Source organism: Poeciliopsis prolifica, unplaced genomic scaffold, assembly GCF_027474105.1.
Source record: "Poeciliopsis prolifica strain line A6 unplaced genomic scaffold, Auburn_PproV2 SCAFFOLD005, whole genome shotgun sequence".
NCBI lineage: Eukaryota > Metazoa > Chordata > Actinopteri > Cyprinodontiformes > Poeciliidae > Poeciliopsis > Poeciliopsis prolifica.
In genome coordinates this window covers 5,745,782-5,880,780 of record NW_026562380.1, presented here as the reverse complement: position 1 = coordinate 5,880,780, position 134,999 = coordinate 5,745,782, and the positions used below count along the sequence as shown (strand labels likewise).

At 37.1% G+C, this 134,999-nt stretch overlaps 5 protein-coding genes and 1 long non-coding RNA gene across 11 annotated transcripts; 5 read left to right on the top strand and 1 right to left on the bottom strand.

The window, feature by feature from the left end:
• Window positions 1–747: 747 nt before the first annotated feature.
• On the bottom strand, window positions 748–9,717 carry lhcgr (luteinizing hormone/choriogonadotropin receptor). Of its 2 annotated transcripts, XM_055029588.1 has the most exons (11): window positions 8,972–9,717; window positions 7,199–7,270; window positions 6,867–6,941; window positions 6,699–6,773; window positions 5,975–6,049; window positions 5,768–5,845; window positions 5,627–5,695; window positions 5,457–5,531; window positions 4,400–4,585; window positions 3,728–3,796; window positions 748–2,639 (listed from the first exon to the last, which is right to left on the bottom strand). In XM_055029588.1, the coding sequence occupies exons 1-11, from the start codon at window positions 9,118–9,120 to the stop codon at window positions 1,430–1,432; spliced, it is 2,133 nt and encodes a 710-aa protein (XP_054885563.1). In that variant the 5' UTR covers window positions 9,121–9,717; the 3' UTR covers window positions 748–1,429. The 2 variants fall into 2 exon arrangements, with proteins under 2 accessions (XP_054885563.1, XP_054885565.1); XM_055029590.1 differs by lacking the exon at window positions 7,199–7,270.
• A 4,133-nt stretch (window positions 9,718–13,850) lies between these two features.
• On the top strand, window positions 13,851–25,444 carry sft2d1 (SFT2 domain containing 1). Its single transcript, XM_055029606.1, has 8 exons — window positions 13,851–14,066; window positions 14,559–14,645; window positions 16,091–16,176; window positions 17,902–17,983; window positions 18,267–18,302; window positions 18,392–18,450; window positions 20,595–20,624; window positions 23,710–25,444. Exons 1-8 carry the CDS (start codon window positions 14,001–14,003, stop codon window positions 23,747–23,749), a joined length of 486 nt encoding a protein of 161 aa, XP_054885581.1. The 5' UTR covers window positions 13,851–14,000; the 3' UTR covers window positions 23,750–25,444.
• A 1,293-nt stretch (window positions 25,445–26,737) lies between these two features.
• Window positions 26,738–29,635, top strand: prr18 (proline rich 18). The gene has a single exon (XM_055029605.1). It carries the CDS (start codon window positions 26,993–26,995, stop codon window positions 27,746–27,748), a length of 756 nt encoding a protein of 251 aa, XP_054885580.1. The 5' UTR covers window positions 26,738–26,992; the 3' UTR covers window positions 27,749–29,635.
• Window positions 29,636–42,047: 12,412 nt separating this feature from the next.
• On the top strand, window positions 42,048–48,138 carry tbxtb (T-box transcription factor Tb). Its single transcript, XM_055029600.1, has 8 exons — window positions 42,048–42,274; window positions 42,356–42,620; window positions 44,505–44,639; window positions 44,878–44,939; window positions 45,022–45,083; window positions 45,182–45,358; window positions 45,567–45,699; window positions 47,228–48,138. Exons 1-8 carry the CDS (start codon window positions 42,069–42,071, stop codon window positions 47,496–47,498), a joined length of 1,311 nt encoding a protein of 436 aa, XP_054885575.1. The 5' UTR covers window positions 42,048–42,068; the 3' UTR covers window positions 47,499–48,138.
• Window positions 48,139–48,396: 258 nt separating this feature from the next.
• LOC129359752 (uncharacterized) lies at window positions 48,397–51,485 on the top strand. Of its 2 annotated transcripts, none has more exons than XR_008605938.1 (5): window positions 48,397–48,482; window positions 49,473–49,564; window positions 50,228–50,262; window positions 50,411–50,568; window positions 51,227–51,485. It is a non-coding gene; the product is annotated as an uncharacterized LOC129359752 (long non-coding RNA). The 2 variants fall into 2 exon arrangements; XR_008605937.1 differs by having other exon boundaries at window positions 50,204–50,262.
• A 1,280-nt stretch (window positions 51,486–52,765) lies between these two features.
• Window positions 52,766–133,267, top strand: pde10a (phosphodiesterase 10A). Of its 4 annotated transcripts, none has more exons than XM_055029585.1 (22): window positions 52,766–53,518; window positions 103,131–103,262; window positions 113,198–113,226; window positions 114,656–114,776; window positions 116,137–116,186; window positions 116,278–116,418; window positions 117,647–117,802; window positions 118,801–118,851; window positions 119,348–119,406; window positions 119,978–120,029; window positions 120,341–120,483; window positions 121,268–121,360; window positions 121,537–121,723; window positions 122,924–123,066; window positions 124,372–124,455; window positions 124,537–124,687; window positions 124,792–124,947; window positions 126,053–126,225; window positions 126,314–126,425; window positions 126,639–126,719; window positions 128,364–128,452; window positions 129,937–133,267. In XM_055029585.1, the coding sequence occupies exons 1-22, from the start codon at window positions 53,443–53,445 to the stop codon at window positions 130,034–130,036; spliced, it is 2,379 nt and encodes a 792-aa protein (XP_054885560.1). In that variant the 5' UTR covers window positions 52,766–53,442; the 3' UTR covers window positions 130,037–133,267. The 4 variants fall into 4 exon arrangements, with proteins under 4 accessions (XP_054885560.1, XP_054885559.1, XP_054885561.1 ...); XM_055029584.1 differs by having other exon boundaries at window positions 114,653–114,776; XM_055029586.1 differs by lacking the exon at window positions 52,766–53,518 and adding an exon at window positions 81,484–82,118 and having other exon boundaries at window positions 114,653–114,776.
• The last annotated feature ends 1,732 nt before the right edge of the window (window positions 133,268–134,999 follow it).

Genomic DNA, 134,999 nt, shown 5'->3' with positions numbered 1-134,999 from the left:
AAAACACACCACATTTTACAAATAAATGTCATTTTAAGTTTTGAATATGTAATAATCCATCGTTAGCTTTATTTTTTAGAAGAAAACAATGTCATTGTTTCCCCTAAAAGTTATTATTTGCGTCTAAAACTAATTTTGGAAAGAAGAGGTGGTGATTTCCCTCCATAAATCAATTTTTATTTTCGTAATTATTGTCACATTAAAACCTTAATATGAGCGGGGCACATTTGCATTTAGCTCCCCTGAGTCAGTAATTTAGAGAATCACATTTTGTTCAAGAAACTTTCCAAATGGCTTCAGCAGAGTCAAACCACATAAGGAATGCCTGAAGACGTTTCTTTTTAGAGCTTGCCACTTGCTCTCAATGGCATGTAGGTCTGGACTTTAACTAGGACTTTATCACATGAATACTTTGATTTAAATTGTATCATTGTATCTCCAGCTGGATGTTTATAGTTGTTTTTTTTTCTGCTGGAAGGTTTTTGTCCAGGATGGTTCTGTATTTAGCTTCATCCATCTTCCCATCATCTCTGACCAACTTTCTGTCAAAGAAAACCAAGTTTTACCTATTACCTGTAATTGGTAAAACAAACAAACAAACAAAAAACAGGCTACTCAAGTACGGAGTAATCAAAACATCAATCTTTTAATATTGAAAAATTATATCACCAAAATACAAAGTCATGTGGAAATTTTGCTATTTCAAAGATCAGAATGAAAATAATCCATATAAATAACATGCAAAATAACAAAAATCAGGGAAAATAAACATTTTTCCAAATCAGTTTCTTTCTATATAAAACTTATAGAACTTTAACAAACACTGCAGATGTGTGCCAGTGTCTGGTGATTTTTTGATTTAAACAAAAAGTGAGATTTCTGCTATACAGTATCCAGAAATTGTACTCAGGTAAGAGTAGCAATACTTCATAATAAAACTCAAGTAAAAGTACCATCGTAGTACTTGGAAAAGTTTTTTTTTTTCAAAAGGGCCACCACGTTGTTTCACAGTAAGATCAGTTTTGGTCTCATATCATCAGAGCATCTTCTTCCTCATGTGAATCCCCCACTTTCTGTGGAAAGCTTTTACTGTGGATTTCTGCAGCTCATCCAGTCAATGCATTTGAGTTCTAAGTCTAACCATGACAAAATTAGCAAATCTCCTTTGCAAGGCATTGTAGATCTGATAAACAAGAAGGTTCATGAATAATGAACTTCTAGTATTTCATTGTAAACTTGCATGGTATTTGATCTGACAGAGAAGAAATCCATCATGTATCAGAGGATTACATTCATGTTTTAAATAGTAACCTATAAAAATAGTAAGTCTTTAACAGTGGAGTATCAAATAAGGAATCCCTTTAAAAACAAAACATTTCCCAACCCCCAGTGGTCATTCATGTCCCGATATTCTTGTCCCTTTCTGTCTTCAGGTTATCTCCTGCTCATCCTTAGGTTGCAGATCCTGATGTGATATGGGAGCCATGTTCATTCCAGTCTGCGCTTCTTTATTATTGGATCTCAATTTGCTATTTATTGCATTTTCAGAGCAGCAGGCCTTCCATTGACAAATGTTGGCATTGCTTTTACGGCATCCCATTGCGTTCATGAGCTGATAGGCGTCGCTTCTGAAGGCCTTGGTGAAAATAGCATACAGGAAGGGGTTGGCGCACGAGTTGATGGGGAAGAAGAGAACCAACAGAATCTTGGAATTGGTGACGGTAATGAGAGGTAACTTAAAGGCAGCAGAAATAGCAAAGAAGGAGATGGGTGCCATGCAGAGGAAGTCGGTGAAGATGAGTACTGCCATTCGTTTTGCTATCCTGGTGTCCGCGCTTCTTTCAGGGACCTCTGGGTTCTTCACAGCCAAGTAAATAAGCACATAGCAAACACACACGATGATGAAGGCCCCCACATTGAGGAGCAGGATGATGATGATGAAAATCTGCGCTAGAGGGGTTTCTATGTCCATGGGTAAGCACATGCTGACTTTGGTGTAGCTGCTGACGCCAACCAGGGGCAGCATCCCCATCCCCAAACACAGAAACCAACCCACTGCCATTATACCTGCAGCCTTTGTCAGGACCAGATGGCGCTTTACATGCAGAGCGTTGGTGATGGTGTGCCAGCGCTCCAAGGTGATGGTGGACAGCGTGTAGACTGACAGCTCACCGCCAAACACAGACAGGAAGCCTGCAGCTTTACAGCCAGGCCCGGTTTGCCACTCGATGGCGTGTTGACTGTAATGACCACGAGTCCTCAGGTCTACCGTAGCAATCACCAGAAGATAGACACCGATGCAGAGGTCAGCAAAGGCCAGGTGGCACATGAGGAAGCGAGGCACAGTTAGCTTATTTCGGCAGGTAAAGAAAACCAGCAGCACCATCAGGTTGCCTGTGATAGCGAGTATGTTGATGAACCAAATAGCAACTCTGAGAAAACTGAACCCGGCAAGGTCCTCGCAGGGATTGAAGGCATCCTCTTCAGGCGTGCAGATGATTGAGCGGCAGAAGTCCAAACGCTGAGAATAGAGGTCATCCACATCTTGGAAGGCGGTGTCTTGTAGGTCAGATTCAGAATAAAACGCCCAGCCCCCAAGCGGAGGTGTGTCGCCTGTGTCTCCGATAACCCTCTGAAATCTGTAAGAGGCTCAAGAAGACAAGACAAAATAATAAAGACTCTAGACTCTGTTTTTCTCTGTATTATTCATGGAAAATTTGCCTGTTCACAGTTTTTTTCATATACCATAGTGCCTAAAAATATTCCCCCAAAAAATGCAGCTTGGAAAGCTGAAATACCGATCTGCAATGCTGCTTGTTTTCAAAGCAGCCAAATCTTCCATAGAAGCACCATTCAATTTCCTTTTTGCTGACTGATTGTACTCCACAGAGTGGAAATAAGAAGGACTGTAAATATTAGCTGTATGCCTTAATACACACTTTTCACTGTGAGTATTAATGCGTTTTAAGGTTAAAATATGTAACAGTAATTGTTTTTAGAGGGGGTCTCAGTTATTCACGTATTTCAACACTTTACATCTGTCTGTAAATCTCAGCAAAGACCAAGGGTCCACTGTAGTTTCTCTGCCCACAGCAAACATCTTACAGCACTATGTTTAACCCTGGTTTAATGAAATATATGCGATGCAAAATAACTATTAAATAATAAACCTCGTTGTCAGGCTCTCTCCACCAAAGCAGGTTCCTAACAAAAGCTCAGGCAATGTCACCTGAATCTAACCTTTTCTCAGTTAAAAGGATAAAACTTGTATCCTTTTAACATCAGGATACAGGTTTGCTTTAAAAAGCTGCAGAGCCAACAGATTTAATCCATTTTTACCTGCTATTATTGTCCATTTAAAAGTATCTGTTTGCCAGTAGTTATATTTTTATATCTATATTGTGATGGTTTATATATTGTTTTGCGAGGTTAAGTGTAGAAGTTTAATGCCCACTGACACACATAGATCTGAACATTGGCCGTGTGAGTGGCTGAATTTGCTAACATGAGCAAAAAGCAGCGCTTCTTAAAAGCTTGCGGCAATATGAGCTTCTGTTACAGATAAAGAAATTATTACTGATTTAAGTTTCACAGAACATCACTTGAAAGAATCCAAACCATTCCTTTAAACTGAATTTTCAGAAAGGTGATGACTTTCAGAACTAATACATAGAAACTATGAGTTAAAAAATGCTATGAGTTCAGAATGAGCAGAAAAATATCTCACCTTGTTGATGGATTCCCTTCTTTACAAGATGTAGAAAAATTATCCCATGGAGCTGTAGCTGAGAAGTCTCTAGAAAAACAAAAGAAATCTATAATCTCATTTTACATACTTCTTGTTCTGAACTGAATAGCTAAGAGTGTAAAAAACTCCACCAAATTTCAAAATGTGCAAAGCAGAAAAGATTATTTGAGATATATTTTTTTTCTATTTTGCAATAGTTGTTCATATGTCTAAACATTCATACTGTAATTAGGCCTTTTATAAGTATGATCATAGAGTTCATAACTGTGGGAAAGAAGATGAGAATCAAAAGCTGCTCTGTTGTTTTAATTTGCTTTTACCATACTGAGGATTCTAACTTTAATAAATCGATTTTTATGATTAGGGACAAAAGAAAGAAAACATTTATTTCTTGCAAAAGTATTCCAACTCAGTGAAGTGTTCCACTCTTTATGTTAAAGCCAAAAGAGAAATATCAACAAATGTTAGTGAGATTTTATGTGAGAGACTTTAACAAGTTAGCACACTATCTGAAAAGTGTGGCCTGGATTTCTATTCAGCCCAATTTACAGAAAGTCCTTTTTTGGGCAACAGCTCTGTACATAAAGATATGACAGGTATGGATACATTTGCAGGGCACTTTATCCTTTCACAATTCACAGAGTAGGTCACCTGTGAGGGCTCCAGCTCAGAAGGGCACAACAGTGGCTATTGTAGGTGAGATGGGCCTCTCGGAGGCTGCCTATTCCCTTCAGGGGAGGCAACCTTTTCAAATCGTACGCTGACTGAGCGAACAGCACCAGAACCGACTCCAGTCCGTGAGCAGGTAACCTTGTGAGAGCTGTTGCAGAAACATCCCTGTGAGAACAGTGTCACATGAGCAACGTTTTATTTTGGACCTTTGCACGAGAAAACTGGCTTGTAAAAGTTCACAGCAGCAGTCAGCAAGCTCCTGCTACCAGCACTTGATAAGTGGGTCATGACTCATAAAACAGCCTAGTGATAAACCTAGTGGTTAATGGTTTGTTATGTGAAGAGTGAGTGTGAGTAATGTTTCTCTTCTTACGTCACCTGAGTTACAGGGGACCTGTTATCTAAAATGTACATTTTGCACATTTTTGTACTTCTATTGCTTCGAAAAACATCCCAAGTGTTTTTTGTTTTTCTTTTAAAAAACAAACAAACAAACAAACAAACAAACAAAAAAACACTCAGTTGTATGTTAAGTTTTTTGAAAACCTCCAGAATGTAGCTTCATAAATCAGCAGTCACTGCCTGGACCTAGCAACCCAAATGGAGCTGCAGCACGTTTGGTCAGCGCTTTTATTGCTGCACGGCTGCTGAAAAAAAACAAGCGTTTTGTTGTTGACTTTCCATCCAGAAACTACTTGCTGCATTCTTCTTGGTTGTGCAGGAGGATCAACTTATGCTTTTCAAAGATATGTTGTTCTATAATTGACCATTTTAAAATTTATGATCGTAAACATTGAGTTAGGAGGCGTGGCCAACAGCAGCTTGTTTAGATTTAAAGTGACAAGACACCCTAAAACAGCTGATTGTGAAGGAATTGCACAATGGTGAAACTGATCAAAATAAAATCTCATTATCTAAGAAGGATTTTGTGCAAAAAAAATGTAGTGAACATGCTTTGTATAGCCCATAGACCTATCCTAACTTCTTCAAAGAAGCATAATAGGTCACCTTTAAAAAAATGCTAAGTATAACTTACAAGACCTCCGGACCAGTGGCTCCTTGGAAAGCATCTCTGTGGATCATTTCAAGGTTTCGATTATTCTTCAGCACCCTAGACAAGACATGGAAAAGGGCCAATGAGCACATTTCTCACATCCTGAGCAGAAATTCCTTAAAAAGATGATAAAGTAGGAGTTTATCGAATACAGCTTGTCTATCTTTGTCCCATTGAAGGCATGGTTGTGTATTCCTCTGATACCGTTGTTATAGAGATTCCTGTAATAAACAGCGTATGTTAGAAAAAAAAAGATTTTCTTTAAGCGATCATGAATGGAGAGGCACACTTACAATGTAGCATAACCCTCAGTCATTCCAGTGAAAGCGTTTGGAGGCACTTCAAGCAGATGAATGTTGTCGCATATTTCCCTGCAACAGAACCAAAGTTCAGACTGGAACATTCTGTATCATTACAGGCACTACCAGAACGTAGCTCTGTATTTCGCACGAGGTTAACAAATCATTGTTATGCTTGATTTTCTTGTTACTCTGACTTACAGAATAAAGTCTGCTTTGAAAGAAGTGATTGATGTAACATCAGGGAAGAGGGTTATTCCAGTGTTCAAGATGCTCCTACAGTGATAAAGAAGACATAATGTTTCTGTAATGATTTTAGACTTTTTTGTGAAGCCAAACACCTAAAAATGTCTTGTAATGCCATCTTTTTCATAGCATGTGTAGTACATTTTGCAAAACTATTTATACTGAAGGAAACTCAAAGTGGGTTTTGTTTGAGATACCTATATTGTTATTGAGTTTAAGGAAAGGGATGCATAGATTTCAAAATGTTCTACAAAGGAAAATGTGAGGAGTGTGGCATTGTTTCCAGCCCAACTGAGACTGAATCTGGGTCCAATGGAAGTCATGTTTGTAAATCTCTTCCCCACATTTTCTTCCACAATTGAAATGTTTATAACTCCAACATCTTCTCAAATTTTCCTGAAGAAATGCATCCCTACATCATGATTCTGCCACCACTGTGGTTTTGGTTTTAAAGGACTGAAGCACCCTTTTCAATCTATACCTCAAAGATGCTTAAACTTATCCACCAATTTGTGTTAATTAAATTGCTAATAAAACGTACTGAAGTTTGTGATTGCAATGTGACACGTTAAAGTCAAATGGATGAGTGTGTTCACAATGTACAAGTAAATGAAATGATACTTATTTAGGTTTAATTTTAAACCTGAACAGTGGTGCATTTAAGTTCAAGTTGTCTTACAAGAGGCGAAGATTTGGTAGGTTGTTGAAGGCTCTTCTGTCAATGTGCTTCAGACTCCTTGCATTTTGAATTGAACTGTTTGGTCATGAGGAAAAAGACGAGCAACTGAGATGCACTGCAGTGATCAGGACAGAAATTCATTCACAGCATCACAAAGACAAGACTTACATCTCAGAAAGGTTGAGAAGATTGTTAAATGCTAACGCTTCAATGGTTTCCAGGGTCACACTTTGAGCAATCGCACTGCAAATAACACAAACACAGCAAGATTAAGATATTAGTTTAAATCAGTATGCCCATAGTTGTTCAGTGCAAACTAAACATGATCTCTAAAACTGGAGGACAACTTATTCTAAAACAAAAACAGCAGAAATGTAAAACTAAAAACATAATGCATAATTATCAATGCAGCACTTTCCCACCAAATTTTTAAAAATATACAGTTCGCATTTGAAATTTGTCTGATTATTGTTGGTGCACAAAAAAAGACAGATACATACATCCTCTGAACTTCTCTCAAATCCTCAAAAGAATGGCTTGATATAGTTTTAAAAGAAAGATGATAAAGAAACCTACAAGAGATGGAAGATGGCCATTAGCTTATGATACAGTGACCATTAAACCGACAAATCACCTTGATTAAATGTCAATAAAATTTCAGTAAATAAAAGCATACAATCCTTTTATTTAGAAAATAACAGAATTTTATTTTGTAAATAAAATGATCAGTTTTGACTCTGTGTAATAGGTATGTAGAGAATCATAAAGGATGTGAACCTTTTTTTAATTTTGGCCGTTTAAATAATTTACAGTACTGTAAAAATTTTGTTTTTCCAGGAAAAAATTATCATGATCTTAAGCTCTTAAACTGTGCGATCTTAAACTCTAAACACCGCCCAGTTTTCTAACCTTATGACCCGGATAGGATTTAAAAGGGAGCAGCAAAAGCAAATGAGGTGGATTAGCAGTGCTTGCCAACAACTGATGATGTTATCCAGGACATATTACTGTGGAATATCTTCTCTGCTGCCCCGATATCGAACTGTTAGCATGTCATGATAGTCATGAGATGTTACTGTATGATAATACAGTAACAGTCTTCAGTCAGAGGCGTCTACAGGTTTGTTGTAAGACTGACTGCTCCCACAGAGCCTCTATGCCCACAGTATCTCCATCCACAAAGGCGCTTTGTGGATATGAGTTACAAAATTTTATTTCCAGTTGATATAAATAAAACAGTTTTGATTTGAATAAGCTATTTTAAATCTGACAGTGTGGACTTAGAAAATCCAATGTTGTGAATCCCATTGCTGCTTTCATCATTCTACAAATTTGTTTCTTGTCTCATCATTTCCTTCTGGCAACAACTAATTAGCCAAGAATAAAAGTTTCTGTATGTGTGTATGTGTGTGTGCTTTAGGAGTGTTTTTGGCATCTGATCCAATTATGAAACTGACAGCCTTGGTGTGCAGGCACTTATCAGCTCAGATTCAAGGTCCTATGATTTATAAAAGCAGGGGTCAAGACTCCCCACCTTCAAGGTTCGTCACAGTCTGGTATGCTTGTCGGGTGAGCTCAGACAGAGGAGGAGAGGATGCTGTATGCATATGACATTGTAAGGCCAACTTGTTCAGAAGTAATTAAGTTCAAAGCACATTGAGGCTCTTCTTGTTGACTGAAGCGGTCATCAAGGTCTGTGCATATGTTTTTATTCAGCTGTTATTTAAATCCAAATTGTTCTTATTATGAACATAAACAATGTGTGGGAGGCAGCTGCACAGTTGCTATAAAGTCTTCTAGAACAAAGTTAAGACTATTGTTTACACAGTAAGATATCATCTGTGTGCTCATTATGTTGGCCAATGGCAGTATATGTAATGTATAAATGTAAGACAAAAACATATTTTTATAAATAATAAAGAATATATATGTATACATTTTTTTTTTCCAAACTGGGAACAGCTTTGTATTTAATTCGAAGGATTCTACAAGAATACGTTGCTAAACATGGCAATATTCACACATTATTCTGGCAGTTTTGTACAAAGAAAAAAAAATTTATCAAGTAAAATTATTTATTTGAAAACTGATCAAACTGATAACAAATCACGTAAATGATGTTTGGTTCAAAATTAAACATTTTGTGCGTAATTACGCGCAGACTGATCTGGAAAGTAGTTTTATATGATCATATGCGCCTTAACATATGATTGTATTATATGCGGACACATGCACGTGTTTATATTTGACTCCATAAGACAGTCTGTACTTACAGTCTTTTGTTCCGCTGGTCCTTTCCCGCGTCTGCTGTGAGCTTGCATCTTATCGTCTCGGAGGAACATCGGCAGATCCTCGGGCAACTGAAACTTGTGCATTCATAAAAGAACGAGGCGAGCAAGAGTACTAGGAGAGGCGTCCGCATCTCTGTGGCGTCTGTGAAACGTCCGAACACCCAGAAGGCGGGATGTCCACTCACCGCTCAGCGCGCATGGAGATAATTGCGCTTGCTGCTGTTGAAGCGCATCATCGTGACAGCGCAAAGGGGGTTCAGAGCCACCTGAACTAACCAGGAGTCATCAAAACTGTATAGCTGTTACTGTTTTTACAGTAATGCACGGCATTATAAGATTACGCGTGGCTCTTTGATGCATCGACCTGTCATTTTTGCACAAATGAAATCCTTTGAATGAGTTAGATTGATTGAGATTCAGAAAAGTTTGCACTTCATTGAAAATCTGGGGCAGCTTGTGTCTGAAGAAATATGCAGCATTTTGGAGAATTTTTAGAGCCACAGAAAAATTATTCTTCTTGTTTTGAAATGCAGGCATATTCACAAACAAACAACCAGCCTAATCTAGTTACTAAGAAGGACAGCGTGACCTCAAAATCCTTTGTTATTCACTTTATTCAACTTTGACGCAAAAGATGTTTTGACAAATATTACATTTGAAGAAAAGATTCCATTCTTTCTGAAAAGATAGAATATTTAAATGAAAATAGTGTGGTCTGAGCAACAGATACAAAAAGGTTTCCCAATGTAGTAAAACCTCATTTAATCAAATTTAATCATTGAATCAATATTCAGTGCATTTATGCTCAATATAATAGCATCTCATTATAATAGATAATGAGATAATGGTAGCTCATTACATCATCTCATTATAGAAGAACGCTGTCTTATATAAATCCTGATATGATTAACGCACTATAATGAACTAGATTCTCATTTTAATGAACTAGAATCTCATTATAATGATAAAATCTCATTATAATGATCTAGAATCTCATTATAATGAACTAGAATCTCATTATAATGAACTAGAATCTCATTATAATGATCTAGAAAATCATTGTAATGAACTAGAATCTCATTTTAATGAACTAGAATCTCATTATAATGATAAAATCTCATTATAATGATCTAGAATCTCATAATAATGGTCTAGAATCTCATTATAATGAACTAGAATCTCATTATAATGATCTAGAAAATCATTATAATGAACTAGAATCTCATTATAATGATAGAATCTCATTATAATGAACTAGAATCTCATTATAATGATCTAGAATCTCATTATAATGAACTAGAATCTCATTATAATGAACTATAATCTCATTATAATGATCTAGAATGTCATTATAATAATCTAGAAAATCATTATAATGAACTAGAATCTCATTATAATGATAGAATCTCATTATAATGATCTAGAATCTCATTATAATGATCTAGAATCTCATTATAATGATCTAGAATCTCATTATAATGAACTAGAATCTCATTATAATGAACTAGAATCTTATTATAATGAACTAGAATCTCATTATAATGATCTAGAAAATCATTATAATGAACTAGAATCTCATTATAATAATCTATAATCTAGAAATTTAAAATAACCAATTAAATGTTGTTCTTTTGGACTGTGAGAGGAAGCCGGAGCACCCGGAGAGAATCTTCATGTCAGTGGAGATCAGACTCCACGCAGAAAGACTCTGGATTTAAACCCAAGAAATTCCTGTGAGTTTCTGAGTGTGTTGTATTGTGGCTTTTTAAAAGAATCAAGTGTGTTTTAAATGGAGCAGTCAGAATGAGATGTATTGGGAAAATGGTCTCTTTTTTTTCTCTTTTGCACTTTTTTTTTTAATTTGTTTTGTTTTTTAGATTTTTTTTGTGTACTCTAATATTTTGTTGCTAAATTTACTGTAGTGTCTTTGTGTGATGACCATATGGCAAGTCCACATCTAAGCTTCAGATTTTTGCTTCAATTTAAGTTGCTCAATTGGTGGAACTTTGAGAGGCTTTTGTAAATCGAGGGGAGACGGTTTCTCCACTTTTGGAGGAGAAGATAAAGGTGGCAGGAAATGAGGTTTATTTTTAGGCACCTCTGCCCGTGACAATTTTATATATGTCACATCTGAACAATGATCGAAAACCTTGGAATGTGTTTTGACACTCCCCGAGCAAGCTGGCTTTTCCTTTGATATTTTCTTTTTTATGAATGGCATATCCAGCCCCTCCTCTTCAGCCTTCTGCATTTCAGACCTTATGTACTGCTTAACTGGGTCTGGTGTAGTGTCCAGAAGCATCCTTCGCAGTTCTTCAGTCTCTATTTTTCTCTTCTCCATCTGGGAGGCACGCTTATTTGCCGCCGTTTCGGAGTTGAAATTGGAATATTCAAGAATATCTTGTCGTCTTTGTTGATTCTTTTGTTCCATTTCAGTTGCATACAACCTGTCTGCCTCCATCAAATTTTCCAACATCTTCTTGTTCTTCTCATTCTCTATCCGCTTTGCCTCCAATTTCTCTCTTACTCTCTCATTATTTGCTTCCAGAATTGATTTTTCCATTGCAGCCCGTTTCTCATTTTCTTTGTCTGCTTTCTCTTTTTCTTTGATCCTCCGTAGTCCAATGACTTTGGTCATTTCTTTCTCTGTTGAAGCTAATTTGGAGGCTTCCTCATTTCCTACTTTCGCCAGAAGGTCATACGCAATTTGTATCTTCATCTGATACTTCTTTAATTTCTCAGCCTTTCCTTGTTTTGTTTTGCTGAGAAAACTTTCCTCATCTTTGAAATGCTGTTCCTTCCTGGCTTGAGCCACCTGCTCTGTTTTAGAGAGTTTGGGCTTTATAGTATTTTCATTGATTAATTTAATTACCTCTTCCTTCCGTTTCTCTGCTTCCTCCTTTTCCTTTTGGTTTGCATTTGCATCTTGGAGCATAACTCTCCTTTTATCCTCTTTTTCAAGTTCCAGTCGCTCTGCCTTAAGTTGTTTCTTTTTGCGTACCATCTCATTGAAAACTTCGGCATCAGCGTGTAGGTTCTTCTTCCGAAGCTCTTCTTCATTCACAATGCGTTCGTCAGCTTTGAAGTACCAAGGATTCATGTCCCCAATGTCTTTTGCAAGTTTTCGTGCAGCTATGTACTTCTCTCTCTGATTTGCAGCCGACAACTGGTTTGCTTTGGTTATCCTTTGATCAGTGAGTATTCTGTTTAAATTCTCCACGCTTTTGTCTCGTAGCAGAATCGTGTATCTGCTCTGTTCGAGAAAGGCGTTTCTTTCCTGTTCTTTTAACTGCCTTTCTTCCGCAGCAATCTGCTCCAATTGCTGCTCCTTTTCTTGTCTCAGTGCTTCACTCTTTTCTTTTTGTGCAGCACGTGTTTCCTGTAAAGTTTTAATATTTGGTCGCAGACGAGTTAAACCTTTTCTGGTATTTTCTGCTACCTTGTTATGTGCTCGGGAGATTCTCTGGACTGTGTCCCAACAAAATGATGGGAGGATTCCAATAGCTCTTTCCATTTTCTTTCTCAGTAAGGGTGAAGCTATTTCACAGTGATCTAAATCTCAAGGTTTTTGACACAAAAAGCAGGTCTAAGTGAAATCCAAAAATGTCTAATATAATCAATCCAAGAAATTCAACTCACAGACCGGTCCCAGTTCAGGGTGTACAGGTCACCAGATCCAAAGTAGAATGAAGTAAAGTGAAATTCTGTTTATTCAAGTGGCTCAGAACTGAAGAAAACTCTGTGACATCACTATGACATATGACATCATTGGAGTATCATCTCTTCAGTGACATCATTGTTACAAACTTCCATTCTGCAGGAACAATTTTCAAAATTTAAAATTTAACAAAATTACTTAAATACCTGAAATTTTAGAAGCACTAGACTGATAAAGCAATGTGCACTATAAGAAGTTATGCTGACAAAAAATATGTTCAGAAAAAACTAAAATAAAAGCAAAAATCTCTGAATGTATTAGAGAAAGAAAGAGAGAGAGAGAAAAGCAATGAGAAAGACAGGCAAAGGAGGGAGAGAGAGAAAATGTGAACAAAAATTCTAGGTTTGTTTTCACTGTGTAACTTAACATTTTACTCAGTTTGACTGCTTGGACATTTGACTCATTTGTCTTTTGAATGACAGTTTCTATATTAAATTTGCATTCCATTAAAGCTCCTCTACATTCCATTTTGCTCCCCAAGCAAGAATTGTTCATTTTTGTTTTCACTTTATTAACTCAGTGGGCTTACAAGAAAACAGGGTCGGGGTTATATGATTTCCCATGTGCCCCTGAATGAACCACGAGTGTGCATGTTGGAGGCCTTGTCCGAGAGTGCACGTGCCAAACTGCCAGTTGATGGCGGTAATACACTAAATCTGTAAACTGTCAGTAAACACCATAGAAGAAGAATCTTATCCGTCGTTGGTGCTGTATTTCCGTAATATCCCCAGTAGATGGCGACAATGGAAAAGGAGAACACAGTTTTGTCAACTAGCATATATTTTAGTGAAAAGTTAAACTTTTACATGTTAAATACTTTTAACATGTAAATGTGACTTTTCCTTGCATTCTTTGTAGTATGTGACAATGGGAGTTTTTTTTAACAGCAGGTTCAACAAAATGTCACTACATTAGCTAAACAGTTTTCGACAAAACGCAAAAAAAAAAAAAAAAAACTCTCGCTAATTCATCTTCAGAAAGTTTCTCAACACCGTTATTCTTCCCACCACAATAAAAAAGAAGCAGCAACAGCTCTGAGGAAGTGTAGAGTTGCTGTAAACATCTGGTCCGGGGTCTGTTAGCAAAACACCTCTTAGAGGAAATGGGTCTCATAATGACTGTCTTTAAACTGATCCCCGGTCAGCTAGTTGAGGAGACGTTCAGGAAGCCAGGAAGTGTGTAATGCTACTGATGTCAGCGATAGTAGTCATTACCTACCGACGGACAGTGTTTAGTTTGGACATAAGGACGTGAATATTTCTCCTAAAAGGTTTACATATTTGAGTTTTAGCGATGGATAAGCTTCGACGTGTGTTGAGCGGCCGGGAGGATAACGAAGAACTCGGGCTAACTGCACAGGTCAGCTGCTAATGCTAACTCCGTTCAGACAGCACATTTAAATTTGCGTTATCAACACTGCATTCCTTATATTTTAGTTTTCTTATTGTTTGAGGTTTATGAATTTAACAGCTAATGATCTCTTTTTAGTCGTTAGTTATACGTATGTCCCACATTATTTTTAAGTCATGTTGCTTTCAAATTAGCTTCCATGTTCTTGTTAGCTCTAAATGCTAATTGTTTTGTTTACACTTTTGCATGCTTTCACATTTAAGAGGATACAAGGTAAGTTGCTGCTTAGTTTCTCTTTGATCCAGCTAAAGTTTTACTTTACAACCTGGTACTTTCGCTCATGAATTTTTGCTCTGACTTTTATTGAAAAACAGCGCCGCTGTGTGCTATGTAGCTGTAAAAATGCTTGGCTCCAGCCAACATGACTCAATATTCGTGCAAAGCCTGCGGGTCTCACTGTAGGTCATTACTCTTGTGACATCCTCCCATTGTTCTCACCAGGTTCTTGATGCCAGCTCTCTCAGCTTCAGCACCAGAGTGAAATGGTTTGTCATATGCTTTGCTGGAGGCATCCTGTGCTCCATACTCGTGAGTGTCTCTGCAGCTCTGAGAGGAAACACAGAATGCACACAATCTTCAAGTTCCTGTTCTTTTTTTTTCACTGTTCTTTTTTTTTCACTTCAAACTGAAATCAGATAAAATGGCAATTGTTTACTAATCATTGTATTGGAGCTTGTCACACCATAAACTAATACTTAAGATACCTTGACATAATAATTTGGTGCATATGTTTCAAAGTAGAGGAAGTCTGGTATCACACACTGAATAGTGATAATTCACACGCTGTTTTGTTGAAACTGCAAGCTTCCATGGTTTTTATGACAGACGAATACAAGTTAGTACATAGTTTTTCTCATACTTTAACACTTTGTTTTATGTTCAATCCTCTTTACTCTGATACCACTAAATAAAATATAAATTAACAGATACCTTAGTGATATAGTTAATAAATAGAGCTAACCCAAACCATGTTTGCAGTTTTCCACAAGCTATGTCTATCGCAAATTCAAAGGTGCTTTGGTTAGATAGACCAACTTTTTACTGTTTGACCTACATGCTGTATGTGACAGAAAACTAATGTTAGTTTTCACTTCACCCTGACTGCTAGAATTGTTTCTCTGTTTTTTCTTCAGCAGAGAAACAAGGCTAGTCATAGCTGATGGAAGCATGGATGCTGCTAAATAGTGGGCACTGCTCATCTTTCAGCCTGAAACCTACAGCCAGAGTTATGTTAAAATGGCCCAATCAAAGCCCAAAACCAAATTTCGTTGGCATTTTGACTTGAAACTTTATATTCATGTGGGTTGTCTATCCGGTCTGACTTGGCTAATGATTATGCTGAGAAGATCAGGCCAAAATTTCTCTCTACATGCTCAATGCAAAAGACATCCCAAAACTTTTGCAGCTGTCATTGCAATAAAATGTGGCTCTATAAAATATAAATTTATAAGAACTGACAAATGTTTGTCACACACTAAAGAAAAATGTGAAAATTTTAGTAAAATCCATGAGATGGTGACTGTAAGGTAAAATTCAAGATGCATGAATGCTTTTGATAAACGCTATAATAGCTTAACATATTTTTAATTTATAAAAATCTGAACTTACTGCACAAACCTTGAAGGAAATTGAACATTAAGTTTGTGTGTAGTTGCTCTGTTTTCCTAGTCTTCATTATGCATAATTGTCCATTAGATGTAGATATGTACATAACAAATATAAACACATTCAAACCTATTTTTTTTTCTGTCACTAGAGGGAGCCAGCCATGCTGCTATAAATTACTAAAATGCACAAAACATTTTTTAGCTTGATTACATTCTTACAAAGTTGACAAAAAGTTATAATCTGATAATTAATTGTTGATTCAGCAGTATGGCTGTGTTCTTTTGTCTTTGACCTCTAATGAATGTGTGAGGATGTTATTCTCTGCAGCTCACAGATATTTTTCTAATGTTTTTTTTTTTTCCTAGGGCTCAGCACTGCTCTTCCTTCCTGGTGCCGGCGTCAAGCTTTTTGCTGTCTTCTACACACTTGGAAATATTGCAGCTTTGTCCAGGTAAGGCACTGTAGGTAATGGAGCATATCAGTTTTAAAGTATGACTTGTTTCACTTGATGACAAGTTAAGCCATTTTATTTGCTCAGATTTGATTTATGGTTGGGATGAAAAAAAAAAAAAAACTTTGCGCAGGTGTGGTGAGATCTACTACTTTAAATTTTTTCTTTTTTAATAAAATATCTTTATAAAAGTCCTCTTTTGTGTCCAGAAAAACAGATCAATAAAAACATTTCCTCTCATCTGAGCAAACCCCATTTATGGGTGAATGTCCGAGTCCTTTTTACAACCAGCTGTAGATTTCGGAGACAACAAATTTCCTTTCTGTCAGTAAGCAGGAGCAGCATGTGCATGGACATTGTGTCTCTGTCACACGGAACAGTTGGAGTAACCAGGAAAAGACGGCAGCAGACCCTCTCTTCTGATCAGTCTACACAATCTACGTCAGCATGCTCTTAATGTCTCATCTAACAAATGTGACACCCAAGAGATTCCTGCTACCCACTCAGCTGTGCCTCACCAGTTGGGAAAGCCTTCGTCTCTTTAACTACACTGACGTAAAACATCCATCATGTGCAAAGCGGCTGTAACTGCGTCACCCATGGACAGGAAGCGCAGAACCCATAATTACTGCATCACGTTGAGTTAAATTGAACCCTTTGGACAAACCATTTAATGTTAGTCATACTGTTAGTGTGTGCGAGTTTATTTTAGAGTAGTTCTCGTGTTGTGGAGAATGATAATTTCTTAGCTCTTGGAAAGAGAAATTTGAGTTATCGCTGTGCTTAATTAGTACGAGACATTTTAACATGTGAACCACTTTTATACTCTTTCAGTGAAGAATTGAGTCCAATTGAGAAAATGTTTTTTTTCCAGCAACAAGCTCCTGCAGGCATGGACTTAAATTTAATCATTCTTTTGGATATCACCAAAAAAACAAAACAAAAAAAACTTTTCCAACCAATTAAAGGATTTTGTAACCCTGTTAATTTTCCAAAAACTTGACTTAAGAGCTACACTAAACAATAAGAGTGTTCTGGATAATGCTGATTGATGCTGAACTAGAAAAATAGGCGGTTTTTACTGTTTTGTTTTTAATATATAATTATGGGTCCTTTTTTAAAATACAAAATAAAAACTTCAGATATAAATTTAAAATTAAGTAATGTTTAGACAGAAATTCCCCTTAAGCTGCAAATATTAATATGTTTATAAAAGCCTCCATAAAAGATTATATGGTTTATAAAGTCTTGGCTTGCTTTCTCTGTTTTGCTATGTCTTATTGATCATTCCATGATAACTTGTTTGCATGAGGCTCCAGTAAACCTTGCGTGGACTAATAATTAAGACAAACTTAGGGGCAGCCATTTTTAGTATAATTTAGTATCAACTTCCCATAAATCACAATGCCTCGCTTAGAGATCCAACAATCTGTCACTTTTGGCAGATTGTTAACATTTTCTAATCCATCATAATGTAATATGATTATATTACCAGTGCTTGTGATTGCAGTCATATAGAGGGCAACATTTTGCTCACAGTTTAGTGTGGATGTTTTATTTTTTGGATATGAAAGTTGCCATATGTAAACAACACATGGTAACTGTTGGGCTGGAGGGACAAAATGTGTGCTGCCTTATTTTGGCAAATGAAAAAGTAAACTATACACAATGTGTATTATTGTGCTTCCTATTAACAACAGACATGTCTTTTTATTATTTTTAAAGCACTTGTTTCTTGATGGGACCATTAAAACAACTGAAGAGGATGTTTGAACCAACAAGAATCATAGCAACTATTGTGATGCTGGTAAATATCCACTTTTGCTCCTCGGTTTATTAATAAAATCACATAAAATGAATGTGTTTCAGTATTTAGAGACTGTCTTACAATAATATCCATTTTGTGTTTAGTATGTCAAAGTTTATTAATGGTTTTATGGTTATTATCTTGTGGTGTTTTTGAAATAGATAAAAATTTGCTGTAGCAAATAACATCTAATTTACTACTTAGTAGATTTTGTGTGTTGAAGTTTACTTTTCCTGTAAATATGACAACAAAGTGATGATATTTTGTATTCTCCTCCCACCAGCTCTGCCTTGTCTTAACACTTTGTGCCGCGTTTTGGGTGAGAGTTTAGCAGATTCAGAGCCAAAGAAAACGCACAATTTCTTTATTTCTTACACTAAAACTTGTTTTTATACATTTGTTTTACAGTGGCATAAAAATGTACTGGCAATCATCTTCTGTATTCTGCAGTTTTTGGCAATGACCTGGTAAGACTGACCTTCATTTTGGTCTCAGCTGTTTCTTATCAGAACAAACTTTGCTCTGTCTGAATTTACTTGAACTAAATGTCCAAAACTTTAGTTTAAGCCATGCAATTTTCCATCGGTCCATCCATATAGTTTATCATTTCTGGCACTTCTGTCTCTAAAGACAGTATAGACATTAATTTGTGAGCTTTAGGGTCAGTATTAATCAGTTTATCTTAAAATAAAAAAAAAAAAACATATGTCCTAGAAACTTGATTCTGCGAGTGTATGGATGCTTTCAAACATGTAAGATCTTTGCCATAAGGACAAAGAAAGTGATTTCCTTGTACATATTTTTTTATTTTTGACAAACTGAAGTTTTAATTTTAGAGAAATACATCTAGAATGAGTACAAAATGTAACTTTGCAGAGTTATTTTAATTTAGCCACATTGGAGGACAATTAGGATTGTCATTCTAATTAATAAAAGTTCATTAGAGTCTTTAAAACTATTTATTAATTTCTTTTGAAGCATTCATATGTAAGCTGTAACATTGAGACATGATTTTTTTACTGTTATTATGATATTGGAGCCAACTTTATGTTGTCAAATTGGTTCTAAACAAGTAATCTGATTATGTTTTTACATAAATCCTGGCTGGTTTGGACAGTGTGATGTGACAGAAGTTGATCAGAAATGATGAAAAGACCCAAAAGCAGAAGCAGCACCTTCTGACAACAATGCAGATTTATATTTACTGCAATGTCTGATTTAGGAACATTAAGCATGTGACATGTTGGAATTAAGAAGATTTTCCACCAATAGTTTAACAATCAGTGTGACTCCAGTAGATCGCAGCTGAAAATGCTTCACCTGCGTCTCCTACCTTCATCTCCTGTCAACCTATGTCCTCAGATTCTTTGCCATGGCACCCATAAGTCACACATCTCATGCTTGGTGCACTCCCACACAGACACTCAAACATTTGTGTGAGGGTTGTTTTGTAAGAAGTCACCACTGACCCTCAGAAAAGTGGGTAAAGTCCATTTGTCAGGCTGGAAACTGAACTTGATTCATGATTGAGTCAGAAGCTTGACAGCAATTCAGCAAAAGGAGCTGCTAAAGAAAATTTCTTGCTTTGTTTTTCTTTTGTGACGGGTTAAATATTTGCTTAACAAGACGGGTTAAGAAGTTGTCCAGTCTTTGGTTGATTATTTTATCATTTGCTCACATATTTAGAGGTTTAATAAAAAAAAGCTTAAGATTAAAATAAGAGCTCAAATGATATTTGCAACGGAAGTCTGTTAAACACTTAATGCAGTGTTTGCAGTAAATCATATGACAACACATTTTATTGATCATTGTTCACTGAATAAAAAGTTAACTAACTGCTAAATCTAATTTTTTTTTACATTTGGGTATTTAACTCACCACATTTTAAACCCTTAAGTTTTTCATGATTTCTTTGATTGACCTGCAGGTACATTTATTTCATTGGAGTTTTTTGTGCTGTAAAATGGGGAATAATTTTGAAGTTATTGAGCATTCTTATCATCTGGCCAGTTTTCTGCTTGTCCTATATGGTTTTTAATGAACTTCACAGCATTTAAGTAAATTCTGTCTTCTTGCCATTCTTCTATTTAAGGCCAGGTTTGTGAATTACATGACCAGCAAAGTGGTCATTGTTCTCTTGTCTACCTTTTTTTATAGACTTTGAAGAAAAGTAGAAATTTCCCTCCCATTTACAATCTTTCTTTACTGTGTATTGGTGTTACTTAAAATCCAAACCAGTTGCATTGAAGTTTATGGCTGTAAAGTGTCACAACGTGACAAAATTAACAGAGTCTGAATACTTTTGCCATGCTTTATGATTTAATAAACATTTCTTCTATTAATAGTTTCTACAAACTACATTTCAAGGACACACCTTTTTTATTCAGACTAAACAACTTGTAAAAGTTACATTTTAGATTTAAATCCTTGTTTTAAAATCCCAAGCCGACTCCAGAGTGTCAGGAAAATAAAACTAATACTAGTTTAGTAGATACATTCTTTAAAAATGGATTTGCTACTTGATATAATCAAAATAAATTTTCAGTGTAAAGTCGTATAAAGTGCTTCAATAGCCATAATTGGTAATTATGTCCCATTTTTGTGTTTTCAGGTATAGCATCTCTTACATTCCTTTCGCCAGGTAAGACCAGTGCTACGTCTGCATGTGACCTTTCATAATGTCCTTATTAATGTTTTCCTCCCTGAACGCTGTTCAAATGTAAAAATTAAGCCTCCCACTCGCGTCATTTGATTGAAATCTTTACAGAAACATCATGGATATTCTTTGTGCACACAACAAACAGGAGGAATTTGCTTAGTCGTCTTTGAAAACATGTTTTTATTTACCACTGTTTGCTTCCACCATATGGCTCTAATCCAACCCACTATAACCAGTGTGACCAGTCTGTGTCAAACAAATGGCAGCTGTTTGTTTCTTTGTCTTTCTAGGCATTAGCCCTGCAATGTTAATATGTTCCTAATATCAAAATAAATAGATTTTTAGTGGCATAAAGCTCTTTCAGACAGATTTGACAAATATTTTTCTTCAGTTCAGCTTTTGTGCCTGTAATGAGCTTATGGTAAGCTCTCGAGGGTTAACGCTCGATGCAAATTTTTGATTAGACGTGGCCTGGATTTAAGTGCTTGTTTTTGTTTTTCTTTTGGAAAACTTAAATGATTCACAGTGTAAAGATGTGTTTTATTCTTCCTGTTTAAAACTGATGATATGTTGTTCCCTCTGAGTGCGCTGGTTGAGCCGAGCAGAAGGTGTGATGTCGTTTTGTCAGTCCAGCTGTAAGTGGGGTTACGTCTCATTTGGTGAGCAGTCTGGATCCCCCATCCCCATTAGGTGCCTTGTGTGTTTGGGTGACCCCTATAATCTCTCCTGACAGCTGAGAGACATCATGTAACCACCCAGAAGTCCCCCTCCCCCAACACAAATGCAACAAAACAAAACCAAGACAAAGGAGCCGTAGCAGCCTCCTGAAAAGCAGATTCATTTGAAGAAATACACATCTGTCAATTATTTAAATCTTCGTGATCAGTTTTTGCTATATGTCAACCCTTTTTTCCCCTCCCTAAGCCGCTTACGGTAATCCATTTTTCATTTAATTTTGATTTGATCACTTGGCTTTCTGTCATCCTCGCTGTTGTTGGATGACAGCGTTAGATCAGCAGAGTGCACTGATCTCCTTTGAGTGCCTATTAGAGCTTTACATCTTCGTCTCTGGTCCCGCTAACCCATACCTGTCGAGACGCGGCACCACATGGCCAATAGGCTTGATCCCTTAATGTGTTTTACCTTGTTACCTTGAATAACCTCTAAGGTTTATAGATGGAGGCACTAAAACCTGCTGCATGTGCACTTCCTATAGTCCTGTCAGGCTGCTGTTGCTCATACGCAACTTGTACAGGACGGAATTAAATGTAATTATTTTTCAAGAGTGGAAAGCAAAAAACTGAGCAAATTGAAATTAATTTTCAGATTTTACGTATTATTCTAGTGTGTGGAAAAACAGAAAATATGAATTTCTGAGGGTCATGAAAGCAGGAGTCCTCAACTTCAGTCCTCCTCTGACCCGACAAAGAGGAGGACTGAATTACCTCCTTGACATGTAAGGAAGTTTTCCAGAGGCCTGGTCATTAACCGTTCATTTGATTAAGGTGTGTCAGAGCAGAGAAGCATCTAAATGTTTCAGGACAGTGGCATTCAAAAACTGGAGTTGCAAAATCCTCCAAAACAATCAAATTAAATAGCAAACATAATGGAAAAATAGTTTTATAATGTAAGTGTTGGACTCATAGACTCTGTTTGATTAGGTATAGTTTAGATAACAAACTCTAAAACCAAACCTTGGAATTAAAACCTGTTTTATGTGGGATATTTAGTTATTTTAGTTTCATCAGGGTTTATAATCTGTTCAATGGACATACCTGATTCACCCAGGGAGCAGAATCTAAATGAAAAGCTGTATAATGTAATGATTTAAGTAATTTTATCCCCACAACTTATGAAAATGCTTGATCTCAATGAAAAGTAGATAAGTAAATTTTTAAGTTCACACAGTAAACATGTCAAAAAACACAAACAGAGGTTTAAATCATCTAAATCAAAGCAAAACTCAAGTCGCAAAAAATATTATTTTAAATATATTCTACATGAAGTGTTAAATTATGAAAGTCAACAAAAGTAAACTAAAACTTATTTATATTTTCAGTATAAAATAATCCCTCACAAACAAAAAACCATGTAGGATGAGGCGAGGGTTTTCTATATATGTGGAAAATAAAGATAGGTTGCATAGTTTGAAGCTAGTTGCTTCTAAAAGCTTGTTTTAGATATTTAATGTGGATTTTCATAAATGTTTAAAATTTCCAGTTGAAAGGGCTTTTTTTTTTTACAAAATTAGAGTTCACCAATCTTTGGATTATAAATAAATACTTATAAATACATTATTTGAAAATGGTCTCAAACCAGCAATATTATCGTTGATAGCAGTTATTCCTGGGACCAATTTATCGTCCAGCAAAATTTGATATAGTAACAGACCTATGTTGAGTAAATGTGTCTTTTTAAATGGAGCTAAATTAAATGCACATCAGACTCATTTTACTGTGATTTGTATCTTCAAACGTGATTTCAAATACATCTCAACATTTACGTCGTTGAAATTGACAATCTGTTAAGCTGAGAAGTGTCTATTTATAGAGATCTAAAATTAGCTTCAGTTGCTTAAAAATAGTGAAACCATGATGGCTGAGCGTTGCTGTCAGGAGCCGTGGGTGAAGAACGGCTCCGTGTTGAAACTGGTTTCCTGTCGGCCCCTGAACCCTCCAGGCGGCGCCTCCTTTTCACCTTGACGGCGTTTTACAGATTGGTCAGGTGAAGTCTGCATAGCAGCACACTGATGGCAAAAGCAAGGAGGCAAGAGATGGATTTGGCAACAATGCGTGGTTGCCACGGTGAGGTTGCATCACCATTCTGCATGGCGCAGCTGGAGCTGAGTAGAACCCCACAACCGAGAGGGTGGAGTTCCTCCCCGTCAAAACATGCTAACTTATTCATGACGAGCCGCACCTCAATGCTGGTGGAAAAGGATGTTGGTCTCATGGAGATGAACTGACTTGATTTGTTTATTCAGGCTATTATTTCAGAAATAATGATGTTTTAAACATGTACTCCTGCTGTTTTGTGTGACTTTTTTTTTTATTTTTATTTTTTGCAGAGATGCAGTGATGAAGTGCTTCACTACCTGCCTGAATTAAAGCTCTGGATGCTGCAGTTTCAATGAAAACTGGTCCCAACATGCAAAGCAGTTTCTAAATATGTTTATACACTATTCCTTTTCACTTTTCACCTCTTTCTGCCCCGTACTGTGAATTCTTGCCTTTCACGTTTAGCTAGAGATGTTGCAATTCAGCCATTATCTTTTTTCTTCTATCTTGCCTAATACCTGATATATTTGAGAAAAGAGGATTCTGCCATCATGAAACTGTAAATCATCTTTTTTTTTCTTCTATCATGCCTAATACCTAATATATTTAAGAAAAGAGGATTCTGCCATCATGTAACTGTAAATCATCTTTTTTTTTCTTCTATCATGCCTAATACCTAATATATTTAAGAAAAGAGGATTCTGCCATCATGTAACTGTAAATCATCTTTTTTTTCTTCTATCATGCCTAATACCTAATATATTTAAGAAAAGAGGATTCTGCCATCATGTAACTGTAAATCATCTTTTTTTTTCTTCTATCATGCCTAATACCTAATATATTTGAGAAAAGGTGATTCTATGAGATTATTATGCTTTCTAAAGATTTTATGCAAGTCATGTGCAGGAAAATTATTCTTATTATGCACAACAAACTGCAACAGTGGTGCCTTAACACTTTGATGAAATTATATCTGTATTTATACCAAACACACATTTTCGATTATTCTGATTTGTAAGCTTTCTGTCTTTGTTTTTCTGGATTTTTAAAGTGGTCTTAGGAGAAGTTAGAAGCGTTTTCTTGAATGTTTGGTGCTGAAGGTTTTTTTTATTTTTATTTTTTTTTGAGTCAATGCTTTACTGATTATGCACTGGGCTGTATTGTTCCTACATCTCTATAAAAGATTTCCTTTTTTTCTTCTGCTAATGAGATTTGTAAATGCTGCCTTTGTGTCTTGTCTACTGGTCTTGAGTGTGTGCTTTCTAACACGCTGCGCCCCCAACCAATAAATGCCGTTAAAGAAACACTTCTCCACTTTCAGATGTGATTTCCTGCCATATGCAGCGATGACCCAGTTAATTACGCTTCCCTGAGCATTGTGATTTTGACATGACCTAATAACCCAACTCCCTGTGTTGCGATGGCATGTAGCCTTTGAGGATGTGGTTGCCATGACAACCTCCTCTGGAGGATGCAGTGCCTCTGCCTACCCCCATTTCTTTTTTTTTTTTTCTTTTTTTTTTTTTAGAGCAGATGTTGACATTATGCCGATGTAGGTTTTTGTTAAACGGGAATCCTTTGGACCAACAGTTTCTGCAGCTCAACGTGACAAAGAGGCTGCCTTCTCCAGATTTATCCAATTCTTCACTTCATTCCTTTTTCTCGTTCTTCAATCCCCACACGGATTGCAGAACGTGTGGATTTCGGTGGATCCCTAATTTGACAGGGATCCACCAAAATCCTTCATTGTGATCTCAGGGATGAAATGATTATTCTACGTTGGATGTCTTTGCGATTTATTTTATTTTATTTTTTTCATCTGCCTGCTATTTTTGGATTGTTGTAAAGCTTGAGGTTGAACAGGGGAAACGTTCTGACCTCCGCAATCTGCTCCAGTCCCAGCTGCTTCCTCCAGTTTTTAATCTGCGGTTATGTCAGAGATGAGGGAGCCCACACGCCTGTGCTTCCTCTTTAGATTAATGCTCCAAATCTCCTTGCAAAGATTAATAAATAACTTGGCCAGTGTTGTGTGTTTCTGTTTTTGTTGTTGTTGTTTTGTTGGTTTCCTCTTATGTTGATCTCAGTAGTGATATTATAGCATCAATGGACACCTCAGAGCAACAGTTACATTTTTCCAACATTTAAATCTCCAATGTAGTGAACCAGGGTCACACGTTCTGGAAAATACTTGTCATTGTCCTTCCGTTTTTCCCTCTGTCCTTTCTTAATATTGCGCTTACCTCCTTCTTTCCTCTCATCTTTTTAACTTGTAACTCTGTATTTCTCCTTTTGTTTGCTTCCTCTTCAAACCGCCTCTAGATCCTGCCTGTCCTGTTCTCGCTGCTCTTCATCTCACAGCTTTTCTACAGGATTTCTATCTGAAAACTGTTGGTCATGGTGGAAGGAGTTTGTTTCTCTGTAAATTTGGGAAACACACACATATATCATAATGTACAGCTAAAGTACATCAGACTCAACTGGAGTATCTCTTAAAGATAAGGTCCAGTCTGTTTTCTTCCACTCAACTTTACATCTTAATTTTTGAAAGAATGATTCATATTCATGACTTTCCATTTGAGCATTATATGAAGTTTCCAATCAGACATTTTATATTGCTTTAAATGTGGAAAATAATAATAAAAAAAAAACAGAACATTTCTGAACTCATTAAAAAGTTCTTTGTGAATTCAAACCACAACTGTTAGAAATATGACTCATTTTGTCAAAATTGTCCATTAAGTCTAAACCAATCATGGTCAGGCAATTTGGTTTTTGATAAGGGTGACATGGTTCTCTACCCTGGGCGCCCTCCTCGCATGGGGCGACACCATCCAATTCAATAACTTGGGTACCAATTACTACTTATTTGCATGTCCAGTCAATGGGGACTGCAAGACAAAAGCATTGTAAAAAGAAAAAAATCTGTATAATGCATGCTTTAGCGTTGAGTAACCTCAAAAAAATCTGACAAAAATATGGTTTCTTTTTTTTTGGTATATTGAATCCTATCTCTGGTCTAGAGTAACTTGATTATTTTTTGCATAAAAATTTGATTCTTCTAATAGCATTTTATACCATTTTGCAATCTGAGTAATTTAAGATTGAGATAAGTGTTGAAATTACAAATATGAACAGAACAAATTATTCTACATGAGATTGTTTCAAACGCAACTTTGTGTAATCCCAAAAAAGGAGACTAAATAGGAAGCAGTGAGTGATATGAACAGTGTGACCATCAGGAGGTTGATGTGACTCGTTGTTTTAGGGAAGGCCCTAAAAAAACTATTACTGACGTCACCAGGTTTTCCGTTTCTTTGTTTGGCTCGCCTCTTGGCCACGCCCTCCTCCACCAGATCCACAATAAAAGAGCCGGGATGTGTGTGTGTGTGTGTGTGTGTATGTGTGTGTGGGTGTGTGTGTGTGTGTGTCACTCCAGCCTGTGTGGACAACAGGTGCACCACCGCTCCGGTGATAATGCCTCCAGAGCGCCTGCACTCGCTCTGCTTAGGGCTTTTCAGGTTCCACTCGCTGCTTTTTGTGTCTTGATTTTCTTCATCATTTCGTCCCGTAGAGATGCCTTTTCCGCCGATCAGCCTCCAGCAGCGGATCTCCTCTCCTGGCAGGGAACTATTTGGGAAAAAGAAGGCCAGCGCAGACCAGGCTCAGGCTGAACGAACCGGCAAGTCTGGATCCGAAAAGGGAAAACAGCCCAGCTCCTGGACATCTGCAAACCTGCGGAATCTGGGGCGAAGATCGCAGCCGGAGAAGAACAAAAGCCAAGCTCAGAAGCCCAGTTCGGGGCAGGAGACTCAGGGAAAGTGCTCCTGGCTGTCGGTGCCCAAACCGCAGGATCCATCGTTGGGAATAAGGCGCTCCAGCTCAATGGACTCCGCCAGACATCTCAGTGGAAAAGAGGACACAAAGAAGGAAATCCAGTTCTCGCTCAGCCTCACTCCTGAAGCCATTCTTGTCATCAAAAAGCGGAACCTGGAGAAGCAGATGATGGCCAAGCAGCAGAAGTGCTGCGCCTCCGCAGACTTTCGGCACCGGCGAGTTTTTCCGTCCAAAAAGGCGCACGGAGCGTCCAAGTGCTGCGCTCCGGGCGCCAAGACGGACAGCGCGGAACAGCAGGACATTACCGCCATCGTTAAAATATCTCTGCTGAACGATCAATACAAGTACGATGATGTGGAGTACGAGGACGAGGACGGGGATGTGGATGAGTCCGTGGTGAGGAAATGCAAAGAGTGGCTGAAGGGAGTGGAAAATGCAGCTGCTTTGGTGAAAGCAGACAAACTTTCAGCACTTCCGCACCTCAAAGGCTGCTGACACCTGACTTCAAATCTTTATTATTATTATTCATAAGTTGGAAGAAAGACATGGCGGACTAATTCCTTTTATTTACAAGACTTAAGACAAGTGAGAATGTCAGGATTTGAAAAGATGTCACTAAGTTTAAAATGCCAAAAAAAAAAAAAAAAAAAAGGCGCAGACTACTTTTAGATAAACATTCAATAATATAGTTCGGGTTTATAAGAGTCATGTTCTTAAAACAAAATTATCTTTGTTCAAGTTCAGATGCCATTTTGCTCTCACTTTCTTCTCAGTTTCTTTGCACACGGGTTGATTTCCAGTGGGCGTCTGTGGATTGGCTGGAGTCAGTGGAGGCAGCCAGAGCGCTCTTCTCCTCCTTTTGTCAGAGAACAATAAACTGCTGGAGATCATCCGCGACGGACTGAAACCCAGCGCGGATTCTTTGCTTTTTATCTGCTGCTGATTGGGTTCAATTGATCAATCAGTGACCTGGTGAATTCAGGTAAAACGGGACAGGACAAGCAGGGGGCAGGGCGGACTAAACAAAACCTCGCGTTGACAAAGATGTGGCATAGTTAGTTATTTTGGAACCAAAATCACATGAAAAACCAGTATAGTGCAGTATACAGAAAAATGATGATCTGATCATCAAACAAAAATCCTTATGTAGGTCAAATATTTTTTCTAAATTAGTACCTTTTTTTGTAAACCAATTTACCAGATGACATGGTAAATTGAGGCGTCCTAAACAAAATATGTCCCTGTTGTCAGCAAATAAGATCTGACATAAAGATTTAAATGAACACATTTTTGAACGCAGTAAAAGTTTATTTTGTGTGTTGTTGTGGTAGGTAGAGAAAAGAACGTGCAATGAGAGGAACAATAACTAGAAAATTGAGAAGAACTAATTTATTCCTCACAAGAATGGATCATTTTTTCAGATGAATTTATTCATTTTAACAAAATTTTCATTCATCTAAAGTTATGAAGAAAGAATCAAGCTTTTTACGGAGCCTGTGAAACTTTGACCATTTTAGTGACAGACCAGCGCAAATATGCATCGGTTACTATTTTTATTTAACAAACTGACGAGCATCCATAATAAGTATAATAGTTAGAGCTAAATTGTGCCAATTTTCTGACTGTGTCAAAAATGGTTTTGCCTCAGTTATGATAAAACAGAGAGCCACACTTTCATACAATAACAAACTTAACTTTTCTCACATAAACCGAAGAACCCAAAGCTATAAAACACACTAAGTTAATTGTCAAATCTGATTACAAAAAGAAACGCCCCGATTTACATGAATTCACCCTTATCACAAAATATTTATACGGTCAAACATTTTATCAGCTGAAATTTCTTATCCACTTTGAACTTTATTTTACAAACAAAAAGTTCTTACACGAACTGGCCATAAAATTGCTTAGATTTATTACTTTCTACTGGTGTTTTGTTCTCTTGCTGATTTGTGGTCATTTAGGTCTCTTCTTGCTGCTGTCTCTCAGACAGCATTTTCATAAAGGCTCTTTGTTTCTGCTTTGCAGCTACCTGGGGCCATTTGGGCATTAGCGTTTTAAGCTTCTTAGATTTCCTGTTAAGCAGGGTTGACCAATGAGTGCTGCATGCCTGCCCAGCATCATTCCTGCAGGAAATTACCTCCAATATATGTCGATAGATCAAACTAAATATGCCACTGATGTCTGGACAAGAATGACACTTTATTATTTCCTGGATCTCTTTTTTTAGAGTTAGGTATTTTGCAGCCTTGATGTTCTCTATTGTTTTCTGCAATAATTATGTTTTTACTCTGGAAATGTGTTGCTCAGGTACAAACAGCTCATCAGGAAACAAAATACAGTCAATGTCACAGTGAGAGAGAAATAAAGTTATAGAAGGACCTTTACGCTTCTGTGTTGATTAATTTCACCTTATCCTGTGTGTTTGTGCATTTTAGATCACCAAACTATAACTGCACTCAAGTGGAAGTCCATTCAGGTGTAACTGTGTGACAAGGTGTTTCTGTCATCTGTGTTTTGTTTGAAACTATCAGAATAAATGAGTTAGATTGTTAATGCTCCCACAAAATCTGTATTTTTATTCAGAATCTTGAGATTTTATTGATTAATTTGACTGATATGGACAGAAAACAAACCACAGTCTGCAGCTCGATCAAGTGTCTCAACAGGAGCCCAAAATTTGCTCAATTATAAGCAAACACCTGACTAATATTGGGCCAATTTCCTACAAATTGTAGGAAATTTGTAGAAAAACCTTTGGTAACTCTAATAAGCTTCTGGCATAATTTCTTTGAACCGACTGTTTATATGATGTAAAGTTGAATAGTTTAGAAATAGTGGTTCTGTCTTATTCCACCTACTTTGTGCAACGCACCAACAGTACAAGAAGCTAATCGACTGATATAATACTTCCTCCATGACGCTTGCTAGTTGGTAAAGTCTCGCCGTTGCTCCTACAGAAAGTTGTCTTGTCATTGTTCTCAAAAAGACGAATCTTCATCTCTTGTGGTTATGAAACATTTTCTGTTGAAGTGCAGTGAATTTGTCCAATTTGGCATCTACAGATGCTTGAAAGTGATTGTTTTAGTAATGAGTTTCCTTTCTCAGTCTTCAGACTCAATGTTTTCAACATCGACCAACGCCTCAGTGGCTCCTGGGTTGTTCTTGAACATCCTTACTAGTTTAATTTCATTTGACCTGGACACTTTGGTTCAGCGAGTTGAAACTTGGACTGCAAAAACATGTGTGTCCATTCCATGACTGGAATGGACACTCTATACTAGGGGTGTCAAACTCGGCCATTTTGGGCCATATCCAAAATCAGTAAATAGCTATTTATTTCAGTATGTTAAACATTTCCTAAAATTAATTAATACTGGCCATCTTTTCAATAGGATTTTGTGATTGTTAATTACCAAAGCTGCATGAAAAACATTCACATGAATCCTCAGGCAACATTTGCCTTGTTGATTTCTGTGAATATGAAAAAAATGGAAGTAGCATCAACATGTTTTTTTCTCAAGGAGGAAATCTTAATTGCATTTTTCCATGAGATTCCAGTCGATTCCCTGAATTTCAGATGCATAGAAACGACCTGCTGGTTTTGGAAACAAACTCTGCTTATTGGCACCTGGAATTTGCCATTCCTCACCACCAGTTTTGGAAAGCAGTATTGTAAATATTCAGACATTGTCACAAAGTTTGTAACGATGTGGTCCAGCGTAATACTTCACTTTCTGTCTCGTGCCCAACAGAGTCAACACCTTGCGACAGTCAAAGCAACTTGCTGAACAGACGCTCCACATGGGTTCATATCAGGATTGAACCAATCAGGACGAGGGCCTGTTTGGTGGCTCCTGTGCAGATATTATCATCTGGCTTGTTGACCAAAAGTTATGTAATCTCCTCGTCTATTGTGTCTTTTCAATTGCGTCCTTGTCTGTCTGACTGATTTAAGCCTGAAGCCAAGCTATTCATGACTCTGTTTCTCTATGGACGGCTTTATTATCTCAGCAGCAAGGAGCAAGCAACAACGTTCCAATCTGTTCATTTTCTTACTTCTGCAGTTGTTTTCTTTGTTTCCTTGTGCATTTATTGCTACTTTTTGTCTGCAATGCAAATCCTTTTTTGGATAACAAATGAAAAGGAAATCGCTGCAATCCTCCTCAGCCCTAAGATCACTTTCTAGGTCAGTGACGAAGCGCAGCAACATTATCTGGAGCTGATTTATAGTGTCAGGGAGAAGAACAGATGGGTCCTGCCTCCGCTTCATCGTTAACACTTTGCAGCTCTAAGAAGAGGAGCACTGCCAGTCCTTTTTGCCCCAGAAGTGATAGTTTTTCTGTTTGTGGCGACTGAACTGTTAAACCAGCAGCACCTTTATGAGGGAGGAAAGAAATGAATGTTTCCTGCAGGGACTTGGCCCAAAAAGCTCTGTAATGTTACGTGACAGAGAAATTTTTCAAGGACAGAGCGCCATGAGAGAGCGGTGTCTTCCAGTAGAAAGCAGAACCATGACTCGTCTTCATTTATGGATCATGAAAAGAAAATTAACTTGTTTCATACAACTTTCATCTGTATTATCTTTCTGCAGAGCTGTCAAGCTCCTGTCCTCCTGGGCCAGGATTCTGTAACTTCTACATGCGTCCCTGGTCCAGTACCACAGAGTCCTACATAAATATTTGACTCAGGTGTGTTGAAGCAGAGCCACATCCTAAAAGCTGTGGACATCGACTCTTGGGAATTAGCTTGTCACTTGTGGTCTGAACCAGTTCAAAACGTTCAGGTCCGGATCCCAAATGTGTAAAACTGGGGTCAGAAATTAAGCCAGTTTTACACTCATCAATACCACAAATGACAACGAGAAAGTGTGTGGATTTCAGAAATGTTGAATAGAATTCAAAACGGGACTTTGAAGTAAATTAAAGCACCATGTTGTATATTTTGATATTTGGTTTGGTGTTCAGTTATCTCAGAAGTGGAAGCAGAAGTGGAATATGAAAATGAAAGTGATGCACATCTCTATGTAAACTCCAAATTAAATATTTAGTGTGTGAGCAAAATACTCCTAAATGCTAAATGTTAATTAAATATTTCGTTTGGAAGTCTGACCTGTTCAAAATGTTCCTATAACATTTCGAACAGCCACATTTTGTTTTCTTTATGATGGACAAAATGACCAAAGTTTTGCTGTTAATTTTTTTTTTTTACAAAATTAAACAACCTTTTACATCATATTTTATTTAAATTTACTTGCTTTTGTGGTAGTGAAATGATAAAATGTGAAAATATTACAAGAGTATGAATACTTTTGCCAATCACTGCATCCGCTGCCTCTTTCCTGTCTTGCTGTTTGTGAAGTAATTTTTTTCTTCTAAAATCCGAGGCGTGTTGGGGATCAGGTAGTGGGAGGGTAGCTCTGTGGGAGAGTAGGTGGACTCACTCCTCCTGCCTTTATCTTTGTCCTTTTTAGTTCATTGCAAAAACAGAAGATAGCTGCGGTGTGGGAGGATGCTCTTGGCTGACGAGAGGGATTACCAAAAAAGAACAAGACGGGTCCTTGATTTTTTTTTTTCTTTTTTCTCTCTTCCACAGCGTCTTTTGATAGACAGCTAATGAAGGCACAGATGGACCCTGGAGACAGAGAATGAGGCCAATTCAAGATAGCAGCCCAAATCCCCAAATACTGACACTTCACAGCAGTTTTCTGACGACACATCCCAAGCTGCTCTTTCAAAGCAGCTTATTAAAAACACAGCCGAAGAAGGTATATTTGAAGCACCTCATAATCTGCAGGAATGGCCGAGTAATGAAGCAAGATCTCTGCATTTACTGATCTCCATAGTATCATTTTAGGATCCTCTGATCTGTAATCAGTGCTTATAGCTATGCATACACTAAATAAAAATACAAATTTGCCTTTTCTCCCACCATCTGAAGTTAAACCAGACCCAGCTTCTCTTGTTTTTGGTTGAAAGTGTCAAAAGCATTTCTACTTGCAACAAAAATGAGAGAAAGAACATGTCAGACTTATTTTTATCAGCATTTATTAGCATTACCTTTGCACCATGACTAGAACGTTTTGTCTAGTTTGCTGGCGTTCCAGCCCGATCCTCCTTAGAGAACTGGACTGTAGTGACTCAGGCTGGATTTCAGGGCCACCAAGACTTCTCCACAAGACTGAGATCGCAATATTGCAATTGTGACACTAAAACATTGACATTTTGTCCTGAAGCCATTTTAAAACCAATTTAGCTGCTTATTTAGAGTTGTTGTCCATTTAGAAGACCAATCTACATTCAAGCTTTAACTTCCTGCCTGAATGTTCTTTCCTTATGATGCCACCTATTTTATGAAGTGCACCAGTTCCTCCTGCAGTGAAACAGCTCCACAACATGATGCTGCCACCACCATACTTGACGGTTGGAATGGTAAAAGCATCCCTGTTTTTCCCCTAAGATTATGGCCAAAGGGTTCCACTTTGGTTTTAACAGACTGAAGGACAAGTCTCCAAAAATGAAGATTTTTATCCTTGTGTTCATTTTTATGTTTCTTTTGAAGTAAAGGCTTCTTCCTTCCTCACAAGGGCTTTATGTTCTGTTTTAGGGTCAATTTGCACATTTTGGACCGAAACAAGTTACTCTGTGGGACACAGAATCAGTCTCCTTCCTGAACATCATGATGGCTGGACATTCCCATCATGTCTGTACTTGCATATAAATTATCAGCAAAGATGAATCAGAATTGTGCAGCTCCACAGTTCTCTCTTCTTTTTTTTTTTTTTTTACTTTCAAATCATATAAAAAAGAAATTAATAAATATATTATATAATTATAAATATATTTTCTCATTATTAAGGCATTTAGCACACAGACATAATCAGACGTTTGGTCTTATTCAACTTCAGACAGTGGAAGTGTCTTTTGATTTGATGTGTATGAATTTCTGGTTTCAACAGTATATCTGCTAATACTTATCTCTGTTTCCACTGTTTGCTGTATTTTTTTTCTCCAGCTCACGTTTCCAATCCTCCTGCGCCACCTGGAGGAATGTGTGAAGATACACAACCTAAGACTTGCTCTCTCCTTGCAAAGGTGGCATGTAGCAACCACAAAGACACAACTGATACAGTTAAATCCTTAAATTGCTGTTACATAATTCGGTCACTTTAGATTTTTTGTTTCTTTTAGCAATGCATTTCCATTTCAGTGACACATTGTTACACTCTGTCATAAATGAAGTAATGGTCCCTTGTCCCACAAACATCTTTTAAATGTATCTTAGCATAAACACAATAAACATATAGAAGGACCGACTGAGAAACTCTTTGACCAAATGCACACTAAGTTCAGTTTGTAGCTGCGTGTTCTCCATCAGTGCGCACATTTTAGTCCATTTGAGTAAACTTTGGGGACACCATATGGTGGAAATGTAACGTAACCTTGTTGGATTGGGGATTTATGGTCGCTGTTTTGGCGGAATGAACACAAGGGGGCAGCAGAGATTCTTCTCTGTAGCCAAACAGTTGGACTCCCACAGTTTTCACAGCAGCATCAAGCTGACAAATTAACGACACAGCATGACTTTTATGATATACAGCTTTGGAAAATTTGAAAGAGGAATTATTTTATGTAATTTTTTAAATTATCATTTGAAAGTTGACAAAAGTAATCACTGGACTAAAGAGAAACTGAGGAAAAACTGTATGAAACTGTAAAAACGAATCAATAAAATAGAGTAAAAAAATTTTTTTCAATAAGAAACTACTAGTCAGACTAATGTCAATACAGTTTGTTTCATGGAAATAAAATTCCATTCAATGTTTTCACATATTTAGCTTTAAATAAAGAGCTTATTCTTGATGAGACTTGTAGGAAAACTGGTGTCTTCAGTCAGAGGCTTCTTCAAAGCCACTGTAAAACAGAGAGCTACAGGAGATTCTTCCTGCCAACACCCATCAACATCTACTACAACAACTCTGAAGAATCTTAAATCATTTGAGTTACAACAATATTTAATCTCCCTTTGGGATTAATCAAGTATTTTCCAATTGACAAAGATATATATATTGTAAAATTGCATAAATTACAATTTGATCAAATAAATGATCACCAAGCTAAATGAAACCAGTCAGGGTTTGTTTATTTAGTACAAGAGGAGCAGCGCATGAAGATGTAATAAACAACTGGAGGGTCATTTATTTTTTAAGAGACAGTATTATTTAGGTTCTTCGTGGATGTGAATTTCAGCCCCTGTTGTGTCTGCTCTCTCTTCCCTGCGGATTGACTTTGATTTTGACCGTCCCGTCTCACTTCTGTCTGGGTGTGAAGACAGCAATACGCTCCGGGGGTCTTCCATGAGAGAGATCCTGTCTTATCTTCCCTCCTGTAAAAGTCAAGCTTCATAAGGAGGATGTAATTGTCTTCTCTAATGACTTGCACTTGGAGGGGGTGGGGCAGAGGACAAAGGGGGCACAATAAAGGATTTTAGGGGCCCTCCTGTAGGAATACTTTGCTTCAAATTGCTGAGCAAATGAAACTGCCCGTTGTTTCCTCAGCCTGGGTCGGCGCTCTGCCAGACGGAGGTGAGGCAGGACCAAAGAGGACCCAGTCCAGAACACCTGCTGGGGCCTAATTGGCCCCTGCTGCAGTAAATGGCTTCCTGTGGCTGCGTGTTTACTTCTCATTTGCTCTGTGGGCTCTGTTTCCCAGCCCCTGAAACAAGAGAGGATCGCTCTAAAATCTTGATTCCCACAACTTTCTGTCTCTGTTCTTCTCCGACTGTCTCTCAAATAAAAGTTTTCTGACAGCTGCAGCTCTGTAGCTCATGACTTAACCACATGGGTACACTGAGGCAGTTTGACACAGGAGGGAAAACATTTAATGTGTTCATCCTAATAATGTGACTTTTCACTCATGAAGTTAGGCAAAAATAAATAAACTGATGTTACAACTCACTGAAAGTTGATTTCTGTTGGTGGCCATGCAAACTTTTCCACCCAACCAACATTCCCAATTCATACAAAGAAATTTTTTAAACATTCAAGCGAATCCCATCTATACCTTCCTCCACTCTCACATTGAAGACGTTCCCATTCAACCAAGAACAGCACCTGAGTCTCCTTCCAATGGAACTCACCTGGAAAAATCACCTGGAAAAATTCCATATGTAATCAGGATTCACCTGATCACATATTTATTTGCATGGGATTTAATGTTGTTATTATTGTTGAATAACTGTTGCTTCCTCAATTGAAAAATAGGTTTTTAAATCACAATTGGATTTTCCTGGTTAAATAAAAGTAATATAAAAATAAAAAAGATAGTGAGCCAAATCAAGGAAACCAGTAGAAAATCTGTTAGGAAAGGGACTCAAGTAAGAGTAGCATTACATCTACATATTTTTACTCCAGCAAAAGTAAAAAGTATCCACCCAAGAAATTACTCAAGTAAGATTTATAGAGTATTTTGTAAAAAAAGGCTTCACCAAATGTAGGTAAATTAAGATGAGGGTTAGGATTAAATAAGTCTTAACTTCTTCCTATTGCTTTTCAAACAGAAAAGTGGTTGTACACACATTAATTTGTTCTTTGTTATGCATGCACATACTTTCTCTGTCCTACTGATTGCTTGTTTTCTTGTTTGTAAAAACCTGTTTGAAATAAATCAAATCATATATCGAGTTATAAGACACATACCTGCCAACAAGTTCCACTTCTGTTTGTCTTGACCACAGATGTTTTCCCAAACCTTTTGGGAATAATTTAAATGTTTTTTGTGTTTTACTTCTATTTTGTTTTTGCTCTCAATACGCCTTGATGTTATCTCTTCATACGTTGTGGATCTGTAAGAGTAAACTTCTCCTTTTTGTTTTTATAAATATGTCTGAGCTATGAACCTGCATGCCAAATTTAAGGCAAGACAACAACAAAAAAACATTAAAAAAAAACAAAAGACAAAAAAAACAGAAGAGCTGATCTGGCAACTTTTCAATGTGAAATCCCATTGACCCCACAAACAAACATGACGAGACGGCGGCCCCTCCTGCCTCTACCGTCCGGCTGTACCATAAGCACATTCCCCACGTCCATGAGAAATACCGAAAATAAAAGCAATTAGAGATGAAGTCAAATGGAGAGTTTGCAAATCCCCTGGTTGGGTTTTTAAATAACAAGCCAATTCATCCAACCTGCCCGGGTTTTATTTGCTCAATATTAGCTGGGATGATTTATGGGACACTTGGTGCAGTAATTTGCTATCTTCGTGGCCATCTGGTCATAGTCATTTTAATGTGTTGAATTTCACAACTGTGCTTTGCAGGTCTGCAAAATGAGATTAGACGAGAACACCCCATGTCTATTCACACAAACTTCAATGAGAGGAAGATTTAAGCTAGCTACTTAAGCTAGCTAGCTATGTTTGAAGGCAGTTTTTCCCATAGCAGTCTACAATTTAAGGCTAAGTGTTAACATTAGCATTGAACATGTGGATACACATGTCATCCTGCTTCTCCACCTGTGTTGTCTGCAGATGATGGGGTTTGAACAGGTCTGCTGCAGCTGTGTGGTGAGTAAACGCTGCCTCACTACAGAGTCCTCCCTAAAGCAAGTTTGCACCCAGCAGACAAAGTGTGTTGTCACCCGAGTGTGCTGTGTTGTCGGGTACGAGCTGAAGAGGACTATGGCTGCTCTTAAGAAGTCGCACACTGTTAAGAATATCTTAACAACGCAACAAATCGTGTGTGCAGGTGACACACATCACAGAAATCAAGTTGGCCAAGTTGCTGCAAACAGGAAAAGGCTCAAACCCCAAACTAAATGTAAACACAGAAATATTTCAATCTTGTGTTTAATAAGGGATGTGCTTTAGTCACTAGTTAATTACAAGTAAGGCAGTGCTGTGAAAAAGTGCTTGCCCACTTGCCGATTTACTCTAAGCTTTTTTCTCACACTTAAATGTTTCAGATCATTAAAGAAAATTCCAATATCAGACAAAAATAACATGAGTAAATACAAATACGGAGTTTTCAAACTGACTTAGCACTGAGCAAGCAAACTTAAATATGATCTGTCTGATAAGCTAAAATATCTAAAAGAGCAACGCCTGCTTCCCCAATCTAATGAAATTCAAGAACATATGAGAGTCAAACATATTCACTTTTCAGTCTGAAAAGGGTGGAAAAGTCATTATCCACAAAGGAAGAAAATATGGCTTTCCATCTGGAAAATAACTCCAAGAGGGACAATCAACAATTAATCTGGAGGTTACAAGAATCTGAAAACTGTGTTGACCAACAGCAAAAAGGCCCATCTCAGATTTTCCCCCGAAAAAACATCTCTAGGATTCATAAGGCTTTTGGGAAAACATTTTGTGGACTGACAATATATAAGTAGAACTTTTAGGAAGGTGTTTGTTCCATTATGTCGTAAAACAACATTTCAGAAAAAAAACATTATACCAACAATCAAACATGGTGTGGTGGTGCGTTTGTTCCAGACATCAATAAATAAATAAATAGATAAAAAATAAGGTTTTGAAGCAGCATAATCACAGCCCACTTATATGTACAATTGCTATGACCTTTCTCTCCAGTGTGACTGAAAGGACTAACTTTTAGAAAATATACATCATTTTGTGTGCTTGTTGTAGGTTCTATCTTTTCCTCTATCTCTTTTAGCCTCTGTTCACTGCTTACACACACATGCTGCAGCTTACGTGACCATGTTTATGTGTGCCTGCTGGCAGTCATACATAAACAGACTGAAACTGATTAGGCTGCCCTTTAGGGAGGGTACAGATTGCAGAGAAGAATAAAAAGCTAAACTCGCACTACAATCTTTGCCTCACTTGATTACATCCATAAGGTGAGCAAAGTGTGGCCCCAGCGCTGGACGGTGAATGCAATTCTGCATCTGTTCCATTTGTACGACATGTATGGCTTGTAACAACTGATCATTTTTCAGCATTAAACCCTGCTTTTTTTATATAACCAAGCCTCATTATTTCTCAAGGTAATTTACACTCATAGGTTCTGATTGGCTCCTGAAACTGGTAAACGGATCTGGTAGAGCACAGAGACAAAAATGAATGAACTCCAACATAGTAAAGTTAATGTGATTTTTGTGTAGATGAAGAAACTTCTTATGCATTTGTTTCGCTGTTTAGTAAATGTTTAGTAAGAACATTTACTAAACAGAGAGATAATTTTAGAAACTGCATGAGAGACTGGGTTATGTTTCTGAGCTGAGATACATAGGGAAGCCAGTGGAGTCTTCTCTTCTCTCACTTCTGTGTGAAGATGGACCAAAGGCAAACAGGGAAGAGCTGGAAGGAGAGCTGGAGAAGACAAACACGTTGGTCAAAGCCAGCTGGCATGCAGGCATATTACTTACCCCAGGTGTCCACTGAAAACTTTTGGACAGTTCAGTCACTCTGCTCCATGTCTGGCTGAGTTTTTCTTTATTCAATCATTCAATCCTCTGTGAGTTTAAATAAAATGTTTCAGAGATCCAGTGTTTTCTAGTCTTTGTAACACGTAAATGTTTTTACTTTTTTCCCTTCCTGAGCAGCAACAGAGCTTTTACAGAAAACATTAGTGAACAAACAGCATCATAAAGACAAGTTAAAACAGCTGATGAGAACTTCAAGCTGTTATAAAACAGTATACCAAACATTCCTTATGTCATGCACAGCAAGATCACAAAGTTGTCCTAAATATTTTTAGTCTAGTTTCTTGTGAAATTATCTTAGTTGAAATAAGGCAAAACAAACTTCTTTTTACTTTTCAGCAAAAAATAGGAGTCGATAATTCCTTAATATCGATAAACTTTTTACTTATAACTTGAGAAAATGTCTTGTTGAACTAATCTGTCACTTTTTAACATCAATATTAAGGAATTATTTACTTAAACCATTTTCTACCTTTCTCAAAAGCTACTTCAAGTGATAAGGGCTGAATAAAAATAAAAATAATAAAAATTCCTACTACTTTTTTAGTTAATACTTTACTTATCTTCTTCCTGAACAGTGATAAAATGTAAAGACATAAAATCCTAATGAAAGCACACTCGGTTTTGGCTGACGCTGTAGAAATAGATGAATAATTTTCGTTTATGATGCTGCAAACATGTGAGGGCTGGCTCATGGTGGGGGTGTTGGGTGATGGTGTTGAAGGAAAAGACTCAGGTGCTGACTGAGACACCAGCACTGTTGAAGTGGCACTGGTTATAACACCCTTGATTTTTACACCGTGGTTTCCTCACCTCCTACACAAAGGGGTCTCTTTTCTGATGACAAAACGATTAATGGATTAGGAAATGATAAATAATCGTAATATCTGCCACCCACAGATAAAAGCCCCTCACATTTACAACTTGGCAACCCCGGGAGAGCAAGAATCCTGATTTGCGAGTGAGTTGTGTGTGTAGTGGAGAAGAAAATACCAGAGGACTCTTACATTCAGCTTGGATAATCAGGGAGATTCTTGAGAAGAGTAGGCTACTTGAAACAGATTTAGAGTAACTTTAAACGTAGGATTATCTACTTTTCCAGAGACAGGCTCCATACTAGCCCAATACGCAATTGGAAAAATGCCCCAAAAACGTCAGAGTTTAACCTGAGTGGTATTTGTTTTTCTATGCCTGCTGTGAACTCCAGTCCAGACAGTTGGACAGAGAGACAGACAGACTCTGCTCTGCTGACAGGACGAACAGGACGTCCAAGGTTTGGTTAGTAACATAAACCAGCCACAACACAACAGCTCAGAGCTCTACGGAGGCTGCCATGCAGCCGTTACATTAATGTCTGCTTTTAATGTTTGTTTTCTGTTTTTTCTCTGCTGGTCGCCACGGTAACACAGTTGTTATTTATGAGGATGACACTGCAGTGTTACTCAGAAGTAAATTATGTCATATGTTTTATTGTTGTCAGTGGAAGGATTCCCCCCCCTTTTCTTATCCGGTGATTTAAAACAAGTCACTGACACTTGGACTAAACAGTCATGTCCCTACATAAAATATCAATAACATTTAGAGTTTGTGGTTATAATGTGACAAAATATAAAAAACTTTATACAGACATGAAAAGATGAATATTTTTGAAAGGTACTATTGTCTCAAATAACTAATAATCATATTTTTACGTGTGCAGGACTATCCTCATTATGCTAAAGAAAAAATGGATGTCCCATTTTGTTAGATTTAACTATTTTAATTATTAGTCATAGTTAGTATTTTGAGTTGTGGTGCTCTTTGGTGTATTTTGAAAGTTTAATCTAATCTAATAATTTACATTTTTCACTAGAGAAATTGTAGATTTTCGGAAATCACTGATTTCACAGCAAAACATTTAAAACGAGAGTAGCCTATTCTTGGAACTCCAATGAATCCACTGCACTTCCTCAGCTTTTAGTTAATGCTAACTAAAAGCTGAGGAAGTAATGAATAAAAGTGGGCTAAACCTCGGGCCTGGTGCGGCTGAAGACTGGCCCTGGTCAGCCCTGCTGTGGCCTGGCTGCTGCAGGTGTGGCTTTGATCTAAGTGTCAATATTTACAGGTCGATGTAATAAAGCTTCATTCAAATCGCTGCCATCCTGTGGCCCCTGAATAATATGGCTGCTCTCAGCCAATCAGAGACAAGCCCGCACAGATCAAAGAGGAGACGAGCCAACCACCTCTGCTCCAAACAGCCGTCCAGCCATGGAGCCGCTCATCCGACTATATATTCAGAAACTCATCCTGGGAAACAAAACAGCGTAGGTCTTTAGATATTTCCTCATAGAGTCGCAGCTATTGTCAAACCTGGAGCTGTTTGACCTGATGGCGACTGGAGCTGGTGAGTGTCCCAGCAAGGCCGCTCAGTACCGGGTGGACCACCTCCTCAGTGCGGTGGAGAGTGAGCTGCAGGCCGGCAGCGAGAAGGGAGACCCCACCGAGAGGGACCTGAAAGTGTCCCTGGATGAACGGGAGCTGTGGCAAAAATTTAAAGACCTCACAAACGAGATGATAGTTACAAAGAACGGCAGGTGAGCCTCAGATAGACAGATAGAGAGAAGCATCTATTCTCCTGGTATTTATGTCGTTTTTTTTTTTTTTTTGTCTTTAAGGCGCATGTTCCCGGTTCTGAAAGTCAACGTCTCTGGACTGGACCCGAACGCCATGTATTCCTTCTTGCTGGACTTTGTGTCGGCGGACAACCACAGGTGGAAGTACGTGAACGGGGAGTGGGTTCCGGGAGGTAAACCCGAGCCCCAGACCCCCAGCTGCGTGTACATCCACCCGGACTCTCCGAACTTCGGGGCTCACTGGATGAAGGCTCCGGTCTCCTTCAGCAAAGTCAAACTCACCAACAAGCTCAACGGCGGAGGTCAGGTAAACGTGGAGCTGAAGCAAGCTGTTTATTGCAATTTATCGATTAAATGGATCTACCCATTTGCATATAATTGATTTATCTGAGAATTTTCTTAACCTTCCTTTTTCGTTATTTTTTTTTTAATTAAGGAGACTTTTTTGTTTCTCTAATTCGCACAATGCATTTTTGATTACTACAATTTGATTTCTATTCTTTTCGTGCTTTCAAAATGTCCAGTTATATTGACGTTTTTCCATGCAGTGAAAAGGCAAAAAAAACAAAACAAAAAAAACACGTTGTTCACGACTTTTTAAAGTTTTTGCTGTCATTTATTTATTTTTTTTTATCACAGAATAGATGTTGACAATTTTAACCTGCTGGGACCGGATGATCCCTCACTCCCAACAGAATTCAAATGTGGAACATTTTTGTGAAAAAAAAAACCAATATAGAAAGAAAAGAGTTTGACATTTTAAAACTTGACTTTGATAGGTTAATTAAAAAAAAAAGCTCAAAATATTTGTTGTGAGGTAAATAATGGAAATAAAAATTAAAAAGAAACTGAAAAGAAGATATAAGCATACATGATCATTTTTAGTGGGAAACATTTAAGTGTGAAATGTTCTTGGATGAAACAATTTATTTGCATTTTACTTTGCACATAAAACAAAATCTAATTAGAATTAAATTTTTATTTCTAACCTTCAAACTCAAATCAATACACCTGAACAATAAGGACGCCGTTTAACAGCTGCACACTTTAGTGCAGTCATAGTCTTAATTAAATATATCATAATTGTATAAATATGAATTTAAAAGAGAACGCAGGTTTCATTGATTTGCTACAAGTATTTTTCTGTTTATATTTTAATTTGTTTGTTTAGTTTTGTTTCTTCTATTAAATCACCTGTGCTCTTTTTTTTATTTACTGTAAAAAGAGGCTTAAAACATGACTAAAATATTAATATCTGTCCACTTCTATCAAAGCCTAACAAGGTGGCAGTAAAAACTTTTCCTTCGCAGTTTCTGCCAGGATGTTTCTATTCTACCTCGGGGTGAAGAAGCTCAGTTTCTCAGGAAGTTTGACCTTAGCATGAACAAGGTTCCCAAGCCAGCGAAAGCTGAACAAAAACTTAAATTATCTCAGCAAATCATACATTTTGCCACAACAACTTTTGATGCAGCTCGTAGTTTTACAAAGCCCAGCTTGCCATCAAGTTTGACACAGACACTTCTCACATCAGTCTTATTATCAACATTTGTAACTTTCACTAAGCTTGCTTGCTAGCAGGTTTGGTGTGAACATTAATGCTGTCGCTAAACAAGTCAGAAAGCAAAAAACAATCATGTATTCTTGCTGAACTGAGCTCAGTTTGACTGAAGTGTTGACAAGACAGTTTCAGTTTAGCATTAGTGCTGTTGCTCTGCTGGGTACAAACTTAAGTTCTTGCTTCAACACAAAAAAATTCTAAACCACTATTTACTACTCTCAGCCTGGTAACAAGTTTAACCATAGCAGTAGCTTAGCTTAACTGTAGCATTAGCACTTTGGCAATAGTGGGTGCAAATTAAAAATGTTTGCCTCAAGACAGAAATTATGATTTTTATGATTACTCTTACAATTTTTTACTACATTAATTTGTACACCATACAATGTATGTAAGCAGCCCAATCATCTTATGCTGGTTTTGTAGACAATTTAAGAACTTAAGTAGTTTTAATATTATATTTACAAGTTGATATGCTATATTTAAAGTTTACCAATTATAATTGTCCTTAAAATTCACTTCTTTAGTGTTCTCTCCCTTTATCATTTTAAAATGCAAGAATAACAAATGAAATACAAGATAAAATTATGATTTTATCAAAAGTAATTTCTGTTTGCTTTGTTCACTTTTCTTAAGATTATGTTAAATTCTTTGCACAAATACGAGCCACGTATCCACATCGTTAGGGTTGGAGGCCCACGCAGGATGATCACCAGCCACTCCTTCCCAGAGACGCAGTTCATTGCAGTGACAGCATATCAAAATGAAGAGGTTTGTGTAAATACACGTTTTGGTTCAATCCCATATTTTCGAAGCAGTTTCTCGCTTGTTGTTTTTTGCCTTTTTATTTTTCCGTGGTGCCCTCCACGCCACAGTGCCCTGGGCGGTCAGCCATATCTCATATAACAAAAACTGTCACTGTAAGAAATCAGATTATGCTAGCAGTGTTTGCACAAAACACACTTGTATTTTCTGCTTGTAAAGAGCTTCATGTGCACTTGAATTTCAGATAACAGCTCTAAAAATAAAGTACAACCCTTTTGCCAAGGCCTTTCTAGATGCAAAGGAAAGGTAAGAATGAGACTAAACTTAAATTTTTACCTGAATATTGATGTAAAGGAAAAATATGCCAACTATCCTCTCTTTTCTGCAGGAATGATCACAAAGACATAAGGGAAGAAGCTAATGAGAATCCCCAGTCTGGTTACTCTCAGTGTAATCTTTTCTTAAATTACATGTTCAGTTTTTTATATTTTATATTTTCAGTTTTTTTGTAGTGCTGATTATATCTGTCCTCTTCTCTGTGGAGCCAGTGGGCAGCTGGTTTATTCACGGCACGGGAACGCTCTGCCCCCCCACCAGTCCACACAGCCAGTTTGGGAGTCCCATCGCCCTGTCGCCCTCCCATGGCTGTGAGCGTTACTCCAGCCTGAGGAGCCACCGCTCTGCGCCCTACAGCAGCCCTTACGCCCATCGGACCAACTCCCCCAGTGAGTCTCTTCTGCATCCAGATGTACTTAACAAGAAATTTTAACAAAATGTTTCTGAGACGAGGAATCATCTGCACTCCTCCTAGCTTTGTGTGTTGGAAACTGTAGAGCTGTAAAGAGTATCTTGAGGTTATTATACTGTCAAACGTCTATTTTCTGGAACATGAAGTTGAAACCAGTAAAACTGTGGGTTCTTTTTCTGTTGCAGCCGGATATTCAGATAACTCATCATCCTGCTTGTCGATGCTCCCCAGCCACGATAACTGGTCCAGTCTGCAGATGCCAAACCACTCCAGCATGATGCCCATGACCCACAACTCCACCTGTGCAGCCAACTCAAGGTCTGGCTTCCCATCTTTATTTCCTTACTTATACTTTGAAACATAAATTAGATGAGTCAAAGCTGAAAAGGGAAATTAATAAAAAGAAAGATATATGCAATGATGGTTACAAATGCCATAAGTGATTATATTTATGTACAAGCGGTGCAGCTTTAGTTAAAACTACAAAATAAAACATGAAGCTTCAAAATACATCTAAACTTTTTATTTATACTCCTTGAACCAACAAACTTCAGTGTAATATTCTCATGATGCCATCTTATACCCACAAACTTTAATGTATATTTTGATAGAAAAACATATTTATAAAATATGTAACATGTTTAGACTACCCAACTACAAATATTAACCTGTTACTAATAGATATTTCACGAAGCTCAGTCACGTTGAAGTCTAGAATGCGTTCACACTGCAGCCTGAAATGACCCAATTTGGATCTTTTATCATATCGTACTTTTTTCACCGTGGCCGTTCACACTTCCAAATATATGAGACTTGAATGTGTTCTCCAGGGCAAACGACCTGACGGTGTCCCACATTCGCAGTAGAGGGCACAATGTCAGTGTTTTCAGTGTTTGCCAACTGCCATAAAAAGAACTGCTCAGTCTTTGTGGAAATAAACATGGATGCTAACGGTGAAGCATAGCTTACGATTCTGAAGTTGTTGTCCGACCGGAACCAGCATATTAACAATTTAATCCTATATTCCATCATGGTTGTTGTTTTTCTTCCCGCTTACGAGTATCAGGACGAAGAATAGAGACATTTGTTTGGTATAAGGTCGGATGAATGCGACCTGGATGTTAGGTCACATTTGAATCGGATACTATCGGATACCCAGGCAGCCTGGATCGCGTTCGAAAAGAATCCGACCTGTGTTGTTCAAACTGTCATGAAAAGATCTAAAATTCACCAGACAAAGATATATACCTGCAATTTTTAATAAAGTTTTATAATTTTTTTTCATTGAATGAAAACTAATTTTGAAAAATGTTCCTTTTGCCTGATTTTGTTAATTGAATTATTTTCATTTAAAATACCAACATTTTCTGATGTCAGATGATTTGTAAATATTAAATTATGTTTCAATCAGTTACTCAGTACTTGAGTTGTCAAACGTTTTTAGTCTTACTTAAGTAATATCTTGGATGGTTAAATTTTACCTAAGTAAAACTGTGTTGAAGTGGTGCTATTATTTTTGCGTACTCTTCCCACTTCAGCTTAAGACAATGTAATACATGGTGCAGCAACAAAACAGCGTGACTATGAATGGCAAGTAAAAGAATTGTCTATTCTTGGACTTAAACAATGATATGAAATGTGCGATATTATTAGAGATGAGGTAACAGCCTTATAAATCAATATTGTTTTCCAACAACTTCTTTTCATTCAAAATGTTTGTTTGTGTCAACAAAGTTGGAAATAAATGAGATAACCAAACAAATAACTAAACTATGAGAGAGAAAAAAGATTTTTTCAGCTGTATCGAGGTATTTCATCTGATGCTGAAGCTTGTTTGTGTCTCCAGTCAGTACACCAGCCTGTGGTCTGTGAGTAACTCTCCGCTGACTCCAGTGTCCCAGAACGGGGGTTTAAGCAGCTGCCTCGGCTCCCAGTTTCTCCGAGGATCTTCCAGTCACTATCCCAGTCTGCCTCACTCCGCCACAGCGCCCCCCTCTGTCTCTCCTATGTATGACAGCAGCTCCGCCACAGAGGTGCAGGACGCTGTCCAGTATGAAGCTTCATCCCATGGCCGGCTGCCCTCAGCTTGGACCCCCGTCACGCCTCCATCCCTTTGATTAGAGGGTCACTGAGGATTGACCTTCTCTTGAGTAACCTCTTGTTACTTTAAGAAGGAATAAACTTTTTTTAAACAAATTGTGTGGAGTATTTCACGGTGTTAAAAGAAGAACCAGCGGAGGCGTGAACCAGCCTCTAAAAAAAAATCTCAGTTTATTACTGAAGAATAAAATGCTTTTAGTTGATCTGTTGATCTGCTTATATTAAGCGCAACTGCACAAAATTTAGAGCAGGGAATCATAAAGCTCAAATAATATGAATTAGGAATTAAGAATGTTCATACTGTAAATAATTTTATAGCTCTGTGAATAAATGTTTTCTTTGTTTTGCTTTGTTTTTGATGCCTTTTGAGAAGATGTGATTTAATAATAGAACACACTTCTTTTGTTTGTTGTTTTTCTTTCTTCTTCCCTTTACATCAAAATAGATGTGTGTTTAAGATGACTAAAATGTTATTCTGGCTTTCTAATGTTTTGGATTTGTGGGTCCATAATAGGAAGCATTCAGATTAAATTTAATGTAATTTGTTTGTAAATTAATTCCAACCAGTTTTACGTCCCCACAAATCAAGCCTCCGGTTGCATTAATATGTACATTGGGGTGTTTATATTATTATAATTTCTAATAACAATTACGCATTAACTTTACAGATGCAGTGTGTTTTCATAAAGTATGTTTTTTCTTTCTTTTTTTTTTTTGCATATTTGTAAAAATATGACAGGACATGTAATGACAGGAACTTCATATTTTATCACTAATTTAATAAAACATGAAGCTCCTATGCCTACTGAAATTGCACACTGCTAGGTTAGAGGCAACCAATCAGAGCCAGGGGGCGGGTCTTATGCACCGCTTGGCCAATCCCCCTTGCGCTTTGTTACGCTACAACTGCAGCTGGTTCACCACATCTTCAGTCTGCCGTAAATGCTAATGCTAGCTAGCATGGCGACCGATGACGATGGATAAACAGTGTCTCCGACATGGTAGGTTGTTTTTCCGCCATCAGCTGACTGAGCAGCTCCTACACCAGCATGAACAGGACAAGTTTGGATGGAAGGCAAATGAATAACATTAAACTTCTCTGTTAGCTCAGGAAAAGAACAACTGTCACTTTTGGTTAACAAGCTAGAAAACAAGTTCAAATTTAATCGGTTCCCAGATAAAATGTTTCAGAAAAATGTAAGAAGAAATTGTTTTACAATTATATGCTTATCAAATCATTCCCAACACAAATAACTTAAATATTTTATAAATCACACAGTACTTTATTAAGTTAAGAGGCCATGACTTCCATGGCTGCACACAATATATAACATGGATAAGAAATGGCTGAAGATGGATTGGTTTTTTGTTTTGTTTTTTTTCACTGCGTGCAGGAGATGATAATGGAAATTAAAAAAAGTGTACTAGTGGGCATAAAGAGCATATATCATTAAACTAATAACAGATAAGGTTTATAGTATTTTGTTCATTTAGTGGAGATCCTGCAGTAAAACAGCAATGAAGTTAAAAAATGCTTATTTGTCATTTTCTTTAGGGATTTCTTAAATAAATAGCAAATAGGCACACAATTCTGGGAGAAATATATAAAGAAGTAAAAACAAAAAACATCAAATGCTTAAATTCACCATGGATAAATTTCCAACAGACAGTGTGGTGACATCAATGATAATATGTGTAATTTGAATGTTTATTACCCTCTTATCTGAACAAACAAAATGCTCTACAGTCTGTCTGGCCTGAATGTAATTGCTCACTGTTGTTTCCTGATACAGCTTTTAACCACCAGCCAGTCATTCAGAGAGCAAGAGGGTATTTTAATAACAATGTCGGGTGGGAAAAAAAAAGTATTGATCAAAAACCTGAAAAGACATGATTGATGTTGTCACTGTTCATATTTTTTTAAATGTTTTATGAAGGATCATAATGCAAAACTCTTTTAATGTTTCTTTCTTTTTTTTTTTTAACTGCAGAATGAAATCTCACGGATTTGATTTGTCTTCACCACATCTGATGTTGGTCAAGATGTTCCACTGGAAAATTGGGGAACTCTTTCTCAAAACATGTGAGTAGAGTATTAAGTATGAGCATAATTATTGTGTTAAGAACTGGATGAATGAAAATAAATAATTATAATCAAACAAAACAGGTTGGCCAAACAACATGTTTAGTGTCACAGATGCTTTTTAGTTAAATTTGTAGCAAAATTTCTGTCTAAAGAGCAATCAGAAGTAAAGTGGTATTCTGTTTTGTTTGTTTTTGTTTTTACATGACCTGAGAACAGGAAGTCTTGACCCTGAACACTTTACATACTGGAGAAAAACATTTCTGCACATCACGGGTGGTTGTTGGTGTTGAATTTGTTATCCGACTCTCAGCTTAGGACTCAGGGTCATATTTGTGTTTTTTAAATATCCTACATCATCTCACCATCTCAAGTTTATACATTCATACAAAAACTGTCACTGGAGAGAATAAATTTAAGCTTAGATTTGGCTTAGAGTGTTTCAAAAATGTAATTTGCTTTAAGCGATGCATATTCACTCCAGAAAATGTTAGGGTTAACCTCAAGAATAACTGCAATTTTTTTGTACACTGAGTTTATTCTGAGTGGATGTAAGAAGACACTGATAACAAAGATACAAAAAACCCAAGTTATCCTCTTTATTTTTCCCAATTTCAACTAAGTCATGACAATTTACAGGACTGAAGTATCTGCTGTTTATAGATTTTGATGCCGGATATCACCACATATCTTCAGAGGTAAGGTGGAGTTCATACCCGATTGCTGTTTTGATACCAAAACATCAGGTGGTCATAATGTTATGCCACCTTTAAGATTTCATTCATTCCTGTTTGTTTCCGTCCTTGCTTTCCTTCTTCAGATAACATTTTGTCCCTCTGTCAACAGATAAAACTCGCTGATGTCTGCAGCGGGTTTACTGTTTGAGGAAAAGCACAAATGTGCTGCGACTGAAAGCTTGACAGAGCATGAAAAGAAGCTTTATGTCTAAAGTGCTCCAAGGCTGTCCGAGAGGCACAAGAACCCATTCAGCCCGGGGGATCAAGGTCAGCGACGGGACATTATGACATCCTCCTCCGCATTCAGGCAGTCACCAGAGAACAGAGCATAAATCCAATCACCCACATTATTCACTGGAGCCTTTATAGACTCCACTCTGTTCCAGTAAATCCAGTAACATCATTTACTATTGGTGGGCATTAATAGCACCTGGTTGGACCCTGTTGTGTTAAGTTGTTGTGACATACATTCAAGAAACTACATCAAATACTTTGGTTCATATACACTAGCTTACTTCACAAAAATGATGCAGAATCTGCAAAGACAAAATATTACCAAGTATTAGTTCAAATATCTTAGTACACGTGAAATAAGATGAAACTAATTTACAAGAAACTTTGTAGCAAGACATAGGAGCTTATTTTAAGTAAATAATTCCTTAGCAGTGATTTAAAAATTCAATGCTAAGGAACACTGATTTTGTTCCTTGGGTAGATTATTTTGTTTATACCGTGGGAAAATGTCTATTTAGAAATGAAATGATCTGCCAATGGAACAAGGAGTTCTTCATCAATATTAAGAAACCATACAGTTAAAATAAGCTCTTACATTTTGCTCATAAGTTACTTGAAAATGAGTTTTCTCTTACTTCATGATATTTGCATGAGAAACTAGGTCAAAATTACTTATTTTGTGTTTTTGCAGGGTTCACCGCATCTCGTCAGATTGAGGCATCATCTGAAGACCTCAGTCAATGCTTCAAATCAACTAGATTTTAAAATGACTCTAAGACTCCAAATTAATTACACACTGCCCATCACAAAGCACTGATATATCGCTCATATAGGAAAGTGTTCTGTCAGAAATGGGCCAAAATTCCAGCAAACGTCTATGTGAATCTGGTGGAAGCAAAATATACAAAAAAGCTATCATCAATAGCAAAGGTAAATACATCTAAAATAAAAGCTCATTGTTTCGACACACTGTGTTTTTGTACAGTGTGTGCAAATATCTGATTTCAATGGTGAAGCGAGACTAAGTGAATAACGTATGACGTTCCTGATTACTTTTTACACTCATCCTATTACCATGTTGTCTTGGTGCATTATTGAAAATGATTATTTCAGTAGGTTCTTTCTGAAATTATGGCCATTGCTTTTATAGCCAAAGGAAACATTATCATCATTAGATTGAGGAAATAACTCGACCTTTCTGTTGGAGGCAATTATGTATCTCATGTCTTTTTGCTGTATTCAAAGCGAGAAGGTAAAATAGAGAGATTCATAAAAAAAAAATCTATAAAAGCTAGGAAGGCAGGGTATTTCACTAAGCCTAATAATCCCATTATGATCCCAACGAGAAAAAAAAGCTCTCAGTCAAAGCACGGCGCATTGACGCAAGCATTTCTTGACGTCAGCAGCTGCAGTGAATGAGGGATGGGAGGAGGGTAGAGTTGGGGGGGGGGGGGGGGGGCAGAGAGGCGTGTTTACCTTCCGTTCAGAAAATACCAGCGTCAAATGCATGAATGCAACTGCAAGAAAGCAACGAAAAACATTCACCCTGATGTCCAAACGTGCACATTTTAGAGAAACAGTGTAGGTGCTACAGCTTCAGATATCTAAACCAGCTGTAGTAAATGGAAACGCGATCCTGTGACCTGGGGGTGCTCATAAATAAATCAGCTGAAGAGAGAATGAAAGAGGCTTCAGGCGCCCATCTGTGTCCCCCTGACAGCAAATTCAAGGTGTCACAGAAATAATCTGAGGAGATATGTCGAGTTTTGCTCTAAAAAGGGCATTTCCCCCCCCCCTTTCAAAGTAGATTAGAGAAATGAGTGGAGCGAAAGGGAAGGAAAACTGACATTAGGGCTATTTGTAAGACCCAGACCGGTGGCGTCACTGGCTCTTTTCTGGAGTCTTGCTGCATTTATTCAAAGCTTATTCTCAAATTGCAATGTGGCTCAAGTGAAAACAAACGTGTTCTTCACAGGACTTGCGCTCACAACACAATGCTGCCTGTTTGTTCCCTTTCATGTTCCTCTGACTCTCGGATCAGGCTTGTTCAGGGAGTCACAGACGAGAGCCGGCTCCTTTCTGCTCTTTCCCCACGTTGACAAACGTTCCGTATTGACCTGCTGCTCATCTGGGAAGAGGTGAAAATTCCTCACATGGTTTGGTGTTCGCTAAGAAGGAAAACTGCAGCCAGATAATCGACGTGGGCTTTTTTTTTCTGACTGAAAAATGCCCAAGAGTTCCCGTGCGTCATTCCTGATTAGACTTGGAGTCTGACGTCGCCAGCGCAGCATTCAAGAAGAAGATACCTCACACAAATGTTAAAGTCCAACATCTTTTTTTAATCACATCCGGAGTGACGGAAGTCTTTTCTTTTTTCCTCTCTCTCTCTCTCTCTTTTTTTTTTTAATAGACTCGGATCAACAAGTTGCCGTCAGTGCGTAATTTCCATCTGACCAGAGTCCAAGCATAATCCGAGAGCGACACACGTGATCCACAAAATCTCTTCGGTTGCAATTCATCCCCCCCCTCCCCTCCCCATCTCATCTGACTAGAAGAAGACGAAGAGGGGAAAAAAAATAAGCCGTGGACAATCCTGTGAAATCATCTTGTCCGATTATTAGTGAATAGCTGCAATCGCTGATCGGCTCCATGCCTTACCGCGTCTCCAGATGCCCGCCTGGCCGGAGCTCGGCAACTTTGCGCGCCGAAAGAGGCTCACAGCAAAGACGGAATCTGAATGAATGCGGCTGAAATTTCCTCGCATCTCTCATCTCGCTTCCCAAAGACTGTTGAATGTGTTTTATATCCCGCCGGCTGAACGTATCTCGCGCTTTTAGCAGCTGTACGGTTCGATAAACACAAGACTCTGCAGTGCATCGGTCCATCACTGGAACAGGGGAGCGGCAGATGTCGAAGAAACGCAAAAGTCCTGATGACCAGGGCATTCAGGAATCCCCCCCGGTACGGAGCGGCGAGCAGCAAGGTAAGAGAGGCGGCTGTTTAAAAGTTGAACTGTTGGGAGAGCGCATGTGTCTGAATGGTTTGCATTTCTTAACACCTGAGTGAGTCAGAGCCGCGCACTTCACCGAATATTACAGACCATCACAAAGTTACATGTAATTGTGAGGTGGAATAAAAATGATACATAATTTTCCAAAAAGTTTTTTTTTTTTACAAATAAATCTGAAAAGTGTGGCATGCATTGATTTTCATCCTCCGTCTAGCTCTGGTGCATGATAATTGCCTTCAGAAGGATGCAGTTGAACCTCCAGTCCATAAAAATAAAATAAAAACTTTTGTCACATTTTGCTATTCAAGATATTGTTTATTTGAACTCAACACACAATTTAATGTGCAAATTACCAGAATTTGGGAGAATTTAACAATTCTGCAGCCAAAGGACTCGCATTAACTTCCTTGATGTGTTTGATACACATCAACAGGCATTAATGTCATACATCAGCCATTTAGGTTGTGTGGTGGTTTGAGGTGAATTTGTGACAATAAAGGGGTTAAATACATTGTTATCAAGATAATTACTAAACAAATACCATCATGACTAGAAAGGAACGTAGCAGATAAGTTTAAGTTTGTAATCAAATTTTGTTCTGAGGACCGTCTCATCCCTAAGGATCAATCTATGGCACAGTAGAGTAACTGATTCACAGAGATGAATAAAAATAAGCCGCTACATGAGCAGCACCACACGCACCCACCAAACATGTGGGAGAAAGTTTTCAGGTCAGAAAAGACAAAAATGTTTCTTTTTGGTCTTCAAGAATGAGGGGAAAAAAGCAAACACTCTATTTCTGCATGAACACACCATCAACATGGGGAAACCATGATGCTGGCAGAATTATGCTTTGGGGTTGATTTTCTTCAGTAGGAAGAGGAGAGCTTGTCAAAGCTGATGTTTAGATACATGGAGATAAATCAGGGCACATGTTAATCTTCACAAAGGTTTACTTCCCTAAAAGAATAACAGCCCAAATGATTTAAGACAGGAGTTTCCACCCCTGGCTTATATTTTAACATATTCATGAATTAAGATGGTCCAGTCAAAGTCCAGACCTAAACACAATCGAGAATCTGTGACAAATTAAAGCGTGTATATAAACACTCTCCATCCAATCTGCCTGATCTATCGGCAAATGGGGAAAAGAAAAAAATAGTTTCTAGATGTGTAGCGACACACTAAAGAACTGTAGCTAGTTTATGAAAATATTAATTCAGGCTGGGTGATTACAGAAACATGTCACATTTTTGTTTGTATTTAGTTTATAACATTCTAATAAGTACACTGACATTTCTGGTTGTGTGATAAATTGTGAAAAGAAAAATTGAGAAATCAAAACGGAAAAAACGGTTTTAATGAGCCAACTTGACGTTTTATGGGTTTGGATGAATAAAACCCTTCGTCATTTGATCAATTTCCAGATAACCCAACACTAATTATGTCGATTCAGTCATCCAGTGTCTCCAAAATGTCTTATGTAAGTAAGCCCATGCAGTTGGAGTGTGTTTATTATGAGAGCTGCAGTTACGTTGAAATGGTACCAGCATCTTTATTTCTGGAAAAATAAATTTTGATGCAGAGGATTATGTTTTTTAATCTCCTCTTAGTCGCCCGTGGGGTCACAATTGTGAGACAACAGATTTAGATTTTAGCTATGGAATAAAGCAGAAATCCTCAGCGTGTCAGCAGAGTTAAAGAGGAAGATGGAGGTTGGCTCAGTTTGCTCTTCATTCTGTTGGAGAAAATTTTGTTGAAGTGGAAAACTGGTTTTAAATTGGAGGTTGAGTTTGATTCACATTACGAACCATCAAATGGAATTACTTTCGGACTCCTGATGGATATTTTTGGTGGTTTAATTAAAATAAAGGTAACAACTAAACAGTCAACAAACAGGTTGTTTTAAACCAAATATGGTATTTTCTTCTTCTTTGGATAGTGTTTCTCCTGCATTTATTTTGCCTTTTCAAAAATTTGTTCCTACTTTTTATTGCAAATAACTTCATACACTTAAAATCAGACAAAACTAATGAGTAGCTTTTGAGCAAGATACAAAAGCTTGTTTTAAGTAAACAACTCCTCAACATTGATTTTAAAAAGTACTGGTTTCTCTGACAGATTATTTCACATATGAGTAAACCTTTATAAATTATAAGTGAATGTCATTGGCACTCCACTTTGTGCTCATTTGCTTTGCTATACAGAAATGAAGTTTTTTTTATAAGCAAAATTATCATAAAAAATAACATGTAGCCAATTCTCATGCATAATTCATAATTATGACATAATAATTAGGTTGTATAAATGAGCAAAACATAATCAGTGTAAAACCACAATCAGAAAAAGTTGTAAGTTCTTTCTTCTATGGCTTTAATTGGCCACCAGATGTCACTGTTTTCTGTTAAACTGAAAACTGAAGCTGTTTCAGGGCTTCACCAGGCTTCATCTGTTGTGCGTAAGAAGGGCAGGTTGTCTTTCTGTGTCTTTCCTCTTTTTTTCAACAATCAAGTCCTGATGGAAAATTAAATCAACATTTCCTTTAAGGTTGTTAGTAAAGGGAAGCAGAAAGTACTCTAAGACTTCCTATTGACTTGATGTAACACAGTGGAGCATCATCGTTAGCTGCTTAATGGGTTCAACATGTAATCATTTTTCATTTTCAATCTGCATCTTTAGACAAATCTCAGCAGTTAGAGCAGCCATATTGGTTAAGAGGTGTTTCAAAATCAAGAACAATGTCACTTTAACCCAGGGAGTTGAGCCAGCTTGTATGAAAAACAGTCTGCCTGGCTGAGGTTTTATTAGGTGATAAAGACATCGGGTTTGTTTCCCTTCACTAAATATGTCTGTGTGCTGCAGCTTTCATTGACTGTAATCACCGATGGTGCCACTGCAGATGATCCAATAAAATTATTTCGTCTCAGGTACACTTATTAAGACCAACAAATGCAGAATTAAATTTGCAATATGCAACTTTTATTAAACTATGTAATTTTTACATATTTGTTAAAACTGTCTGACAGTATAGTATGAGACAGTTAACCTATAAAAAGTTTGAACTCCTTTACCTCCTCCCTGAGCTACTACTGCTGTCTGAGGAAATTTACCTTTTCTAGTCAAAAACAACCAATCGGAGTCAGATGGAGCATCTTAGCACTGTCAGTAATTCGGGTGTAGGTGCTGCTAAATGTGCTAATGGTGGAGAACCAACTTACTGTCCCAGGAAAATTGTTTACCAATCAGTGATGACCAATCCAACTCACTAACTTGATCAGTTGTGGCAGGATTGTTACCATGAAAAGGCTCTAGCAGCATAGAAGAGGGCATGATTGACAGCGCTAAGACCCTCCTACTGCTATAACGATTGCGCTGTTATAGAATTTCCTGCTCCATAAAAATCAAAACTATTTAAGAGAATGTGAGAAAATGTAAAAACCTATATGTGTTGTCACATTTTGGCATGAATAATTATTTTCTCAGCCTTAAATATGAAAGATCCCAGATTGGAGGCCTCAGTAAGAGTAACCTTGGACTTTCTCTAAATTTAAAAAAAATCAGATTTATTGCTATGTTCATTATTGGACTGACTACAACATTTCTTTGCTACAGTGGCACAGAGAGTACAAATGAGAAGATTTTAATCAACATATCAACATTACATACATAGAACAAACATCTTTATCACCATGTAAACAAATGTACATCTTACATAGATAAAAATATGTTTAGTGATATCAAATCTAATTGTAGAGGTTCAGGAGAATATTGTTTTTATTTGAGTTTAACAAAGACAAACTGTGTCATCCCTGATTTGTTATTATCAATGCAGTCTGGTGAGGTCTTGAAAAAGGAACAGTAGGTCAGGCTTGAAAAGATCAAATTACAAATCTAAAAAGCACCAAAGAGGCCAAATAATTTCTCACCAGGTCATCACAGAAAATAAACAAGAAAGCACACAGAAGCTGCTGAGTAAAAGTCAAAAGAAAAATCAGAACTTGAAACGTGCAGCTCAGAAATTAGAATTAAAATGAGCCCATGAGTCATTAATCAGAGTGTTATATTGATGTTTATTTCTATCTTACTGCTTCAAGAGCTGATTTTGTACCCAGAAAACTTTTTTAAAAATTAGACAAATCAGTAAGTTGACATAAATTGTAGTTTCATAAATTAAAGGTTAATGATTAGAGATTGAACGTTGTAAAGTTGGTAGCTTGTTGGATCAAATTTCAATTTCAATGCAAGAATCAACTCTGCAGTACAAGCATTCATTTCTAACAAAGGTAGCAAAACTTATTTTTCTGATCTGATGTTTTGTGTACGTCGTTACCAACTTAGATGCCATTCTGGACTTTGCAGACGTTCTGGTCAGTTTTGCCTTCGGTTTGCGGTGAAGATACGACCTGCTTCCTTGTCTCTGTGTTTTGCTGCTGGGCTCCTTGCCCAAATCAGAGTTTCCCTTGGCTTACACAGGAGAGAGCAAAGAGCTTCCTTCTCCAACTGTGAGGGGCATCTGTGACTCCTCAGCGGGTAAACACCCATTGAACCCCTCCCACTCAAATGTTTGGCTTCATCTGTGCTTATATGTTGATTAGGTCACTGCGGTTTACTGAAAGAAGCACAGTAATACAGCAATTTTGGATTTTAAATCGAACTTAAATGTGGCATCATGTGTGACACAATCAGTATGTTAAATAAATTATTTCAATAACAGTATCCTGAAGAAAAATATGGATTTGCTAAAGTGAAATAAAAAAAATAAATTTTGTGGACATAGTAAATGCAAGTATATTCATATTTGTAAAAATGTTTCAGTCATTTTACTCAAAAAGTGAAACTAATATGTTTCATACATTAATTTTGAACATTTATTTCTGTTTGTTGATCATGTTCATAATACGGCGTATAGCTACCGAAATACATTTATCTACCACATTTTTTCCTCCCACTGAACTTTCCTCAACAGTAAAATCTATGAATTTTCAGTTTTTGATATGTTTTAATCATTAAACAATTTAGTTACTAAATATAAATGAGTTTTACTTTTTGAATCAGTTGTTGAAATAAATGACGGCCTGATGCTTTCTTAATTTACTGAGATCCTCTATATCTACATCTAAAATGAGGCCAGCTGCTGTGTTGCCATCGTTTCCTCATTCAGTAGAACATCTGAACACTCAAGCTCGTATTTTCTCATGGCGATGGTTTTTGTTTGCTCAGATATCTGTGCCTGGGCCAGGAGAGGAATAGAGGCCGGAGCATTCAGATTCATATCAGCACAACAAAGTGTTTTTGTCTCTTCTCTCACTGTGCAGCGTGAACCTGTCAATTACAAGGCCACCCTTGGGTGCCGACTGCGTCCCCCGACTCTTTATGCATTTATAATCATCACAGCTGTGCAAATGACCTGCTCTCTCAGCCGAGCTTAAGGTTTTACAAATCAGAATCATTTTAAATTAATATTCTTTATTTTCTTCTGAAATTATTTGGTGTGTAAAACAGGTGGTAGATTAAAAAAATGTTGTTTAATGTTAATTTCTGGCATAAATTGTACAGATTATTGTCTGTTTCAGTGTATTGCAGTTTTTCATGTCTATTTCAAACAATGAAACCCAAAGATTTACCTGTATAGGTGAAACAGAATAAAACAGATTTATCAGAACGTATTAATCTGAAAAGCTTTATCATGCTGATTCAGCCTTTTGATTCAGGTGTGTTGGACTTCTAAAAGTTGCAGGATGCCATCAAAGATCTACCTGGTCTGTCACAGATGTGTTTTTGAAGATATCGGTGCTTGATTTCGTACAACTGCAGCCATGGAAGTGATTGGTAAACCCAATTTCAATTGTTTGTTGCGTTGAGTCGATACTTTTGGCTATGTAGTGTAGCTTTCCTAATATCTTGTCTCATATTTGTTAAGTAATGCCGGAGATAGTTGAGAAATAGTTGCCTTATATCAGGGGTGTCAAGATCCAGTCCTGCAGTTTTTAGATGTGCCACTGGTACAAAACACTGGAATGAAATGGCTTAATTACCTCCTCCTTGTTCTCCAGAGCCTTGCTAATGACCTATTATTCTATTCAGGTCTATTCATCTAAAAGTTGCAGGACACCGGCCCTTGAGGACTGGATGTTGACACCCCTGCCTTATATGTTCCATAAATTTCAAAATGGTTCCTGTTAACAGAAAAAATGGTTATTTCTCACAGTCTGGGGTTAGAATAATCTGAGTTCAGTGCAGATCCAAGAATTAAGTTACACCTGGAAAGAGCATTTCCTTTCCTGTTTCGCTATATTTAGTGTCTTTTGCGTGTTATTAAAAGCTTTTAACTTCTTCATTGCATGTCCTCCCAGAGATAGACACTAGGTGGTGCTAAAGTATAAAGCTGAAGCATCTCGGAGCTGCGGCTAGCATAAAAGAAAAGCAGGACATTCATGGTTTATGTTTGTTATATTATTTTGATTAACAGCTTTATTTCTAATCTTTGTAACAAATGTGGAAAGTCTCCCACTATGTGGCAGATTTATATGTGCTCTAATTTTAAAGGAAGCTTTATTGTCTGAGTTTTTATGAATCAATAAAAGGCAGATAAAAAGTTTTATTAATTTGCTGACAAAAGTGTTGACCCATAATGTTGAGTTTGTTTCTTCTCGTTTTGACTCTATTAATAAGCAAGAACAGAGTTACAGCAATTAAAGCTGGGGCTATAAAAGTGTTGTTACAGCTTATCAAAGGAGTTCAGGTTGAGGCAGGGCAAATGACGAGGCTGGTCGTTGTGTGTATGCCTGTGGTAGGCTTAAGATCATGAATGGACTGTGTCCATGTGTTATCAGTAAACAGGCAGAGCTGGCGTCTGGCTGCTTGGCCACCTCAGCCTGTGCTGATGTGTGCTGTGCAGAGAAATTGACGGGCCTCTACGTCAGATCCCATATTTCTCACTTATGATTCATACAGATTTTGCTTGGTTTTGGATGAGGGTTGCAGGAAACCAGCTGCTTCTCAAACCAGCAGCTGAAAAATGAATTCTTTTTCTTTTTTACCTCTTTTGTTTACAATAATTTTTGAAGCCAAAATTAACTTATTATTTCACGAAAGTATTCAAAGTTCTGTATTTGAAAACAGAACTTTGACATGCAGAAATTGTTATGACATTGCAAGACAATTCCTGCAGCGTCTTGCAGAAATGATCTTGTCTTCAGCTTTGACCCATTTGCAACCATAAAATTGCAACCACAAATTACAATATATTAATTATTCTTTTCATTAGACCTTTGAAAAATAATACAAAGTTAAAGGAAAATGATAAATAATTTTCAACATATTTTACAAAAAAAAAAAATCTGAAATGTGTGGCATAATTTTGTATTTAGCCCTTTTTACTTTTGGCCATGTTGAAGAAAAGTGAAGTGACAGCATGATGCTACCCGGACCATGTTGTGTTGTTTGGATGGTGTGTTCAGGGTGATGGGCTCTGTTAGACTTGGCATTTTGCATGTAGCCCAAAAAGTTTAGTATTAGTTCCCTCTGAGCAGAGCACCTATTTCCACATGTTTGTTTGCTGTGTCCCTCTGCAAACAAAAATAATTATAACTAACTTCTTAATGCTTTTTAATAAAGACCAGATTTGTGCATAAGTGTAGGTGATGTATTGTCAGATTCTCCAACCTGAGCTGTAAATCTGTGCAGCTCCTCCACAGTTCCTTCAGATAAAATGTTAGTTTTTTGGTTCTACTGTATTTAATTTAGGGATCTCACTTTAAAAATAACTGAATACATCAGCACAGGACAGCACACATTTCAGATTATTGTGACAATATACTTTTTTAATTTAATATTTTGTTTTAAATATGATCCAGTTTGAGGGTCATTAATGTCTTACAAGAAAATGTACAGCACTTTTTGCTGTCATATGTATAACAATTTATTCAACTATATTTAACTGTTGTAAACCTATTCAGCCAACAAGATATATACAGGTTATATTTAAAACAGCATTGTAATAGTATTTTCATTTCTTTTTGCTTTAAAAAGCAAAAAGAAATGAAAATACTTGTCTTCAGCTTTGACCCATTTCCAACCATAAAATTGCATCCACAAATTACAATATATTAATTATTCTTTTCATTAGACCTTTGAAAAGTAATACAAAGTTAAAGGAAAATGATGAATAATTTTCAACATATTTTACAAAAAAAAAATCTGAAATGTGTGGCATAATTTTGTATTTAGCCCTTTTTACTTTTGGCCATGTAACATAATAAAACTAATCATAATTGTGAATATATTATTCAAATTATTAGTTATGATAACATCATTATTATTAATTATTACTATTACTAAGAATTATTATTATATTTTACTATTATTGTTGCAACAATAAAAGTAATAATTCTAATAATATTAACAGGAATAAGTTTGTACATATACCTCAGTGTGCTCACATTTTCTTTGTAAAACACAAAAATACACACCAATCATGTGCATCAGTAATGGTCCTAGCATGTGTTTAGCAGAAGGTCTGCTGCAGGCCAAGTCATGGTTAGCACGTCGGGGTGTGTGTGTGTGTTCAACAAACAAACGGCTGCATCATATAGCACTGAAGGAGAATGGATGCCTCTTCAAAGCCAACACTAACACAGTATTACATGTGCGCATGGGCGTGTGTGTGTGTGTGTGTGTGTGTGTGTGTGTGTGTGGGTGTGTGTGTGGGTGTGTGTGAGAGGTAGAGAGCAGAGTAACGGTTTGATGAGGAGCGGATGAGGTCACGGCTCATGTCTCTTGCTTGCGTCATCAGCTGCACGATGTGTTTCCTGCGAGTGGAGCTGCAGCTGATTCTCTTTTGTTAACGCCACAAAAAAAAAGCAAAGTGAAACACGCTATAAGCCCACGTTTTGTTCAGGATCAGCAACAGATTATTTTTTGGTGAAATACATTCTGAGCACATTAGAGGAAGTAAATTTGACTTCCCTATTTATTTATTGCAGCTTAAGATTGACACAATGAGACATTTTTGCTTGACTTCATGACATCGGCAAAGCAAATGAGCACATTTTTTTTCTTTCTTTCTTTCTCCCCTTCCCACATGGAGCTCTGACCACATGCTCATCATCATCATCTCCTCATCCTCTAGAATTACAGATGTAATAATCTGGGTCAGCTCCGGTGCCAACAGAAACACAAACTGCTAATCTAAAAACCCAGAATTTACATCTGTGACGGATGTGTGGCGAGACGCACGTCAAAGACAGAAAAAAATGAAAGCAGGGTGGGGTTTTATATAGCTATGCCGCTGTCTCTTTCCTCCCTCTTTTTTCTTTATTTTTATTGTAGAAATGACATTTTTGGTCAAATTAAATTTGATTATTTCCATTTCTGACACCTCCCCCTAAAACACATTGCATAATATTAATATTATATCCACTGTTACACTGGTGTCTTTGCTGCTTTTTTGAAACATGAAACAACAATCCTAAGTTGTATTAACTGATTATAAATAAACAATGTGTTGCTTTATAAAGACTCATGTAATTCAGGGTATGTGTAGATAATTCTCATCAATTTCCCCAGACAAACTCCGGGTAAAATCTTCCACAGAGATTTACTGGCAGGCTGATTTCAGTGCAGGAGAGCCATGCAGAACATGTGTGTAATGCGCATAAATTACATTTTACTGTGCATGCATGTGTCACAGACACTCAGGCAGACATAATTTGCGCCAGCGCTGTGATGTGGAGGACATGAGGCCCGAGCGGGTTCCTGTGAGTGGCAGTAACAGCATCTCCTTGCTCAAGTCTGCCCTATCTCTGACTTCATTGGCTACGGCTCTGACGCAAATGCACCCCCCCGCCTCTCCACCCAACACAACCACCACCGCCGCTACAACCAGCCATCACCACCACCACAGCCACCGCCACCCCTCTGCACTTTTTTCATTGAGTTTTTTTTTTCTTTTTTCTTTCGCACGTTTCTTTCCCTTTGATTTATGTGCTTTCTGCAGCTCCACTCTCACAGCGTTGGAAAGCTGCACCACCTGTCCAGTGTTGTGAGCGTGTTCTCTCCCAGCCGCCGTGATCAAAATCGGTTCTCCTTCTTATTTGAACCCCTTTGCTCCTGAAATAACTGCATTGTCAGCATCGCAGAATGCAAATGGGATTCCAAAAGTATTCAAACGTAGACTTTCCTGTATGTTGTCATCCTCTTTATGGCCTCTCCCAGCTTTGCAAATCACTGAAATTATTCTAATTTCCCTGGGAATTTTGATGGAGGGCAATTCTGTGTGTGCCACAGATTCAGAAATCTAAACTTTGACCAGGCCACTCTAGCCCAGTCAAAGATCATTTGTAGCGAAAGATGCATCTGTAGCTAAAAAATACTTCTAATATCAACATATGTTGTGTTCAGCACTTTCTGCTTGTCTTAAATCAATACAGTGAAGGGTTGATCTATTGACCATTTTTTGGATTAAGCAATTCATAACTTGATAGCAAAAGATGCTTAATAGGAGATTTTGTTTTACAGAATATGATCCCATTAAATCTAGATGAGTTCTGGGTAAAACATATCAGGTTTTTTAATATTTAGTGCAGCGTGTATCTATTTTTGTACTGCTTTGACTTAATTTCTTGCTTGCGTCATCAGCTGCACGATGTGTGATGTTGTTTCAGCAATTGACCTTTTTCTAATCTGTATACTCCAGCTAATGGTGAATCAATTACTAAATTAGTTGAATATTCATAAAAATTCTGCCAACAGATTATCTCTCCTGAGCTGTTGATCTCTGCAGCTCTTCCAGAGTCACCATGAGGCTCTTGGCTGCTTCAGAGTTTCATGGTCTCTTTATCCTCCCATTAGTTTAGATGGGCGCTCATGTCTATGTAGGTTTGCAGTGGTACTGCGTTATGTTCAACTAACTGTGCTTGATTTCATTTCTGAAATCAAATGCAGAACAAATGCATGATGAAATGTATAATTTTTAGACAATTGATTAGCATTTCATGGAATAAAATGAGTATTTCATACAATAGGAAAATAGTTAGGTGCAGAAACCTTTGTTTCTAGTTCAGATTGTTCCAGGTTAGCAAAGCGTGGATATTTTTGCCCTCCATACAGACCTTCTCCAGATCTGTCAGGTTTCAGCACAGAGCTTCAAGTTCCACTGGGATCAGGTCTGGGGACCAGTGAAGCCACTCCAGCTTCTTGAAATCCTTCTTACGGAGTAATTTCTTAGTTGGCCTGGGTTTGTGTTTTGGGTCTGAGGGAAAGACATTAATGCCCACTATCTCACAATACCTGACCCCATCAGTCACCCTGTGCCCTTGGCAGAAAAGCACTACCTCAGTCAGCGGGAGACTGACAATCATCTTGAGTTTCTTCCATTTTCTAATATTTGCTGCAACAATTGTTGTCTTCTCACCAACATATTTGCCTGTTGTCCTGTTGATCACACCACCCTCTAATCATTTTGCTTCTGATGTCCTGTAGCCCATCGCTCTGGCCTGTTCCATGGTAGAGAAGTTGGAGTCTAATTGACAGGTATATTTTATACAGACAATAAGATCAAACAGGTGCAATTAACACAAGTGATGAGCAGAGGATAGAAAGACTTCTTAAAGACAAACTAGCAGGTCTTTGAGAGCCAAAATTACTGCTAGTTGGTTGTGATCAAATATTTATAACATGCAACGAAATGGCAATAAATATTTAAAAGTTACACAATGTGATATTCTGTTTGTTTTTTATTATTATTCTATCTCTAATAGTTGAGGTGCACCCATGACAAAAATTACAGACCTTTTCATTCTTTGTAAGTAGGAAAATTTGAACAAATTATTAGCATACTTATTGGATACACTACCATTATTTTCCCCACTGCACATTCTTACTTAAATGCATACACTTTTTGGGTTGCAACCCAGCAAAAAATGGTAAAATGAAGGGGAATGAATACGTTTATAAGTTTCAGTGATGAATTACTATTGAAATGCACAGTTAAATTCTTTAGATCTTGAATTTTCTGCTATAAATTCTATATGTTATATGTTGAACAGTTGTTAAATGAAAACAGTGTTATATGAAATATGCTGTGCACTTTAGCTTTGCTAAGTTGTTTACACAAAGAAGGAGAGAAAGAAAGAGAAACAAAGAAAGGAAGAAAAAAAAATATTTTCCCTGCTTGAGCAGTTCTCATTTATTGGGCTATAAAATTATTAACTAAATCAAGACACAGAGTTCTGGGTTGTAAAAGGTAATGGAAACAAAAACTGGCATTTTCCATTCCCTCTGAAGGCTCTTTAGGCTTACAGCTGAAGAAATCTACAGCGCTCAACATCTGCAGACCTGCACTACTGTGTTCATTCACTTCCACTTTGAACCAAAGCAAACCTGTTTCATCACATCCCTTGTTGTTCGTTCAAAATTTAACACAAAGCAAATTCTGCTTCTTAATATTGTTGAAGACTTTATACAATTAACATGCATTAAAGCTACTTGCAAAGATAGCTGGTAAAACCAATTAAACACATTAAGATGCCATGGTCAGTTTAAATTTTGACTTTGCTATTTTATTGTAAATAATAATTTAATTGAGATAAAATCCATGCTTTTGGAACAAAAAAGTGTGCTCTGGATAATATTTATCTATGCAAATTCATTACTTTAACTCCTGTGCCTGTTGTGACGTTATTAACCCAAACACACAAATTGGAGTCAAAAGACTTTGCATAGTCTGATGATGTTTAAATGGATTTATTATACCTTAAATGACATGCTTTTTATATATTTAATACTTAACATCTGCAAGAAAACATTCAGAAATAAAAAAATATATATAATTTCACTACTTTACTGGCTTTAAATTCATCTGAACTGGACGTGTTCGTCTTCATGTGGTTTCGGTTGAAATGCCAGGTAAGGCACTAAAACTAGTTTTATTGAAAATTGCAGAACCGTGCAGGTTTTCCAACATAGTGCAACTAATGTGTATTTAATGGAGGACACTACACTAACAATGTTTGACAAGTATGAATTGATTTTGAAATGGTGTTGATCCATTTGAGTTGTCAAGCTAAAGCGGCATTGAAATGCCTCCACATAACATCCCAAAAATCTGAAGCCAAGTGCGGGATTGTGTTTCATAATGTGCAAAAGACCTTATTGCAATTGAAGCGTCTAAAGTGTAATAATTTGTACTCACTGTTCAGGTTTTTATTGAAACTCATAAAAAATGAAACTGGAGAATACAAGAACTCGTGCTTCCTATAGGTGTACATAATAAGATAAATAACAAATCATTTCACTTTATTTGTCTACCCTACAGCATGCCAACGGCATGTGTTTACACTTTTGAAAACTGCTTTAGTTGACTCACTTTTCAAGAGAAATGAAGCGTCTGAGGTGTAAAACCCACAATGTTGTTTGTATGAGTACAATGACATCAGAGTGTGCACTCATGCGGCTTCTCATCCTGTTTCTGCTTCTTAGTGGTGCACATATGAACTTTGGCTGATGTGCCCCTAGACCACATCAGCCTCTTCCAGATGTTAAATATGAACACGTTCAAAGGAAAACATAATTAAATTACATTTTTCTGGTGTTGATGAGTACAACTGCTGCTCTTCAACAGTTTTACATCAAACATGTATCAAGGAATTACAACACCGACATGCAACACCCCGCTTTATAAGTTGTAAGTAAGTAAGTTTGGATGCTTTTGTTTACTTAACTCACACCTTTCACATTTCCTGTTCAGGCTTTGTGAATAAAAACACTGCATTCGTTCCAGGGAAAGCAGGTTATGACTTAATGTGATGCCAAGCTCAGGTTTCAAACTGATGCATTTCGGTTGGAGAAACCTTTTATGGGTTCCCTATGTTCCTTGTCCGTATGAGCCTGTCTTTTACATCTGGCAGACATGCAGGGCGCTTCAGATTACATCGGATTTAGTCAATAAATGTTTCAAACTCTTTGAGATGCCAATACATTGCAAATACATTGCAGCCCAGATGCAAAAGTTAGAGGATGGGTTCCACTCTTTACCCTATGGATTGAAGATGAGACGACACTCAAGCAAATACTCTTACCAATGTAGTATATTTTATAGAGATGCATAATCACAAATGTGACACGTATGATGCCATTTAGTTGAAGACACTCTGATTCTATTGATTGTGTTTCTGAATCTTCTTTAGTCCTATTTATCACCTACATTTTAGTCAAACTACTGATGTATTACCTACTTTAGGCACATAACCAGTTGACTACGAGTATATTTTAGAAAATTACATTAAAGCACTGGTTCATTAAGCCTGATAAGAACATATGGATTGATCCATCGTTTGTTCAAAATGATGGATAGCTGCAGTTAAAATTAAACATTATTTTGGTTTTTCTTCATGTCGATAGTTTTTGATATCTTCTGCCAGTTTTCCTAAACTTCATTTTATTTTCTGTTTTATAATTTATCTAGTTCTGATGTCTGATGTTGTGAAGCTGAGGCTGTTGTAAATGTGCTACGTAAACAAACTTTGACTTTGCCTTGAAAACATCCCACTAGACAAAACTTGTGAAATGGTGGACTGACAAAATTAGCAGCAACTTAGGAAATGTTACTTTACTCCAGAGAAAACAACTTCTGAAATAATGGATTTCTTAAATCTTATTATTTCTATAAAAGCTATTTTTTGCTGCCAGAGAAAACCAATAATAACGACCAATCTAAACACAAATAAAATGTCAAATCCGAGAACATGGACGAAAGCATTTTCTTAAAAAAAAATCCTTAGAGTGTTATAAGTTTGTTTTTGTCAATCAGAGACTATGTGCTGTATCAGTGTTTGCAGCTGGTGTCTGTAAATGTGTGCACCACCATGTCAGCCCTTTGTACACCCAAACCTTCCCACCACACACACACACACACACACACACACACACACACACACACACACACACACACACACACACACACACACACACACACACACACACACACACACACACACACACACACACACACACACACACACACACACACACACACACACACACACACACACGCAGATTTGACTCTTTACCCTCAGCTGCTGACTCAGAAGTGCATCAGCTTAGACCCCCAATTTCATCTCATCAGAGCGGCCAACAACAACAAAGGAGCAACAGTCCTGCTGTAATCAGGGAGCAGGAGCTCAACTTGTCATGCTCCACCTCATATGTTGTCATACCTATTAGGAAAATATGCATAAAAAACTGCAATTATTAAAAGTAAACACATTTCTGTTATTGCAATGTTTCATATAATTCATACTGCTGTTGCATTATTTCTGTAGATACAATTTGGTCCAAAAACAGTATTTACACATACACAGTTTTGTTCATATTAATTATATATCTATTACAAGGCAACAATAACTTCGTCCTATGAGAAATAAGACATTTTGGTCCACTTCTCTGTGGACTGAGCTGTTTAAGAGCTGTTCTATTCATTGTAAACCTTACCATCTTATGCTATGTTCACAGTGCAGATCAGGTTCACTGAAGACATTTTGTATGACTTTAAATACGTCCACGTTCTTTAAAATGTTATTACAACTGAAAGAACTCTGCGTTGCAAACAGTTGTGACAGTACATAACCATTAGGGTACCATAATGGCTAACATCAGCTGCTTTTTTGTCATTCCACTCATTGATTTGACTTTTGGAGCTAATGGCTACAAAGTGGGAAAAAGTATTTATCAATACACCAGCGGCCAGTTAATCATGTTTGGTAAAGATTACACTGGGGAGGGCAGGAAAAGGACAACCAATGTGCTGTGCTCTGAACAGCTAGCTACAACCGTCCTGACAATGAACTCTAAAAGAAGACATTTTATCTTTTCTATATTACTATGTTGCAGAGCATGATGGTTTGTACAGATTTGTATGCATTCATTGAGGTTTTGAGCTATAATGTGACATTTTGCATGAGAAGAAGCCAATTCAATCCATCCCATTCTCTCTTTTTGGTCTTGGTTGAGATGCTTATGTGATGACCTAACGGTGTCAATGAGCTGATTTAGCTAACAAGCTTCAAATTAATGATGGAAACACTCCAGACTGCAGTTGGCAGACAATCCTAACAAATGTGAATGAGTGAGGTGAGCTGCACTTTCTGAGTTTATCTCTAAACATTTCATCTGCTTGAACACAAGACTTATGTTTATTCATCTGTTCTTGATTTTATAATTTCATTTAATGACAATCTAATGACCTGACTGATGAGTTTAACCATTGTTTATCTTTATAGTGTTGCCAAACATGATCATGCGTAGTTGCATAGGTAATTTTTGCTTTTCGAAAGTCATGATCTCTAGAAAATGCAACTGCAATTTGAAGTGTAACATTTTTCACCCAAAAATAATCATGTGTTGTTTTCCAACATCTACCAACGTTGGAGAACTGAGACTTTTGCACAATTTATAGATCTTTGCCCCCTTCTTTTCAGCTCATCCAACATATTTTCTTCAGGACTGAGATGTCCATGGCAGAAGATTTGTTTTCTGCCTTTTGTGTTTTCTGCCTTTTGTGTTTTCTGCGTTGTTTTTGGATCATTCTCCTTTTAAAAGAATAATTGAAAAAACATTTTCAGTTTACTGGCAGCATTTTTCAATTCAAAGAAGTCAGATTGCACGTTGATGGGTTGGTCAGGTCTTTTCTGCCGCAAAGCATCACCAAACCATGACACTTTTTTTTTTACTGCTGCTATGAGGTTCCTTTCCTGATGTATTGAATTTGGTTGATGCTGAACATGTCATCCATTCTGGTGTCCAAAATATTTAGTGTTAGACTCATCTGTCCCAAGTACATTATTTCAGTCTTTATACTTTTGTTTACATTTTGCCTTTGTGTTTTCTTAGAAAGTAAAGTTTTCCTTCTTGCTCTTATCCAAAGAAAGTTACGACTTTTGGTCCACTGAAGAGATTTCAGGGACTTCTTTTAGCATCTCACAGTCTGCATTCAGCGAGTTTTTTATCAACCAGACCTGGGCATGTTAGCAGCTACTTTGATTGTGTATTTTCTGTACAGTAGAAATGTTTATTTCTAATTATTTTGAGATCTCTTTTAAGTGCGAATAAATGTGAGGGTGTACTAATTCATTCCTTTCCAGTGATTGCATTGTTTGTTTCAATTTAGCAAAAAATCAAAGGAGGGAAAAAATGTTTCCTTTGGTTTTAATTAACCTTCTTGGTTTTGTTAAAATTAATAAATCCAAATATGTTTGCAAAACTCACAGGCTATTGTAGGATGTCATATTTTTTCACATTACAGTATTTAGCTTTTAAGGTTTTTACAGAGAGCCCAAGAGAAGAGAGGTAACCACAGAAAAATAACACAAATTCATATGTTATCTGTTTCAGGTATTTGATGTTGACATATAATTTATCCTCCACACATCAGGACAATATTGCAGAAAGTTGCCAAAACTCTCGGGCCGATTCTCCGCTGTAACCTCGTTGCTCCGTCTGTGAACTGCAGACGTAAATTTGAGTCAGAGCAGCTGGGTGCGTTGTTGCTTTCTTCATTTGAAGCCAGACTTGTGATCTTTTCCAGACTTCAGAAGGAACCATTTTAATACGTTTTAAAAAGGAGCCTGAAATAAAAAGCATTCCTTATTGTAGCTCGAATGTGTCTCATTAAAACAAAATAAGAAAACATCTTTATTCTCTTTTTTAATCCAAAACACATTAAGTTTTTTTTTTTTTTTTTAATTCACACACTTATATTATCCTCCAGATTAAATTTGGAATTATTTAAACTTCATTTTTTTCTCCCTCAGCCAATGCAACAAATACTATTTGGTCTCCTGCAGGCAAACTGCAACTACGGTTCACCTGTTCCCAGCTTTAAAAACATGAGAGGAATGAAAACAAAGAGATTATTGGACATCGTGTCCTAATGATGTCTCAGAAGAAGAAGAAACAACAGAACAAGTTTCAGAATATTAAGCGACAAACAAAGATGTCATCTTCTCCCTGGGGAACAGGGACATCTGAGGGAGAAACAAACCTTTCCTCTGGGTGCGTCTGCTTCGGTCTGACAGCAGTTATTCAAAACGGCAGTGATTAAGACGGCACGGGGCAGGTAAATGGTGTGCTGTGATTCGTATTTCCATTAACCTAAATTATGCACCTAGCTCACATTTGTCCTAATGGATCACAGCGCAGTGACGTCCATTGACGTCACATTTGAGATGAGCCGCATTGCAGTCGCATACAAATTTGTGCACGGCAGGCTTTGTGTAAATGTGGACCCTTCTGTGTATTTTTATTTTTTTTCATCATGGCGTTCTCCTACGTACGTGTATAAGAGTAAACAGAGGCGGTGATATGCTCTTTGGCTGTTGAGCTAGTTGCAAGCCAAGCTGTGAAGATGTGCATAACTCCCTCAACCCCCCAGGGACCCTGTATTTTCATGGGCCTGCCTCTGACGTCAATGCTCCGGCTGTCCTGTGGATTGTCAGAACAGACTATTCAGTTGGGGGGGAGGGGACTGGAAGTCTCTGTGGTGTGTCTGCTGCATGTGATGCGTGTGTGAGTGTGTGTGTCAACGTAGATGTAAGTATGCTCCTGTGTGTGTTTTCATGTGTGCATGTGATCTGTAAATGTTTTATCTGGTGTGTGCGTATTGTGCAAAAAGCCTATATAGTGCCTAGCATCTGAAATGGGCTTAAGTGGAAGAGGTCTCATGTGGGGTGTAATGGGGGGAGGCGTGCACACACATGTCTGAAGGTCTGCAGCCTCTTTGTGTTTGCAAAAGCAGCCAAGAGGGGGGAACAGCTAAGCATGGCGGCCGACCCCTCGTCCAGCAGTCAGCTGTTGATTGGGGCAGAAGTAAAAGCACAAACAGAACCGTCTCGTATTAAGAGGGATGAGATTATGGTTGATCTTTTTAGCCTATAGCGCATCATGAGCAGATGTATTATGAATTTAGTGGAAGGAAACCGTTTCCTCTCATTTTTTTGTTGTTGTTTTTTTAACTTTCTGTCTAGCAACCAAATCCAGCGTCGGATTCATCCACGTCTGCTGAACGTTTTTCTTTGCTTTCTTTCTAATTCAAAAGAGGAACGTTTAACAGCCTGGCAGCTGTGGTCGACCAAAACACAAAGAGAAAAATTCTGGACTGATTTCAACTTTTCAACAAGCAGATCGCCTTGCAAAGTAATTCATACCCCTTGACACATTTTGTCTTGGCAAACATACATTTCAGTGTGTTTTTTAGTTGGATTTTATGGGACAGAGCAACACAGAGCTCAGAGGCTTTTGCAGAACAGAACATCCATGCTGAGGTCTTTACGACATTGAATAATGAGGTGATTTCTGAAAGCAACTAGTGGTGTTGGGTTTTATTTAGGGGTGTCAGAGTGAGATTTTTCTGGATTCTGCACTTCATTGTGTTGATCTCTTGAGGTTTGATGAGACAAAATGTGAAAAAGTTAAAAGCGTGTCAGCACATTTGCAAGACTCTGTAATTTGCTGTGATATAAAAGCAAGTACAGATATTTTTCCATCCATCGCAGAAATTGATTACATTTATTTTTTCACTTTGATGGTGTTTTGTCTAAAAACATAGTTAACTATTTATAAAATAGCTAAAAAGATAGTAGATTTTTTTGTTGTTAAATTAAATGACAAGATTTTTCTTAGTTTGTCTGTTAGTATTTAGTCATTTCCTTATTGTGTTTTGTGAGATGTAAATTGAATGCCAATAAATGATTTTTTTGAGATAATGGCTATTAATTTTAAACATATATCTATACTTCAGCCCAAGGAGTTTTACTTGTTGGACATTTTTTTTACCAGTGAAATAAAAATTTTAATATGATCAGGATTAATCTGCAGTTCTAACAATATCTTATCTGAACCATTTATTTTTATTGTTTGCTAAGCTGTCAACAGAGCTTACAGCGTCTCTGATAGCAAAAACATTGTAGATAACGTAAGTCAGAAAACTTTACGTATTTAAACAATAATAATCTGACAATTTAGGATTTTCATGTTACATTTGTTTCTTTTTAAATCAACTAAATATAAAAATGTTATTTTCTGCACTAATAAATTCAATAAACTCCCTGCTGTTTACTATTTATAAAACCATTTATAGACTAATCTCACCTTTTATAAATGTGTTTGTCCTGGAACGTTTTATCATGTATTTAACATTGTGTTTCAGATATGTTCATTGCAAAGCTGAACAATGTACTGTATTACATCACCATTGTCATTGCAATATCACCATGTCTGCAATACTGTAATCTCAACTTTTAGTATGAGATTATATATCATTCATATTCTGCATGACAATGATATACTTAGCTCATTACAGGGACTTTAAGTAAACTTGTTGCTGACATAGAATGTAAATTTCAGTGACTTAAATGTTTAAGGTAACAGAAATATGTTTATGTCAGTAATATTGTCGTGACCTCATGTCTTCCTTGTTCCTATATCATGGTAACACGTCAACAGCTGAGTTATCTGCAAGTCAGGCTAGTCAGATTCTTCCTGTTATGCAATGTCTCTTCATTCATCCAAGTGGAAACGTGGTGGTTCGTTCCGTCCGGAGAGCTGTGGATCAGTGGGGGGCTTCGTCAGGGTATTGGACCCAGAATTGACACATCTTTCAGAAACATGCATTTGAAGGCTGTGGAGAACATGTTGCAAAGCACTTGATTCTGAATGGTAAACTATTCAATATTGTCAACCTTTGTTAGAGATTTATAACAAAGGTCATAGATTTTTTACATTTTTTGTAACATGAATAATTTTATTTTATTGTTACAGTAGAATTTTTCACTTGTGTTGAATATAATTTACTCAGAAAAGAAAATAAACATGTTGGGTTTTTTTTTAACACAATCATCAGCGATACATTTATTAGCACCACTAACAATTTGTGTTTAAAAATAAAACTTTTGTAGCGTGTACTCTCAGTTTTCAGGTTAATCAGAATGGTTAGCAACTTTTAATTAGTGATCCATGACTTCTTGTTTCACTAAGCTATGACCATAAAGTGACATGCAATTTTCTAAGCTATATTTCATAGTTGGAAAAATAGAAAACATGTTGTAGAGCTGCATTAAGAACCTCTTTTTGTGTGAAAATCTATCACTTTGCAAGTGAATTCATTCAAAAGTACTTCAAACCTATGATTCACGCAGAAGGCATGAAGTTAATTGATTCTCACTTTAATTTGTGTTGAATTGATAAAAAAACATTTTTGTTTATCTGAGGTAGATTTGTGAGTTTTGTCTGTGTTTACTTGCACTGAGTAAAAAGCCTCAAAACAAATTAAGTCCTTATTGCTGTCAAACACTACCAAAAAAATGATTAAAGAAACATTAATTTAGGATAATTATTAGTAATCCCATGCAAAGAAAAGAAAATACTTGAGAAAAAATCCCTGGGACTGCTATTATCTGCACATTGTTTTTAATAAATGCTACCCAAGCATGTTTTGTAATTCATGCATGATCATTAGATCAGAGTGCTAAAAATGTTTTAATTTGTAATCTATGACCTCCTGCTTCCCCAAAGTATGAGTGTAAGTATCAACAGAAAATAGCTTCTTTTAAAAATGGGAAAAACAAGAGAATGTGTTCAAGAGATGTTGGTTACAAAAAGAAAAAAGCTTTTATCTTCAACGTAATAGCCTGAAACTAGCATAATAGCTGCTAGAAGTGTCTAATATCTAGAGTCTAAACAAATTGAAATAGGACAAAAAAAAAGCTGGATGAGGAGCCAAATGTATCTAGCCACCATGTATAGCAAGCAAGATGGTTCAAAATGGCACCTACAAAGTTAGATTTTGGACAACTGTAGCAAAGAGAGGCATTTTAAGAACAGCAAACTGCTGTAGCAACAATTTATTTTGTTGCTTTGGATCACAACTATAAGAGAAGTCCCAAAATTTGTGAATAAAGTTGCCTTAGACTTGCAAAACAGCGGCAAGACAATTCTTGTTTTCTGAATTTCATGTTTTATTTCGAAACTTTTACTCTAGCATTGTAACATCAAAAACTTTTGTTAGATTAGAGCGCGTCTGGTTTTTGCAGACAGGAAGAAAAGGGAACATCCCTGTTATAAAAAATGACTTAAAGATGCTTTCTTCTTCTAAGTATTTCTTCTAATTGGGTTGAAATGGAAGAAAAAGTGTCTGAGGTTGTCAGAGAGAATCCATTATGTTGTGCATGACCTCTAAATGGGCCAGCTGCTCACAAGTGTAGGAATGTCGGTGATTGATAGTGCACTTGCTGACGTAGCCCGTCGCAGCTCCCACACCTCTCTCCCTCGGTGTCTCGATATGATCAGTATGTGAGGCTGCAGCCGTGAGGGAGTCTGACACGCTTTACGCCGTATCATGTTGCAGAGTCAAAGCCGTTCAGCTGCTCTGAGTGCTGATAGCATGAGCGCACATCTGCAAAGGTTGCACAGATAGGAAACTCACTTCATTTGGAGACCTGATGCTGAGCCTTTGTCTCAACAGCCCCAATGGAAATATGTGATCCTCTGAAGCAAATTTAATTTGCATTAATACTGATAGTAGTTGATCATGTAATCTGAACCTCCAGACTTGCACGTCCGATGACTTTATCAATTAGCTAATCTCTTTAAAATGCTGACGCAGTAGATTGATGCTACCACAGGCAACAACAGGTAAACACAAAAGTAACGCTTGACATGATGCTTCCATCTTATGAATTTTGTGATTTGAAAAAAGAAAAAAAAGTTATTTCTCTAAGTAGGCCACAAAGCCCTACAGTAGCGCTTAGAGGGAAGATGGATGAAACTGTAAACACCAAGATTTTCAACCTTAACATACTTAATTGCAAAAATATTTGCACTCTGTTAACTTTTTTTGCAATTTGGCCACAAACATAAATGAATTTCGCAACATAAAGAAGTACAAGATGGCAAAGTAAAAGGAGAAGTGCAAGGTGTATTTTTATAACAAATAAAATCCTAAAACGTTTTGCAACATTTGTAGTTAAACCCACTGAGAGAACAAGTACCTCATTATCCATCAGGTTGGATGGAAAACATCTGTGAACATCTACATTCAAGTATTGCTATGGATCTTAAGCTGTCCTGCTTTATCTCCATCCATCTTCCCACAGCATGATGCTGCCTCCGCCATCCTTTGTCATGAGAATGGTGGACTAAGAGTGATACAGTGTTAATTTTGTGGCCTTTATAAAGCTAATTAGGCTAATTCAAATGTAATTAGTGGAAATAAAATGTTGTAACTCATTTTGTTGATAAATCTGAGGAAGCCTCTGACTGCAGACCATCGCTGTGTGAGTCTCACGACTATCATAACATGCTAACAGCTCGATCTCCAGGCAGCAGAGATAATATTCCACAGTAACATGTTCCGGATGACAGCATCAGTTGTTGGCAATTACTGCTAATCCCCCTCATTTGCTTTTGCCGCTCCTCTTTAATTCTGTATCTGGTTGAATGATTAGAAAGTTGGCAACAGAGATGCTGTATTATTACCTATTATTTGAACTTTCTCCTTTTCTGCCTGCTCCTTTATTCTGCTGTGCATCCATGAAGCCTTTTGATCTCATTTGACCTGAGGATGTTCCAAAACATGTTTGCTGTTTCTCCTACATGGCTTTTTGCAATTTAAGTATGAAAGTTTGTTCTTCTTTTTGGTTTGCTCCTTTTTCTTTTTTTTTTCTTTTACAATATTCAACACAATTAGTTCGCTACAAATCTAGAGAGAAATAAACAAAATGAGCACTTGAGGCAAAAACAACAACAACAACAACAACAAAAAAACCCCTAACAATCTCACCACCGCTAGCCTAAAAAACTCAAGTCAGTAAATTTAAGAGTGAAATTGATTAATTTAACTGTACAACAACTATAAGAACAATTAAATATAGAGGCCTAGTTGTAAAGTGATGTTACAAAAGACTAAACCCCCCAAAAAAAGCAATTTTTGTCAAAACTACAATGTAAAAAAGAATGTTTGCAATTTACAGTAAAATACCCGCAGCTGTGGTTTCCAGAATTTTACTGTACAAATACTATAAAACTCATAAAACTCGTATTTATATGGTGAAATTGTGTCGTAAACTTTCACAACAGCCACTATTGCGCCATAAATTAGATGTATTTTTATTTTATTTTAATTATTTTATTGCAGTGTATCATTTAAGAGATGTTTCCCAAGTCTATCTTTACAATTATTAAGACAGATTGCAATTGAACTGCAATTCGGATGTACATTTAAAACTTAATATAACGAATAAAAACTTGGCTCCACTTAGCAACACAATAATGAAAGGAAGTTCATCTACCTATCAGTTTTATGTAAATGTTTTACGCTGATTTAATAGTGACCTCTGATATTTGCGTATTTTAACTGTACTTTATACGTGGATACGAATTTTACGAATACAATAAAGATATAAGTGTGACCTCACGCCACTTTTATTACCGATACCTTACATCACGTTATAGCAGGGACTTACTGTAAAGTCTGACTCAAAAGAGACACTGACGTAAGAAGCTGGCACTTCTTATTGTTAATCTCAAAGTTCAGTTCGTCAAAGATCTTATATCCTGCATCATCATCGTCATCATCACCTGATTTGTCAGGTATGGGGTGAAGTTCCTGGTGTTGTTGGGTTTGCGGTCTTTGTGCAGCCTTGCAGGCCTTTGAGGACCATAATTGTGAAAAAGAAAGAAAACATCAGTAGTTAACTGTTGAAATATTTACAAAATAAAATGTATGTCTTATGTAAAATGCAAAAATATTTTCTACGATAAGTCTCTGCTCAGAAAAATATCACTGACTGCCAGAATTGATCAGGAACTATCAGAAAATGATTAGCGATTATTATACATTTTGTTTTAGGAATTATCATCAGAATAAGAAAAACTTGAACCATAAAAAAACATTACCAAGCACTTCTGGTAAACTGAACTAAAAATCTTAAAAATAATCCCAAAAACTTTGAATATTTTTCTTGAACTGAACTGGGATTTTTATCCATGAAAACACTGACAACGCTTATACATGAGAACTGATTATTAATTGTTTACAATGTGGAAAAGTGAATAACAACATCTTTTGGCTTTTTTCTTTCAACAGCATAATTTTTTGCTTCTATTTGTCAGAGTTTCCCACCTGAGCTGTAGCTCTTTGCAGAGTTTCATGGTTGCTTTTCTGACTTCCTGCTTCCTTGTTAGTTTAGTTGAACAGAAACATTTTGGTTGGCTTGAAGTTCTGTGGTTGTCTTCCAATTGGAAAGTGTTCAGAGATTTGTATATTGTTTTATTACGCGCTGTATAGAATACCAATAAAAGCCAACGAGTTTCCCGGTTGCAACGTAACAACATGTGAAAAAGGTCAAGCGGTATGAACTTTCTTTCATGGCACTGCATTTGATAATCCTTTTCAAGGAGAGTGATACTGGTTAATAAAACTATTGACAATGGAGGAAAAATACATTCTTTATGCTTTGATCTAATCCTTTTCATAAATGCAATTTCAACACATCAGATGCTGTTGATTTGGGGAAAATTTGCTCCCTGGGAGTCATCAATTTGTTTCACACATTCTCCAAATTCCACATCTGAATTGTGTCTTTTTCTCATCCACATGGAGGACGTTCATGGAGCTCACCTACAGTTTGGATATTTTTTATGTTTCTTTTTTATTCTAGAATTGCATTTCTAATTCCCAAGAGTGAGAAAAAGAGTCTAAATATGTTAGTGCCTCTGCAGATGTATAGTGTATGAGTTTCGGGCCTGTGCTTTAAGGAGTGGATTACATTGATTTATTTTACTGAGCCAATTCCGGGCAATATTTACAATTATAATTTATGTAAATGTTCAACTGGGGAAGATGGTGAAATAAATCAATTAAACTTCATTTGAAAATGGAAGTCTCTGCAGGTGCTCCTATGGATAGACACAAGTATTTTTGGATAAAAGAAAACAATCAGAATGATTATAAAGCTTTTGATATGTATATTTTTAATTAAATTCTTTTCACAGTTCTTGATTGTATGTAAAAGATTTGTCTGAACGAAGGACATAAACCATTGAAGTGTCAAAAGGGAAAGGAAATACAAGAGATTATTTAATTTATTGCTTAATTTCTTTTACAGGTCAGAACAACCCAGGTTCAGATCAGAAACCTTGAAAGAATTCAATAAGTTGCAAGACTTGTTTAAAATATTTGTTTATCCTTTTGTCATTTTCTTGTGTCTCTTATGCCGTTCCACTTTAAAAACAACTTTTGATTTTTTTTCAACATCTAACACTCAAATTATTTTCCCCTACCTAACAACATTACAAAAATCCTTTCGCTCTTCTCTAGGTTTGGGTTTGAATGTTTTGTCCCAAATCTAGATTTTCTTTCTTTCTTTTTTTTTTTTGGAGGGTTTGTGGAGAGTTACGATTGTTGTGAAAAAAATATATTTATTTTGATCATTTAAAAGCAAAACTATAATTTTGATTTACTACACACACAGTGATTTGTTTCAGATATTATGGCTTATAAGTAGTAAAAATAATTTATTTAATTATTTAGACCAATAATTTGAGGACTACGACAGAAATGCCAGCCTCCTTATACATATGCCCTCTTGAATAAATTACTGGATCAATGCACAGAGGCATCTTCTTCCTCTTGACAGTACTCCACAGATTTTCCGTGGGGGTTTTGGGTTGGTCAGATTGCTGGTCAATCAATCACAGTGAAGCAGGTATTGGCCGTGTCGGCAGACACCGAGTCCTGCTGAAAAATGAAATCAGCATCTCCATAAAGCTTGTCAGCAGAAGGAAGCATGATGTGCTCTAATATTTCCTCTGAGATGGATGAGCCAACTCTGGAGTTGATAAGCGCAGCTTCTTAAGTTTTCGTAATCTGATTGTCTTTAAACGCATCATGTAAAAGGCACTGGATGGTTTGGCCACCAACAGCTGGATGGATGGATTGTATCAGGCACACAAATTAGTAAACAGTAAAACTAACCGAGTTCAGTTATGGATCCTGCGACTGTGTGCTTATGATTTTAAGAGATGTTTGGTTACAATATAAAATAGTGACGTTTTGTACTTCAAGTTTACACATCAAACTTGACAGCAGAAGGAAGCTTCCCTGAAGTTTTCTTCTTTCTTTTTTTCCCCTTTTTTGCTGTTTTCATGTAATGTATTTTGTTTTATCTGATTTTTTTACTGCTGGTGTTTTTACTTTATTAACCATATTTCAGCCTGTAGCTGCTGGCAGGAGGACAAACAGCAGAAATCAGCTGGTGTAGCACTTTATGAGCAGACAGCTTTTAACAGTGAACTTCTGTCTTCTTGTGTCTGTTGTATTCTGGACAACTGTCAAGTCAGCAGTTTTTACCAGGCTTGCATAGGCCATATCATGGCCATATCTGCTTAGTATTGTTTGTTTCCCATAGGTCTCAAATCACACTCATCTAAAAAAAAATAACAAAAAAAGCAGTCAATTCAAAAAGTTCCACTTTTTCAATTGAATAAATAAAATAAGTGATATGAAATGACATTCTAACTAAATTAAAAGTGCCCGGGAGCTCGGCTGTAAATGTGGGGGTGGTCGCCATCTCCCACTTGATCGCGGATGAGGAAACAGCAGCGCGTCCCCCGGAGAGCGCCCGGTTTGTGGCTGGCTCGGCCCCCTTTTTACGCAGCCAAATTCAGGAACAGGAACAGCGACTAGTAACGTCAAACTGCTAGTTTTGGCCAGACTCCGTGAAGTGCACAGAAACACCGGAAACAGGACGGATTGGGTTTTCAATCGGCCGCCTGTTTAGGTTACAATCAGTTTCTTTTTGCGTGTCTTTTTGCGTTTCAGTCATAATTAAAAGAGTAAAAGCGGGTATATGATGAAGATAATTCAAACCTGACTCATTTCAAAACGCTTCATCTCGTGTTGTAAGTCTTAAATTGAGCTTTTATTTTGAAGATGCCAGCGGATCGATGTGGGTCATCCTCCACCGGTGCGCCCCCCTCGTCTCCGTGTGTTCACTCCCTTCCTTCCCTCTGTGGCTCTGCGCTGACGGCTGCGCGCTGCTCAGTCTGCCGCTGCACATCCACCGCGGAGCCACCACGCCGCTGAGGCGGACTGATCGTAGCTGAGCTCGGCCAGCGGTGCTGGGTCAAAGCGCTGCTGCTGCAGGAGGAGGAAGAGGAGGAGAGAGGGGAGCGGCAGCACACTTCTCTTCTTTCCCCCTCCTGAAACCGCGCACAGCTTCCAGGATTCAGGACATCATCACCTCATTGCGTCCTGGAATAGTTTTTTTTTCTTTTTCTTTTCTTTTCTTTTTTTTTTTTTTTTTTTTGCTGTTTTCTGTCCATTTTTTTTCTCTTTTGCGCTTTTTTTGGTGTTAATTTTATTTTATTTTTGTGCTCCAGAAGACGCACAAAGTTGCAGCTGCAGACGCGCACTTTTCTCTGAGGCTCTTCTCCTTTTTCTGCGCTCATAAATCCGACATGGAAGATGGTCCGTCTTCAACAAGCTGTTTCAGAAGGTTAACGGACTGTTTCCTGGGTGCAAGTAGGTATTCCTGACTGACAGTCACTGTCACACAACGAGGCGTGAAAGAGAAAACCAAAAAGGTTCACATGCGAAGAAAATGCGCCGCCGTGAGTCTGAGCGCGGGGCGCAGACTCACGGGGCTCAGCTGGGATGCTCGGTTCCTGCAGGCAGACCGTGTTTCCCTTCAACTTTATGAATGACCGACCGAAAGCTGAACTAGACGAGTGGGGACAGGCGGGGAGGGGAACGCCAGAGAATATTTTAAACAGCATGTAGAGAGCATGGTGACGGGTCTGATCTCGGCTTTGAAGTCTGTGTGTCATGGTGGGGGACAGTCAGCAGTTCCGCAAGAAGAAAGCGAAGCCAGGTCTGCAGCAGGAGCCGCGCACAGTCCCTATGAAAACATTTAAAGGGGCAAATTACGCAGAAATCCCCTGGGAAAATAGACCACCAGAAATTTGTGCTATATCTTAGTATCAAAGTGATTATCAAGTTGCGCAAAATATAGCATTCATTAGAATAATTAGAAACATATATGTTACCCCACATCATAAATTTAAAAAATATGATTTATCTAAATGATAACTTTTCTCTAATAACTTTTTAAAAAAGTTTTTGTTAGTTTTTGTTTTTATTCAATGTGCTAAAAACATCGTCTGGCAAGTGTCTTTAAATTTTAACAGCTTTTGAAACTAATTGGTTGTTTTATTTAGCCTTATCATAAATTTGCCTATCAATAAAAATCCACTAAAAACAAACATTAAACCGATACTTATATCCTGTATCTATTCAAACACAACTTCCTACCTTTTTTAACCCCCAGCCTTCACTCTTGCATTACGTCGCACTTTGTATTTATACATTACTACAGTGTAACATAAATATCTACTGTTTATATTGAAAATAAATCTCCACACAATCACAGTACAACGGTGCACTATATAATCTTAACCCCAAAATGATTCAAACGCTGGCAGGGTTAGTTTTAATATTAGTAGTCTTTGAATTTGACCAGAAACATGCTGGAAGTACTGCTGAGGTTTTTGAGAGTCCCAGTCAGAGTCCCAGTCAGAGTCCCCAGTTGAATCTGATTGCAAACTTGTGGAGGGAGGTAAAGATTAGGGTGATGGCAGGGTGACCTTCCTACCTCAAATTCATAAATTATAAAAAAAAGTAATCCAAATACTAGAGGAAACACACAAAAAGCTGATAAGTAATTATAAGGATCAGGCTTTAATGCTGATTATCAAGGGTATAATTTCTGACGTGCCTCTTAATTTAAAATTCATACTCTTATGTAGTTTTATTTCTTTTGAAAGCTATGCCTGCAACATTTTCAATATAACATTATTCTTGGCTAAATGAAAATACTTTTTATTTAAACTTGCCAGGTTTTGGGGTTTTTTAACAGTATATGTTGCTGTTAAATGTCCACATATCTCCCTTGAACTTCTGGTTAGAGATTAACTGCATTCTGTTATGTCTTACTTGTGTATTTTGGGGGCATTTGATATAGTAGCTGATTTCGAATTAGGGTTTGTACTGATTTTAACTGGACGTACAAGTTTAGAGTGAAATTGTTCAAACATTTCTTGCTCTGAACAGAGTTGGGCAGGTCAAATATTGAAAAATTTGTGTTAAATGTGTAAAAACTAAAACACACTCCCTTTTATTCTTTAAATGTATAAATGTGATTATTAGCATGCAGTTTTTTAAATTTAGTTAAACAATCATCAGTTTCAGCTTAGTTGGATGAATAAAGGTAAAATTCAAAACTTCTACTCTCCTTAAAGAACGTCCTGCATGTCTTTTTGTTGTTTTTTTTCATATCTTCTATTTAGACTCAATCAAAGCTGTGATAGGCTGATCCAACCTCAAAGAAAGCTGGACTCCAGCATCAAGAAAAGCCTGACTATTGCGTCTCTAACTTGAAACAAAACAATTAGTGTAACAATATGCAGTTATTTTACTTGAGTAAATTTAGTCTATTTATTATTTCTGATTAGGAATTATTTAGGTGAAACTGCAACCACTTTTGACTAAACTAAATTTGTGCAGTTCTGAAATAATAGGATTGTTTTGCTCCTCTTATGTAAACAAACAAACAGACATAAAGCCAATATGAAGAAATGGTTTGTGATAAGATGCTACTCAAATAGTGATAAAGTTTTTAAATCTGTTCAAGCAAGGTAAAAATAATCACATCAAAATGTGCTCTTGACTGGCATTGATACCTCAGGCTTGACAAATCTTAGTTTGCTAGTAACTTTGTCTTTGGCATTAGCTCTGTCACTAAATGAGAAAAAGATGCACACACTCAAAACTAGATTTCCAGTTCAACACCAAAACTCTTTCAACTAAAGGTTTTATACCAGTTCTTTATTTAACTTAACTAAGCTCAGCTTGCTTGCAATTTTTACTTTCACGTTAGCCAGCTTGCTAACTAGTTTAAATTTAGCATTAGCGCTTTTGTTAAGCAAGTTAAAAAGAGGATGCAAACTTAAATTCTCAGTCAAATAAAAAATCTCTTCCTCCTATAAGCCTCATTGGTTGCAAATTTCAATTTTCATCGACTAGCTTGCAAGCTAGTTGGAATTTGTTGACAAACCAGGGAAAGATGCAGAAATTTCAACTGTTGTACCAAAATAATTAAAAATACTCAATGTTTGACAGTTTTCTATCTTTACTAACCATACATCTTAAGCTATTCTGTTCATCTTCCACTGGAATATGATAATTAACTAAGTGAAACAACATTTTGAGTTTGTTTAAAAAAAATGTTGTGATAAAATGTATTTGCCACAACATATGTCAAAAAATAAAATACACAATGTTTGACTTTGACATTAAACTAGCAAATTAATATCTTTAATTATATGTAAACAATTTAAATGGCTTACATTTAATGCCCTCAAAATTCATTTTTACAGTGTAGTTTGCGACATGATTTGTTGATGCAAAGGAATACAGATTGTAGCGAACTGCATTAATCCAGTCTGATACTGTCTGGCTTACCCCCCCTTTTTTTTTAAAAAAAAAAAAGGACAGACATGCTTTTCAAAGCTCATTCAATCTTCCAATCTTATCAAATACGCAAAGCAGTAGTTTAGATATTAGGGTGTAATAACGTCAGTGAGATGAATGAGAATTACGTGTATTGTGTACCTCTTTAATGAATGAGTCATTTATTAAAGGAAGTAAGCAGAAGTTCATCATCCTCTGTCCAGTTCCACATCTGCTGTAGATGTTTGTGTCGGCGTTTAGAAACAGCCTTTTGGACTTGCTTTACAGTTCCAAGTTAATCTGGGTTTAACGCTGGATTAATACGACTTGGTAAAAATATCTGCTTTACTTTTTTTTGTCTTTTTTGTGTAGGACTTTCTACAATGTAAAATAGTGGCATTTTGTAAGCGTATTCTCCTTCATTTGTCATTTATGAAGTACTATAAGCTGCTGAAATGTCCCTCAATCTCAGTCTATGGTGAAGAAGCACAATCTAAGTACTCACTGTGTTCACTTCTGATTTGCAATGAGTCAATTTTGGCATATTGTAGCTGGAAGTTTCTCTTGAGGACAAAATGCAGCTATCCGTATGTGCGTGTGTGGATAGGTCGGTCAGGGCCAGCCCTAATGCAATCTGTCAAGCCTTTTTAAGTGCAGTTGGTTGTCAACGAATTGCTTAACTCAGAGAAGAAGGCTGCATTGTCAGGCAGGAAGTGCTCACGCTAGACGTTTCCTGCCGTCTCTCACACACTGAGAACTTCTCCCAGCACAAGTGACAAAATGTATATAAATCTGTAAAGTGCTTGATATAGAAATTAAAAGCCTGGTTGAGGTTAGACTGCAGGAAAGCATACCAAATATGTTCTCGCTGTCATTTGACTTGAGTGTTGATTTGAACCCTATTCAGGAAATTCAAGCCAAAGAAAAATTAGCTTGTGTTTGCAGTTTGAAGTTTTTTTTATACATTATGATGAGAGCGGGCCAGGGCACAGGGCACAATCTGAGCAGCAAAACAGATGAGTTTTCTCCTCAAGGCGTCCATTGACCCCCTCCATCAGCTCGTCATGGGTTGGTATCAGAGAGGATGGGAAAGAGGCCCCTTGCTCAGTAATTTCTGTGCAGCTTGTCCTTGTGACAAGGCTCATAAAAGAAAACGGCTCTGCAGAAGGAGCACAGATCTGTGGTTCTCATTATTGTGTCCCCACAGGCCCCACTTCAGTTCAGCATCAGACCAGATGTGGAGTGGGGAACATGACCTCAGATTACTGATGTGGTATTGGATAATGCTTGGGGACGGGGGGCCTGCTGCAGCGCTGCATCATAATAGTGTTTTTAAAAAAATTCTTCCACTTTCAGCTTCTTTTTATTTCTATTCCCTCTTTTATCACTCTCACTAAAGACGCCACCCACATCTACACAAACCCCTGTGAAAATGCAAATCATGGTAAATAATTTCCACTGATTAAGTAAAATATCATGCACAGTTAATCTTAAATAGGGCAAATCTGTTAGAAAGAAGTAAACTAAAACTAACAAGAAACAACTTGTTTTCATAAGTGTACACACCCTTAAACTAAAAATGTTTTGATCACTTTTTGATTTGTATTCATATTTGATAGATGCCTGTCAGCATCCTATCTCTAGGATTGGTCATATTTTCGCGCTCTGTGATGCAGACGTTTTCCAGATCTGTCAGACTGAGCATTTCTTAAGCAGTATAATTTGCAAATTTGCTGTGAAAGACCATAGCAGAACTTTAAATTTCCTCCGGCGGAGCCAATTTTGCATTCATTTTGATGAATCCTCAGATTCACTGTGATATAAAAACCTTAAACCCCTTTTCATGCTGAGCCTTTTAGCTGAAAATAAACTCAAGTTATTTTAAAATATCCATAACATTTTGTACCTTGGCAAAAGGCTCTGTTCCATTTCAAGAAAATAAATGCCAGATCATGTTACTGCCACTCCCATGTTTCACCAGGGGTGTTGTGAACTTTTGGAAGCTTTTTGGAAGTGAGACAAAAAAAATAGTTAAGTTCGTTTTCATTAGACCTAGGCACATTCTATCATCAGTTTTGGGAAATGTTGGCCTGACCTTGATGTTTTCCTTAGATGTTGCTTCTTGTGGAGGAATATGGAGAATATGGGAGATCATTGTGATACTTAGAACAAAACAATTACTGAATTGCAGGAACAAAATAGTTCCTGCAATTCTTTCAGTGTTGGCAAGTTTCAGTTTTGTCGTTTAATTACTTTTTGGGAAAATCCAATTTTCCCCCGAAAAATGGATTTTCACTGTGTCCTGGTTACATAATGCTGTAGAGTTTTTTTGTACCCTTCTCCTGGCTGATACTTTTGTGCAATGAAGTGTTCTTATGACAATACATTTTTCTTTTTGAAAAAGTCCCTTGAATCTCATTTCAATTGTACAAGATATTTTGTAAATGAACGGTGGACAATGTTTTGAAATAATTAAAGTTACTACCCAAATCTGGCACTCTAACACAGAGACTTTTGACAGCCAGTGTTTATTTTAAGGCGCAATGAGCAGAAATATCTATTGTAGGATCAGATGTTTCAGTAATGGCATTAGCATTCCTGAAACGTTATTTTTAGATCTAATGTTCCATAACAGATCGATAACTTATAAGAATAAAACAGATAATCTTTGCGATACTCTATTTAGTTTTTCTGTTAGTTGCTTTAAATCTTAACCTCTCCTGAGCCTTAATGAATCACAGATATGTCTCAGTGGATTGATTCCTTTTTGAAATGGCTTTCTATATCTGTGCGACATCTTTTTTTTTTTTCATTTTTAAACAGGGCGCTGTTTTTTAACGTAGCTAATTTTTTAAAATCTTTTTTACTCTGTAACAAACAAGCCTGGAAGTCCCTAGATCTGGTGTATTCACTGAAAAGAAAAATATGGGATTTTTTTGGTTCCAGCTCGGCCTTAACACGTCACTTCCACTCAAGCAGAAAATTGTCCTACTCCAGACACCAGCTGATTTCTGGGTGCATCTCTGTTGTTCAGCTGTTGTTTAAGGGACAAGTATTATCTACTTTTCAATCAACCATTCTTTTGGTCCTTTACTTTGTCCCTAATTACCTGAACTGTGCAGATGGAAATAATGCAAATCGAAATACTGTGGAAATCTCTCTTTCTCCAGTGTGACACGTGAGCTTGCATGTTTGTGCATAAGAATCTGCATGTCTAGAAAAATGACAGGACCTCAGTGAAACAGCATTTTTTCTAATTTAACACATTCCCACTGACTCGTGTAATGGCTTGGCTTTGGAATGTGGAGAGCGTCGGGTGAATGATGATCACTCAAACATTCACGCACACTTGTGCACCTGCACAGCCTCAACGAGCGAGTGAATGAAGTGAGTGGCGGGAGGTGAGGGGCCGTAATTTTAAGCGGCTGCTCTCTGAATGTCGGTTTTGGACGCTGCGATCCAGCCCTGCCATCGATAAGATAAGAAACACATGCTCTTCCCACCTCCTGGCAAGGGAGTCCCAGGCGGACCTGCTGACGCACGCACCCAACAGCAGTCCCCCATCACCTCCCCCAGCCCTCCCCGCTCCTGCCTCAGCCTCATGTCAGGAAAGTGAAAAGTAGTGCCTTGGCAGCTTGCCCTTGACTTGCCGCCAGAAGGAGTGCGCTGCAGAAGAAGTGGTCTTTTCCCTTTTTCTTCTCATGTGCACTTCTCATCTATGTTGCAAAGGAGGAACATCTTGAACACTAAATGTCACCACTGTTGGGATCTTTTTCTGCTCGAGATATTGTGTGACGGGGCTCCTGAAAGCACCATGTTCATCTCTGTTCAGCGCTGTCGCCTGGCTAAATACTTCAGCATTGGGAGAGGGATTACTGATGTAGGAAGAGGAGAACTTGTTTTTAGATGTGCAGCAAATAATCCTTTGTTTGCATGTGTCAGTTTGTTGTGTCATGAGAAAAAAAAGCAGATGGAGGGGAATTTGCAGTCTCACGCAGCAAAATAAAAGCTTTTCTTAACATTTAGTTTTTGACTAGATCTAGCACAATGGTAAAAACGTGCAATTGTCTTTTTGCAGTGATGATGAACCCATTCACACTACCTAAGGACTAACGTAGCCTCAGCAATTGATTCATTCATCTGACGTACAGATGCAACAGTTACATATTTTTTAATGATTTCTAATATTTTTTAATACAGGCAAATGTATTCGGGATTTCACAATATAGTTCTTTAAGTGTGTATTCTCAGCAGAGGTTTCCAAAACTGGAACACTAACCTGAACATTTTATCATGAGGAGAATAATGAACGAAGAAAGTTTATACAGATTTCTCAAGAAGGAGAAAATAGAGAAGCCTGAGACGGGTTTTATTCACACTACATGCTTCTGTTCTTGAGGAGTTTAAAAACTGTCTTCCTCCTACGTTCGGAGGAAGCGAGGCGCCCTTGGCAAGAATGTTAATTTTTATTGGCAAAGATTTTTTTTTTATATTTCTCATCAACAGCCTTTTTAATCCATTGAAAACTAGAAAATAGAAATCCACCCCAAATGACTATAACAATTAAAATGTTTGATAATTGGTCAACTAATAAAAACAGGATGAAAATGTTGGAGGGAGATGACCAAATGTAAATTTAGTTGTGTGGAGAGGTGGGATGAATTTGTCACTCATTCTAAAGAGACTTAAGCTTGAGTTTTAGGAATAACTAAGTACTCTGTAAAGAAAAAAGGGTTGACATTTAATTTATAAATGTCATAAATAAATTTTAACCTTACTCAGATAGTGCTTTCACGAGAATGTTGTCTGTATTTTCTATATAATGTACATCCTGTTTAGTTTTTTGGAGTTTTGAAACTCAAAAAATGAAAATTCTTACAAAACTGTTTCTAAAGCCTCTTTTATGATTTTTTAAAACAATAATCTGATTATATTGAAAAAATAACTTTATACCACAATAAGTTGTTAAAGTTTTGGTTGTCAAAGATTGTGTAAAGAAAGTAATTTTTTCTCCATATCCAGAAACAGTTTGACACCCTTGTATAACCGTAGTCTCTGTTGTTCTCCTCTCAAAGGATAAAGCTGATTATGATGACATTTCCAGTTGTTAGTGCAACATGCTACCATGCAGCTGAGTTGTGTGGTGCCACTGGTTGGAAGAAGTCAGAATTTTTGTCAGGTCACAACGCCTCTTGTCTTTTACGCTTGGTAGCTGGGTAAAAAAAGCCGATGGCACGACATGGCTGCCTCGATTCTGTCAGGCACCTGTGGCTACAATCTAGTAGCTTTTCATCAACAGTTAGTGAATGTGTGCATAAATGGAAATGACTGATATCATTGAAAAGCGTCTTTGAGTGTCCAGAAAAGTGTTACAGAAGTCTGATTTTATTTCATTTAAAAGTGACAGTAGGACATTTACTACTTGTAATAGTTTTTGTGTATATTTCCATATTCTGTAGACATTTTATAATTATAACAGGTCAGTGATTATAAATGAGCTTTAAATCATGTAACCTGTCCCACAGCTCAGTTTTATTAATGTAATTTTCATTTATTCATCAGAATGTTTACCAATAATAATTCTGCATATTGATATTATGCATATATATATATATATATATATATATATATATATATATATATATATATATATATATATATATATATATATATATACATATATATATATTGTTATTGTTATTGTTATTGTTATTGTTTTTGTTTTTTAACCAATAGAACACGATGGAAGAGGGAAGGCCAGTTCAAGTGAGAGGAAAGAAAGTCAGAAAGCAGGTGAGAAAGTTGTCAGGTGATCTGAGTTGAGGCCACAAATTGATTGTCATGTCAGGAGAGTTTGCAGCGTTTTGAGACATCATCGTGAAATCCAGTGAAAAAATGTGCTTGAATTTAATTATTCACTCACTGATGTTATGTTTCGGTCTTTTTATTAGCTTGTGTTTTTTTGTTGTTTTTTTTTTACTTCATATATAGTTCAATAATTAATTACAACATATTTTCTGGTACTCAGAAGACAGAGAGAGTGACAATGATGGATAAAGAGAGAAATAGAGCGTACACGATGATGCCCAATGTGAGAAATAGACAGAATAGTGACAAGTTAAAAACACACTGATCATTGCCTGTATGTGTGTAGTTATTATTGACATCATAGGAGATTGTAAGCGTCCATTGAAACAGTGTCAAAACAAGCAACCACACAAAAGATCCTTTCTGAGGAGTTGGTATGAAGATCATCCCTTGTTACATAAAAGAAGCAAATACCAAGAGTAAATGAGCTTTAAATCATGTAAGCATAATATATGTTAAGCACTAATTGTAACCGCTTATAAAAAAGTTCATAAGCACTATATGGTTTTCAGACAGAAAATTGTTGTGACTGTGTGTGATGTTATATCTTAGGTAATAATTCAAATTTGATCAAACAAATAAGATATAACAATAGTTTGAAATATGCATAAATACATACTCAAAAGATGAATTTTTATAGAAGGAACAGGAGGAAGAAGAGATCAAGACTCTAAAAATGTCCCTGATCTTACATTTGATTGCACAAAAGGTCCATGTCTCTCTCTGGTTATACTTTTTTTTTTTTTTAAATGCCTTGCTTCACCTTCATTTATAAAAGTCTACTGACTATTTCAATGCAGGTAATTGCCAAGGAGACAAATCTTCTCAGACTTGTTCTGTCCAGAGTGTAATTTCTGTATGTTGTGATTGTTTTCTGTTTTTTCAATAAGAGAAGCATATGTCTAATATTGTCCTCATGGGATTCAGCACTGCCCTCTATGAATGCGGCATGGTACTTCCTGCCTCACTTCGCATTTCTTTGTGGACGAACAGAAACAGTAAATATGTTTTTTACATTCATTAAATATGGCACAGCGCCACCAGTGGTGAGTCACAACATCTCACTGCCTCCTCACCTCACACCTTCCCTCTATTTGAACAATTGATGCATACATTTGAAGATTTTTACCATAAAGATATTTAAATCATTCAGAAAAAAAAAACTTTTCCAAGTGGATGAATTAATTTGATTTGTTATGACACAAGGATGTGGTTCCTCAACCATCACCAGAACATTTCTGGATGCATCTCTAACCTTCATCTCCCCTCTCCAGTCCGTTAGTGTGTTGATAATTTAGAAAAGAGTCATTTTAAAGCATTTTATGATGTTTCATTTGCGCTCATGCTTGTGTTTTGTGTTCTGTCCTCTGTGACACTTTTTGAAAAGTAGCCTTGTCATGTGTTATAAGTGCACACATTCTGGAGCATCAGACCTCTGTGCTGCACGTGGGCTGCCTCACACAGAGACCTGAAATGACTCTTGTGTCTTTTAGCGAAGACAACATTATGGTGGAAAGACTTCTCAAACCACTAGCTGCTGTTCAGCAAACCACTCCAAACTTAAGTACAACCACAGCTGCTTTGCTGTAAATCTTTAGCACGTACACGTACTTCTTTGTACAAATGTAATTTCATTTTTATAATCTTGGTTAGATGACATGAAGAACAACTCTTAAATATTACACAGCTTTAGCTGGCTCTCAGGTTGTCCTAATCAATGCTTATTTTTACATTATGGGTGTCATAAGTTTATTAGAATATTTTAAAGTTGGAGATTAAATTTGCTCTTATAGTTAAAAATGTTGAATATGTTTTTATTTTGAAGTATTTAGAGTTAAAAGACTGTCCCAGCTAATCCATTTATGTCATATTTTATAAAATTAGCACAGTAGGCTCAAGCATAGAAAGAAACTTGTTACACAATTAAAAGTCATAAATGCTCACATGTTTTTCTCCTAAGTCACACCAACAGGATTTTTCTCGTATGTCCAACTTGACATATTTACACTGCACATATGCTGCGTTGATAATGTGTGTGTTCTGAAGCAGATTATGTGCCACATGCAACTAAACCCAACCTACATCATGCTGTAACACCCAGACCTCACTGCACTGAGGTGATAATATGTGACGAGCGTCAGAGACTCTCAAATTTTCCCTATTGTGGATGGTTAAGGCAGCAATGTCTAAGATGCACACATGGTGCAAGTTACAGCTGTAACAGTGTAAGTGAAGGCTAGGGGGGAGAAAATGCTCCAAATTGGACTGACCGACAAAGCTTGGTTGCCAACGAAGCCTCCATAACTTTGATATTGTCTGTGAGGAGGCATTTTGATAATCTGTAGATTTAAGACACAGACTCATTGTAAAATTAGAACTAGAAATTTGTGCTGCATTAATAAAAAATATTGCTGCGTTCACAAAGCAGGTCAAATGTGACCTAAATTTGTCCCCCCCCTCCATATGTGTCCCATATCTGATCCCACCTTTCCTGGTTTTAACTACACATCCACACAGACTTTTCTACAAAAATTGCACTCACTGCTACATTAAAGGCTGTTTCTGTTAGCTGTTCTTTTTTTTTTTTAGCTCCCTTTGTCTTGTTTGATTTTGTCACAATACTGTCAGCTCCCACTGCTTATCAATTTAAAAATCAATCCATAGAAGGTGGCATCCATAATTAATTCTATAAATAATAATTGAGTAGTTGTAGTCACTACACTAATATCAGCTACAGTGGAAGGTTCCCTTGAAGTATTTCCAGAAATTTTGCCTTCGAGTTTTATGCCAAGTGTAAAATCTCTTGGCCTGAAAAACTAATTTATCTTTTTTTTAATATGTACGCAGTGTAAGAACACTGAGATGCTGCTAAAGTAGCTAAAATTGGATTTCAAGTCTAAGGTATGATTTTATTGTAAATTTCTATTCAGTTTTTCTACAAACCACAAAGTTTTCCGTTTACAATGAAACTCTTCTAAATTGATTTCCTGAATGAAAATGCTCATAAACTTAAATTCTAAATACTTTACCATTCTGGAACATTCTTAATGTGTTTTCACTCCTGAAAATCCACGTTCACACTACAAAATGGTGCTGGCAGTACAAAAAATACCAGCTACGCTACTTACAAATGTATTTTCGTCCAACTAAGAGCAGGTTCATTAAGAACCTTGGATGTGAACAGCCAGATACCCAGACGGACTGTTATTGGTTTGGCCTTTCCTTCCAAGTCCGAGGGTGTGGTGTCAAGATAAGTGTTATGCAACAACAGCTCACTGCATGAACTCAGACCTTTATTCAGGAAGCCCAAGTCTGAGTCAGCCACAGAAACATCTGCCAACTGGGCTGCAGGCACTTCTTTGCATGCTCAACACACTGATTTCTGCATGTATGATCAAACTTGCACCAAAACTTTCTTTATCTATCTTTATATTTTCGTATTCAACTTCAGCATTAAGTCTATGGTTTTCCTGGCTGATCACATGTACTGTCTTAAACGTCACAACCAAGTTGAGCAAGTTGTAGTTGCAAGTGGGAAAAGCAATGGGATTTGTTCATAGTTGTGCCTAACTGCTAGCTGCTGTGGGTTTTTTTCTTTTCTGTTTTATGCATTTAAACGCAAAGGGAACATGTTCACGTATTGAGATTTTATAGGACCATGTTTTCATCTAGCTTATTGACAAAAACAAACATCTACTCTTCCAACTGATATGTTTTGTACACGTGGCAGCCATGTTGGATAGTAAGTGTAAGATGGCTTTGTGGCTTTTAAGGTTTCCAAGTTGGAATTCAGACTTTTTCTGCTGTTCTTTCTGATTTTCTAATTTTGAATTCGGAAAGTCCATCTTCTAAATATAAGTCAAAACACATTACATATATGGTCACCCTTTCCTGTACCTATTTTATCCTGTTCAGGTTTATTCACAAACACTTGTCTAAATGATGATCAGTGACATGGTTTTAGAACAAAATCAGAGTTATATTTAAACAGCTACATCAAAAAAGAGTGAAACCTTACACTGCTTTAAAGCAGTGTAAGATTTGAAGTCTCAGTCTGCTGGAGCATAAAGCATTTTTGTATCTACTGGAGTTCAGTCCAGGCACTGGCTTCATATAAGTCCTGAAGGTGGTCAAACTAGGGTCACGTGACAAAAGTTTCCTTTTTGAACCTAAAAGAGTCAGATATGAAGAAACCAAAACCTACCAAAGTTTAGCTATACAGTGTAGCACACTGAATATACAACTGACACATAGAAAATAATTCACCCTCAAATAGTATATCCCACCTATCTTTATTTTTAACCACTCACTGATTATGAAAATGCCACAATGGAGATTCATTCCCTTATTAACAACTTCCTCACTGAAAAGTGTTTAGAAGACTTGGATGTGCTACGAAATCACACTTATTGGAAAAAGACAAGATTTTTGAGTTTTTGACAGGCTGTTAACCAGTCATGACCAGTTCGGATGAAAACTGGCCGATTCTTGTTGCAAACTGATCCTAGGCCCAACCCAGATACACACCAAATAAACAACCATGCACGCTTGCTCACACTAATCGAGAAAGTGAATTTAGAGTCACTAATTAACATTAACAAGTGCATTATTATGGACTGTGCTGAGAAAATGCTGTAGGTCCCAGAGAAAAGCGGCTGGATTTGAACCAGAGTCCTAAAACAAAAACAACCATGCAACCACACAAACCCATTAGATGGTTCTGATGAGAAATTATAAGTGTTTGTGTAGCCTTGATGTGGCATGCAGACATGAAGCAGAGCAGAGCAGAAACTGTTTAAATGTTTACTGTATTTTATTTTCCCTGACCTCCCCAAACAAAGCTGGTCAGAATCCTCAAACCTCTTTCCAAAAGTTCTCAGGCAAATAGTGGCAAACAATAATTAAATCTAACATAAGGCCCAATTTCTAAATAGAAGTAAATAGAAGTACACTTTAAAAACTTCTAATGTTCATGACTATTTTTGCACTTCTTTTAAGCTTGCTGTGATTTTGTCTCCTCATGAAGTTTATTTTTTAATTTAGCTTTTCCTTAAACTTTTAAATACATTCACAACAAAACAGTGCATCTTTTACTTAAAGAAAGTGTGCTTAATCTTATCCACTATTGTTTAACTTTTATCGTAAGCATTTAAGGGAAATGACTATTATGTCTTGCTGTATACTTTGGACAGTCCAAATTATACAGACAATTTTATGCTTGTGTAAACACGAAAAGCTGAACAGATATGGCAGAAAGTTCTTGGAATGCTCGGCTTTCGAATTAAAAAAAAAAAAGAAAACGTGACAAAAAAATTAAAAGAACATTTTGGATTTACAAGTTTGCCCCTTTACCTCCTTTTTTTTTTAACTGTTATACTTCGCTTGTTTGTTCAACGACTCAGCATTTTTTCCTTAATTCAAGTCAGAAACATTTTTTTTTCTGTTTATCATGATGACGCCTTTCCCTTCTGCGGCACTACCCAAGTGGGAAGGAAAATTTTACTGAGGTCTGAGAAAATAAAAGGAAAATCCCAGCTCAAACCAGTGACCAAGTCATGGCACCTACCACAGGAGTTACTCCTGTGATTGAGTGAGTACATGTGGTTCCCAGTGGGGTCAACCACTCAGGAACACAGCATGCGAGATGGATCTTGCTGCACCTTTTGATTAGCCGCCACAGTTGCTGGCCCAGCACACTGACATTTACTCCTCAGCTCGTAGTGTCATTGTGGTCACATTAGCTTGAGCCGTGGCTTAGAAGACTTTGATGAATGAGGGTTAAGATGTTGGCAGAATATAACAAAAATAAAAGTTTCTGCAAAAAAAAAAAAAAAAAAAAAAAAAAAAAAAACATAGGTAAGGACTGGTGTTGATATTGGTTTCTTTGGCCTATTAGATGTAAAATCCTAATTCCAGTTGCATAAGTAGAATGAACTTTTTCCTCTTGTAAATTGGAAAGGGACAAATACATTGAATTTAAATAAATAAATTAATTAAAAACTAAAAGTTAGTGTCCAAAGAGGCATTAGCAAGTTTCACCAAGTTTTTTATGCATAGCTTAGCTGCTTGTACCCCACTGGCTGTTATCCACTGACTGAAAGAAGGTTGCACCACTTCCTTGCCTACATTTTGGAAAAAAATGAAACAGCCATGGTGTGGAAACCGACTTATGTTTATGAGATTAACACAGTTCTTAACATCTGGTTAGCATTGGAAAACTATGAGCTAAATGTAAGCTTTTAAGCATGTTGGCTAGCTGAGCAGTTAGCCCAACTGGCTAACTAGCTTGTATCAGCTTTTCTCTCCCATTGTAGTGAAATGACAAAATATTTCTTTAAAGCATAAATAATGTAGTTCTGTAAAAGTGGCATTTTTACTCATAATTATTCCACCATAAACTTCTTCATAAAGACCCATCGGAAGATATGAACATACAAAAACCTCTTATTATATTTTTAAAAAATCAATGACTAAAACAACTAGGGTGTTCTTTCCAGAATAGCTATGCTATTAGGAATTACAATAATGTGATTCCAAACAGTAACCAATTTGATCCAGGGAAACAGATCTGCTTGTACCTCAGCATATCATCTCATTAGTCTGTGTTCACATTAAAAAAGTCCCTTAGGAGTCATAAACTGAACATAAAACAATGGTTTGTGGATTTGAGATGTGCCAATTCTTTAATTTTGTTGGACCTTCCTGAAAAAATACAAGGATATATAATATTTTTATCTTCAAGAGAAGGAGTTTTTATTGTTGTATCATAACTGACCGAAGGGTCAAGAAAGAAATGAGGGCTTGATGGGCTTCTGCAAAATTGCTTTTCCTTTCCATGTGGTTATGAGGCATTTGACTGTTTTTAATTGTGTACTGATAAATACTTACTTTAAATGAACAAAAGTTGTGATCATAAATTTACATTACAACCTTGTGAAATTTTGAAAATAGGACAGCGATACACGGCTCCCTTTCTATTTCTCTAAGTCTTTCTCTCCGTCCCCTGCAGCTACCTTCACCCCATTCTCCGTGAACTTTTTTCTGATTTATTAAGCTTAATTCTCTCGATGTGCGTCAGAGCCAGCCAGGAGTCTCGTGAGGCATTGCACACTTAAAGAGCGGTGCCTTGTGTCTGGACAGTGTCAGACTGTATCGCCCTCCTCCAGCTCCTGATTCCTGTCCTACCCCCTACTCTATTCGCCTCATTCGAGTGCAGCCACAAGATCTCGAGAGCCACATACACCCTCACACACAATCAGTGCAGCTTGAGCTGTCTTTTGCAGATCAAAAAATATCTGTAAAAATAAATCAAAGCCTTTTTGCTTGGAAAGATCCTGAACATCTTTGGATTTTGTGATGTTGCATCCACAAAGTTCAATAAATTTTCTCCGGATTTTAAGTGAGCAGTGCAAAATTGTGCAATAGGAATAAAAAGGTTTTGATATTTTTCCCAGAGGTGGCAGAAATTCTCCTTTAAGTGGGCTTCGCCTTAAAAACACATACATTCAACATAAGAGAAAATAGACAGAGACAGTTAGTATTAATAAAGCCCGCAATCATACAAAGCAACCAAATTGGAACAGTCCTAAAAGGGGTAATATATCTTAAATAGGGTGATTGCATTAGGAACAAATGACTTATTATAAATGTGTTTCCTGGCCGCAGGAACTTTCAAAAGCTGGAAGGGAATGTGACTGGTTTCCTGACCAAAAAGATATTGTAGAACTCAGAGGGCTTAGAATCGAACCAGTAATCTTGCTAGACTGGTAAACGATGGCGAGATGATTTCATTTTTTTATTTTTTTTTTATTCATTGTGATGAAATTGTACCAGGTGGAGATATTCAGTATGAGAATGAATTCAATCAATTTAATTGGAATTGTAAACCAATTCCAGAACATTTTCATGAACATGCAATGTATACATTTTCCCCAGCAGGTGTAGCGTTTTTGTAAACGTGGCCCACATGATGGGAAAAGAGAGGCAATTAACCATTTCTATGTCAAGGTACTTAAAGGAGTTAACTTGCTCCACTGTCTGGCCTTGGATGATCAAAGAACTAAAAGCATCCCTTATTAGTTTTTTATGTGACTAATCTCTTTAGACTGAAGAGGTCATTGCCACCGATCAAAGTTTCCTCCTTAAAAGTCTGATCCGATAATTAAAACTTGCTTTGTCTGCGTCCCTTGCACAGTTTTGCCCGTACCTTTATATCTGCAGAGCTTCACTTTACATGTGTGTGTTTGCTGTCAGGACACATGGCATCCAGCTGCTTGTTCTGCTGTGAATCATAGCAGAGGTTGAGTCTGCACTGATACAGCTGATAACCAGGCTTTTCGTGAGAAAGCGTCATAACAACAATCAGGGCCGTCTGAACACACCGGTCAGTATATTTATATTATCTAACAGCACATACAATAGGAGTACACCTTAAATTAAAACCCTTTTAGCTCTCCCATCTGTTTTTTTGTTCATTGAACAATTTTTACACTACTTTTTTCTAAAATTTGTCACTTTATTTATTATTAGTTAGAAACAACAATTTTAATTTCTTTTCTTTGATTCTTTTTCTGATTATTTCATCAGATCTTTTGGCTCCACTGTACTTTTTCAAACGGTCTGAAATTTGGATTTTCACTTAACTAACTTAGAATGTTTTTGGGGGGATTTTCTCAGCAATGTTTTGTAAATTTTAAGAAACTCTGCTATGATTGTGTTTTATGATCCAGTTCCAGCTGTGAGACATAAGGTGCTACATTAGCCTTACTTCTCTCTACAGAGGAACTCATGGTGACTAATTTAGGGAGGAGTAGTAAGTAGTCTCGAAAATATATTAAAGGTCCCAAAGTGAACGATATAATACAGTAAAAAAAGAAATGGTTGAAAAAAGAAGATGAATTTTATATATTTTAAATTTTCTGATCTATTTACATTCGTACTGACCACCAGGAACAATATTAAACAACAAAAACAGAGACATTGTCATGGTATAAAAAGGCACTAAAGTGTTTAAGTTCTAATCTGAGTAAAGTCATGTATTTTATGCCCAACAAAAAAAAAATACAGTTAATAGTTATTTAGTTTTGAAATGTAACTTGTTGGGACCACTCCGTAAGGTTTTATTGTAAATTCAAATAGTAAATGTATTTAGTCTTGAATCAAAAAATAAACCTCGCCTGGAATTAATCAGTTGACTTAGCAATTGCTGCTGTGATGGTCTGTCAAGACATTCAAAGTCTTTGAAAGTCTATTTATGTGAAAGTTCATCCTTGTACAGTTAGAAAGAGATTGCACAAGTTTTGAATTCCATGAAAAATGTGCAAGAACGAAACCTTTGCTCTCAAAGAAAAGCACACAGGCCAGACTGAAAGTTGTGTGTGAGAATGTAGAAAAAGGCATTTCTGGAATAACTTTCTTTGGACAGATGAGTCTACAACTGGATTATTTAGACAACAGATTGAAACAGATAGCAGTGGTGAAGCATGGAGGTGGATGTGTCATGCTTTAGGGATGCTTTTCTGAAGCAGAACCTTGTCAGCTCACCGTCATAGGTAGAATCCATCATCTGTCATATCAGAAGGTACTGGAGAAACATGTGAGAATATCTGTAAAAATATCTGTAAAAATATTAAAATTGAACTGGACAATATCTCCCCAAAATACCAGTAAACCCACCAAAGTCTGGCAGAAAATTCAGAAGTGGAATTCATGACCTGCACACACAAACAAACACACATAGCTGGGTTTGACTTGAGGTGAACATCCCGAAACATTCAGCCCTGGGGAAATTGGCATTTGGGTTCAGTATTTTCCACTTATAAACATTCTTTCTCGCTATAAACTGTAGTACTTCAAATCGTTTGCAAATGGCCTTATAAACCCTTCCTTCATGTTGGCAGCAGCAACAGTTGCTTCCCTGAGGTTATTGTTGTGTTGACACAAATTTGTGTTACAGATTGACTTTCGGTTCTAGTGAAGTTCTGACGTCTCACGAACTCACAGTCTGCGTTAGTGTTTTGGCCAAGTTACAGCCGAGTAAATGACAATGAATGGACCAGGTGGTTGTTTTCATTCTTGCCTCAGTAACATGGTGAAACTTAAAGATGGAGCCATGGTTTCGCTTGACTCTGCAGTCCATTTGCACGAATGAATCAAATGGTTATGGTTTCTGAGTGCGAATTCTTCTCACAGGCAAACCTTTCATTAAAACAACTTCATCTCATCAATGATCTGACAAATGGCTCTTTTCTGACAACAAAGTCAGTAAACAGCAGCACTTAGTGAGCTCTCAAGAACATAATTAGTTATTGAGCACATGTAAGTCATCCTTTATTGTCATGCCTGTGTTTTGAGGCTTTACAGGAAACATAAGTGAGCCCATTTGAAGTTTTAGAAGAAAACTGGGGTGTACAGTGCAAAGGTTTTCTGATGACATGTTCAAAGACACTTTCTACATGTTTTGTAAAGTTTCAAACCAATCTTCAGTATAAAATTTGGGTTAAATTTTATATGATAGGCCAAAATAAGTACCGTAAAAGGCCAGGCAAGGAGAGCATTTATTAGAGGTTCAAGGAAGTTCATTCATGGAGAAGTGAAAAATATCAATGTTAAAGAAATTCCACTCGTAGTTTGCTACAATCCTGAAAGGAGGAAAGAGTTGTTGGGATGATGGATGGAGATAAGTATAGAAAAATTCTGAAAAAAAAAAAAAACTTGTTAGAGATTGCAAAAGATAAAAGTTTTACCTTCCAGCTAAATATTTAGCAATAGAATCAAGCTTTTGTGAGGAATCAAAATTATTTTTTAATTTTCAGTTAACATTTTGGTATATTTTGTTTTTTATAAAAGTATGCTCTGTTTGTATCATCTCCCTACTGATTCACACTTCCACCCCTGAGGACGGCTCAACCCACATGTGATGTGTGGTCTTGCTTTGAAACGTCAGCATTTGCAAAAAAGCAATAAAGAGCAGAGGAGCAGTGGCCAAGCGTCACCCTGGCGAGTGTGAACTGACGCATGCCCAGTTCAAAACAACCCGCAGTAGACATGAAACAATCAAAACTGCAAAGGCATGAAATGAGAGCGAACGCAGCAGCAGTGCTCAGTAAACTAAAATGTGGAGACGCCTTTTTCTATGTAAGAGTACTCTCGATTTTAACACACAAGCATGGATTAAAAAATACAACAAATCTGTTCAACCGTCTGAAGTTTAAACATGAAAGAATCTTTTACAAAATGGCACGGAAAGGGAAGGAATTTATTCAATATATTTGATATCTTACTAAAATGTGGTCAAATTTGTCGCTCCAGTATTTTATTTATTTATTTGTTATGTTTGTGATATATTTTGTGATTTAGTTTAAATATTTTTTTTCTAAATAACTGTAAGTATTGATGAAGAGTTTAGTTTTTATTTAATTTGATATAGTATTCCACATTTGCATGAATAATTTCTTGGATATTTTCGAGTGGATGTTTAACAAGAAGGTGGGTTCTTGTTAAACATCCACTCGAAAATATCCAAGAAATTTTCTGTTGGAAGGAAATATAAACGTTTCAAAATATAACTATACATTTTTTTCCAAGTGCAACAAATTTGTTGATCTTCTATACACTCTGGCTTTAAGAAACAATGTTGATTCTAATATTTAGTATATTAGAATAGAAAAGCCATTATTTTGTGGCTTTAAAAATGTTGATGTTGTTATAATTTTTTCTGAAATCAAGAAACTGTTCAGGGGAATAAAAGTTAGGCCGAAATCTGACAAATTCATTCAATTCCTCACTGGGAACTATTTTATAAAGAAAAATGTGCAAATCATTCAGTTTCATCTTCTCATAATTATCAGAAGATAAAACTTCTATAAAGAGCCTAGAACACAAATGTCAGAAACACTTTGCAAATTTCTTCTCTACAGACGTTGCATCATTTTCCCTTCACTTCCTAGTTATGCAATACCTTGTGTTAGTTTGGCAATAGTGTTTGTGAGAAAGCGGAAAAACTACAAATACTTTTGTGTCTTTTATCTGCACTTTTCATAAACTTCCGGAATTTTTATGCAACATGCCCGGACAATCTGTTGGTCAGAAGAAAACTGGTAACAATTCAAAAAAGCAATAAAGCAGATGTTTATGTGTTTGGTGTTTTGTTTTTTTCAGGCTTGACAGATGAAAAAGTGAAGGCCTACCTCTCGCTGCACCCGCAGATGCTGGACGAATTTGTGTTGGAGAGTGTGAGTGCTGAGACGTTGGACAGATGGCTGAAGAGGAAGACCAGCAGCAGGCCTGCAGGTACAGCCATCCCACACACAGACCGACGCATGCAGAGACGCTGGCTGCAGCTCTGGGATCACTGTAACATTCTGATTGGATCAGCAGATTTTACTCGGCTTCACTGACGCACAGTTGTAATTTCTGTAAAATTTTGCCCGGTTGGAGGTTTGCTCTTTTTGACTCTCAGTCAGCAGCACACGGGATCATTCAGGTAGCTTTTAGCAGACCCAAAGGCGGAGGCAGGTCCTTTTTAATATCCTGATCTTCTGCAGCTCAAACACCTCAACTTCAGGTGCATCTTTTTTTTTTTTAATTGTGGGAGTTTGCAACACGCAGAAGACGGGGAGAGTGAGCGGGGTCTGTCGGGTCTTTACGGGTCATTAGATGTGTTTGAGCGGGCCGAATTGAGTTTGTGCCGCGCGCTCCACACACAGCCGACTGTTTCTCAGACCCACCACATCCATCAAGGGCCCACAGGGCTGGCACTCTGCCCAGTCGAGCTGCTGACGTCAGAGGCGACCTCCAGAGACATGCAGCCTACTGAAGGAGGCCCAGAGGAGGGGCGGGGACGGCGGCGGTGGTGAGGAGGCTGTGCTGGCTCGGGGCGTGGGCCCTGCTGGAGGAGGAAACTGGCATAGGACAGATTTGTCACATTTCGCAGCTGCCTTCTACATGAGGTATTCCATGTTTGTTGCTGCCATGTAGGGAGCCTGGTGTTTAGAGTCTGGGAATGTGTTTTTAATAGTTTCCTGTATGCTGAGTGAGTGTGTGTTTGGTTTGACTGATCCCAAGTAAAGACGATCATGTTAGTAACACTCGCTGCCGCCAAGTTTTATGAACACAGTCTAAACCTGTTCAAATCACAACACTGAGACACAAAAGATAGATTCACATGGTAAAAACTTTTATTTATATGTTGAAGTATATATGTATGTATATATACATATATACACTGCTCTCTCAAATTACCAGAGATAAAATCTGCCCATTGTTAAAGCTTGTTCAGCTATTGATTTTTAGTTATTTATGGGTTAGCAATAGAATTAAAAAATTGTGATAAATTTGTACTGAGTGAAGTTTATGGTGTGATTTTTTTTTATTTATCAATCTGTTGTCTAATATTTCAGTTCATTTAAGTAATTAAAAGCACTAATGTTGCTCCAAAAATAATAAGCAAGAATTTTGTTTATTTATTTTAAATATCTGAATTTGATATTTATTCTAAGTTGAAACACTTTTAATAAAAAAAAAAAGCTGACAAGTATAAAGTACTAATTTCATTATGCTTATTTCATTTTAATGTATTTATTTATGTTTATGGTGTGATTTTTTTAAGGATAACCTCTTGAGATGTCGCATCTAATTTTTAAGGCAGTCAAAAATACAATTGTGTTTTTGTTTCAGTACTTAAAATAGAAAACTGAAATACTCAGTGAATTTAAGATAAGACTGAACTAGAAAAATAAAATAGAGCTAACAAAGTGTGAAACAAATTATAATTGTTTAATTTTGGCAGTGAAGTTTCCTTCAAATTTATTTAGGTAAATAGTGAGACAAAGCAAAAACTTAAGTAAAAGTAATATAATTGTTTTAATAAGAATGTAAGAAACAAACAGCTCACTTAGAAATGTCTGTTTTAATTATAGTTGTTGTTTGAATATTGTGAAAATCACAAACAAGTATTTTGAATGTGATCTTGGGCTTCTACTAATAGCTTTCTTTTTTAACTAATTTAATACAATTAATAGATTAATAATTGTTATTTTTCTTAAGTCATAGTGTGGATACTAAAACATAAGAAATTTTGTTATATTAGTTTTTCATGTTTTGAACAATAAGCTTGTATATTTTGCATGTCACAAAATGAAATCTGAACAAAAAGTTTCAGTTTTAAGTATGAATCACACCTCCAGCTTGACAAAAACAGTCCCTGAGATTTGTGTTTGCACAAATAGGGAAGTCTTATTCTTTTGAATGGCAAATAGAGTTGGACTGTACAGAAAAAAAAAAAAAAATTGCAAGCGGAACAGAATATGATTGCAAAATCTGTTAACATTTCCGTGTAGCTTAGAAGTAAGTTTGTCCATTCTCTATTATAAATTGTTAGAACAAGACGATGAAAAATTGATTTGGTCATCTGCTCCAAGTCTGCGCAACATGTGCAGACATGAAGTTATTCAATAAGATGAATGCATGAAAGTTTCCATAAACATTTAATAGGGGAAAATATGGCAAACAGATAACTTGTTGATTTCATACAGGAAATTCAGCAGCTTTGCCCATAAGTAGCATCATTAGTAGCATCTGGTGCTGCAAATCTCACCTGACTTGAACTGCGTCCGGAATTTAGATCACTTTGGGAAAAACTTTCAGAACATTTCTCGTTTGGCAGTGAAGTGGACATTTTATCCTGCAGGTCTGTTCAGAGTCAATCAATGAATGCAGCCGAACCGAACTGATGTGCAGCAGGCAAAGACTAAGACAAGTATCGCCACAGGCTCACACACCTTTGGAGGAAAACATTCAAAACTTTTGTTAAAAAGTTTAGAGAAATAAAAAAAAAAGATAAATTCATAAAAATAAATTTATAAAACTAAAAATAGTGAAGATTTTTAGTTGGTGCCATTAAATTAGTTAGTTGTGTATAATTCACACCTTTGTATAAGAGGTTAAGAAATCCTAGTCTTTTATTCCAGTCTTTTAAAATGTCCTATTGCCAACATGAAAGTTGGGATTTTTTTATTTTCTGCGCAAGTTGTGCTAAAAGGATTTGGCTTGTCAACGAAGCTGTTCATGCCTAAAATACAATCTCAGTGCTAAACCTGTTGCAGCATCACAGCTACAGTCAACAAACACAGGTCACATTTCTAAAGAAGTTTTTTTTTTTAAAGGAAGTTACATGAATGATCCTGAACCACTTAAAAACTGATCAGACATAACAGCACTTTGATGGTTGAGTAACCCAAATAACAGATTCAAAACACAAATATATTTATTTATTCAATAATTGTATAAAGGCTTTTTGAATTAAAATATTGCATATTTGTCAATATATGACGCAATTAATAGCAAGTAATTAAATTAACTCTATCAAGAGTCTTAATCAAGTCCTACTGCTATATTTTACATATGTAGCATTTTTGATACCACAAAGTCGTAAGCACCAGACATATATTCACTAATATGAATTTGGGACATATGTAATACTTCTCTAGCATTCATTAAGAGGCAGGGGAATCACCAGACAGGTGGTCACTCCATCCCACGACAACAAAAGACACACAGGACAGACAACCAGCTACACATCGTCATATCTAAATCTGTCATGTTTTTTTTCTTTCAGAATTATAATATGAAAAGATATAAGAGCCTTCCTCCCACGCGTGCTTGTTGCTATCTAGTTCTCTGAATGAGGAGAACTAGATGGTGCCTTCACTGATCAGAAAAAGATATTTTAATTTCCATGCAGCTGGTCATTTGCTAGAGATGATCAGTGTGTAGACTTTTGTTCAACAGCTTATTTATTGCACTAAATTGCTCTTACTTAGTTATTTTCTTGCTTTTACAATGACAAGATGTACCATTTTCATAGCAATTAGTTTATAGATGTAATCAGTCCATAGATGAGATGTGATTTGTGTATGTAATCACATATGGCCAAATAAATACCATATATGTCTGTGTTTATTATTCAGGAAGAAGAGGGAAGTTTTGTGCTAAATCAGAGTAGCAGCTCTAGGATTGCACCATCTGCTTGTTTCTGGGCTGTTCTCTACATAGCAGCAGTAATATTACTCACTGTATTTCCTCTGTTAGACTACGATGAGCAGACTGCTCGGCTCCACTCTGAAGGGTTTCTGTAGCTTTTTCTCGTTGGCCATAACCACTCACATTACAAGTTACATCTAATTTTTGGTTCAGCCTGAAAGGTCAGACCGATGACAGGAATATACGAACTGAAGACATTTCCCTTGCTTTTCCTTTGTTGTGCAGCCATGTTTAGTCCAGTCCATGATGACACTGATGGGAGACAAACAAGATGCATTCAATATCTTGTTTTGTATGTTGTTGTTTTTTTTAGGCCAGGCCTTTTAGTGATTGATCTGATATTTTTATGCGTGTACCACCACCAGCAGCATAAGGAGGAGGACTTGTCATCATGTGATCGTCACTGAGATAACCGCTGCTTCCTGGAAGCAATCCCTGCAGCCGGGCTTGTTCTCACTTATCATGTGACGGACAACATTGGATTACATAAATCAGTTTGTCTGAGCAAGAACACACGAGTTGTGCAAGTGTTAGTGTGTGTACGTGTGTGTGTGTGTGTGTGTGCGTGGGTGTGTGTGTGTGTGTGCTTTAGCATTTCTCACCTTATGAGGTCCAATTTTACAACAAATACTATGTTGTGGGGATGCACCACCCAGGCATTGGGCCGAATAAAAAGAACTGTTTTGGGGTCAGGATCAGGCTATAGAAATTAATAAAAGTAAATAAATAAACGGAAGTCAATGCAAAGTCCTTGTAAAGATAGATTATTGTATGTGTGTGTCAAGAAAGGTTATGTTACTGCCTGTAATTCAAGAGAAAACCTCCACCTTTATGCACTTTTATGCAGCTGTCTTTATTGCAAATGTAGCTTCTCCTAATAGAAAAATTGTATCTGTTACTTTTTTTTTTCTTCCAGTCATTATACTTTTTTCATATAAATAATTTTTTTTCCTTTATAAAACACAACTTAAGCATGTTATAAGAACATTATAGACCACATAAGCACATACTGCTTATGTGTCACTGGCTTTGTTTACGCTGCCTTTCGATGTATCGTGGCATAATTAATTGCTCCCAAACTCTCTGCTGCGTCCATGCAGAAACGCCATGGTACTGCACTGCAGCCTCACACACAGATACAAGCTCATGGAGGAAATATAACGCCTGTTTCTGTTCAGCTTTAGCTCTGAAATTTCAGCTCATGAAGGTGGAGCTCCTCAATGAAATCTGGTTGATGTTCAACAATCTCAATTTCAAAATTGTATTTTTATTGTTTTTGCATTTTGATTGTGAACTATGAAAAGCTTACATTTGAAATTGCAATACTTTATGACAGCAGAGTCTCTAAAACATTTATAAAGTATCATTTATTTTTGTTTTCAAACTATTTTCATGTTTATATAAAGCATAAATACTGGTTACTTTTATTAGCGCTTCAGTTAAACATAATTAAATTGATTTTAAGGTTTGGATTTTTGTTATAATTTTCTAAAGTAACAAATGGTTAACTGGCTGTTAAGGATGGGTAATGGAAAACTCTGAGGATAAGTGAATCACTGGGCTTGGGCTTTTTTTGTTTCAATACCAGAGGGAAAAAGCCTGGCTGAGCTTTTTAGCAGCTGATGCTGTTTCCTGAGTTGTATTTAGAGGCTCATCAGAAGCACACAAAGCTGGTTTTGTGTACCAGAAGCTCTCATCTCAGGGCTGTGATAAGAGACCTGGCTCACCTACAGGGCTTTCCATCAGGAGGATGGAGCTTCAAGAGCTCAAATCACTTGCTTTCTGTGGAAATTTAGTGACCTAGTCAATTATTTTCTGCTTGTTTGCCCTAAACATCCTTTAATTATTCACCGGCTGTACAGTTGTTGCAAGATGTTTAACAGAAGCCATGCAATAATGTCAATTAAACACTGTCCCAATTAAAAAATATTTTCAGGCTTTTAGCTCAGTATCATGATTGAAAGCATTAATAATTGTATAATAGCCATATTGGTGTCTAACGTTACATAAAACAAAGGCGTCGGCTTTGGCTATGGCAGCATAGCAACCACCAGGTCAACCACGAGGTGCTGACCGCTGAGTCACTCCTGGTTAACCGTCCTGTGGGACGCTGTGGATCTGTGGCGGCGGATCAATAAAGCTCCCATTAAGCGCTGTGCACATTAGACCCAGCTGACTGAGAGGCTCGTTTTCCTGTGAAACATTAAAGACATGCATGGAGCTGTTCATATCCTCTGTGTGTGTCTATAGGTCATGTGTTATAACGTCGCATTATAGATCATTAACTGAGCTGATGCATCAGATGTGTGCTTTTATCCTTCAGCTGACATGTGACATCAGTGTGAGGTATTTGCCCTAAAAACAGATAAAGTAAATATTATTTTGTGCAACATATCGAAGCTTTTCTTATTCCTCTAAAAGGGTGGCAGTGTTGTGTAGAATTGAGTGTTTTGACGTTTACATTATTTTATTCCCTCGTCTAAAACATACCTGGAATGTTGCTTTGATTATTTAATGCATTTTTGAGAAATCCTCGAATCTCCTCCAGACTAGCTGCATGACCAATTAGCAAACATCTGGTGTCAACATATACTACTTCTCATGCCAATGCTCTTAACAATGGTAGTTAATGACAAAAGGAGAAGAATTGTTGTGATGACACGCTGAAGGTGTAGTGTCAGAAATAGCAGATTGAAATTGAAATCTGTCTTAAAGAGACAGATTTCAATTTCAAAGTGCTTGCTACATAGGCCACAACATTTTATAACAATTGAAGGTTAGATAGTTATTTAATTGTGCATAAAATGGCAGTTTTAAAGGAACTATTGAATAAGTTATTTGAATTGAACAGCTCTTTTTGTTAAATGTCAAAGGCGACCTCCAAACTGTGTAATAAATTTGAAACCAGTGTGACACAACACATATAAATCTTTGAACAAAAGTAATTCCAGTTCACGAGAAGTTTCAACAGTGCCATAAAGTTAGAAGAAGTGCAAATCCCACATGTGTGGAGAGTTGCTACACAGTCCTATTTGGTGTTCACTGCCGACTGTGATGCCAGGATATAAGTGTCTGTGCTTTCTTTTTGTATTTACTGAAAGCAACGGCACCATACAAATATGGGATGGTAGTAGGCCACTATAGCATTGCTGAATGCTTCAAATGATGACCTGCACATTATTCACCTGAGGCACGCTCCCTGAGGAATAGCGGCCCTGTTGGGACTAATTCACCAACATATCTGATGAAACAGAGATGTTGTTCTTGCTGAATAAGTTGAGCAAATTGTTGTTTTCTCCCACATTCATCTAAGTGGGATAAGGTATGTAGACCATTTGACCCACACCAAACAAAACCAACAACACACTCTGAAACCTTACTGATTTCTAGGAAAAACATTGATTGGAAAACCATGCTGATACTGTAGCCACTGAAAAATGGGCATGGCTCTGCATGCAAACCTTAAGAAAACTTTTGGAAGTTGTCCAAGCAGGCACCTGCTTCTGCATAACAGCTCAAATTTAAAGGCCATGAGGTTTTATAGCTCTGAGGTTTCAAGGGAGAAGAGGATTTTGTATATGTATACTAAGCAAGAACCCCTTAGCTTTTTAAATGTGATGCTCCTGAAACAAGTTTTAATTCAGAATCTACTCGAAATTCACAAGGGATTATTATCATAAATATCAAACTACTCTGGATCTTTTAATGATGCATTTCAATATTTATTTTCTAGCATGGAATGATGTTAGAACACACTAACAGAAACAAGATTTGAGTGTAAAAGTTTCAATTAACGATACATTTTCTCTGACACAGGGTGACGATGTACCCTGTGTCATCTGATACACGGCATATTCTCTGCATCAGAATATTTTTGCGAATACAAAATTATCCTGTGATATTTTTGTTTTAGCTCAGTTGTCTAAATTGTGCCTTTAGTTGTATAAAGAGTGAAGCTTTCAAGATGGATGACATTCATGCAAGAACAAGTACTGCTCTCGGCTGCCGTTAATAACACTTGTGTATATATATTCAGATATAATATATATATATAAATAATTTCAATCTTTGTATATGTTTATTATGTACACAGCATGCATCAGTTTACTAACACAGTTTAGTTTTTGTTGTAATTTAACAGCTTCCAGTCTCTCTCCAGTCACTAGTTTGGTCAGATTTAGTCTTCAAAGGCATCTGTGTGTGAAATATCTAGACTTGTAGAAGTCAGAAAAGGTCGTGTCTAAAAGAAACGCTCCCCTTTATAAAGGGATTCAAAGTCTTTTTCAAGTGCTGCTTTCAGTCCTCTGATTGACGTCACGCCTGGCCAGGGGTTCACTCTAAAATAAGTCTCATGGCTAAGTTAGGAAACTCGTAGCATACTGGAGGAATGTTTAAAACAACAAACAATTTGGCTGGCTGTAAAAGCCCTCTTCACATCTTCATAGGGATTTGTTTCACCAACTCTGGTCAGAACTTTAGCTTGTATTTCTAAAACGTGTAAACCTTTGTGCATAATATTTTTCAAATGAAATATGATCAAAGGGGCCTCAATAGTTACTGGTGTGCCGTTGACCCTGATTTGATGAAGAGCCCCTGGAGCCGTATGTTTGATTTTCATCCCACGTAGCTGTCCAAGACTCCATGTCAGAAACTTTTAGGAATGGCTGAAACTTTTGTTATTGTCACTGAAAGTATTTTCATCCAATTTCAACAGCTGGAAATCACAAGAATAAATTTCACTCGAAGTCAGAAGGTTTTACAGTTTGTATTTTCTCTTACTTCAGATTCGTTCCTTCATAAGTTGTTCAGAAAGTGTTTTAGAGCTGTTTTCAATTTTTTTTTCTGTAGCATATATTGAAATGTTTGAAAATGAAAAAATTGACCCCAAAACTAATTGTTTTAATAATTGTTTTAAAAATGATTGCGACTGTGAAACATTCTCAAATTTTATAAAATCACCTTCATACAGTGAATTAAACTGATGAAGTCATAGCTTTAACTCTGTTGACAGAGACACAAGATGACACACTTCATTTGTGTAGTTACACAGTTCATAAAATATGTGACAAAATCTGGTTGGATATATTTTTTGTCGTATTGCAACCCCACACTTTTTTGTTTTGCTCAAAATGTTTCCCTTCAACTACTGTTGGGAGGACCACATATGCTTTTGCTTATTTGCAGCTTGTGCTGTCAGCTCACTGCAATCTATCATTGTGCTAATTTGCAGAAAAGCACACACCCAGATTTCAAATAGTCAAGGCACATGAATGTTCAGATTTTAATTCAGGAAACAGCTTGAACTGATAGAATTTTGGTTAGGATAAACATTTATTAGGATTATTCGATGAAACTATAAGAAACTGGCAGCTATGATAAACAATTGTACATGAGATAAGACCTGAATGGCATAGGTTAATAATTCTGTTGAAGGATGCTTGTTTTGAGCATTGAGCTGTAATGGGTTTTCTATTAAGTACAACAGTTGGAGCGATCCCTGCCTAGAAAATAAGAGAAAACGATTTCATAGAGTAGTCAAGCTAACAGCTGCTCAGAGGAACTTCTAATCAAGAGCAAATTTCTAACATCTAAAACAAAATGTTTTGGTAGTTTAAGGTGATTATTGTGTTTAGCAACACAGGTGGCTAATATTAGAGATTTAAATGACTACATTCTGCAAAATGGTGTGAGCTGTTTGGAAGGTTTGGTTCAAACATCTTGGAAATTTGAGTTAGTCTTAGATTAAATGACAAAAATTCACTTTAGTACACCACCCTGCATGGTTATAGGCACTGCTGGCAAGAATGTGCAAAAAGGCCGAAACTTTTGTAGCCATTCATTAAAATGGCTACAATATTGTCTGTTGTCTCTCCCATTTTGAAGAGTGGTTAAGAAACAGAATGCTCAAAAGCTTTTAATAAAGTTATTTATTTAAAAAAACAATATTTGTTGATTGTTTTTTGGTTGCTGCTGTTTTTTGGAAACATTGCCAATAGTTTGAAAATTTGCAGAAAATATATGTGAGACAGCAAATTACAGTCAAATAACTGTTGGTATGTTTTATTTTGGTTGATTTCTACATAAATTACATCAGTCAAAAAGTTAAAAGATGAATAAATCACATGATTAAGTAACATATTGAAACACTCAGCTTGTTACAATTTTTTTTTGTTTTGTTTTTACAGATGGCACATCGACTAAAGAAGTCAGCAGGGTAAGTTTTTGTGTTACACCTAAACCTAATTTACTTATTAAATTAAGTGATTTCATCTAGTACTTGTGTGGGAGTATATTCAGAAAAGGGCAGCTAACTTCTCTGTAGACCCCACACATGCTGGACACAAACTGTTAAACTTTTATCTTCAGGTTGGTTCTACAGAGTGCTATTTGCAAAACCCAGACCCCACAGAGACAGTTCGTTCCCCCAGGCTCCCTCTCTAATGAACACAATGAACACCTTATAGCCTGAGCAGTCAGCTACTCTGCTGTGAAACAAAATGAGCATATTCCACTTTCTCTTTTCTTCATATATAAAACAAATGGCCGTACATACTGTTCTTTTTATCCTTTATTTTATTCCTCTAAAGATTATCCATTTATACTTAGTGTCTGTACGCAGTGAGCACTTCAAACCAACATCAAATTCTTTGTTTTTGAACACAATCATGGTCAATAAAGCTGATTCTAATTTTGATTAATAAGTATCTCTCTGTCCTGTCAGGTGTTTGCTAATCTATCACGTTGCTGTTTGCTAATGTTTTCTAACAAACTGCTGAGACCTTTAAAGAACAGACAGATTTTTATATTATTTGCTATGTTTTAGTGAGAGGTAAAAGAGTAAAGGAGTTTAAATGCTAATTTAAATGAAACATTTTCAAACAAACGGACAGTTGCCCAAACAGTTTTGCAGTCAGTCCAGTGCTTTCTTCTGTTATCTACAGAATGGCACCGATTTACTGTATGATGCTAACTATTAAGCATTTTTAATGCTGAAGACTCTAGTGTGCATTTTTGTTATAACTAATTTGCATTAAAAAATTGGGAAAAAAGACTCTCCCCCGTGTCACACCTAAACTCGCACCTTTTCCCGGTTACATCCGGGGATCTGAGCCGTCCACCTCTGTAGAATAAACTTATGACACAGGAAAATAAATGAGGTCCCCTCAACCCCTTAGTGCGTCATCCATACGTCTGCACAAACAGGATGTGGGAGGGCAGAAAGCGTCCCGCTGGGGACGCTTTCTAGTGCACCACTCTCCCTGCTGTCCTGTCCTCACCCTCTCTGCAGGCGCAGAAATAGACATCTCTTTGGCCTCGTAAAAAGGGCTGGAGGTTTGTCTTTTTGCACAGTTACGATTTTAAAGCTGACGCTCTGCAGCAGGGCTTGTTGGGACTCCAGTCAGAACTGTGGTTGTTATGACCTTCTTTGGAGCCACTGGGGAGCTCTAAGCTAAAACGCAGCACTGAGAGGGAATGTCATCGAGTCGTGGAGGAGAATATTTTGGTCAATGGCAAAAAGATAATGTTCTGTCTCTCAATTTAAAAAAAGGTATCTTCCTTTTCTATGAAGTGTATAAATCAATATGTGCCACAAAGTGCAAGTTGTTTCCATTTTTCTAATGTTTTTTTGTGGTGTCCAGCAGTACCAGGACACAAACATGCAGGGTGTGGTGTATGAACTGAACAGCTTCATGGAGCAGCGGCTGGACACTGGAGGAGACAACAAACTTCTGCTCTATGAGTTGTCCAACATAATCAAAACAGGTAAAAGCATATCAATACATACTGAACCTTATTACACAAATGCTACAACAAAATGTCACAGAGAATAGCCAGATGTTTTTTTTCTGACGGAAAATAATCAGCATGTTTATGACAAATTCCTGGATAAACATCTCTCAATGAACTTGGGGTCAAACACTAAGAATACCAGAGGGGGATTTTTATGATTTAAAAATAACTCTGAAGAAGCCATTAAAGTCCATATTTCATATTTTTCTTAACATCTTTTCCTTTTTAGTTGCGTTCAGACTTGTAAAACATGATGCTTCCATTTATTTCCTCCTCCAGAGTCAATAAATATTTAGCTTTAAGGAAAGAAACCAGCATTATATATGGAACATGAAGTCTGGGCATCAGTGCATAAACATGATGGCCACCCAAGATGACAATAGTGATCGGCAAGTTCCAGCTGGAAAGTAAACTAAAAAGGCAAAGATTTATACGTCGACTTGTTCAGTGAGACGGAGGAAGAGAAATGATATCTGGGAGCAGTAGCAATGAGACCTCAAAAGAGATTTAAAGACTTTCTATGACAAGTTCAGTCTGCCTTCAATTTGACACAGTAACCACTTCTGACAAAAGTTCAGATAAAAAAACAAAAATTCAGGCAGCATTCGAGTAGTTTCTACTGCAGAGATGACCTGCATTCTTACTCAAAGGCAAAAATGCAGGTAATGTCTGCGTTGTGTAAGATATGATGAAATATGCTTTTTAAGATTAAAGTCACACTCAGTGAAGACTTCAGATAACATCTATTATGTGAGGTGAACAAGAGTCACATGTCTGTCTAAAGAAACTTTGACAGATTCACTGTTCTATTTGCTGTGCCAGATCATAACTGTGTTGTTAACTAGATGATTGAAAACCTAAAGTATATGTGGAAAAAGACAAAAATAGCTTGGTCAGTGGCTGAGATATGTGCAGGGTAAACCACTTTATTCCCAATAGAGAGAAACATACATACAATAGTGATTAAATATTTCCGAGTGAACTAAATATGCTAGTTCACCCGAAGCAAATCACTCATTAACTTCCTGATAATCTGAGTATTGTGTGCTTCAGCCGCCTCTCTGATGTCACATTGTATGATAACATGACCTATATCCGAGTGTGAAATGGGACTGGAGAGGAGGACTGGGAATGAGATGAACTGGAAGGCAGTGAAAGCCTCGGTCAGAGTACACTTGTTGCTATGCCGGCCATTGTTAGACGATTCGATTGCGGCTGCCTCCTTGTTATGCTTTTTGTCTACGCCTGTCTTTAATCGATGGGAGAAAATGTCTGAGAATGCAAACTGCTGAAGTAAGCTGCATCTAAGCACATGTATGTCTTCTCTCTGCAGCAACAAAAGCTGATAGTTTTGCACTTTATTTCTTGGGAGAATGCAACAATGTGAGTTGATTGAATTTATTCATTAAAGTTACCTTTTCTTTCTCTGTGTGTTTCTCATCATCTGTTGTCACTTTTCCTTTTTCTTTTACAGAGTTTATGTTTATACGCTCCAAGGGGGGCCAAGGATGGCCGTCCAAGCCTCGTCCCGTCTGGCCCCATCTCATACGGGACAACCATTGCCGCTTACGTTGCCAAGACTCGCAAAACACTGCTAGTGGAGGACATCATAGGGGTACGACGGCTCTCTTCAAACCAGAATGAGGTCACACCAATCAGAATTTGACCGTATTGATGGTTTGGTCGCTGAACTGTTTGCAGAACCTTACAAATATGTTTAATGTATTTTGTCACATTATAAGAAAAGACTTCCATATACTTTGCAGAGATTTTATGTCACAGACCAAAATAAAGTAGTGCAAAATTGTGAAGTGGGTCAAAATTTTAAAGTTTTTTTTTTTTTCAAATGCACCATAAAGACCATGAAGCACAGAAGTGAGCACTAAGAGTTTGAAACTTCTTCAAGATATTTAATCAGAGAAGAAACAAATAAGCTGCAGACATTAATAGATCAATTATAGGAATCTTTGAATATGATTACCATTAGTCATGCACTCCATAAATCTGAGTGGCAAGATGTTTGTTGTTGAGAGAAAACCATCAAAGTCCCATTTACAGTTTGCAACAAACCGTGTCGTTCTGGATATCAGATGACATCAAAATTTTAACTGTTTGACAAAACCAACAATGCACATCACCCTGAAAATGCAGTCTCCACTGTGAAAGATGGTAGTGGCAGCATCATGGTGGGGGTTAATTTGCTTTAGCAGGTGCAGAGAAACTGGTCAGAGTAGAGAGGCAGTTGGACGTGACTAAAAAACAGGAAAATCCTAGAAGAAAACCTGTTGGAGGCATGGTTTACATCAAATTCAGTCCCATATCCATCTGAGAATCAATGACAAGATTTAAAAATAGTGCTTTGCAGAGGGGTACATTTGTCCATTTCCAAGCTGCTGAGGGACTGAATACAAATGCATGAATTAATTTTCTTCTTCCTCAAAATGACAAAATTTGTAAAAAAAAAATGTTTTATAGATTATGAATATTTTTGCACTATAAGCTGAAAACATGATGTCTATATTTCCTTTCATTGCGACTTCCAGGCTAATTTGCCTGTTTTGATTAGAGAACAGAATTTGACAAACCAGGGACTTTCAGGAACTGAACAGGAAAATTTCTAAAACAGATTCCAGAAGAAAATATCAACAGAGACCTTCTGTGACGGAAAATCCTCCAGTCTAAACAAATCTCACTAAACAAGTCAATCAAATAACCCAAACAGTTGAATGTACAATGCAAGTCACATTTTTGTGCATGGCTGTAGGCTTTCTTATGATACACTGTTGTAAAACACATGCAGTTTCTTTGGGTAGAAGTTTGGACGGGTGTCTCTGTAATTGCAGGACGAGCGATTTCCGGACGGCACAGGGCAGGACTCAGGGATCCATGTTCACTCTGTCCTGTGTCTCCCCGTCCTCACTGCCATTGGGGACCTCATCGCCATCCTGGAGCTGCATCGGCACTGGGGCAGGGAGCCTTTCAACCTAAGACACCAAGAGGTCAGCCTAAATCAGAACAAGGACACCTGCAACGTTTTAAATAAGGCTCAAGCAGGATGACTTGAAATGTGCTCAAGATCCTTGTAGAAAAGGGCTGAAGCTGAAAGCAACGTAAAGTCGCTGCGCTGCTTTAAATACTGACAGATTTCACTAGACTTCTATTGCAAATATTTGTAACTGTTTTAGGTAATTTCACTGCTGTATTGCGTTTCACTGAATGACAGCAGCTGTAACTTTTAATATCCAAGCTACTGGTGATAGTTTTAAGATTTTGAATAAGTAAAAATGTTTTTATCATTGGAAAATATGAACTGTGTGCATTTTTGTAACACCATGTGCAGCAATCACATTAGAGGCAAATAGCTACTGAAAATAATTTTTGACAGAACGTATTACTGATTAAAATCAGATGTAATTTGCATTTTTCTTTTTCTCTTTTGTTATGTCACTTGATTTTTTAACTAGGACAAAAGAGGTCTTGTTGCTACAAACCCTTAATATGCAGGACAATAAGTATAAAAATTCCAACAAAGTTTTAGTTTGTTTGTAATTAGTTGAAAATTATTATTTTTTACATCATATATGTTGACATGGATACAAATCTCATACCCAGGCAAGATAGATTAACACCCTTGTGTTTGATTTGACTTCATCAGGTTGGTTTTATGACTCTCACATTGAAGCAGAGTCTCATTTACACCACATCCTGATGGGAGTACCTTTTTCCACTACCTTTGCAGCTGCAAAGGTTGCATGCAGTTTGTTTGTTTTTCCAAATAAATCTTCGAAACATTAAAGCTCTGTAAGCAGAAACCAGAACAGCAAGCATGTGATGCTTTTCTGTAGGATTTTAGCTGAGTATGCATAGCTGCACTGAATTTGTGAGAACTAGCTTGACTGTGACTGTTTTTAAAATGTCAAAATGTGTCTAGGTGGTTTGAATGTATTAATTTACTGTCTCCAGAACTTTAAAACTAAGTTTACCTCTTTTTTTGCAGGTTGCAACAGCAAATTTAGCTTGGGCATCTGTTGCCATTCATCAAGTACAGGTAGGCATGCCTGCATACAAACCTGATCTGAATTTGAGCTGCACTTCTCCTCCTGAGCCTCTAGCAACAAGGTGTACCCTACCATTTATTATGCTTTTGGATGACATTGTTTGTTCTGGTTCTGCACTGGGGAAATCCACTGTGTACAGGAACCGGGTTGTCAGTATGCCCAGTCCAATCAACAAGACCATGCGTTCAACAAATGCCTCCCCTGAGACGTCATTATGTTTTATGAAAAAGATAACATAGTACCCCAGAGGAGCGGTGTCCCACTGCAGCTCTGGCCACAGTGGACCTCTGAGCCTCGGTTAGCGCCGGAGCGCTGCTTGCCGCTGGCACTCTCCGTTGTTACAGACACGAGTAAACGGCCCGCGAGCCTGTTTGTAGACAGTGAGCCGCTTCGCTTACAGAACATGCTGGATGTGTTTGGAGAAAAGAAAAGAAAAAGTTCTTCATACAATTGTGTGTCTCATCCTGACCTATTTTTCTTTATTAGATGTGCAGAGGCCTTGCCAAACAGACTGAGCTTAATGACTTCCTACTAGATGTGTCAAAGTAAGAGCTGCACTGAGATCTCCTTTTTGTAACTCTCAATGAAAGCTGCTGAAAAGCTGTGAAATTTGTTTTTATACCATGATCCTAAACTTTGGAAATTCTTTTAAGTGTGGCAGCAATTTAACTGCATTCACGACAACACAAGTCCTAAATAAACATTGTGTTCATGCATTAGGAGTAATAATTATATTTTAACAAGCTTATAATGCACTGCAAACATATTAATACTCCTGAAACTTTTCCACGTTTTTTTTTTACATTACAGCCACAAACTTGACCATGATGTGTATATTTGGTGGATTTTTATGTGACAGGCCAACACAAAGCCAACCATGATGGCAAAAAATAATTTTGTCTTTGCTTAAAATAAGAAAATCTGGCTAGTGTGCATTTGTTTTTTGTACTAACATACCACATAAAATCCTAATAAAAAGCTCTGAAATTTGTGGCTACAACACAAGAAATGTGGAATAGCTTAAGGAGGATTGTAGCGTTTACAACTTTAGTGTGAAAGTCTGCAGAGCTTTCTGTTTGTTAAAACATCTCAATGTGTTGTTTTCTTTTTTCACAGAACATACTTTGATAACATTGTGGCAATAGATTCTCTACTTGAACATATTATGGTGAGTCTGATTTATGCTTTATCAGTTTTTCTTTACAGCTATATTAGGAAAATTGACTGTAAAAATATTTATAACCAATAAAATATGATTATTTTTAGGGGAGTCCTTCCTCTAACGCCTCATCTGGCTAAAATTGCTAGCTGGGTGCCATCAGATTGAAAGTGTAAAATGATCAATTTTGAATAACCAGTTTGTTTAATTTCTGCCAACAAAGATTAAACCATTAGTACATTAGTCACTAAAACTGAACTGGTGATTCGTTGTTGGTTTAACCATCTATCAAATGATGTGCCCCTTCTTTTGCTTTACAGATATATGCAAAAAACCTGGTGAATGCAGACAGATGTGCGCTCTTCCAGGTAGATCACAGCAACAAAGAACTGTACTCTGACCTGTTCGACATCGGGGAGGAGAAGGAAGGCAAACCTGTGTTTAGGAAAACAAAAGAAATAAGGTTTATAACCTTTTCATTCTATACTTTAACTCTGAAGTGGTTTTCAGATTTGTATTTTTATGTTTTAGATATTATGTTGCAAGATTCCTGTACTTAAGTCACTAATATATTATGGTAAAAGCAAGTGAGAAAAAAGTCACTTCATAAATATTAACATCACAACCACAAAGATTAATGTGTTTGTGGGGTGATTGTGTTATTGACCAACACACTGCAAAAACATAAAATCTTACTAAGCATTTTTCTCATATTATAAGTTATAAAAAGTTCCACTTGTTCCGCTGGCAGATTATTTCTCTTATAGATAGTATTTTTTTCCATCAGGAATTATTGATAAATTAATTATTGACTTAAAACAACTCCTATATCTATATCAAGTGTGGTAAGATATTTACACTAGAAACTAGGCCAAAAACATTCTTTTTGCAGTGTTGTAAAAATATTAACATCACAACCAAAATCTTGTGATTTTGAAACATCACAAGTATTTTTGTGAATGGTCTAGTCAAAATTTTAATATTAAATCTACCCTTCACTGTGCAATAAATAAATAAATAAATAAAAGATGAATTATTTTTCCTCTTTACATTTATCCAGTATATTTGTGTTGCTATGTCACATAAAATCTATTTGAAATATATTGAATATTTCAATACTTCAAGGAACAGCATTCAGATAATACCTAACTTTACTGTAGAATATCATCAGATTAGTTCATATATAGCTCTTTAACATTATGTTTATCCAATAAATGCTTCCTCTCTCCTATCTTGTGTCCCTGCAGGTTTTCCATAGACAAAGGAATAGCTGGCCAAGTAGCTCGGACAGGGGAAGTCTTAAATATCCCAGATGCCTATGCAGACCCACGGTTCAACCGGTAAATCACTGCTCTCTTTATCGTCTCATTGTTTAAATATCATTAAGTTATTATTGTATTCGAACTAGTTAGAATGTGTTAGAGTCATAAACAAAACCCACTTGTCTAGACCTGTAAGCAACATGAAGTTCAAGGTCAAACTGATGCCTTCTCTCTGTGCATGTGCTCTCTGACAGAGAGGTAGACCTCAAAACTGGCTACACCACGCGGAACATCCTGTGCATGCCCATTGTGAGCAGGGGGACTGTTATCGGTGTGGTGCAGATGGTGAACAAGCTAAGCGGAAGTGCCTTCACTAAAACCGATGAGAACAACTTTAAGATGTTTGCTGTCTTTTGTGCTCTGGCCTTACACTGTGCAAATGTGAGTATCCCACACAAGCTTAAATGTTTTTGATGGAATACCTAAAAATCTCTTAAAAGGGGTGGGAAACTTAAAGTTTTATGGCAATATTTTGTGGTGCTATTGTTAAAACAATAAAAAAATATGGTGAAAAAAAACAACTAGACTTCTTTTTGTAGGTGATGGTATGAGTGTAAATGCATGGAACAGCAAACACAAATATTGCTCTTGAAAAATATTGCCATTTGAAACAGGCTTCAAGATGCCACATATTTAAAAAGAGAGATTTATATCACTGAACTGCATACAGCAACTTTATTTAATCATATTTTTAAATTTACTGATTGCCCACCATTTGTTTAGCAATAGTGGGGAAAATAGTAAATAGTTTCTGATAATACTGCTAGTTTTGTTTTTTCTTTAACATCATTGATTGAAATTTATCGTGACGATGATAAAAGAAAATTCTTATCGTGCTAAGAAATTTTTCACAATACATAATAAACAGTACAATAATCTGACAGTCCAGATCGGTGGTTATTTTCAGCTGACCCTCAGCGTTCTCCACTCTTCATGTCTGTTGCAGCTTATGTGCTACTGTGTAATTGTAATTTCCCTCCACATCAAGACTGCAGTTTCTATTTGTAGTGTCCGTTACCTCAAAATATGAATAAAAACTGACGATTATCGCTTTCATGAATAGTTAAGCTCCGAGCTCTTGCATTGTGTGGTCTCTCTGTCAAATCGTGCGCTCACCGCGGGACCTGAGTCACTGTCAGCTCCATGTGACATGCTTACGCAGGGAACGGCGTCACAAAGTCAGTTTTAAAATTGATGCGGGATGTTAATATTTTAAGACGAGCGCTCTCTCGCATCCGTCCAGTGACAGGATTTATGTTTGGCTGTGATTTATGCCCCACGTCTCTAGGAAACGTAACTTTGGCCGGCTCCTGATTCGCGATGATTTACGCGCGTCCCGGGCGCCTGTACCTGGCCGCTTCCACCGCTTTTTGTCTGCATGAGGGACAGGGACACAAACCAGATGTGGAGGGAGGCCGGGGAAAAAGCCCTCTTTTAGTGAAATTACAGCAGTGACGCATGAAGAGTTTCACATCATGCTCAGGGTTTCTGTGTCATTTACTGCTCTCAAGTATTCAGCGTGTGTGTTGACATTTTAAAGAGCGATTCCCGCTCTGCGGTCTCGCCGCTGTCTCTTTGCAGATGTACCACAGGATCCGGCACTCTGAATGCATCTACAGAGTGACGATGGAAAAGCTGTCCTATCACAGCATCTGCACGTCAGAGGAGTGGAAGACCCTCAGCCAACTCAACCTTCCTGAACCCATTTACAAAGAAATTGAAACGTTAGTGAATAAAAGTATTTACACCCTTCAAACCTTACCGAGTGTTTTTACGTTGGAGCCACACTTTTTGCTGTGTTTTATTTGGAGCTTATGGGATGCAAAATCAAGTAGAGAGTTATTGTGAAATGGAAGGGAAAGGATTTCAAATATTTTTACTGATAAATATCTGAAAAGGGCGGCTTGCATTAGCAGCTTTGCACATCGAGAAATGGAAATATTTGCAAACAGCTCAAGTTTGGTCAGATTGAATGTGAACGGAAATGTTCAAGTCTTGCCAGATTGTTAACCATTTTATTGAGGTTTTCTTCTAGTGTTGCCCTCCATTTATTTCTATCTGACCAGCTTCACTGTCTCTGCTTTAAGAAAACACCCTCTTAGCAAGATGCTGCCACCACCATATTTCACATTATAGCAGGATTCCCTGCAGGTTCTCCAGAAGGCCTGTTCAGTCTTTCTTTGATTAATAGTCTTCTTTATCCAGTCAGTTTGGATCAGCACTTTTCAACCTTTGTACCAATTAATCTGCCTAATTAAAACTCAATGAGAGCCACAAATGTTTTTGGGAAAAAAAAGATAACATAATTTTAAAAACTGTCTACTGTAGGAAATGTATTATTTTTAAAGGACAACAACTTTATTTCTATTTTTATGCTTCAAAAGAAAGATAAGAAGATTGATATATTATACAGAAAATTTTTTTGTAAAAACAAAATGCACAAAAGGAAGCATGTAATTTTGAACCTAAGTACAAGAAAATGGTTCTAAAAAATATTGATGGTATTTTACAGTGTCATTCTCCAATGCAAATGAGGAAAAGTGTCAAAACATGCATTTTCTATTAGATCAATACTCATTTTTATGTATTTAATTTTTAATGAAAGTTATGAGGAACCATCTTTGAAAGAGTCACCTGCAGTTTCAGAGTTGAATGTCGCAGAGTCCTAGTTTAGATGGACGACCAAGTAGAAAACAAAGAAATATCGTTTTAGGCTCTTCACATTTTCAAGTAACCGTTTGAACAGCAGAATTGCACTGTATTTTATTTCCGGTGTATCAGAGTAAGGGGGGCTGAGGAGAACTGCGTGCTACACTTTTCAGATTTTTATTACTTCTGCTTCATACTTTTTGGCTACTGTCATCTGAATCCCCAGTAGCGTACATCAAAGTTTGTAGTTGAAATGGGAAAGTGTGAAAAATAAATATTTTGCAAGCCACTGGATGAAATCCTGATTCTGTGTGTAAGCCAGATATTTGTGAACAAAATTATGAGAGTTTACATGCTGATCATGTTACATCTTCCTCCAGGTTCCAGTTTGACATCAGTCCCTATGAGGAGATTTGGCCGGCCGTCTTCATCTACATGGTTCACAGCTCCTGTGGAAAGTCCAGGTAATGCCACAGAAGCAGGACGTTGTTAGTCTCTAATTCTCTCTGTAATCTTTTCTTTTTTTCTTTTCTTCATGTGTTCAGCTTTGAGCTGGAGAAGCTCTGCAGATTCACCATGTCAGTACGGAAAAACTACCGCCGTGTGCCCTACCACAACTGGAAGCACGCGGTCACAGTGGCACACTGCATGTTTGCCATCCTGCAGAAAACCACCGGGATCTTCACCGAGCTGGAGGTTTGTGTCACGCTTGACTTATTTAAGAAAAGCGCCAATAATTAAGATTAATTCTCAAATTTAGCCGCTTTCGTTTCTTGCCAATGAGCCTCCTTCTTTTGCAGAAGAAGGGTTTGTTGGTAGCCTGTCTGTGTCACGATCTGGACCACCGAGGTTACAGCAACACATACCTGCAGAAGTTTGACCATCCACTGGCTGCTCTGTACTCCACCTCCACCATGGAGCAGCACCACTTCTCCCAGACTGTCTCCATCCTGCAGGTAGAGCTCCATTACGATACACTCGATGCACTGTAAATAAGATCTCAGTTTATTATAATCAGAATTTGCATGAAATTATTTTGGCTGAAACAATTAATTAGATTAACTGAGATGAATTGATTATGAAATAATTGTCAATTAATTTAGTAATTGGTTAATCACTAACTGGAGTATGCAGACTCAAAACAGCAGTAATTAAGTCAAAACTTTACATATATGTATATACACTGTACATTTGCATCCAAGATGAAAACAAACCTTCTGTGTCTGTAAATATTTTCAAGCCAAAACGCATTGTTGCTTCACCTGGTTCAAATTATGTAAGAAGAAAATAGTGGCAGACCACAGTACATCAAAGTTGCTGTTTTTTTTTTCCTTTTGAGCTTTTAATCTGTCTGTTTTGGAACATGTTTGATTTCAAAATGTTGACAGCTTTTTGGAAATCTGAGTTACAAAGTTAAGGTAAGGATCCACTCTCTTCAGGGGAACATACACAAACATCAAACACAGCATTATTTTTGTAATGCTAACCATGCAGAAAGCTAATTTGAGATGTTATAAATCTAGAATTATTTTTGTCACATTGGGATAATCACATCTTGTCAAAAAGTCAGGGAAAAAAGGATTTTATGTCTTTTTATATAAAAGTCTTAAGAAGAAAAGAGCGAGAGGAAGAAAAACAAGAGCTCAGAAATAAGCATCAAAATTTTAACGGGAACATTTCAACTTCTTGCACATCATTACTGGGGGCGGCACCGTTACTGAGGTAAAAAGAGCAAAGGTCATTTTACCTTTGCATCTATAACCTTTGACCTTGCACCGATTTTCTTTCATTGAATCACTTTTGAAGGGTCCAGTCAACTCTTTGATCATACCAATTATCAATTTGACATTTCTCCCAAGTTTCTCTTGTCATTGATTTTTGTTTTTGATTTCATAAAAAGATGATTAACAGTCCGCTACGAAGATCTTCATTTTGAATGCTCAATGATCTGCTGTTTGCGGCTTAGATGAACCTGTGATTAAAACTTGTTGCAGTGTAGCTGAGCTGAACGCCTCATAAGTGGAGCTTTTGCTTTTTTATTGATCTCTTTGTTTTTCATAGCTGGAAGGGCACAATATTTTCTCCAACCTGAATTCCAGCGAGTACGAGCAGGTGCTGGAGATCATCCGGAAGGCCATCATCGCCACCGACCTCGCCCTCTACTTCAACAACCACCAGCAGCTGACGGAGCTCCTGACCACCGGCGGCTTGGACCTGAACAACCATTCGCACAGGTCAGGACGCCAATCGCAGAGAAAGTGTCCTTAAAAGCCACTTACGTTTCCTTCTGCATGGATATAACAAGGCTCTGCTCCCCTCCAGGGACCGTGTGATTGGTCTGATGATGACAGCATGTGACCTGTGTTCTGTTACCAAGCGGTGGCAAGTCACACGACTCACAGCTAACGACATCTATGCTGAGTTCTGGGCTGAGGTACAGTGGGATACTGTTTGAGCTCCAAACGTTTCAGTGTCACGATCATGCCTCCAGTTTTAACAGTCAGGCCTCTATTCTCGCTTGTAAATAGTGCTGCAACTTTGCATGTCCTACAACCCCAATCACCCAAAATAGAACTGTCAGGTGGTCAGGAGGTTTACCGCACTATGCACAAAATAAAAGGTATCTTGTTGTTTTGTTCCTCTGCAGGGGGATGAAATGAAGAAGATCGGAATTCAGCCGATCCCTATGATGGACAGAGACAAGAAGGATGAGGTTCCCCAGGGCCAAGTAAGACCAACACAGAATATATGTGGGCTGTGTGCAACACACACACACACACACACACACACACACACACACACACACACACACACACACACACACACACACACACACACACACACACACACACACACACACACACACGCACACACACACAGAGAAGAGACATACATGCTCTGGTGGGAACTTAGTCTGTAAACATAAGACTGTGGAGAGAGGAAAGCACAAATGGCAGAGGCGGAACAGGATTAACATACTATTTTAAGAAAATAGTTGCAGACCATATTTGAATTTGGGTTTTTGTTGGCATTAAAGGGACAATTTGAAAAATAAATAGAACTTTAAAACCTTTAAACAGAATATTTATGGACAAAACTTCCCAGCCTGAGACATTTCAGAACAGTAATAGCTGTTGTCACTAATAACACAAAGGGCAGATTCTTTACAAGTCTTTCTGATGAATGGTGGCATTATGTGTACTGTCACTCACCATAATAGGCAAAAATAAATTTTTGAAGAACCCCCTCTCTTGGCTTGCTCAATTAATTTTGAACTGAAGTTAAATCAGAGCGTAATCCTGTGAACCTTTACAGGATTATTAAAGTAATCCACAAAATGTTCACGCAAGTTGTTTACAGTAGTTCTAGTCAGAACATAATTTTACTCTTCACTCTATTTACACAACTTGACTGATGCATCACTCAGATATTTTGTGGTGCAATTGTATCAAGTGTATGACCTGTCAAGGCCCTAGTTTTATATCCCAACTCCTCTTTAAGAAATATAGGTACTGTTTTATTTTTATTTTAACTTTCTTAACACCTATACAATTGTAATTGTTCAGCTAAAACATACAACCGTGTATTAAGCTTACACTAGCAAAATAAAAATAAAATTGCTTCAATAAAGTCATGGTATTATGACAATAGAGTTGCAATATTCTGACTTTATTCTCAAAATATTCTGACTTTTATCTTTATATTCTTACAACCTTATTCTCGTATTATTATGACATTATTCTTGTCATTTTATTTTTTATTACTAATGCTCTGATACTCCATTGTAAAAACCATAATGAAGCATGGAGGCTTATTGTTCCCCCTAATGCCTATTGAAACATATTCAACACGTACTTATTAGAATACCAGAAGCACTTTGTTGCCATCTAGTGGTCAGAATTGAACCCATGAAAAGATTAATTTTCCTCATTTCCACACTAAATAGGCACATTTAGATCTGCTATATTCATATTAATGATCAACTTAATTTAGAGTCAAATAATTGAATCTTTCTACGTGTTCAAAATTAAACTGAACCAGTAAGAAGTAAACATTTACAATCAAAAAATAAACATACGTTTTTAGTGAAAGAGGAGTTTGTCTGTACTAAAACAAATCCACATGTATTTGTCTTTGACTTTACAGTAAAAGAAGTATTTGTTCAAATGAAAACGCAAATTGATTACAGCATATTAAGTTTTCAGATTTAGCCATGGATGCAGTTTCTCTTTTCTTCATTATAAATGGGTTCAACAATGCAGAGATGACAGAGTAACTTGTTGCTTCGCATGAAGTCATCAAACTGTTCCTGAAGCTTGTTGTAGAAAAGCAACACATAAGTTGCTTTTTTCTTTTTTCTTTCGTTTTGAAGGTGGGATTCTACAACAGTGTGGCAATTCCATGCTACACAACACTTTCAGAGCTTTTTCCTCCATCTAGTCCACTCCTAAATGCCTGCAAGTAAGTTTTTCTTTTGTTTTTTTGTTAGCTATTGGAATGAGCTATATTTAGGAGAGAAAGAATTTCAAAAAGCAGCAGTCAAGACCTTTCATTAAACAATATTGTCTTTCTGAGAGATAGTAGAGGATCCATCACATTAGATTAAAGCTGTTAAGGAGTATGAGCACTATAAAAATCCACATTCTGAACACTCGAAGTCTGCCAGCTGCTTTATCTCAACATAATGCTTCAACTTTTTTAAATACCCATAAGTAAAAACAATGTAAATGTTGTTGTTGTAAACGGTCGGTCATTCCTCCCACCGTGATGCACTGGTTTGTCTGTTACAGCTCTCCTCTTCAAGTTCAATAAGCGCCTAAAGAATGTATTTACGGCTGTTATTACTGCTTTTCAAACAGGGTTGAGTTGCACGCTCGCTCGCCCTTCTGCTGCTGTTTTAAAATGTGTCCTTGATCTGTGGGGAATGCAAACAAAGTGAGCAGTGAAATGTTTAAGCCCCGGCTGTACGTCAGCACCAGGCTCTGGGTGGGCAGCGGGCCTAGACCCCACGGAGCCCTGCAGCTCATGCTGGTATCTGCCAAAGAAGTGCAGACTGCATCAGGCCGGCTGGTTGAGGAGGATGGCAGCGGATGGCCATGATGCATCTTCCACGCATCCATCAGGATGGATTAATGGAGGGTCGTCTTCATTAGGGATCCGCTAGTTGGCATGATTAATGAGTTACAGTGGTGCTAATGGTGCTAATGCCATTTGAAGAAGTTCAGGAAAGGCTTAAGATTATTTTGCGTCATGCTAGTGCATGCTTTGTTAATAGGTTTTAATTTGAGTTAAATATTCATATACTTAAAACTTTTTTACAACTTTTCAATTTACAACCACTAGGTTTAATGTATTTTATTTGATTTTTATGTGATACACTAACTATAAACATAATTTGGTGAAGTGGATGGAAAAGAAGACATTTTTTACTAATTTTCTTTTTTTTATTAAAATATTAATATTAAAGTATTAATTTTGTAGAGCAGCTGCCACTCTATTGGTTTATGTCTTCTGCAGCTTTTCCTATCTAGAGACTGAAATCCTTCTTAGCTAAATAACTGAAGCTCAGTCAGATTGGATGAGGGAGCGCATTCATTTTTTACTTTCACAAACAAAATCCAGTTGGATTTCAGTCTGGACTTGGACTGGGCCATTGTAGCATGAATATGCTTTGATCTAAACCATTTTCTGGCTGTAGGTTTGTGGTTGTTTAGGGGTATCAGAGTAAAAGGGGGCAATGAGAAATGCATCCCACACTTTCCAAATGTTATTTGAATTCAAATCCAAAAATACTTTATTGATCACAAGGGGAAATTGCATCCTCTTGCAATTATATGCTAGTTTCTGTCATAAAAATCCAGATAAAATACATTGAAATGCAGTGTAATGTTTTCTACAGCAGACTAAAATGTGTTTTCTTTGCTCTGGACTGTTTTTGTTTCCAGGGAGAACCTAAGTCATTGGGAGCAGATAGTTCGTGGGGAGGTGGAGGATGTTGTGCCCAGCCGGCCCAGTGAATCAGGCCCTGTCAAGGTGGATAACTGACTACCAAAGGGGTCTCTGACCCAACAAAGAAACACACGAATTGAATCCTGCCACGGTCCTGGACATTTCACGAGGAAGAGTGGGGACGAGGTGGAGGAGGCAGGGAGGAACCACAGCCTGCGTCTGCAGGAGTTTGACGCGCTGCAAGCGGCTTGACTTTTGAAAAGCACACAGTTACCTCATCGGGTGACGGAGGTGTCCACACTGACGGTTTCACCGATCCCAGAGACTGGCAAACATCGGTCAGGGAGGGATCTCAGTCCATCACCCTGCGTCTTCTCAGCTTGGGAAATTCTATTTGATAGAACGGCCTTTGAGTCCTTTCCTGTATTTTATTTTTGGTTTTTGTTATTGTTGTAATTATTATTTTTGGGGGCTTTTTCTTGTCATTTTCCTTAATTTGAACTGTTCCTGTTATGGTCTTGTATTTGAAGAGGCCTTACTCTAGACCTTCAACAGGCTAGGATATGTGAATTTTGCTTTTCAGTTCAGGCTCCTTTGAGATGGTACTGTTTGCCTTCTGTGTTGAGTTTATTGCACGCGCACTACTTCAGCAAGTTATTCCCAGAGACAGAAGGAATGTGTAGAGCAGATGTCTGGTGTAGCGACACCTTATTGAAAAGGCGGACATTAGAATGTGTTTGCTATTACTTTTTTTTCTTTTTTTAGCAAATATCCTTTGCAGTACTTGAATAAACACAGCCTGTTCTACGTGGAGATTGCAGAAATCCCCTAGAAACATGGATGAACTGTGATGTTGACGTTGGTGAACAGTCATGAGAGAGTCACATTGTTTAATGTGTGAGGTGGCCCCTGCAGCTCCTCACCCCTCAGCATTTAGGAATCAGCTGCACCAACATCCCTCTGATCACCAGGATCCAAACCCTGCTCGTTTATTTTAAGCCAGGACTGCATAATCAGTAATTTGTACTCCCTTCTCCTTTACCGCATCATAAATTACACTTGTGTTCAAACTAAAAGCAGTGAGTTAAAAAAAAAAAGTGACTGACGCTCTAAATTTTTCTTGTAGCTTTTTTTCCCCTCCATACAAGCAAATTCATTGGGAACATGGTGTGTTTAATTTAGAATTAAAACATGCAGAAAAACTTACCAAATTTAGAGTCATTCTGTGGAAAAAGACAGAAAGAAGAACCTTTAAAACAAATTTTTTTCTCTATTATTCTTTTCAAGATTGAACGCTTAAAGGTTTAGGTTTTTTAGATATTTAGCTGCGCTTCCATTGTTTCTGAGAACTCCTTCACATCTACATATGTTGCATGGAGCCGACCCACTTCTACTACCTGTGAACAAGTACTTCAATCAGGCCACATTCCTCAGTTTTGCACATTTGATGTCACTCAATAAGTTTTCCATGAGATGAAGTTCCTGGATTTTGGACTGTTGATTAGAAATCCAAATGCTGCCCAGTTAGAGTTGTTTCTGGAGTTGTTGTCTTATTAACTTTTTACCTCCTGGATTTATTTAAATCGCAAACTAATTGTAAAAAATATGAAATTCTGTCATTTGTGTCAAAGAGATTCTAAATCAAATAGAGATCGAATGTCGTCTTTGCAAAAGATTTAAATGTTTTTAATATGCAGATTGGTAGCCTGGTAAAAGTTGTCTGGAGGCGTGGAATCCCTTTTTAATTTTTACCCAATTGCTAATATTTGCCAGTTCTATGCTATGAAGCTTACCAGAAATTACCTGCAAATTACCTTTTTACCTGCAAGAGAGAAGAGCCAATCCAAACAGCTCATCAGATTCTATGCGTTTCTGTTTTCTCTTCTGTTGACTTTTTCATCAAACTATGTCATTCTTAATTTTTGGAAGTTTTTGAATGAGTACAGTTTTTTACACTCATTTTATTTTGAACATGCCATCAAACACAATGCTTGTCTGTTGACATTGTTGCTTTCCTACATCCACTACTGCGATTTTTGCCATGTAGAAATATAATTTATACCAGAAACAAGGAGAGATCTCATTAAGGGATAATGTACGGCTCTTATTTTGAACACAACTGTATTTCACCTCAAAAAGCACATAAACAATCTTTCTATTATTTTAAATGGACATTCAGGAATAACACCAAACAATCACAAACAACATTAAAGGCTTCCTATGATTTCATCAAAGTTAGATCATGTCTCTGGGATTGTAACTCATGAGTGTTGTTTGAATTTTTTGCCACTGTGTGACACACAGGCTGTAGAAAGAAATAACAAATTTTCCTAAATCAAACTAGAAGATACGTTTGGACTCTTAAATAAGTTTCCAAGATCTTCCAAGAGACAAACTGTTTTGTCCTCATTCATTTTTCCGACTCAAGTGTCTGCTCAACTCTTTCATGTTGTTTTTTTTTTGTTTGTTTGTTTGTTTGCGTGTTTGTTTTGTTGTTGTTTGACTGGTTCTGCAGCCCCCGTGAGAGTGGTGAATGTATCATTTTGGAGAATGTCCTCATTGGTTGCAGATTCTGGGTGTCGCTGTGCGGGTTCGTATACACCATCAGTTTCCTCCACCTGATCCATCTTACTGTCTTACTTTTCAGAGTTGCTTCCAGTAAGCTTCAACCAAGAGCAACAATTAGCATGCACCTTACCTGAAGTTTTATATATATATATATATAAAATTATATATATATATAAATATACTGACTTTTCATTTGCCGAAATAGGTGAGTAGTGTGTACAATCTAGGAAGAGATGTAAGCTCTGATGGTGCTAAATGGAACTGCAGTAGTGCACTTTCTTACTAGGTTTGCATGAGTGTGTGTGTGTGTGTGTGTGGGGGGGGGGTGTGTGTGTGTGTGTGTGAACACTTTCCTACTTTAATCACTCTAACTCCACCAGACAACATTATAAAGTCACTGCACTGTCCCCTCCTCCTTTTCAGCACCAGTTATATCCCATTGTCTGCACTATGTTTAGCTTATGATCTTTATCATCATCCTTATTATTATTATTATTATTATTATATGACTATTGTTATTTTCTTAATTAGATTTAAATTTAAATTAACTTATATTTTTTATACAAAGAAGAATAATGTTTGCCTTTTTTTGTTTTGTACAAAGTAAACATTAAGATAAATTAAACAGTCTAGACATGTTACTGTTACCCAGAATAACTGAGGAATGTCTCAACTGTAAATGTAAGAGCCGTAGCCCAAATGACTTTTATTAAATACATCTTTGAAAAGAAACATCTCTCTGTTGCAGATCTTTTTCTTTTTTTACTTTATGTTCTTCTCACTGCACAGTTTATTTAATAACTGAGTAGTGAATTAAGAGAATGTGTAGGACTATTTAATCTTGGCTGTTCATTGTATTCTCTTTGCTGTGACTGGATGAATTTACATTATTTTCAAGAAGTCCAATGCTTTGTTGTATGTCATCTTTTTCAGTACAATTTAAGGCTTTTCTAATCAATAAAAGCAGCATCTGAAAATAGGAAAGCATGAGGCACAACTGCAAACTTATAAAAACATGACTGTCTTAATTTCTATAAATCTGGTCCTTAAAACAGCGGTGAAAGGAAAGCCACATAAAATCTTGTGTGAAGACATGTTGGGAGTTTTGCAAATATGTAAAAGAAGATACTCAGATCATCACTGAACATAGCAATGAAGATATCAACCCCTAACTGAGACATAGTGGCAGTTGCATTAAGTTGTAGGAATGCTTTTTGTTGGAAAGAAGTTCTGAATTAGGATTATAAATAGACTTGTATGAAGGGTTATAAGGAGGATTCTAAGAAGGATTTGGAAAGAGTGCATTAGGGTTGGATTAAGTATGAAGGAGGGTTGGAAGTATGGTTGGATGAAGGAGTAATTAGGGTTGTAGTTCGGGTTGGAAGGAGGGTTCTAGTCCTGAAGGTAATGTTTTATGCACCTCTTTATGGTTGTATCTTATGCCATTCCTTTTTTTTGCTTTAGACCAAATGAGCTAATTTCATTGCTTGTCTTAATGCTTTCTTGAATAACAGACAACATCAAGTCCTAAAGGGTGATTTAAGCTAAACTTGATCAACTGCAGACTCGACAAGTTTCTTAGGTCAGCATTTTAGTTTGTCTAATAGATTTTTTTTTTTTTTTACATTTTGTTTCAAATTAGACCTCATAGTTTAGTATCAATACTCTGTGTCAAATCAACTATTACTAAATCCAAAAATACAATTCAAAATGATATGTTTATTACAGAAAGGTTTGTTATTTTTGAAGTAAATGATTGTTTTACTCAGGATTTTGCAATTCCAACGCAAAATGAATTTGATATTAACTTTACTTTTTAATGGTTCATATACACTAAATTATATTAGATGATAGAGAAATTCACAGAAAACACTGTGTGATGCATTTAACTGGAGCACAACATGTCTCTGTCTCTTCGTGTTCAGCCTTTGCCATCTGCTTTCCTATTCTGGTCACTCCACGCACTGAGGCCTTTTTTACTTTCTCCTCTTCCTCCATGTCCTTCTCCCCAATTTAAGTGACCTGTAAGACTTACACACAAAAATAGGCTACACTTATTGTAAATAACCACATTTTAGAAGGTATTTTAATGCATTTGGGAGATTTTATAGTAATCAAATTGTTCCTGTAAAATAAGTTTACACAATTTGTCTGCTAAATATTGAATTTTAACAGTTTGAAGGAAATGTGATTTAACAGAAAAAATAAGGACGAACAGAGGACATTTGTTGAAGTTCACAGCTTCTACGTTTAGGTGATTATAGAGAACACATCTGGTATTCTGGTGGTCTAGACAGCTCCGTTACTGCTGGCCCGTGACTAAATTAATAACACTCAGACGCAGCAATTTATAAACCGGTTACACCTGGGATTTAAATTAGTGTAGGCCTACAATATTGGCCTGCACGTTTATTAAATCATCCAATTAACCATAATGCAGTATGTTAACACCGCTTCATTTGGGAATGATGACTGAGTGTCTGGATGTTGT

Coding starts and splice junctions, on each gene's coding strand:
- pde10a (XM_055029584.1), top strand. CDS start 53,443: ATGTCGAAGAAACGCAAAAGTCCTGATGACCAGGGCATTCAGGAATCC. Junction 121,361..121,536: donor GCAGACCCACGGTTCAACCG/GTAAATCACTGC, acceptor GCTCTCTGACAG/AGAGGTAGACCTCAAAACTG. Junction 121,724..122,923: donor TGGCCTTACACTGTGCAAAT/GTGAGTATCCCA, acceptor GTCTCTTTGCAG/ATGTACCACAGGATCCGGCA.
- prr18 (XM_055029605.1), top strand. CDS start 26,993: ATGCCTTTTCCGCCGATCAGCCTCCAGCAGCGGATCTCCTCTCCTGGC.
- sft2d1 (XM_055029606.1), top strand. CDS start 14,001: ATGGATAAGCTTCGACGTGTGTTGAGCGGCCGGGAGGATAACGAAGAA. Junction 14,067..14,558: donor AACTCGGGCTAACTGCACAG/GTCAGCTGCTAA, acceptor TGTTCTCACCAG/GTTCTTGATGCCAGCTCTCT. Junction 18,303..18,391: donor CACTTTGTGCCGCGTTTTGG/GTGAGAGTTTAG, acceptor TTTGTTTTACAG/TGGCATAAAAATGTACTGGC.
- lhcgr (XM_055029588.1), bottom strand. CDS start 9,120: ATGCGGACGCCTCTCCTAGTACTCTTGCTCGCCTCGTTCTTTTATGAA. Junction 6,942..7,198: donor TTGAGAGAAGTTCAGAGGAT/GTATGTATCTGT, acceptor TGTTATTTGCAG/TGCGATTGCTCAAAGTGTGA. Junction 2,640..3,727: donor GAAGGGAATCCATCAACAAG/GTGAGATATTTT, acceptor AGCCTCTTACAG/ATTTCAGAGGGTTATCGGAG.
- tbxtb (XM_055029600.1), top strand. CDS start 42,069: ATGGCGACTGGAGCTGGTGAGTGTCCCAGCAAGGCCGCTCAGTACCGG. Junction 42,275..42,355: donor ATAGTTACAAAGAACGGCAG/GTGAGCCTCAGA, acceptor TTTGTCTTTAAG/GCGCATGTTCCCGGTTCTGA. Junction 45,359..45,566: donor CCATCGGACCAACTCCCCCA/GTGAGTCTCTTC, acceptor TTTCTGTTGCAG/CCGGATATTCAGATAACTCA.